Below are 105,671 nucleotides of genomic sequence, written 5' to 3'. Positions count from 1 at the left end.
CGGCTGAAGGGCATTCGAGGCTCTGGGTCTCCATCACAGCCCTTCAAGAGAAGCCAACCGAAGCGGGGGGGACACTACGTGGCATCGGTATAACCCTGAGATCTACCAGCATCGCTTGTCCCAGGGTGGCAGGGTCCAGCACCGGCCGGGTCATCCCGCACCCCAACGATACGTGGTGCTGGTACGGGCAGCCATCGGGGCGACCCGTTGCCTGCCGGTGCTGCCCGTCCTGCCGGCACCTGGGCACCCGCCGGCACTCTGGGATGCAGAGCAGAAAAAATGAGCAACAAGCAAAAATGGAAGGAGCTGAGCTGTGCCCGAGCTTAAGGGTGGGTTCAGGACACGGGTGACACAACCCCAGGGTTGTCCCCCTGGTTGTCCCCTGGCCGGCTCGGGGAGCAGCCAACAGACACGTCTTCCAGGAGGGACTCAAAACTTCTCGCTGGCACCTTTTGCTGCAACCTGGTCCTCATTATTTCTTAATTAACATATCCAAGAAATCAATTAACTGCGACATTTCTAATTAAAATACTACAGGAGATGATCATCTCATTATTATTATCTGCTGAGGTGAACAACTTGATGTGTGTGGTGGGTTCTGCGCTCCCCATTTCTTCCACTTCCCCAATTATAGGAAATAAGAAATGCAAATGGTTGGGTTGTTCTCGCAAACCGAAGGCTCCTTTTTGTACATTAGGAAAGTCGAAGAGATTAATTAGCCATTAAGTGAATGTGCATAATGTTATCATTAGCTGTTGTGTGTAGTCTTTTCTGGCACAATTTGCTGTCCTAATAAACAGTACTAATGTGCTACCGCTTTCCCAGCTCCATGCTTTTCATTCCTAATGCTGCAGGAAGAGTTGAGCGTGGTATTTTGGTGCTCGCCGGCGGTTCCACCACGGACGGCAGCAACCACGCTGAGCCGGTGCTGGAACCGCTGCACGAAGGAGCCCAACCTTGAGCTGCCTGCGAGTGAAATGGTCTTTTAAGATCCGTAAGGGTCAGGTTTGTGTCTGCTGAGCCTTTCTGCTGCTTTTAAATAAAAATGCATCTCGACACCCCCTGCGTTGGGATGGTGGGGGCTTAAAAGCTGAACCTCATCAGCTGGCTTCAGCGTCCCAGCGTGGGGACGCTGCGATCTTGGTGTTCCTCAGGAGTCTGGGACCATGGGACCACCAAAACGTGCTCCTGACAGACGTACCTCGTCCTGCTCGCCACCGAGCCAGGGGACAGAGAGGGGAAGAGCAGCAGAGTCGGGTCTGCGCCATCCTGACTGCCTGGAGGAAGGGGACACACAGACGTGGGGTCAAGTCCTCGGGTCTCCAACCTCTCGGGCACCGCTGCTGCAGGCGCTACCTCGCAACGCAAGACCCGCAGACGCTTTCAGAAGAGGTTAGAAAAGGGAGCTGAACCCCGTGAGGTGGTGGCTCTCCCTTCCCAGCTCCAAGCAGGAGCAGCTTCCCGGTGCTTTGGGCGGGGGGGCACAACATTTGGAGTTGCACTTGAACAAAATTTGAGAGCAAATGTTGTTGCCAACCTGCCAAAGGCTGCGATCGGCTCTTGGAGATAAACACCGGCAAACGCCTGACTCAGAACCCCGGGATGTATTCATTTCTCAGCACAAACTCTGCTGAGATGACTGAGACCCATTTTCATGACACATAAAGCGAAACAAGTTTGACGGGGTTTGTACGGGAAGACGATAAATCCAGACTCATTTAGACCGTTTGATTGTCACTTGTTCGACTGCGCAGCTGCTTTTGAGCCGAGCCATAATCTCGCAGCGCGGCTCCTCTGACATCCCTCAAGCTGGTCCTCACCCGCTCGAGCAGGATCAGACCCTCCTGATTTACAGGCACCGCGTGGCTTGATAAGCCCTAAGTCTGTTCTCCAACCCAACGCAGTTCTTACTGAGCATCGCTGGATTAACGGGATGAGCACCCCCTGCTAATTAACGCAGCCGAAACTCTGCAGGTGATCTGTGCGCAGGGAAAGCATCCGTACTCGCTTCCCATCACGGAGAAAATTGGGAATTGGCTCTTTCCCAAGGCAGAACTTGCTTGATCCATGCTTTTCCTAAAGGAATACAGCAAGCAAAGCCCTGACTCCTTTCCTGCGCTGCAAATTCCTCGCTCCATCTGCGGGCCCGGCAGGTAGCCGGAGCTCACAGCCACCGAAATCTTTGATCGGTGATCACCATGCAAAACCAAATCACCGTCTCCCTCCTTGCTCCACCTCTCCGAAACCTCGCGGCAAAGGGCAGTCTCCATCGCTTCTTGCCCCTCCCCCAAAAAAAAAGCCTGGGATGAACAAGCTTTGCAGCAGAATGGTTCAGGCAGCGACAAAACCCACTGGGGAAGGGGAAATGATCCACCCAGACAGACGCCGGAGCCAGGAGGCTTCTCCCTGTCAACACAAGAGGCTGCTTCTGTCTCAGCCTTGCATTTCCATTCAGGAGGAGGAAGGCAGCAAGTTGTGCCTCTGTGCAACACGATGCGGCTTGGCTCCCAACTTCTGTGGGCTCAGCGGAGCTGTAAACTGAAGTTTTAGGCTCAGAGTAGCTTTTTCCCCTCGCGTGGATGTGTGTGCAAGGGGGTACCTGCGTCCCCAGCATCCGACCACGGTCCTCACCTCCTCCCACACCCTGCAGCAATGGAAAGGGCCCTTTTTCAGGCGCACAGCTCGTCCCAGGGCTCTCCGAAGCCTTGCCGCTGCGGTTCCCGTCGGCTGCCTGCTGTTGGGGAACTGCCAGCATCCCTGCCCCCCTCTTCCACTGCTGCGGGGAGTTACTCGCCCCCAAGGCAAAATACGGGGCCTGATTCTGCGCTGTGCTGCCCGTAGGACAGATGCCCATGAAAATGCCCTCAGGACAGATCCCCCCTGCCTGCAGCCTCTCCAAATCCCACCCGGAGTGGATGGGGTGGCCTCGCTTCCTCCGGAGCATACATTCATCTCATCTAGTGCATTAGAGGAATTCTACTGCGTTAAATTCAGCTGTCCTTTACCCTGGTGTAAATCCAGAATAGCTCATGAGTGTAACTGGACCCACTCTGTGTTTCCACCAGTGTCAGGGACCAGGAGCTGGCCCATCAAGAGCAGCTATGGAGAGCCCGGAGCCGGCCTCTCCTCCCCTGCATGCTGGCATGTAAATCCATAAAATTGATTTGTTTCGTGCAATTATTTCTGATTTACACCAGCGCGGGGACAGAATCAGTCTTCCTGAGCCGGCCTGACCGTTGCGTGACTCCAGTTCCTACTGGTGTGACTCCAGCGGGGAGCGAGAGCAGCCAACGGCGGAGGAGCCCATGGCGGAGCTCAGGCCTCCCGATTTCAAGCATTGCAATAAATCCTTCGAATACATTCTGCGTCAGTGGCGATTTGGTTTCCCCTATTCCCCCCACCCTCCCCAAAACCCCCAACAAACTGGCATTTGAAGGATGACAGCCTGTGCGTTCGGCTGTGTCCATCACCACGGCTCCATCCTCAGAGGCAGATCTTGCTGTCGGCATGGTCTTCTACTGGTGACCATGTTCAAAATCTGCATTAACTCCTCTGGTCCTCAGGAGTCACTCGGGGTCTACATTGGACACAAGATATCAGAAAGCCAAATTATGGCCCCAAAACCATGTGAGGGCAGGATTCGGTGCAGTGCTGGGGGGACTTGCCCCACCTCACTTTAAGCACCCCAAAGTGGAGTAGTTGAAGAGACAGAGAGACAGCCAGCCATCTCCAGAGGGCAGTTCACCCCTCTGAGGTTGCAGACTCACGAAGCCATCAGCTTGGCACGGCTGCCAGGCAAAGCTGTCTTGTCCATCGTTTTCTGCTTTGGGTGTCCTCTGCACTGGCACAAGGCTTTGGACAGTGTTGGTTTTGCTGTCTGAAAGCATTGGCAAAAATACAGAAGAGAAGAAGAAGAAGAAGAAGAAGGAAGAGAAGGAGGAGGAGGAGAAGAAGAAGAAAGAGGAGGAGGAGGAGAAGAAGAAGAAGAAGAAGAAGAAGAGGAAGAAGAAGAAGAAGAGGAAGAAGAAGAAGAAGAAGAAAGAGGAGGAGGAGAAGAAGAAGAAGAAGGAAAAGAAGGAGGAGGAGGAGAAGAAGAAGAAAGAGGAGGAGGAGGAGAAGAAGAAGAAGAAGAAGAAGAGGAAGAAGAAGAAGAAGAGGAAGAAGAAGAAGAAGAAGAAAGAGGAGGAGGAGAAGAAGAAGAAGAAGAGAGGAGAAAGAGAAGGGAAGGGAAGGGAATGGAAGAGGAAGAGGAAGAGAAGAGAAGAGAAGAGAAGAGAAGAGAAGAGAAGAGAAGAGAAGAGAAGAGAAGAGAGAGAAGAGAAAAGAAGAGAAAGAAGGAAGAGGAGAAGAGTTCCAGTTGGAAGGGACCTACAATGATCATCTAGTCCAACTGTCTGACCACTTCAGGGCTGACCAAATGTTAAAGCATATTATGTCCTCAGACAACTAGCTTAGCAAAGTGTAGCTTAGCCAATTAGTTTAGATTAACAACCATACTTTTCGAGGGTCTACATTAGGTGGGACAAACCCCATCCTTCGTGTCTGTGCAAAGGAAAAGAGCAGATCGATCGTATTTTTGCTATAAGATCCCTTCCGATTCAAGGTGTGGGCACGTTGGCTTTCCAGTATCTTGGACCCTGGGCAAAAGCCCTTGCAGATACGCCCAGCGGTAGTCTCCTGTGACACAAAGTCTTGCAAGTGCAATGAATGGCAGGATGCCACCAGGACCACCTGCAGAAGAAGGAGGGAGGGGTGGAGGGCACCCAGGCTATGACCTTCGCTGTGCCAACGGAGCGTTGCACGTCGAACCATGGAAGGCTGCTTTCGCGCATGATCACTGGGGCAGGATCGGCATGAAATCAATACAGGACACTTATCAAACACCCTACCAAGCGCTTCACATTCATGCACCTGTTGATCTCTACGGAATTATTTTTGTGCAGCGTTAGTGTGGAGATTTAATTCGCATTGAAAACAAAATTTGCTCGGTGAAGCCTACTTTCATGTAGTTAGGTATAACCACGTAAACACGCCGTTAAACATCCCTCCATGCAGTGCTATTAAGTTCTGAGATTATTCTTTAGCTAGTTCTCTAAAGTGTTTGAATGTACTTTTTTTGTTGCTGCTCCTGTTGCTAATTTAAAACTTTTAATATTAATCTTTCTGACTGGTGTGAGGCGTCAGTTCTCTGCAAGTGTTAATTTACTCCCAGTTCGCCGGGAGCGGTAATACGTTACTATCGCTGAGCTCTATTATTTGTTTTCTCTTGTTGTTTTCTTTTTCCCAGTCGGGATCTCAAGTTTCCCCCTTTCCCTCCCCAAATCTTCTGGGCTGAGATTGTCCACTTCCACTTACAATCCTTTATTGTAGACTACAGTCTTACTGGTGGTGGCCATTGCGATTTCTGGCTCCAGCCGAGATGTCTCAATCTGAAATCAAAGAGGAGGCAAGATCAGAATCGGTATCGCGTTGTTGTGCTGCAGCAGGAGCTCGATAGATCAATAAATTAATGTGGAGAAGTAGAATATGTAAATAATACAACGTCAATCATGCCTTTTCCGTGTCATTTTAATGTGCTTTACTCTGCCCAAGTCTCAAAACAACCCTGTTTGGATTGACTTATATTACATGAAATGATGCACGCTCGCTACCTTGCAATATTCAATGAATTGTAGAGCGTCTCTGAGAATCAGACGGATCCCACTCATCATTTTCCTGGAGAGGTCCCTTCCTTTTCCCGCAGCCAAGGTCCCCGCGCATGCTGCTAGAAGGAATCGAGTCCCCGAAGCTGCGCTTTGCACCCGTAGGGACCCGGCAAAGCCAAGGGCTGCCTGGTGACACGAGGGGACAGCACACCCTCATTTCTCTCCTGGACCAGGGCTCTGTATCCTCCAACGAGGATGGATCACAGCTAAAATCTTATCTACCCCTTTCTCTGTCTCTATAAAATCTCCAGCCCTTTCCTAATTTTTTCCTTTTGCCGGCTTCGCACAAAGCTTTCCCTTGCTCTGAAATCACTCCGAACCTTTGCATCCCTGGGAGGGATGCATGGTGCTCCCGGTTCCCGCGGCAAGCGAAGATCCCGCTCCCAACCGGGACAGGGCACCTTGCAAGATTAGACTTTTAGAAATCCTATACATTGAATTGACGCTGTTGCTGACACAATGCTAGGAACCCACGTTAAAATCGAAATGCTTTTGAAAATGTTTAACCTAGTTAGACAAATTAGCAAAAATTTGTGCAAAACAATTTAGGTATTTAAAATATTCAATGTTTTTAAAAACTGGAAAAACTGTTCTTAGCTTTCAGCTGCAAAAACCCAACAAAATATAACATCAAAGCAATCTTAACATGAGGTGCAACATAACCCTTCAGCAAAGCTGTTAAACAGCTACTGAAGCATCATGGGAAATAGCACTTCATTTATTCAAATGCACATATGTCAGGTTTTTGCACCATATGTCATTCCAAGCTATTTACAGTAATAATTAAATCTTAATCAACGTTTAACCTCTGTAAAATGTTTGAAGGGATCTAATCACCCTTCAGACTGCACTAATGAAGGAGAAATATATAAACATAAAAAGAAAATGATGCATAGATAGCACACCAGAAAGAACAGTAATTGCAAAATTGTATTTCTTTTAAATATAATCAGCAAATTATGTAAAGTAAGCCAACGAGTATTTTAAGTGAAGACATCTTGGGTGTCAGAGGTGTGATCAGCTAATTTTGTACTGCTATCCATAACAGATGTAGCATATTTTCTTTTAGTGCCATTATTAGCAACTTCACCATTTCTTTCTGTGCTGAAACACAAAGTGAAGCATTGTGCCGGGGAGAGTGCCCGGCAAAGGTGCAGGAGAGGCGATTCTCACGTACACCGGCACTGACGGGATCCATTTTGAGGGAGGATTAACTCTGATCTGCCTGGCTCTGACACAGCTTTTCTTCCTATTGTTTTCTTATTTTTCTTCCAGAGACGGAAAGAAAAGCTCTGAGGTATCGGGGCTGGGTGGTTTCACCCACTGGTATGAAAATATCAAGGTGGGAAGTGCTTTAAAATGACCTGGAATTGGGTGGTCTGACCCTGACTGTCCATGCTGGCGTCGGTAGGGCTTGGGGACGTGGGGCAGCTCGGACAGAGCAAAACCCAGCCTGCTCCTGGGACGTCTCCGCAGAAAGCTAACGGAGAGCCACCAACAGTCCCTTCCTTTCCAGCGGGGGATGGAGAGGTGGGAGCTCCAAGAAAAGCCACGTCTGCCTTGGCGGACCCCAGATTAATGGTCTGAAAGCAAGACCTATGGGGAAACGTGGAGGACTTGGATGTGCTGCGTCTAGAAGAGAAAAGTTCAAGGGAGGCAGAGTGGTATTTGCGTGTGCAAGAGGCTACGGCACAGAAGAAAGGAGTAATGTTTTGTTCACGCTCTCTTGGGACACAACTCAAAAAGCATTGAGTAAGATCCAAGCTGAACAGCAGGAAGAGTATCCTAGTGGGAAGGAGCAAAGTATTGCAACCAAATGCTTGGGGAAGGTGTGGTGTCTCTGTGGTGGGAAGTTTTTAGCACAAATTAGATGAAACCCATCAAGAATGGTTTAAGCAGAATTGAGCTTGTCTTGGTGGAAAGAGACAGATGAGATAACTGCTTGTAGGTCCTTTCGGCTTCCTTCCCATGGGTCTAGGAGGGAAACAGCCTCCTTTCCCTGCGTGGCTGAGCTCTTCATTCATGGCAAGGCTGTACACAAGGCTGTTAGATGGGACAGCTTTAGGAGGGACAGGATTGAGGTGTGATAGTTCAGAGACAGATTATGGTGTCTGAGCAGAAGGACAAGTGAATGAACACCTAACGCAAGACGGGCACGTGGTCAGGGACTCCTCTGCAGATCTTGAAAGAAGATACAATCGGTCACAGGCATTGGTTTGGAGCTGCGTATTACTGAGCTCAATTAAGACCCTTTCTGAAGCCTGGGAAGATGTGAAATAAATTTGCTGGGGGGGTGACTGGTTGAACTGGAGCAATCTCTGCAGATCCCCTTCTGGGTGACTTTAATAAAGCAGATATTAAAAACTGCTCTAAAGCCTCAGCTACAGGAGCTCCAAGAGATGCATCTGCACCAAGGAGGCAAGTACAGGAGGGACATACTCCACAACAGCACTGGCAAAGCCGTTCAGAAATGCATTAGGAGTAACTTACTCCTCTCACTGGGAAATCAAACACAGAAGAATGGGGAGAAGCATTCGAGTGGTAGGCTACAGGTATTAAGACAACGTTAAGACACAACCTTATTGTGTACCAGTTCAGTCTTTTAATCCCTCAGGGTTTTTTGCTGGAAAGTGTAATTTCACCTATTTTGGTGTAGACTGTTACTCTAGCTGTTCAGCATCCTGGACCTGCATGGCCAACCTTCCACTGGACATGGCATTGTGAAATGGATCTGGAGACCACAGTTTCTTGTCAAGTTTCTTGTGACTCAGCTGCAAAGAAGACCCCCAGCAGGATCCTTCTTGGTCATGGGCATGCTGGGAACCCCTTCAACAGGGAAGGCCTGCCATGGAGGGTGCACTGAGCAACAGGTTGAACCCTGTTGGGACTACACTTGATGGGACCTGCCCCACCCCACACAGGGCGACTTTGTCCTTTCAAACTGAGTGCCCACCATGGGACTGGGTTTGAATTGTGTCCATCCTCTTCCTCCCGATGAGGTAGATCTACCTGTCCTGCGAAGGACAGGGCGAAGGATGGATCCCCTTCCTGGTTCTGGGATGACAGCACTGAGGTGCCTACCAGAAAAGGGCCTTCAACAACGAATCCAGGAGAACAGAAGTCCAGGAGGGACGCAAGCTCACAACAGCACTGAGGGAATCGCGGTGTAAAAGCACCACTCCCAGAGAGTGCTACAGGGGGCTGGTTTGGGGAAAAAAACCCAGGCTTTCAGACTGATGGCTGCATGAGCATCAGTGCAGCATTGACCGCTTGGTATCCTGACATACCACCATGGGAGACACTATAACGAGGCAGCGGGAGAAGGGGAATTGCTTCACCCCGCCGTGAGGCTATTGGAAGCTTTGCCATAGATGCAGGGAGATCCTCGCTGGGGACACGGCCAGGGTGCATCTCCAAACTCATCCAGAAATGTGGCCGGTGCTAGCCACAGCCCGCCGCAATACCTGGGAGCCGGCGCAGCCTGAGGATGGCCCTCTTCCCTCTAGCAGATAGCCAAGTGCATGAAGAAAAAAGGGAAAAAACCAAGAAATGGTGTCCCCTGACCTTATTCAAGCAACTGTTTGTAAACCAGCATCACCCAGGTAATGCAGGCAGGATGACAGCGCTGGCTTTTTAGCGGTGCTCCTGACCCGGTGAAATCTATCCCTCCCGGGGAACAAAGCCACCGTAAAGGGAATCGCCTCTCGCGGTGCCCACCGCGCGCCAGCTCTCTTCCCCCCGTCTCTGCCTTGCAGTGGAAGCCTCTCTCCTCTCATCAGCACAGACAAGGCTAATTGGGGTGATAAAGAACTGGCTCCGAGTGCTGGCGTGGGCTGGAGGAACAAATGGTGCGGTGGTCACAGCTGGTGCTGCGGAGACGGAGAGGGAGAGGGTGTGAGGCAGGCTCCCGGCGCCCAAAGTTTCGTCAGCCCATGTTGGATGCGGGGCGGCGAGGTGGGGGGTTGTGTGTGTTTTGCATTCGCTGCTGACACGGGTGTAGCGTACATGCGCGTCCGGTGAAGCAGAAGCAGGCAGAAAGCAGATGCTTTTTGTTTGGGGTTGATACTCATTTCTATCCCAGCTCGGCAAAAGGTGTAGAAAGGAATGTGCTCCTAAGAGTGCAGGGAGAGAGATAGGTCTAGGCTCGCTGCCAGGGATCCTGTAATGATATGGAAGGCAGCTAGGGGAGACAGGAGCAGATGGATTTGGCATACAGCTCATCACTCAGCCAAAAAAAGGGAGGGGGGGGGAAGAAGAAGGAAGAAAGCAGCCAATTTTGGTAGGGGGAGGGTCATGCGGACTGACGGATGCTGCACCGGGAGGTGGGGGAAGGGAGGATCAGGCTGGTCACTGCGTCTTCTGCTGCTGCCTCGGCAGTGCCAGCGAGGTGGCTCGGTGGTGGCACCGGTTCGGAGCCCCGGAGGGCTCTCCTGGCCCTTCCAGCAGCCCTCTGCCATCTCCTCCTGGCCCATCAGACATCAGGGCAACAGCAGAGGGCAATGCCAAGCTAAGCGAGCCCCAGTGAAGCTCAGTGAGGTGTAGCAAGGTTAATAAATGGCACCACGAAGCACTGTGAAGGACCAGCAGCTGCTGCTTCCACGGTGGTGGGCTCTGGGCACAGCTAGACGGAGAGGTGGGGCACATCCAGCACCGCTAACAGATTCTGCTCTGTCCTCGGCGTTTGCAGACACGATGAAAAAAGATCATGTTTTTCCTCAGACAGATGAGCTACTGCTCATCAGCCACGCCGTGGTCACCAGGCACCTCTGCTTGTAGCTTGGTGCAACCATGGTGTGAAAGCGCCTCTGTACAGGTCTACCGAGGCTTCCTTTCACCTTCAACCTGTGGTCACCTAATGCAACTCATTAAATTTGGTTTAACATGCTCACTTGGGGTCAAAACCCAACTTGACTGGGTTTTTGATGGTCTTGTTCCCACGGTAAGACTGCCTAAATGTTCTTTTTTCAGATATTTCAGGTCTTCTTTTCTTCTTTTAATTGAGAGTAGCTGAAAGAATGCTGATGGGGCCAAAATCATAAATCTGAACCCATGCTTAATTTTATAAGGCTTTCCAAAATTGGAAAATGTATACTGAATGATTTAAAGACAGCAAGATTTTTTCCTCCTCTGTTCAGATAAACTCTTTCCAAAGCCTTACCCAGACATCAAAAAATTAAAGTGCTTTCCTTGGTTCCACTTGCTAAGGAATGAGATGAGGAAATTGGTGTTTGCTAAGGAGAGTTTCTTGGAAATGCTGTGGACCTACAGCTAACTGAAAGTGACCTGACAAGTGAGAGAATTCATGAAATGCCCCATCTCACCCAAAAATCTTCTGGTTAAATCACAGAAGATGTTTTTCAAAAGATATCCAGCCTCTGCTTAAGGAGTCCAAGCAACAGTGGAGCTACCAGACCTCTCAGGATGCCGCTTCAAAGAGCATCAGCCAGCCACACGGTTTGCATTTTTCTAAATTCAGACTTCCAGCTTTGCATTTATCTATTTGCTGCACTAAGGAGCTCTGCCCTGCCAAAAATTTTATTCCCATGAACGTATTCAAAGATTATTAAATCACCGTCATTAAAATTTACAGATAAAACTCCTGCTGCTTCTCTGCAAGGCAAATTATTGTTTGAAATACTGGTGTTAAAGCTTTTTTCTGACCACTTCCCAGTTTTTCTACATACTTAAAAATTAACTATGTACCCCAAAACTGGACACACTGGTTGAGAGATGGTCTCATGACTAATGTACATGGTAACAAATAACTTCATAAATAATTGATACTCAGTGTGCTGGCCAAATCACAAACCTGGGGAAAATGATTTTGATATAAACCTGAATTTTGTTAGGTTTTCCTTCAAATTAATAATAAAAATTGAACTTAAGAGTTGACTGGTACAGTTCTCTTTATTTTTTGTTTCTCTCAAGACTTTTAGACCCCCCTCTTTTAAAGAAACGTTCAGTTTTCATAAGAAAAAACATCATATCTAGTCAAAATGTTTTTCTCAAAAACACGGAAACAAGTTATTCGACTCCGTTTCCATCCTTGACGCTGGCTAAGGTGTTAACAAAACATAACCAGAGCCAGGGAAGCCACCACTGCCCCACCTGGGATGCAAGAGCCCCGTGGCTCGGTGGGAGCCCACTCACGGGTTTGACACCATCCACCTTCCCAAAAAAGTGCTGACTTTGGGGTCGGTGCGGGGAGGGAGGGCTGGACCCCCCGAAACGCCAAGGATCAAAGAGCTGCGCAGCTGCTGGTGCAGAGGCACCGAGCGCTTCCCCGGTGAGGGGTTAGAGCCTCCTTTCTCTCCATCCCTGTTTTGATCATCTCCTTTTGTCTGACACGCCAAGGTATGCAACTGCACCCGGCGACTGACATTCCCTAAGAGCCTTCGCGAGGCTACCCGGCCGCCACGCTGCAAGGAGAGGGCATTTGTGCTTTTCCAGCCAGGGTTGCACCGAGAAAGCAGCCTGACCGGTTGGGCAGAGCCTGTGCACGCCGCCAGCAGAGCACCACGAAGGCTGTGCACCCGCACAGCACGTCCACACAACCTGCGACATGCGACAGTGTGGTGCAGGGCAGAGAAGAGACCACCAGAAGATGTTCTGGGAAGGTAGTGGCTTTGGAAGGAGAAGACACTGAGGGCTGGGAGCTGCTGCACAAGCAAATAGATTAAACCTCTCTGGAGCTCTGGACCCACCTATTTAGGACAAAAGATTAAAGTTTGTCACATAGTCCTGCATCAAGACAACCACTACCATTAGTGCCTGGCTTATATTTTTAACGAAGTCATGGCACAGCCTCACCCAAGTGATCAGAACCTACAACTATGGATACAACCAAACCCCTGATGCACCACGCCGGGAGAACAGACACACTTGTGGAGTAAGAAGTTCCTCTCTTACATGCTTGGAAGTAAAGCAAAGCCAGTAGCAGATGAGGACAGGTCAGGAATAAGCAGATAATAACAAGCTCAGGAGTGCATTTGATTTATACTACCCTTTCACTGCCACATAAGCGGATTCAAGTGTAATTCAGCAGATATGTAAAGTAAGGAACTATCAGGCAGTCCGGGTAATTTGCAAAGTTTCTTGTTTGACTGCAAATCTGGAAGTCCTGCCATGTGTCTAGCAGGTGAGTAACCTGTTAAATCCCTGCAATGTAGTAGTTTCGTGGGGGATTTCACATAAACGGCTGTGAATTCAGAGCCCTGTTTCCAAACAGTAAGTTTTTAGGGATATATCATTTCTCTGCAGACAGGCTTACACTGAAGTGCAGGAGAGAAATACATTGCCTCTGACAGGACCTGTGGCCAGCACATTTACACCAGAGATGTATCTCAGTGCTGCTGTCTAACCTCCGGTTGGACACACCTAGAACTGGCATTAAAAAGGACCATTGCTTGAAATTAATTTTATCTCCATTTTCTCTCCCCTCCTTGAAACAATAAAAAGGAGGAAAGTTGGAATATTTGGCTGTTCTGGTTCTTGAGGCTTATCCATTTCAGAAGGTTTTTCTGTTTTTTGCCATGGATGCTTTGACCACCAGCATCTACCTTCAGCTGTCTGTAGGACAGGGCAGAAAACAGAGGTTCTTCTCAGACCAGGCTGCAAAGGGTCTGAATGTGGCACCACGCATGACACTATGACATCCGTTAGATATAAAGTATGTCAGTGATGGTGTTAGTGCCACAAGCTATTCACACTCTATCACATCTGCTGACACCTCTGCACCGTCCCCTGAAAACGTCACGGCTTTTAGCAAAGCACGAAATGCAAAGCGTCAGCAGCACCTTGGGTGCCATCAGGTTTCTGTATCGAGGTGAGTAGGAATATTCCTCATGCTCAACAGATGTTTGGATAGAGATGTGCAATTGCTTTTGAGACAGCTACAAGGCTTAAGATGTTACTGCCCTCACTTTAAATGCGAACAATTGACTCTGCCCTGAAGCAGACCAGAAGAGTTTGCAGGATTTATGGGTCAGTTATGGGACAGCAACTTCCACCACTTCATTGTGGACGTGGCAGTGCTGGGTTAACGGTTGGACTTGATGATCTTAAAGGTCTTTTCCAACTTCAATGATTCTATGATTCTATGATCAAGGGTGGGAGTTTTTAACTTCAGCTTCAGGAGTTGCAAATTATAGAATCAAAGAATCATAGAATGGTTTGGGTTGGAAGGGACCCTTAAAGGTCATCTAGTCCAACCCCCCTGCCATGGGCAGGGACATCTTCAACTAGATCAGGTTGCTCAGAGCCCCATCCAACCTGACCTGGAATGTTCCCAGGGATGGGGCATCTACCACCTCTCTGGGCAACCTGGGCCAGGGTTTCACCACCCTCAGTGTAAAAAATTTCTTCCTTATATCTAGTCTAAAATCTACCCTCTTTTAGTTTAACACCATTCCCCCTTGTCCTGTCGCAACAGGCCCTGCTAAAAAGTTTGTCCCCGTCTTGTAAGCCCCCTTCAAGTACTGAAAGGCTGCAATAAGGTCTCCCCGGAGCCTTCTCTTCTCCAGGCTGAACAACCCCAACTCTCTCAGCCTTTCCTCACAGCAGAGGTGTTCCATCTCCCTGATCATTTTGGTGGCCTCCTCTGGACCCGCTCCAACAGGTCCATGTCTGTCCTGTGCTGAGGACCCCAGAGCTGGAGGCAGCACTGCAGGGGGGGTCTCACCAGAGCAGAGCAGAGGGGCAGAATCACAAATTAGCCTATCACAACTTCCCTAAAGAAAAAAAATATGCATATCAAAAAAAACCCCACCATTTTAATCAGCTGGGAAGAAGGAAAACATGGCATTTTAGGCCACTGCCTAGCCAGGCTGGAGGAGAGCACAACTGCCACGTGGCAACGAGCTCCCCTCGCCCAGCGGCACGTTTGTTTCCGGTGCTCTAGCAATGACTGATGACAACAGTGTCAGCAGGTGGGATAATAATATATGACAGCAGGCACCTAAGGCTGCAAGGTAGCTTCAACTGCTCGGCGTGTCCCTGCCTGTCCCGTAGCAGAGCAGTTCAACAGCGGCGTTTCACTCCTGTGCTCCGGCCCCCATGTTCGTTCACTGCCCCAAACCAGTCCACCAGTAAGATACCAGCTCTAATCTTCCAGTTCCCCATGGGAACCCTTCTGGTGTCTCAAGATGACATCAATGATGAACAGACATGGCGAGATGAACGAAAGCCACTCCTAGGAGCTGGGTTTGGTGAGCACTGGGCTCACACGACTCTCAGACCCACTCAAGTCTTACAGCTTTATAAACAGATTGAAAGGTCAACCCCCCACGTGACACCGTCTCCAAGTCATTCCAAAATTGTGGGTTTGAGTCTTCTGGGAAAGAAGAGGGTTGCCCACAGCACCAGAAACCTCAAGTATTTTAAAAAAAAACCCCAAAACTAATAAAGGCTTTGAAACCATAAGGTTTCAAATAGCAAGATCAAAAAAAAGTTTTTTCTGCCTGTCTTCCAGAGAAAAGAGACTTTTCCAGTTCTCTCTAGCAATCCAGGAAGGCGAAGGGCTTTCCTTCCTTTCACGCAGTCACTGCTATCCAGGAGGTGCCAGCCTGTGTCCCCGGTGAGCGTGGCACCTTGTTCTGCAATGCTTCGCAAGGGACCAAGGGGTAAGGCACAAGTAACACAAACTCACTGCCCATACAAAGAAATGTAGAAGCTCAGGCACGAGACTGAACAAAGAATCAAAGTGAAGTTGTGATGGAGAGAAGCTAAGACCATGGCATGATGCGTCTTCCATGAAGAACCGCACAAAAGGCCTTTGCAGGAGCTAAGATGCCTTTTCTCCTTTACTCTGGACGAGAAGGTCTGCTCATGTGTAGGAGGTAAGTGCTCATGAGGTAAAAATTAAATTAATTTCTACAGGACCTCTGGAGAGGTGGATGTCTTAGGCGGGTACCACAGCAGATACACAGGTGTTCTGATCTCAGGTCACCCAGCCTCATGGGCTAAGGACTCTTCTTCAGGAGAGGACTTTCTCCCAAAACTGTTTGTGCACAGCATTCAGTCCGTAGCATGTAGGGCAAAAGAAACTTCTTCCAGGCCTCAAGGAAGAAGCCTCACATTACATGATGTAGACTTTGTTGGGGAACATTCAAGCCAACTGATGGGTGGAAAAGTCATCAACCCACCTAAAATATGATCTTAAAAACCCCCAAAATTGCAGACTTTAGGGTCACTGCTCCTTGCTGGAATGAAAGGCATTCACAAAAAGAGTTAGCGTCATCTCTCCTCTTTTGGAAGAAAAAAAATCCTGCTTTTGAATATGGACATTATGAATGTAGCAAGTTTCCCTTTTGGTGAAAATGAGCTATTAGGTCTATTCTGGTAAGAATCCCTCCAGCAGTTCTATCGAGGAAGAGAGCATTTGTTGCTATTTGGTGAGAACATCAAACCCTGCAATTCTTCTGCTATTAAGAAGGAAGAGCATGAGTATTGCAAGATTTAGGGATATCCTTGTCGCTTTAAAGAAGCTAAGCAAGATCCTCAGGATCCCAACCTCCATCACATTTCCTTCTCTTGAAGGACCGACAGCCTCACTAGAAACAGGCTGCTAGATCTAAATGATTTAAAAAGCAATTACAGATAATTATATGTACCTGTGCTTGGGAAATGTGATTAATAAGGCATTCTCTGCAGTAAGGAAGCATGCTTACAGCAGGCAAGTCTGGACAACTGGCCGCCTTCCTTTGCTCATAACGTCTCACTTGGAGTAGTCTGAGCTACGGTTGCTTCAGATGAGCTAAAACAACTGTCTCTGAGCATGCAGAAAAGGACATACCCAACACTACGCAGAAAGAGAGGGGTAAGCCAGGCAACAGCCGGGGAAGAGCTGGGGACAAACCCGGTTGCACCAAATAAAGAGACCGATGACGACCAAGACAGGGGACTGAGTTTTCAGGGCGGGCTGGCAGAAAGAGAGGAAAGGTCTTGGCTTTCAGGCCAAGAAGAAACCAGCAAAACCAAAGACCCACAGGGGGACTGCACAGGGCAGGAGGAGACAGGGACGGCCATCTTCACAGGCCCCCCGGCGAGCAGGGCAGGAATCCCTGGGGGAAGTGCTGCGGGAGGAGCTGCTCTGTTTACAGTAGGTGCTGCTGAAAGGTGTCCTGAAGAAAGACAGCAATTAACAGGCCTGGAAAAAAATGGCTTCTTTCCACAAAGTGCCTTTTAAGTATGTTTTTCGAGCCACTTTAAGGGTTAATGTTTAGCTGTTTATCCGGAGTTGTCGGATGTCAGCTCTTTCTTTTGACTCCTAATGGCTTATAGCCATCAGGAGGTGAAGACTCCTCAAAAGAGATGGTGTCAGGAATGTTTTTTTATGCCCACTAGCACCCACACACCTGCAGGAGCCTGTGCTTGCAGGATAGATAGTTTACATACTTGAACCTGTATCCCAGGGACAGAGATATAAACATGAAACCAGATCCCGTCTGACACCGCTGCTGAAGCCCCTGGGCAGTACAAAAGGGTCCCTTCTCCCACACCCACCTCGAATGACCACAAATAACAGTTCGGTTCAAGCCCTCGCTTCCCAGCGAGAACAAGCTCTGCTGGTCCAGGATACGATTTTAGGGCCAGATCCTGTAAAGTTTTCAGCACCTTTGACTCCCGCGAATGCTGGTCGTGAAACAAAGGACCACTCTCACGAGCAGACTTCAAAAACCAGCTCGGTCACAAATCAAAGCCTCTCGGACAGGGAACGTGAGAACAAAGACACAGGCTCCAAATCAATCAGAGCGCTGCTCACTCGTGACCTTACCCAGAGGAGAGATGTCATTGAGCCTAATAATTACACTGCGAGGTGCAAACAGGCTGAGCAGTTGTAAACCTAACCACCCCAACGTTTCCTAGGGGCTTGCAAAGAGTGATGGTGGAGCTGATGGCCCTGAAGACCAGATCCTTCCTATTCCTCTTGGAAAGAAGGACATTTGCTCCCAGAAGTGACTGAGACCTCCCAACCCCAGCCCACTGGGGAAATGCTTTGATTTTGAGAAAGACATGGGGAAAAAAAACATGGATGGACAGGGGAGATGTCCTGATCCAGAAATGTTCTCTGCTTTGTGAAATCGGTTCCTTCTCTCCTGGTCATGTCTCAGGTAAGTGACCCCACAGCAAAAGGAGTTTCAGTTGTGCCAGGACATGAATCAAAAGGGCACTGCAACGAAGTACACCATGAATTTGGGAAACGGGAGGTGGCCCTGCGACAAGGCAGATGCTGCTTCTATGAGATTACGACCCATGGGTTTGCATCTGGAACTGCCGCTGCATCCAGCTGGACGAGGGCAGAAGGAAATTACTGTGCTACAACATCTTCCCTATCCTCTTGCTACAGTCCCAGAAAAAGAACTTAAAAGAGCATCACACAGTAGTGATGAGGAGTTACGATACAATAATGAGAATTTGGGGGTTTTCATGACTTGGGAGGAACAAGAATGTCACAGTCATATAGAATCTGGGACTTCTGGTTTGTTTGGTTTTTAGAAGCTCTCTGCAGAAACATCAAGCACTGAATTGAAGCCCTGCCTGAAGCAGGAGGGAGCTTGTGGCTGTTAGTTCAGCAACTCAGGCTAAAGCACCACTGGAAGCAGAGCAGAGGACTACTAAGCCTGAAGTGTCCCCATGTGTTTAGGAATACCTTCACCTGGGAGATGTGCTTGAGAAGAGGGTTTAGAGCACGTGAGCCTGCCTATGTCCTTGCCTTCAATATGCCTGAGCTCCCCAAAAAGCTCTGCTGCCACTTTGACTTGGAAGTTTAGAGTATGGGGGGTGGTCTGACCTTGCAAGCTCTAAAGCAAATACAGCAAAAGCTCCGGGCTTCTTTCTGTCTGTGTCACACTGGAGACCATGGCAGAGAGAGAGAAACTCAAGGTGGGAGCAGGAACTGGGGCAGATCCCTGCAGCCAAGAGCAAGTCATAGAATCATAGAATAGAATCACAGAATGGTTTGGGTTGGAAGTTAAAGTCCATCGAGTTCCAATCCCCCTGCCATGGGCAGGGACACCTTCCACTAGGTCAGGTTGCTCCTGACAGAAGACCTGTGTAGGAGGCCTACGATGGCTTGGGAACAGTCCATGGGCATCTGCAGAGCACAGGAATAACACTGACAATTACTGCAATAGTGATAACAGCTCATCACCATCCTCTGGAGAGACCCTTCCGGCACCCGGTGCGTCCCTCTGCAAGCCTAAGCACAAGCACGAATCCAGCCAAATCATCCCAGACCACCTAAATACTTCCAGTAATGCAAAGACTCCTCCGTGCTAGCGGGCTCCCGGGCAGCAGCTTTCCCGTGCAATGCAATTAGAAGGAAACTAAAAGTTGTTGAGGGAATCTGCAGCACAGGAAACAAGCTACTGTGATTTTTTTTTTTTTTTTTTTCCTGGTTGCTTTGACAGGAAAGGTGTTCTGCAGATGCCAGGCTGCCGAGGGGGGCGAGGGGGGAGAGCAGTGGAGGTGTAAAGGGAAAGCCAAAGGGTAGGGCTACGGGGGAGGCAGCGTGTGAAGTCTGGCTCCTCGGGAAACACACGGCGGGTCTGCAAACCCTGCCCCGACAGCTGGCGCAGGTGAAGGAAAACCTGAGCTAGGGGCTGAGAAGGGGGGCTAAGCCCTTGATGCTTGATACTCTCAACCAGAGAGGGCTGGTGAGAACCGAGAAGGAAGGGAGATGTCAGAGAAGCAGAGGGTAAAAGCACTCCTGTCTCAACCCAAAGGAGATTGAAACCTTGCCAAAAAATTGGCTGTTTAGGCCAGAGTCAGGTTCAAGTTCACTGCTCATCCCTTAGCAAGCAGCCTCAGGCCAACCTTCCCTGTTCAGCAGATTGCAGTTACTGCACGGTCACCTTCTTGAGACGTACAGGTGAGGACTCCTGCTTGCTGCATGACTAAGGTCCCATCTCTCTGCATGAGCTACTGAGACAGCAGAATTGAGTACTGGGGACTGGTCCCACAGTGCTTTGAGCTGCTCTGGTGACTTCATGAAGGTTCATGGCCAAGGCTGTAATTTGATTTGGAGCAGGGAATGATTTGTCACAAAAAGAGCCGGTGACAAACACTTTGGTCTCCAGACTTCAGGTCCATGCCCAGGCTGACAGCAAGGGCAGGCTCCATCAGAAGTCCAGGAGGACAGATGTACCCTTTGCTTTGTGTGCCAGCAGTCTCAGACACTTAAAGCAAAGGCTAAAGAGATCTTTGCCTTTCCACTGCTCAGTCGAGGCACAGTTCTGTCGTGGTGCAGGAAGACACGACTCTCCTGTAATGCAAGATTAAGGCCATGGTCCTCTGATGTCAAAACTCAGCTCAAATAAGCCCTGTAAGTCATAAATTAAATTAACCTAGAGAGGTCCCAGACTAAAATTATTGCACCACAACTTCCTGAATACTTGCAACGGGACAGGCGAGGCTACAGCTGCATGAACCAACATGAACCAGAATCCAGTCTCAGGCTCAGGGGTCAACCGGTATGGCACAGCTTGCATCCATACGGCCAAACTCTTCCCCAAAGAGGGAGGCTCTATTCCTGGGGAGCAGTCCCTGGGAGCGCTACCCTCCAGCATTAGCTGGCGAGCCAAAACCGACCCAGAGAGGATGCAGGCAATTAATCAGGCTGGACACCATGGGCCAGTCACTCAGCTTGTGCTCGGACCCTGCTGGCTTTACAAGTATAGACTTAGTTGATGATTTCCTTAGGCTATTATTTCTTATAAAAGATGGGTTAGTAACTTACATTTGAGTTCTGTGCAACCGTGTCCAGCCTTTGTGTGTAGTCATGGCAGTATCATTCTGCTGTTCCCCAAACATCACCTCCTCTCCCATCACTTTCCCCTTCCAGGCACAGGAGTATGCTCTGAAAGGGGTCACTCATTTGTCCTCCAACCTCTGACAGGAACAAGTCCATCCTCACTGAAGAATGCCAGATGCAAACCTTAAGCACCATCCTTCATCCATTCATCTGAATGCCGGAACAGGGCTCAACACATTTCCAAATACCATAGCTTTTCTCTCCAGCCCTACTTGAACCACATCAGCATTCAACCCCTCAGTATCATACAAATCCTGGAGGTTTCTGCTCAACTAAAAAGTTTCATGGGCATTAAAGAAGCTCACACAGATCACCTCTCCATTTTAAGTTCACGTGGAAAATAAAGATACTCTTGCCTATGTTGATAGTCACTTTGCCAGAAGAGAAACTGGATCAGTACATAGGAGAGGAACCTCAGATGAACCTCTTAATGCTTCAGAAGTCAACGATGGAGCATCGCCTGTGTGCCAGTATGAAACCAAAGCTTCAGGGCAGAGCTTGAATCTTCTGCAGTCTTTGGGAGACACATACCACTGAGCTTCCAGCCTCCTGCCAGTCCTTAAGGACCTTGTGCCACTTCTTTTCTAAGAGGAGTTCCTTCCAAGACCAACCTCCATCCCAAGGGTAGACTTTGGCCAGCACACTCAGGTTACCAGACTCTCAGGAAACCATTCCTCAGACCCAGAAGCAAAGAAATACCATAGAACTTCTCACTTCTCAAACATTTTTTCCCCATGGCAGCTGGCAAATCCTTTCCTTTGCTTCTCATCCAAGTTGGACAAAATTACTGCAGAGAATCCCTCCTGCTCCCCTCCCCCCGTGCGATGCAATCCCAAGGGAGAAATGGTTTCATGGGGACCCCCTGCTGTCTTGCATCTGATTTCCCTCCTAAGTATGGTATAGGGAAGCGTCTCGAGGGCTATGGCTGTGACCTCCATACAGCTCTTTTGTCAAGTGCCATTTCATTAAAAAATCAGCCTTTTAACTGTGGACACATTTCAACCTCACCAAATCTGCTAATTATTGACAGTTGGTGAAGAGGAGATTTCACTTGTTCCTCCTGTTAAACTGCATCTAATTAGTAATTACTGGTTCACTGTCATCTTTACTGCAATAATCCCACTGCACATTGGCTCATTAACCTTTTGCTTTTCTAAAGCAGCCTGCCAACAAGATGAAGGCTAAAACAGATTGGAAAACAATAGCTCAGCCTTGGATTTTAGGCTGTTTATTCCCCTTGTCCTGGAGATCCAAAAGGAAGATTATTTTTAAGAAAAGGCTTTCAGCTGAAATCAGCCTAATTCTGGAAGATGGCTTGTTTTGCCCTAACCAGCAACCAAGGTCCTTTCAACCTAACCCTTGGTGAGGGCGTGTGTATTACAGCTAGTGGAAGGGTTTTCTCTGCCATCAGCTCTTGCTTCAGCTCCATTTCTCACCTGGGTTTATCCTTCTTTATCAGCACGATCCAGCACACTGGGCATGGGATGAGGCAAGTTTCAGTGGGTTTGCAGCACCCTGGAAGTTCAACAGCATCCTCTTGGATGCTGAAAAATGAATGATCTGGATGAGCAGGGACCAAAGGGTGGAAAATCAGTGGAGCAACCCCATGGTTATTTCTTTTGCTGCTACACTGAATTTCATTTGCACAAGTCCCATTTTCAGTTTGGAACTGTCACAGCTGTTTCTATTGGCAGTGCATAGCTGAGTAGGAGTTGTCAGTGGGGATGCTGTAGGATAGGCAGCTAGAAAAGAGATTCCCCGGGGGGCATGGGAGGCAGTTGGAGGTTGTGGGCTAAATGCATTAACTAGATGTTTCTCCTAAACTTAACAGCAGTGAATTACTTAATGCATATTGATGCATTTAGGTACCGGAGTTAACACTATATTGGGATGAAAAGTGAATTTCTCAGCATCTTAAGTGTGCTTAGTCTCAAGGACCCACGTCTTTATGGCTGACACTAGGGTTTTATTTTTATAATGTAATCTTCAAAACGATAACATCTAGAAACAAGCTGTAATTCTGGAGCATCGTCGCAGACCTCAAAGTGGATTCCATCTGTACAAAATCAAGGAAGGTATGAGGTCTTAGCTAGACTAAATACCGACCAAAGAGAAGACCTGGATTATCCTTCCCAGCACATGAAGGTTGTTCAGCTCCAGAATTTTCATTTAGTTGATATTGGTGTTCCTGAATGCAACCAGAGCTGAATTCTGATTTCTCTTATGTTACTTTAAAACAGGTATAACTCTGAAGCAGCTAGAGCTGATGTGATAAGGTGGCTGCATTTATCTAGCACATTTATTACATCTATTGCAAGGCTTCAATTCTGCTTGAAAACTAATTGTAAGTTTGAGCCCCTTTAGAAGAGTGGATCAAAGGCGGCCACTCAAGCTCCCATGCTAAAAAAAGTGCTTAATAACACAGCAGCTTCTGTGTTTGCTCTCTGACTAAAGAAAAAGGACTGTGAATGTGTGATTAAGGGCAGAATTTGGCTCATTTACAATTCCTGAAAGGGTTGCTGCTCAGACCATAATCATATTTTTGGAACAGAACACGCCTATTACATCTTGTTGTTAATAATTTACTCCCTGGGTAGTGCTCATTACAACAGCATCATCTCAGTCGTGTTATGTTCATAGCTGGTACAGTAGGTGAACGACTGCAGCTATGAGAAAAAGTAAATACACACTTGCATACATATATACACATGCATGTACATATACAATGTTCAAACACCTAAAGTCTATTAACTTAGTTACCTGACAAGTTCATGGACCAGTGATGAGTAACCAAGAAGTTTGAGAAATGCTCTTTGCAAGGCAACTCAGATTTCCTATCCAATGCTGTGAAGAAATGGCTCTGGAGAGATTGTTTCAGATAAATCACTCGCTCTGCTCACTTGAGCATCCCCACAGTCACTGACCACTGAGAAAGTCTCAATGAGATTTTGCAGAATGGGAGGAACACCCATTACACACACAATCCCACATACTTGTAATGAATGCAACCATAACTAGAAGACGGATCAGACCAGGCTGCTATGGAGAACTTGATTCCTTCGTGTCAACAGATGTGGGGTCCAGCTGTGCGCATGGAGCTAACTCCAGTTGAGCGGAGCCGAGACCCCAGTAAGTAATGAGCTATACCACCAGCTGTAATGGTTTCTCTTCATTGACATGAAGCGTGGGCAGAGAGCACGTCGTTCTGCTTGATCCACTAATCAGCACTGATTCATGTTTACACTGCAGATAACATTTCATCTGTTTTTAGAAGGTCATTTTCAAGTGATGCTTTATGGTTTCAGTATTGTCTAATGCCTGCAATTTGAATATCCCTTGGAGGAAGCCAGACCTTAACTTTCCCTGTGGGCTAGAATTCATTCAGCTGTTAGCACCAACACAATTTCTCAAGCTGCAATATCAGATACTATATGTTATAAATTATCTGTCACCCCTAAAGCTATAACACAAAAGGCAAAAAGACCTTGTGAGCTTCATTTTTAGATAAAGAAACTAAGGCAATGAATAATTATTTTTGTAGAGCCCGAAGTGTTTAACTCTGAATGCCTCAGATTCTGGTACCAAAGCTTTAGTTCCCACTACCTTAGTAGGCACTTACTATTTCAGAGAAGCCCATGCTAAGCAATGCCTACAGAAAATACTGGAAACGTACAAAATGCTAAATTTCAAAACAGAATTGTAGGGTGAGTTTCCTGTCTATGTTGAAAGAATGGTTTTGTTTGGCCAAGGCTATTAAACATGTGCATCATCAGTGAGAAGGGAGAAAATACACAATGACCGCCGCTTAAGGCTTGAGATGACACGAAGTCTGGGAAAGCAGTAAATAATTAAGAGCCCAGGTCACTGATACAGAGGCGTCTAGATGTGTGGAAAAGAAGTCAACGTGCAAACATAAAATTGGTCAAACATATGGTCAAATATAAAATTGCCTCTGGGTGCAAATAGCGCACCTATGGCATGGGGCACCATTTTGGGAGAACGGTGGCAGTGTCACTTGTGGGGTTGGTGGTACCTCCTGTGGTCTTGCTCCCCTGATTATCTCGAAAGAAGACCTCTCAGGAAAGGCCATGGCTACCTTCTGGTGGGTGGGGCTCCTTTCCCTGGAAATAGGAGCATAAGGGATGCTCTATGTCCGAGCCTCCTTCCAACAGGAACGTTGGATATACTCTGGGCACGTACCTTGAACGTGTGCGAGACCTGGAAATATTCCTCAGTCTTTCATAACCAAAACCTCTGGGCAGAACTTGGGATCACAGCAAAAAAATGATGGACAAGGAGCTAAGGTTGAGCTCATGCCAAAATGACTAACGTGTTCTGTGGATGTATGAATTCAAGTAGAAGCAGGCAAATCACGTTGCTCCTGCAACTGGTGCTTGTGCAACTTCTTACTGGAATACTGTGTCTGGTTCTTATGGAACTGCTCCAAAAAGGATGTTGACTAATTAGAAAAAGTTTAAGGAAGAGCCATATGAATCATTAAAGCTTCAGAAAACACATCTTATAGCAAGAAACTCCGAGATTGAGATATATTCAGTTTCTTAAAGAGAAGATTAAGGGACAGTTTTATCTCAGCCTGGAAACAGCTAGAAGGACAACAAAAAATCTGTATCACATTTTTCGGTCTAGCAGACAAGTGTACAACAAGATTCCCTGGCTAGAAGTTCTAGATAAACTCATCCAGACCTAAAAAAATGAATTAACCATTAGAGACTGTGATACCAATTTCTGATCAACTGTTCGAGTTGACACCAAAAAACCTTCAGCAAAGTCCTTTGCTCTGTTTGATAGAGGTCTTACCACTTTCTAATAGAGTCCCTCCCTGTAAATGTACAAATTTACAATCTGCAAATCCATGAGCTCCAAACATCGAATGGTCAAAATTAATGACTTACAAAAAAATACACCTTAGCAATTCGTTCAACTAACTTAGGTACAAGTGATTTCATTAGTCATTCTGCCTGTTTCCTTGGCTAGTTTTCCTCTGTTAGCCCCCAGGCTGTGTCTTCTTCCTCTAGCCAGGCTAGATGACGAAAAGGCAGAAACCCTCAAAGAAGCCCTGGGAAAGTACATCCACAACAAATGTCTATCCCAGGCTCTTTGCTTAATGGACAAAGACTTGTTTTCACTATGTTAACACCAAGAAACACCACTGTCATGGGAGAGGGGCAGCTGAACCACGTCCTCCCTGGTACAGCTCAGCTCTGACTAAGCTCACGTCCCCAGACAAGACAGGACGAACCCAGCTGGAGTCTCAGAGCAGAAGTCATCAGTCAGAAACACCAACATCTCTTGACTTGTGATCTGACCAGACCTGACCTGGGTATCACTGAAGAGGGACCAGATACCCTCCGTGCTAGCTGAGACACTCCTCTGACTGGCGATCAAGCGGGCAGAACATTATCCTCGTACATTTAAAAAACCACTTTATTCCAACCTGGTTGTCCCGCTGATCCCTGCTGTTCTGATTACTGTACAGTCTAAATGTCCTCCACACGGCAGAGGCCTGGTGCAGACCACCCCTGGAGAACAACGGATGCGATGGAAGGGAGGAGGATCACACATGACCATCCCTCGCCTGTAAAAGGTGCGTTTGCTGGGTGGAACAAAGGTTCCTCTGTTCAGTTCTTCCTCTGTTTGCTTGGAAGGTACATCCCCCCACATGATCCGAACATTGGTTAAAAGCATAGAAAAGCTGTGTGATACTAATCTGTGCTCGCACGCGCTAACAGGAGGGACTAACATAACCATCACCTGCCCAGTGAATCTGCACTTGTTCAAGCAAAGAAGACAGCAACCAACTTCATCCAAAAATGGAGGAGGCCCCATAGGAATAAGACTATTATCCAGGAAGGCAAAACAAGCAGTGGCATCGGCAAGCCCCTCTGAGATATCCCATTGCAGTGACCAGACATGTACTGACCTCGGACATCTGCGGGAAGAGACTGATGGCCAAGGGGAGGGCCAGGCCAAAGGCAGCGAGGCACACAAGGCTTTGGACTGGGAGAATCATCCGGGGACGGGACCTCAGGAGTGATGTTCTGGAAAAGAAAGGCTTCGTTAGACCATTTCATAGAGCAGGTGCTTGCATGCCATCATCAGAACGGACACTGGTGTTCACCCAGACCCACTGGTCTCCCTCTCCCTAACTGGTCTAGGTTCCTTCTTAGTAGGTCATCAACAAGTTCACCCACATAAGTCCTGCGCACTGTGCATCTGCTGGGGTTACACAGCCCACGCCAACCTAAAAGTGCTCACTTCTCCTAAATTAGAACAGGATCACTTCACACACACTTCCCCCATTTCAAACCGTCTCACACTGGAGCACCCGGCACACGAGGTGATCTGGCCACGTGTAGGTGTCACCTGCATTAAGGCTTTGGAGACTATGTTGAGTGAGCAGAAGGAAATTAGATTCTTGAGAGATATTGCGAACTTTGTTGGCCCTATCACGCGGTGGTACTGAAAAGGTGGTACTGAAAAAGGCACACGACTTTGTTAATGGGGTAATAAAGTAGTAAACTCGACAATACCTTAATTTGTTAAAAATCAAACCCCTGCAGAGTGGGTGATAAGGATGTTTTAACACTTGCTGTCCCCAGGGGATATTTATGAGTTCAAGACTTGTTAACAGCAGACACTTTAAGATACCTGCAAGGTCAGGTTCTGATAATGACCCATTAAGTGACCTTTCTGATGCAATTAACACCCAATGACAGGGACAACATTTAGCTGGTAGAAGGTGGCATGTTAAGTATGTTCCAGGATACAGGACCTCAGACAGTTTACAAATGTTAAGGGGAAAAACGTAATTCTTGAGGGGTTTGCTCTGGAGCTATTTACACCAAAATTACACCTGTCATTCAACTTTTTTTTCTACCAATCTGAACAAACTGGGAATATAAACCAGCAACTTGATAGTGAGTTTTGTTTGAATATTCAGTGTATATTAGCAACGCAGAGAGTCAGCAGATTCGCTGCTGGGTCATCAGCTACACCCTTAGTCCCAACGTGCATCTCTTCTCTGTCCATCCTGCTCTTGAGGATGCCGATGGCTCGCGGTGTCCTGCCATCAAACACGGGCAAAGATCTGCTACTTAACGCCTTTCCACTGCGGTGATAACACAGGAGCTCCTCTTTTGGTCAAGGAAGGTACAATCAGATTACACTAATCGCTAAACAGCCCGTGCCTGCTGCCAATGCAAGACAACAGATTACCTCAACCCCCGTCTACTCCACGTTTACTGTGGGCTACAAACACGCACCTGATGAATTATAACGGAGCAGCTGATGTGTGGGAACTTGTTACCCTGCTGTATGTTGTCTGTGTGTCTGAACATTCAGATTCTTCGCCCTTTGCTAGCAATGCTTGCTGAAAGCTGTCTTCATCTTGAGAAGGTTTGGGGGAAGTGGGGAAGGAAAACAAGATCCAGAGCCTTAACTCCTCCAATATCTCAGCTCCTCACTAATAAGCTATCGAGACGGAGTTGATCCTATCAATTTGTGCTGTGAAAGCCAAGCTTCTGTTCTCCAATTTGTTTTGCATAGAGCACGATCTAACCTAAAAGACTCCTACAGAAGTCCACAAGGATTTTGTCTGAGACAGGAAAGCAGGTTACCTTGCTCCACGCTCTTTAACAAATGCAACGTTCAAGAATCGCCATCAATAAGCTGTGATAACTAGTCCCTGGGATGCAGAGGGGCAACTCCTGGAACTGATTTATTCTCCTGCTTAAGCTGTCGTGATCCACGAGAGCCCTCGCTGAGAAAATCATATGACCAGCATCCTTCAAGCCTCCCTGGAGTACAGTTTAGAACCAAGACATCACTGCTTATACCACCCCTGACATCTTAATCTGGAAGCTGCACCCTCTTTAATTACTGCCCTGTTGGGGACCTTATAATCACCCAAGTAAAAACTCAACCAATTTAAAATGATCCCCAGTACAGCCCCCAGGTGTGATTTCCAGGAGTGCTTCAAATTCAGGCCAGTTCAAATTACACTGGCCAACCTCCTAATTAAGAAGAGTTATGGCTTGATTTAAAAAGGAGAGGGGACTAATTAACACATGTAGTGTAATGTCTTAACTGGGATTCAGATTCTAAAATTTGTGTGGCTCAGAATAAATGACTCATAATTAGTCGAGAGGTCCACTTTTCTTTTGTCCCTAGGATCTTTGCTCTCGACACAGATCTCAGAAGAGTATAAAGTTAAATATTGCATGCTGCATTTTGCTAGCTGTCAAATGCAATCAAAACCCCTCCTTTCCCCCATTAGCTCCCCATTGGAAGTGAATGATTAGATGTTTCCAAAGGGTTTAATTGCAGACTATTATAGCAGATTAAAACTAAATACTATTAATATCCATTTGTTGAAGAGTGAATTAGTTTACAACACTGTCCTGCGTGCTCTGCCAAGGGGTTTGATCAGGGAAGTGGAGGCCTGGACCTTTAGATCCTCCTGACAGCCCAACTTTGCCATTTGCATCTTCTGAAGCAGACTGCTATATTCACAAGAGCAAATATCATCTTACCCTACCAGTAATTCTGCAGAAGTACTTGAAGCTATTTTCATAGGAGAACAGTAGTTTTACAGACTGTCACCATGTACACAGGACAGGACTGGCTCTGGCGAACTAAACTTTGGCGCTCAGATTAGACAACATGGGATTGAAAAGTTTGCACCAAGAGAAGGTCTCACATTGGAAATCTGCAGGAAGACGATAATATGTTTTATTGTTCCCAATTTTAGAAGCCAGATTTTTGGCACCAATGGTCTGCCTCGCTAGTATAAGTGATCCATGTTTATATAACAACCTTTGCATGGCAAGGAACGTGCATTTTTTGCAATACTTCCCTCCTCCTCCCTCTTTTTTCTTCTTCTTTTTTTTTTAAAGATTTGTTTCTTTACCCCCCTTCAAAACCCCCTAATGCCTATTCTTTCTGCAATTTGCCTTCATAAAATTTGCCTAGCAGATTATTAAAAAGGCAGTAACGCGCTGGGGAGCTTCTGGCTTACTAATCCTAGGTAGCACTTACTGTTAACGGATATACCTAAAACAGCTAGACCTTACGGGTAACATTTCAATATGCATGAGTGTGCATGTACGTAGGTATATACACAGACACACGCATACTTGTACAGACAGTACATCTGCTCCGCAGAGACAGTGTGTTGTAGATCTTGTAAATACACCTTCATTCAACTTTCATCACATTGTTCATTAGTGGTTTAAATTTTGCATAATTTGGCAGCTGCCTCTGGCGTTTTTCAAGAGGTACTGTAATTTATTCCATATGGAAGTCAGTTGCTGTACTAAAAAGGAGTTATCAGGTTCAGTGAACCAGAGCTGTATTTGTCTAGAAGGAGGTGTCAGATGCTAAACTAAATATGACAGGAGTTAACCAAAGTCTCCCAGCTGACACATTCTGTGGGGTTTCTGTAGTGTTTGGTATAAACAGGTTCAAAGCTAATACATACGTCGCAAGACGCCGAGGGTGCCGGCGGGGTAAGAAAAGCGCTGGAGGCTGAAGCTCTGGGTATCCCGAGGCACCCCAGGCTCCTCAGAGCCCGGGGTTCAAAACACCCCTCTGATGTGCAAACAAACTTTGGGGTGGTTGTCCTATCCCAGATCCCAGTTCTGCTGAGAACCTCCCAGAGCCGGCGTCGTACCGCGTCTCTGCTTCAGAGAGCCCGTCAGGTCTCTCTGCTATCTGCAGAGGGTGTTTCTGAGCTTCTGTCACTCATTTTGGGAATGCCAAGCTCTTCTAGCGACCAGTAGCTCTGTCTGCTGTCCTGCCCAGCCAAGCCACCGCTGTCCTCACCAAGGAGCATCTCCTGCTCCTGCCTGTAGCCCCAGTGCCCCCTCCAGAGGACACAGCAGATGCAAACAGAGTGAGGTGGGGGGATTTTTGTGCTTGATTGACATAATTAAAGGAGCAGTTTCAATGTTTACTCTGGAAACAGCCACAGCAGTTTAAGGTGTCACTGCTGGCAGCTGTTTAGTTTAAACAAACTTCAGCGAGGGTTTAGCTGGACAGAGAGACTTTGCACTTCAGAGGAGGAAGAGCACTTGGAGGAAATGTTCTGCACACACTGTCAGAAGGAGAATACCTCCAGCAAAAGGCCATGAACATGAGGTCTAGGAGGGCCTCCCACCTCACACATATTTCTGCAGTGAAAAACATGGTTTAAGCTGCAGAAAACGCCCTTCCAGCACCACAAAACCACGGGCTGAGCCCTGGCTATCCATCAAAAGAATCCATTTTTCATGGTTAGACTGACTTAGCTAAGCCAGAGCAGCTCTGTAATGTTGATCCAGCCTGGGAGCATCCTAATTTTATGAGCTTTACAGGAAAACAACCCTGACAACTGCTGCATGAGGATGCTGACATGCTGTAGCAGCTCTGACACAAGATCAGGATGATGTGGAGATGAAGAAAGAGTAGAAATCCTCCTTTTTTATGGACACAGCTATTCTGCTCCCTGCTTCTCTCTCAGCTCTTGCCCATTGCCTACAGTTCCAGCTTTATCTCTCCTCCATAAACACTACACAGTCGGCTCTAGGGCCTCCTCCTGTCTAGCCTGACATTCATGAGCTCTTGGAGCCCATCCTCAGACGTTCTGCTGCACTTCAGACCCTCTGAGATTGCCTGTACTGCGAGGCAGAGAAGAGGCTTTAGGATGAGGAGATAAGAAGAGCTTAGGTTCTTCCATCTCCACTGCCAGCTATTAGCTCAAAGCGTCCACAGCAGACATTGCTGGTGGACTGAGCTTGTCCACCACTTGTCCAGACCACATGAACCAAGTACCACTGGATTTGGGCTCTCCCACCACAGAGCTCAGCCTACAGGAGAACCTGAGGTTGCACTTACACACAGACCTGGACGGTCTACACATAGACCAGCTGCGTGATGGGCTTCAACTCTGCAAGGAGTCAGAAGCTGTACAAAGACTACTGGAGAAGTCTTGGATGACGGCTGGGAGAAACTTGCACATTTCCCAAATTTCATCATAACTACCAGATAAAAGGATTCACAGAAGCATCTGAATGAAGGGAAACGTCTGAAGGACGAGAAGTCCAACTTCATGAAGTGGATGTAATTGTCCCCACAGCTCTGTGACATGGAGGTACTATTGAAGTTTCCATTGTCTGTCCCAAAGTCAGCTACATCCCATAGATGAGTCGTCTTCGTCTCATAGATGATGTGAAACCAATATTTTTCCGTATTAAAGTTGCCAACACAGATATTATTTATAAAACTTAAATGAGAATACATCTGCACAAAATAACTGACACCGTGTTCCCCGCATGGCATATGTAGTCTCAAAATAAACATTGATTCTATATGTTAGCTGCTTCAACAGAGCGTCCAAGCAGCAGGAAATGCATGAAACATGGGGAAAGAATGGCGCGCTGCGGAGCTCAGCAGTGGGAGGTAACATTGAATTACTTGGAGAGCAGAGAAGGCGGCCCTGGGAGTTAAAATACACAGCAGGCAAAGAGACGAGAGAAGCCAAGAGAGCTGAAAAAAATGGCACAAGAGACGAGAGAGGCAGCTGGGGGAGTTAAAACATGCAGATGGAGAGATGGCTGAGAGAGAGGAAAGACCTGGATCCAAGTGGAAAGACGACGACCAGGAACTGGCCACTTAAAATAAACTTTTTGAATACCGAGACCAAAACGAGTGAGCGGGTTTTCTATGAATCCGAAAACCACTGCTGGGAGCACGTAGCTCGCTCCTGGGGTGGTGCAACTCCCACCCAGCTGCAGCACTGTCACCCACTTCCACCCGGACTTAAATGCAAGGCAGGAGAATCGCTCTCCTCCTTCGCCACAACCCCAAATGCAAATGACTTAGTAGAGGATCCAGATTGCGACTTCTGATTCCAGATCTCCAGCCTCCAAATAATAAGCCGTCACTCTCATCTTTCTCATTTGGAGACACTGTAAGGATTTCTATAAATAAATTGATAATGCGTGCCTTGATATGACTCCCATTAAAAATGCCCTAGTCTAACTAAAATTCTACTAAGTTAAAAAAGTTAAACTTTTCACCAAATGCTCCAAGTTTTTTTGCAAAACGAGGTTTCACCTCTGACTGTGTCCTTCAATAACCGCTTTAAAAGATCCGTGAATCGACACCTGGACTGCGAACCCCTCGGCTATGGAAAGGGATGCTCTCCATGTCAGATGGACGCTTCCATGTCCTACAGCGATACCACCTCTAGCTGCGTGGCCAAACCGCACTCCACTCCTTATCCCTGCTGTTTCTCACTCACAGGCTTCCAAGAATCCAAAGATATTTGATGGAAAATGAAAGAGTAGGCACAAAGCCTGTAGAATTTAGGCAGGCAAAATCACTGCCCAGATATTTTTATATCTACAGAGTTTCATTTGGGGATGGTGGGGAGGAAAGTATTCTCTTGCAAACCTGAATTAGGTCTTTCTATTAGTTAAAATTATGACTTTTTGAAGACAACCTCCTGTATGCCTACATTTGCTTGACAGATAAAATGAGTTTCAGTAAGTCTTGCACAGAGCACAGGTGCATTTAGTAAAACTCATTCTATCAGTACAAGAAGTTATGATGCCCCCAAGTGCAAAGCAAATTTTACTCTTAGTTTTATTTGAGCTTGTGGATGCTTAGCAAGACCCGTGATGGTCCTCAGCATTTTCTGCTGATGACAATCATTTATAGACCAGATTTCTAGAAACTTTGAATTTTTGCACATAAAGATTTTTGACTGTTCATGTTGATAACCAGAATAGCAAAGATCCTCTGAATTATACAGATAAAACAGTTTGTCCTCTGGCGTGTTCTTTCCTGGATGAGCTAATCACCAAGGTATGGTTAGACTGGAACCAGTGCCCGTATTAAGCCAGCGGTAACACATGCAGCCACTTTGGTGCAAAGCCTCAGTTGCGACAGAAAGGCAAAAAGAAAGAGCTCTGTGGTAAGAACATCACAAATCGGTGGCATTTCTGAAGTGTCTGGCATGTGGACAGATGAAAATAGAAGTCCTCTCGACTGACAACAGCAAAGCAGCTTTGATGGGATTATAAAGGCTAGAATCACGTATCTGAATTTGAAGCAGGGAAGCTGCCAAGTTGCTGGGGTACAAAGATAAGTGACAATCCCTGTTCTTCTTACACACGATTTTGAGCAAGCCCAGAGTAAGGTACTCCAGAGTAAGGTACTCCAGAGTAAGACACGGTCACTCCCGAGCACCTCTCCTGCAGATAGATCATGGGCTTGGGGACCGTGTGGGTGACACAGGGTCTTGGAGCAGGGAAGGGGCTGCAGAGCTTTTGTCAAGGAGGAGCACAAAGTGAAAATCAAATGCTTTGCACAAAATTAGGGGGACTGGAATCCAACCCTTGTCCTTGTGTGTCTCCAGCAGCTGTCTCCAAACAGTGGCTTGCCGCAAGCGTTACCAAGACTGTGCCCTGCGGCAGGGAACCACCACAGTCCCTTTGAAAAAGAAAGGAAAACAGCGTATTTTGGCCGAAAAGGACTGAAAGAACTTACTTTACAGTTTCCAAAACAGAGTTTGTTGCCCTGTTTCTCCCCACACCCAGGCCATAGGAGGAACCGATCTTGGTGAGAGTCTCTAGGTGCTAGAGGGGTACCAGACTATATCTATATTTTTAAATTTAGATGTTAAAAATCAGACTCCAAATTTACAGAAGCAAGCCCGACCCTTCCGTTAAGAAGAGAAGATTGCCCAGGGGTGTTTCTACAAGGGTAAACAAGGCTAACCAAAGCTATGGGTCAATCCCTAATCGTACTAATTGCTATTTACTTTGTCAGTGGAGTGCTTTAGAGCAGCCATTATCAACAGATTTGTTTAAAGAGTGCTTCCAGCTTGGCTATCTGGACAAAGGTAGCAAGCCCTTTAGCACCCCCATCTTTCAATGCACTAATTAGTTGGCAAGGTGGTCCCCACCCCACAGATATTCACACCGAATGAGCTGCTGATGGGTGTCCTAAGGAGCCACAGGCACCCAACAGCTCCTAACAGGCTCACTGCACCTCTGGGCAGAAGAAAAAGCGGAGGTATTGGAAAGCAAGGTGGGAGAATGGCCAATGGACAGGGCAGTTTGGGGTAGGAGACAGTTGATAGGAAATAATTAGACATGAAATAATAACCCTGCCTTTTCCTGCCCACTCTCCCAGCACTGATGCTCCACGGAGACATCTGCCAGGAGAGGTTCTGGCTTAAATAGTGATGGAAAGCAAATTTCTGCAGAATACGCGAAGCATATATTCTTCTGGGGAAGTCCAAGCCACAGGACGTTATTGAAAGAAACTACAAGTGAGTTCAAACAGGGCATAAGCAAGTCCAACAGTGGCCAAGGTGGTCTGGATGCGGTATGTGGTCAGCAAGTCCCTACACTCCCCATCGCTGGCTGAACACGAGCCAAGACCTTTAGTTTGACTCCATGTGGCAGCTGTGTTTGCTAAGTGGAGGACTGAAAACTTATGGACGCTTTTCCACTGAATTCAGAGAGTTTTGGCTCACACTGACCCTACAGAATAGGGTTACTCAAACTGCTGGGGTCTCAGAAAGATGATTTAAAATAACCACGTCAACCACGCTTTAACAGCCTCCAACAATGGTCAAAAATGCTGGAACATGAAAAATTTAATAAGCAAAAAAGGTCTTTGATGGAACTTTGACAGGTGGTAGATGCCCCATCCCTGGAAACATTCAAGGTCAGGTTGGATGGGGCTCTGAGCAACCTGATCTAGTTGAAGATGTCCCTGCCCATGGCAGGGGGCTTGGACTGGATGACCTTTAAAGGTCCCTTCCAACTCAAACTATTCTATGATTCTATGACCAATGCTAAGAAATATCAATGAATAACACCTCCTGAGCATCTTTTCTCCCTTCCCTTTGAAAAGGTCCCCGCTTCGTATTACCCAACACTTACTTTTCCAGTATGGACATAATAATTGGAGGTAGAACCAGTATAGGCATTGGCAGGACCACTCTAGTCAGGGCCGTTTCAAGCAGTGCCTGAAAAGGAAAAAGAAACAAACAAACCCAACACATGTAAAACAAATCTCAGGATGTACCTGCACTGAGCAATCAACGCGTGGGCACAGAAATGGTTTGGCTGGCCTTTCTTCTGTTGCATATGTGAATGCATCAACAGACACTTTCAACTCTGCTATCAGCTATTTGTATACAACCTATTTTTGCTCCGTTGCCACAAATGGTGGGCTGGAGCCCATGCTTGGTCACAAATCCAGCAGAATAAACAGAGACACCTAATAGCTTCCCTGATTTCACTTTATGTGACGAAAAGCGCTCAAACATCTCGTCATATTCCTACACAAACATGTTAGTGCTGTCTGGGGGAAGAAAGAAAGGAAAAACAGCTGCCTGGAGGATGCTGTAAGGTGAAATATCTCAGTATGGGCTGAGCAGCAGCTTCAACCCTTCCTCCCTCAACTGAGTTTCAACTTCAGTTACGTGCTGGGGGAACGCAGCACCTTATTGCCAGCTCCAAGACTTGTTTCTGTTTTTTAATCACTGGTGATTTATTGCAAAGCATCGTAACACACAGGGCTCTCCTCTCCCAGGAAGACACCCAACTGCGGAGCTACGGTTGTCCCTCCGCTGGTGCTTTCTCCCTGACAAGATTCACCGGGAAGCAGCGAACAGAACTGCTTGGCAGCATGATACCTATCAATTACCCTGAGATGAGACCTAGAGATGATCATGGGCGCTCTAGCAAGGTGCTTAAGCACCACTGTGTCTTCATTTACCTCTTCCAACCACCTTTGCCAGCACCTACCTGGGACCCTCCAAGCACTGCGACCATGCGTGGGGCTTCAACAGACCTAGGCAGAGGATACTATGGATTTTGGATGGAAATGCTGAAACTTATGCATAGGGACTGGCTTGGGACCACTCGCTCCTTCCAAACAGGAGAAGGTCTCAGAGAGGTGCGGATGTGTTACACTGAGGATCTGCCAAATTTTACATGACAAAACCCAGTACTAAGCTATTCCAGAAGAAGCATCGGGATTAGATGGCAGCTGAGCAGAAGTTCTCAGAAGTTCCAAATTTGATGTTTAAACTCCACCTAAATCACACTTACAGTACCTTCACTTTTAATATTTATTTTCTATGTTGTCTGTCTTTCCCTCGACCATTAGGATGGAGAAAGGAAGCTGGGTCCTGAAGCCAGTTAATATAAGTGAGGAAAACTGGCTCAAATAAGTATCTCCGAGCCCTTCAACAGATTGTTTTAAGCTCCCTGTTAAACAACAATATGGAGATGTATTAGAGATCTCCCATTTCTTGCCGAGGACTGTAAATCTGTACATTAATTGCTGTCTATGAAGTGCCTTAAGAGCCTTGGACAGAAGGAGCGAAAGAAATGCCAAGCATTATATTATTAACTCCTCTGCCTGGGCGTGTGCTTCGGTACATGCTTTACATTTCAGATTAAAGCCCACTTGGAAACAACATGCCTCAGACAATCAGATGATGCTCAGAAGACAAAACTATGTAAGAAGGGAAGAAAAGGGAATAATTGCAGGCAGATGGCAGAGAGTAGAAGGTTACAGGGGAAAACAAACCAGGTGTTAGGACGAGGATAAAGACATCTGGCTACCCTCTCAAAGCTTTGGTTGGCAATCATTAATGCAGCTTTGACACGGCAAGGGTTAAAAAGCTACTCAGCTCGAAAATGAAGTCTCCCTCATTTAGAAAAAGGTGTAAGTTATCTTTGCTTCGTATTCAACATGAACTGCTTACAAGTTTCCACAAAGAAATCCTAAGGCTGTGAATGTATCATAGCACAGGATCTTCCTGATGTCAGTCTGCGCCCTTCCAAACCATCACGCTCAGCCACCGAATTTGCCTGCATGACACGAGCCTGTGTCCACCAGCACACCCAGTTTTGTGGCTACACAACTGCATGCGTGGGTACAAAGCAGGCATTAAGTTTTGCCGCTTTGTTCTTCCCGCATGATGGGTAAAGCTCATCTATTTCTAGCTCTTTCAAGTCATCGATTCCTACGGCTGTGGGATTCGTTGAGCCTGAAGGCCAGTTGTCTACAAGCTCACCCGAGTGTTTGCCGGGAACATCACAGGTACATACGTGTTTTGCAGCAATTCTGGAAGACCCGACAATGTTTCCGTTACTGTCCAAAACATCAATTCCTTCTTCCAGCTCTGTGTGCCTCATCAGGACAACATTGCAGATATTGGCACTAGCTGAGGATGAGAAAAGCATGATGATTAGCAACACAGCCCTGGTCAATACCAAATGGCAGGCTTCTGTTCGCCGTGACAGCCCTTCAGCTTTGCTTGCATCAGTCTGCCAAGAAGTTTCTGCAAGTCAAGGAGCCACTCTTATACCAAGACAAAGATGTGATTCCTAAGAAGAGAATAATAATCAAGATAATTTTCTTTTACTTGCAAAAGGATGTGCTGCCACAATCAGAAACGTATTGACGCAAAGAAATACCAGTATTTCCAAATGTTGGTGTTCGGACATGCTCCCAACTCCCACAGTGGTTCTTCACCCGACATTTTAATCTACTAAGTCAAACATGTCCTTGCACTGGGCTACCAGTTGGTCTTGGCCAACCAGTCACTGCTGATTGACAGCTGCCTCTTCTGATGGTACATCCCAGAGCTGGTTTTAACTCCCCTTACTAAGCCAGCAGACAAAGTCTTCTTAAATAATGGATTTTAGCAGGTATGATGGAAATAATACACTGCAAGTGATTTTACAGAGCTATGAAGAACAGCTTAGATCTGAGCTCTTAAAGAGGACAGAATTATTTTTTTTAATCAAATAAGACAAGGTTGGGTTGTTTCCATGGACGTGTATTCTATTAGTAGAGGTCCTGCTGACTATTTGCCCTTATTTCACATGTTTTAGCACAAAAATGGCTCTGTGGACTTATTTTCTATTAGAGACCTGCTTGTTTGCTTTAACAATATTTTTCCGAACTGCAACACAAACCAGCAGCGCTTTGGAGAACTCTGGTTCCCAACTTTCCCATTTCCCAAATATCAGCCCTGCATTCACAGCGGAGGCAGTGGCAGCTCTGGGATCCTTTCTGACACCTCCCCCCCTTGCCCAGCCTATGGCTTTTGTAGCCTTCTCGAGGTAACCCCAAATTCTGCTCCTCAAGTAACGTGTTAGAGTTGGGGCTGAGGAAGATCCTTCCCAGATGCAGCTCCTCTCCAGGGCCCAGGCACTTTTTAATTTTTTCCAAAGAAAAGCTGCTCATTCCTATAAAAGTTTTCGTTTTGATAAACTGGCATTTTCCAGCCACATTTTGTTGCAAACTTTCCAGCCAGAACTAACACAAACCCACTGTTGCTGCAAGTACCACTGCTTCCAAAAATGTGCTTCTGTACTGCTTGATGGGTTAATATTCGCTAATTAATCTCAATTCATGTCATATAACAAATGTCTAATTTTTTGAGGGTGGTGGGTGGGTGAGCCCTATACGAATGCAGCTCTCTGCAATCAAGGATGATTTGTGGTGACAAATGCTCTTTACACTTGAGAATAAGAGGAACATACACACACGCACACTCTGTCTCTCTCTTTAATATTCAAACTACCGGACCACTCTTCCCATCTATCAAAATATCTGTGTTACCAACCCTTCAGCTCCCTAATCCAAGACAAAAAAGAAAACAGACATTTCATTTAAAGCAAGTTTAGCCCCTCTTTTTTTTTTTTTCTTTTTTAACACTCACATGCCCCGTCCTTCTAGCTTTCAGCCAAGACTGAACGTATAAAAACACGCCAGCAGAGATGCTCTGGCCAAGCCAGGATGCACTGGCACAAGGCTTTTGTGAGACTCACGATGGGGTGTCCAGACCAGAAGCTCCCACCACAGCTAGGTGCCTCTCCAAGTCTCTGGATCTTATTAGGATTCATTGACCAGGGCCCAAATTCAAAACCTGATTCCAGCCTGTTTGTCTGAGACAAACAACTGTCTTAGTTGCTCCCATTCTGCTTCAGCAAAACCCTGAGAAAGCAGAAAAAGCTCCTAATTATGGGTAAACTTGGATTGTATGGAAGTCTCAAATACAGGGGGGAATGAGAAATAAATAAATATATATGTAAACAATTTGATTTGCAGAATTTGGAAAAAAAACGTGATAATATAGCCTGGAAACGACTTCTGTAAAAACACTTAGCGACATATTAGAAACTGGGTTCAGATACAAAACCAACCCACTATCCTACTTCTATATGTGTATAAATATCCTTTCTAAACCAGGGTGCTCTCCACGCACTAAACAGGCCCTTGTGCACCACCTAAACGCATTTAACAATTTTAACCCCACCCACAAAAAAAAAAAAACCCAAGGAGAAGAAATCCTTCCTCCTCCTCACATCCTTTCGCTCCAACGTGTATCTTTCTACCAGCTTTAACTTCCTTCGGAGCAGGTTTGGGATGCCACTTCTGGGGTTTTTTGGGGTTTTCTGTGGGTTTTTTTAGCCACATACATCTCCAGCATAAAGCGTACCATCACCAGCGACACCCCTCACCTTCGTGACAGCTATCCGCACCCAGTGCTTGGGGAGAAGTGGGTAAACTGGTTTCTTTGCAATAACCCTGGGCATTTATGTCCTTCACCATCTACATCTCCAAGAAAAGGTCAAGCCCCTTCTTGTTCAAATTTGGGAATCGCCGCTCTCCAGAACACAGCACGGACACACTCCTTCCCTTCTCCTGCACTGAAAACCTTCATGGAGAACAACTTCACCACCCAGATGTTGCTCCGGGGTGGCCAACGTCAAGCACGAACCCCTCTTGCATCAAGCCAGCCACTGGGTATGCAGAGCCCTGGCCATCGCCATGAGCTCTTCCACCCAGGATGGTTTGCTGGATCCATCCCCTGGGGCTGGGGAGGACTTTTTGGACAGCCTGTAATTTTCAGCCACTACAAATGACCTTTGGTGGAGGTGAGGGCGCAGTCCAACCTCCCGGCACCCTGTTCCAGTGCCACCAGCTGCGACGTGGGGATCAGAGCAATCGGAGCCTGCACCAGCTACCTGGGTACATTCACGACTGGCCACAGTCTGTGTTATCGCAAGTGAGGTCTGGAGGCCCCTGCAGATACATCCCCATGCCCTGCACTCATCTCGGGGTCCCATGGTGAAAGTGCATTTCAAGGAAGAACCACTTATGTTAAATAAGCCCTACAGGCAGCATTTCTGCAGATATGGTTTAGTTCATCGGGCAAAGACAACTGTTGCATGACCCAGAGAAGACAGACACAACATGTGGGGCATCTCTGAGGGCCATAAGACCCACAGACCAGTCTTCCCAGTGCCTACCCCAGTTTCCCAAGGCTTTACAAGAGTCTTTCTGACATGTCTGCTAGGAGTTTGGATGCCTTCCACCCAAGCAGTAGCTGCACTTCCCCAAGTCTCCATCTCTAATGACCCCTTGGGATGAGAGACCATAAAGCTTTCATGCATACCTCCAGTTTTCCAGCTGCTACCAACCAGCACAGCTCAGCCAAGGTCGGTGGGAGAGGGAGGCAAGGAAAGGCCAGGGGAAAACTGCTTAATGGTAACGGAGCAAGAGCTTTACAGCAGCATCTGGCTTTTCACGTAGAAAAAGTGAAATTCTGCCCTTTTGCTGGCGGCTGGTGGTTCAAAAGCAATGGGAAGACACATCTTAATTAAACAGTTTGTCCAGGTCTGCAAACCAGTAACTCGCAGCTTTCAAAACCACAAAACAGCAATTAGTGGGAGGATTCCTGATGTCCTGGCACATAACGAAGCATGACAGTACACAAATAAAATAAGAACTAGAGAATTAATTACGCGCTAAACAAATTAATTATGGGTCCTCAATCAATGCCGAGACAAGCGTAACCTCTTTCTCCTTACACCTTGGTATGAAAATAGATCAAACCTGGCAGCAAAGACTTCCCGCGTGCGTTTCTGACTCAAACCCAGCCTCGGAGCTGCCTCCTGGGTCTTGCGCTCACCTCTAGTGCCCTCCTGGTTATAAAAATCAAAAGAAAGCTGAAACCCTCTAAAAATATATTCCAGGAAAGTTCCAGGAAAACAATAATAATGTCCACAGATTTCCTAGGTACAGGCAAAGTGCTCAGAAACAAGATCGAGTGCAACCTACAGACCACAACCCCCGTCACCCCCTGCTCTGCAGACAGGGCAAGCGGCTGTTTTTCTGGCAGAAAAGGGGAAAAAAAACCCCAACAACTCAGGAATTGACGGCTGGAGGGTCAGAACAGACCTCTGGAAAAAAAGGAGCAGAAAGACCAGAGAAACTGAGAGAAACAGCTAGGTAAAGAGGCTCGGCATCCCCAAGCAAAGCTCTGAGGACATGGCCCTTGCACAGCAAAAAGAAAAGCTTAAAGGAAAGTTTTGCATTAACATGGTTGAAAAGGGACCTGCAACAGCGAGCAAAACCCCTTTGTTTACTGATTTCCTCCATGCTTGGACAATTTTTGCACCATCTTTGTAAATAAAAAAGCTTTTATAAAAAATTACCCTAATGCCACCGGTGATTTCTTCACAGCTAAAATAACTCATCATTTGCTGAACGTTGTAACCACGGGCTTCAGCAAAGGCTGAGTCCAGCACGTCCCTTCCCTCAAACACTGAGCAGTTAGCTGATAAACTGCAGAAGGGTTTATTTTGTGCTCCAACAAGCCAGCAGCAGCCTTAATTCTTCACACACTTTGGTCTTTTTTTAATCAGTGGCTCTCAGAAATCTGTATATCCAGAATAGGAGCATTTCATTGCATTTTTATTGTAAAAAAACCCTAACACTACTGCTTATTTGAAGATTTGATTTGACATGATTCAAACCAGATCTTGCAAATTAAACGCTCTCGAATTTGGACGGTCGAGGACGATTCAACACCGATCATTTTTCAAACTGCTTGAGAGTGGAAAGTGCAGCTTGATAAAGCCTTGTGAGCTGCCTCCGCCAGCAGCTTTGCATCGTTTTCCTGCCGAAATCCTGCTTTGCACCATCCCATCGCTGTCTGCACCAACTCAGGGACCCACTGCCGAGGAGACACAGCAGCGACGGCGTAAAGCAGGAAGACAGGAGTTAGGTGTCCATCCCAGTGGCTTTCAGCCACCAGTAGGTTTACAGCCAACACTTTGAATATAGAGAAAAGGCATTATTTCTTACCGACAGCAGGGAATGGCACAAACCTCTGGATCAAGAGACGAGTGGCGGGGGTAAACTTGTTTGCTCTCTGAACCAGAACATTAAGGCCCACCTTTGAATAGAAAAAAAAAAACAAAACAACAGAGAAGCAGAAATATTTAGCTACAAGGAGCAGGGCAGATGCCACAGCTTGCAGACAGCAGCAGAGCTCTTCAGGGGGACAGACTGGGGTCTCTCCCCATGCAGAAGCGTTTGAGAACTAAACCCCACACACACTGCAGGGTTTAGCTGTGTTGGGTTCAACCCTTTATCCAATGAAGGGTTGAACCCAATCGTTGGGTTGAACCCAACCGTTGGGTTTAAATGGAGGGTTGAACCCAACCGTTGGGCTGAACCAAACCATTGGGTTTAAACCCCTTCCAGCCAAAAGACAGGCTAGAAACCACTGCAATGCCATTCAGTCCTTCTGGAAATGCCCTTAGCTGCATTTTTACCCAGTTCATTGGCATTTTCCCCATCCAGCACAAAATCATTAGGACTGGGAGTCACCACCCAGCTAGGAAAAAGCCAAATATCAGTGGTGGTGGTTGGCTCAACACAAGTCATTCCTCCTCCCAGGGTCTGTGCAAACTACTCCACCCTACTCCATTGCAAACATTTGGGTTATAAAGGAGCTATTAATAGAAACAAGAAATAGCAGGCAGTTTATTATAACCATGGATCATTTTTTTGTTGCCTCCTCCATCACTTGAATAATGCAGAGCTCTCTGCAGTTTTGCAGGGATCTAAGTCATTGCATATGTTAATATAAACAGCACGGAGGAGAGTTGCTGCCTCGTCAGCCTCAGCGTGGTTGGATAGTAGCGATAGTCGGAGAATTTCCATAAAAATTTGTTTCAAGCAGAACTGGGGTTATTAATTAAACAAACCTATTCACAAGGAATGACTTCTGTCTTCAAATTAGTCTCCCCTACAATATTTTCTCTTTTTCATCCAAAAAAACCCAAATGCGCAAACAAAACCCAACAGCCCCAAACTGGGAATTTTAGGCCGAAAATGGAAGTCTTTAGCAATGCCTGGCCAAAAAGTTTTCAGCCAAAAATGCAGCAAAATTAAAAAAAAATTCAGCCAAAGCCAAAAACCTGCCAGCAAATAGTGATTTGGGGGCCTTAAAAAAAAGAAAAAGAAAAGAAAAGAAAAGAAAAGCAAAGCATGGGAGAACATATTTTGCAAGCTGATACATTATACATGCATCCGCACTGCATCTCGTCTTTTTGGAGGCTGAGAGGAAGATGTTGAGAAGCACAACTGCTGGGTAAGCCCTGCATAAGTAGAGTGCCGGTTTTCAAAACCCATGGAGTGTTTCCAGAGCCCCACAAGGCTTTCACCAAGACCCCAAGCAACAACCCTTCCTCCTCTCCTCAGCCACCGTGACTCTAGCACTGAGCCCAAGAGAACCACGGTGGTTCTTCTTAGTCTGGGCAAGAATGAGGGTTTTGTCTTAATCTTCTTCCCCCTCAAAAATGACTGAATGATATTTTTTTTTTTTTACATTTTCCTAGTGCTGGGATGCGTATTTGCAAAATCTGAATGCTTCCAGAAACTGTAAAGCAGTCTAGAACAGGTGGCTTTAAGAGCAGAAGTAAGACAGTCTTAAGCCTGGCTTTGCTGGTACTGCCCCATGGATTCAGGTATTTATAGCCTGGATACAGTTCATCTGTGTAGATGACAAATTTTGTTGGGTTTGCAGCCTCTGCTTGTAGGTTTGATGGAAGGATTTGACCGTGAAGTGGAGGAGCAGCAGCTTTTGAAACAGAAAAGATGAGTCTGGGAGAGACACCGCTGTGAGGCTAGTGGTAATAAAAGCATTTTACTTTCAGATTCAATTTGGTGCTGCAGATGAACTCGCTCCTCCACTTACAGCAACCACCCCGCTGTGAATATGAAATTAAATGTTGCTACAGATTTAAATCCAATCTCCCAAATTCCCAACACAAGGACGAGATTTAGGAAACTAATGAGGGTTTGTTTTTTACAGTTTTGAAATTGCTTTAGCCACTCTTTCCCGCAGGTTATGAAGTGGGATGAGGGTAAACAGGTCAAGGAGAGCATCCAACCACGAGCAGGTACTCCTCAATCTCAGACCACCGTAAGCAAAAGGGCCATCAACAAGGAGAGCTTAATGAGTTTAATTCCTAGGGGCTGGCCAAAGAACGCTGACTATCGAGGCAAATTCATCACTAAGAAAACAACTGCAGGAGTATTATTATTATCATCACCCTGCCTACAGCCTGAGTCACAGATCTGGGATCTACAACACTGGCTCTGTACAAACACGTAACAGAGAGTCAGGTGGGATTCATCACACCAAACGTGATAGAATCATAGAATCATTTAGGTTGGAAAAGACCTTTAAGATCATCGAGTCCAACCGTGAACCTAACACTGCCAGGTCCACCACTAAACCATGTCCCTAAGCACCACATCTACACTTCTTTTAAATACCTCCAGGGATGGTGACTCCACCACTTCCCTGGGCAGCCTGTTCCAGTGCTTGACAACCCTTTCGGTGAAGAAAATTCTCCTAACACCCAATCTAAACCTCCCCTGGCACAACTTGAGGCTGCTTCCTCTTGTCCTACGGGCTCCTTTCGCAGCCCAGCGCAGAGAAATGAGCCTTTTTAAGGGTTTTTATTCTCCTCCCAAGACAGACATTTACGGGTGCTCACGCGAAATGTCCCCAACAGTGCCCATTCATCCCTGCTAACTATCAAAGGAGTCCAAGGATGGAGCTCAAATGAAGATACCTACACTGGTGATGTCTCAACTCAGGCAAGACAAGTTCTCCTCCTTGCAGCTGGGAGCTCTGGGCATGGATTTGCAGTACTGGTTTCGGTGCAGGACTGGTTTGGGATATTCCTGCACTGTGACCTAGATTAGGGGACACATCCAGCTTTTTCAAATTGCCTATTTTTTTGAGGTTTCTTTCTCCACAGCACTTCCTTCATCTGGCTGACAGAGCACCTCAACAAGCCGGGGGAAGCTGGGCGCGGGGGATACATTACACCGCGACGGCTGCTAACATCCCGCAACGAGAAACCGGGGCTGAACGCTGCCAATGGGAGAGCAACCTTGCTCAGGGCTCTACTACGCCTCTGCCCTTCCTCCCTCCCTCTTCTTCAAGTGCCAAGAATTCCTGCTATTTATTTTGCTACCGGTTTTGTCTTCAGCATCAACAACGTTATCTCAGCAGAAGGACAGAGTTTGCAGCGTTGCCGTACTTGAAGCCATACCATCAGACACCGTCACAGAGTCACCGTGTAGTAATAAACCAAGATTTCTGTTTCCTTTTCTTTTCCTTCTTGTCTCAAAAAGTTCTGACCTCATGTCCGCCAAGACATGAATTTTAAAAGCACAGGAATTTTTTAAAAAAATCCCTGCTTTTTTTTTTTTCCCCCCTTTATGACTGCTAAGATTTTTGAAGCCTGAGCGATGGCTTTTGAATGCCTAAAGTTGGCAACGACCAAGCCATTTGACAAAGGTCTAACCCTACTCTTCTTAAACCAGTTCTAGAGCAGTAAACACATCAGCATTCAAGAAGTTATTTCACTTAATTGTGAGAGGGAATTTTTATAAAATAAAGGAATATTAGGAGTCCAGTCAGCAAGGTGGACATCGGTTGGTAGATGATGCCACCTAAACGTCGCTGAGCAGCTCTGTAGACTTCAGTAACTACGTTGGTGAGATCTCCACTGGTTTAAGGGATTCAACTTTTCCAGGTTCCAGTAGCCTTGGGGCAACCCTGACCACTGCAGTTGGAGCTGGCTCCTCGAAGTGACTTAGAAAGTCAACTTGGAAGGAGGGACTGGCTCCAAAGCAGCTTATCCTTCAGCCCTCAAATCACCAGATTGCTGAATTAGAACACTAATTGGATCTGATGAGTCCCATACAACCAAACTTAAGAAAAGAGCATTAGGAGAAGGAAGGAAAAAAATCATTCATTAGGGCTGAGAGGTGAAGACGGAGGCAGAGAGATGGAAAACTGGGCTGTTTACCAACTGGAGCTTTACCAAGTCAAGGAGAACAGAATGGAGGAGTATTAGGGAAGGGAAAGCAATAACAATCTGAGTGGAGAAGCAAGTTAGAGAGGAGCAAGAGTAAGGAAAGGAGGAAACTTGAATCACACCCAAGATGACTGCAGAAGGGATGACCGCAGTAGCCCCACAGTTGGATGCTTCAATGGAAGAAAATGGTGTAGTCTTGAGAAAGAAGCAAGATTGCAGGAGAGGTATGAGCAGGAAAAGAGGGGATTAATGCCGATAACGAGACAAACTTGATTTGGCAAATGATGGAAAAAGGAAGACGGCGGGGGTCCATGCCCAAGACAAGAGGTTGTTGTTTCAACATGGAGTTTTCCATGCATCTGGATCCTGTACAGAGGCAACCCCACACCCAGGCGCTGTGGGGCTGGGCTGGGGCGGAAGGAAAGGGCATGGATGAGAACCAATTTACTGGAAACAAAGACACACCAGTGAAACAAAGACACACCAGTGAAACAAAGACAGAAAACGCTGCAGAGAAGCACAAGGAGTTTGGAAGGCGGCAGTCGGCGAGGACCTGGCAGTTGCCATGTACTCCTGAGCCCAGAGGCAGGGTGACGGGCACCGGGTGCCTCCCTAGAGCACACAGTGTCTTTGCCTCCACTACGCCAAAGGCTTGAGGCTGTGCCTTTAGGAAACATCTGTTACAGCTCCAATGATTTATGGGCTCGATGGAGGAATCGCCAGGCTGAGTTTCCAGTCTGAGTGGTCATACCACTCTCTTCTGGTCTCTTCTGGTATCTGGACTTGGTGTCTGTGAATCATTAGAAAAGAGGAGGTGCAGAAATGGGAGGTTTTGAGCACAGATGTCCACATTTTAGAGCCGGGCACCACTTCATTTAAAAACTTTAAGCAGCAGACAGAAGCTTATCACCAGCTCCTCCATTCTACTGTGATTTTCCTCCTGATCCTAGCTCCCCACAACGGTTCACCTCCGAGGAGTCGCCCGGCCGTGCTCCATCCCCTCCCATCCCTCGCCCTACTTTGCACCGACTTCCTCCGGCTTCTAAGTGTTTCTTTACTGCCCTAAGTGGTGGATAGTCCTGAGGGCAGTGGGTGGCCTCCCGCCCCGTCTCACAAGCTGATTACGGGCATCACACCAAATTCGCAGGCTGTCAATGCAGCCGCTCCACACGGCTCACAAACAATTATCAGGAAGAAGGAGCTGGGATTAGAAAAATCCACAGGGGCACCTCCACCTAGAGAGGAGAGTGAAAAATTGCATCCGTGTGTGTGTGTGTGCGAGTTAAGCGTGCAATGGGAGCGGGGAAGGAGGAACAACCCATGGCCGGTGGCACTGATGGCACGGGAAGGAGCAGGGTTGCTGCCCCGGAGCGCTGCGGGCGAGGATGCTCTCCTTGCCCCGAGTCGCACGCAGTTGAGACTGAAAACTTGGTCTAACAAGCTCCTGACCTTCCTGAACATGGGGGGGGAAAAAAAAAACAAAATCAAGATCCTGTTTTTTTTATTGCTCATGAATTTTATAAGTGTAATGAGCCAGCACAACTCTAATTCATCTAATTAAAGTTCTTAGATTCTCCTTCTAGCTTTGGTTAGACACCCTCAAGCATCGCCTAGCTTTATTTTAAAGGACAGACCTGTAAATGTAACTTTTTACTACTCTCACTCCCCGGCGTCAGAAAATTTTTAAACCCGCTATCGGAGGAAACGTATCCCTTGTAAATGGTACCAGCGATACAGTTCGCTGAGCTGTGGGAGTCAGGGCTGCAAGGGCAGGTATTGCCAAAGCCGGCTGTGACACAACCTTTACAATGCTAATATTATATCTTAGGCTAATAATCTTAGGCTTGAACAGTCTTCACCTCTCAGCTTCTTTAGGAGAAGAAAAAGAAGATCTTTCTGGCTGAAATCCTACGGGGTCATGAGAACATCTTGGATTGTAAGGGATGTTTTCAAGACAAAGCACATTTTGATTTTGCCAAATGCTAACTTTTTTGGGGGGGAAATTCAGCTTGTTTAAAAATATCATTTTTGCAATGTCCGTTTGTCCAGAAGCAGCCTCTGCTTTAATCTGATCTCTCAGACCCACACAGGGCTTTGCTGATTAAACTTCTACACAACTTTTTTTTTTCTGATACAGCTAAATATAAAATTTAGGAGTTATAATTTTTGTGTAACCTCTGTGCTCAACCAGTTCCGACTGCAGCTAAGATTCCTGCACAAATTATAATCTATTAACCCCGAGGGAATACAACCAAAAATCTCAAAGACAAATTACAGTGTTTCAAGAATTCAGAAGCTTTGCAGAAACCCTACAGTAACTACAGGAGTCCCCAAAAAGCTGTATTTTCTTGGAAATAACATCACCAAGGCTACTGTACAGAAGAAAGTTGCCCCAGGATGACTTACTAAGACACCTGCATCAGAGAGGAGTGATTTCCCACTGCGAGAGCAGGAATTTGAGTCTCAGAGCATCTAGGTTTGAGTTTCTGCTCTGAAGAGCTTCCTACATCGGTCCCGACACCAAGTCACGTAGCTTCTGTCTCTGTTTCCCAACCGTGCAACAGAGCTGAGAACGAAGCCCAACCTCCCAGGGGCACCCCAAAGATCTGCAGGGGCTCCTGTACAGTGTGCTGGAGGCTACTGCAGCACATACGTTACACCATAGCGAGACCTCTGCCCTTTGCTCCTGTCCAAGTGATCTAATTGCATTTAGCTTCAGCAGATTGTTGCTGGTTTCTTCTTTGAACTCCTGTTGTGGGCTCGTGGAGGCACCAGCCTTCAGTGGGCAGGTAGGCAGAGGCAGCTGGAGGGACTAACCTCCACCTTGGCTCTGCTGGTTGCAACCACAGATTCACCTAAGCCATCTTTTTCTTTGCCCAAAGCCAAGAAGAACTCGCACACTCCATTTCTGCACAGCCACTGTCGGGACAAGAGGGGTGACGAGCAGCTGAAGGGAGGCAACACCTCCAACTGCTGCAGCAGTTCGCTGGATGAAAACGTGTCTGAATCCACAAACCAAGATCAAGAGTATCAGGGGTCCTAAAACTGACTTATATGAATGCTTTTTTCCCTTACGTTTTTCCAAGGAAAATAAGTATCACGGGATACCTCAGCAAACCAGATTAGGTCATTAAAACTGTCTTGCTTCTCTCCAGTTTTAGCCTAGTTTGTTTTTATACATATTCAAGTTTAACTCCATATATTTTCACAGTTTGTGAAAGCACCAGGTGCACACCATACAGTAAGCCAGAGCATCACTAAACCATACTGGCACTGGTTCCCTACCTCCACTGGCTTGTCTGGAGTCAGGATTTAGGGTCAGGAAGCACGGAGGCACTTTTAAAATGAAAAGACCTGGATCTGCCTGGGAAGAGATGCTTTAAACACCCTCCTGTACACCGCGACCAGCAGTGACTCCAAGGTGAGTCATTAGTAGCTGACAGCACCAAAGTTATTAATGGCATTAATCACCTGATTTTTTTAACCCAGGGTTACCCGGTAAGGTAAGCCAAAAGGAAACATTCAAGTCCTGGGCAGGTACATTTTAAGTGTATGGATCATTACAAAATATACAGCCTGGCTGGCAGTCATGGTTACCTGACATTGCATCTCTATCTTTTATACAAAAGACGACAATACACCTACTTTTGTCAGAATTTAGCTCAGGTTGCTAAGTGAGAACAACGTATTTATTTGCCTCTGTACTGACAAGACCATAAATCCCAAACTTGCACTTAATAAAAGCCTTCAAACCCCAGTATATTTGAAAGGGGAAGGAGGGAGCCTGGCTACTTTATTAATTGGGGAAAACCCCACCGTCCCTCCACTTAAGAGGTGCCTGATCTCAAAAACACGTGGTTTTGCTTCCCCTTTCCTCGGGGGAGAATCGAACCCCTACCACGAGGGGGAAGCTCAGTGCCATTGTGCCTAGGCAGTCACGATAGACATTCCCTGGTTAAGTCACATACACCTATATATGTAAAACACACTCTGTATGCCTGCCAGGCTTGCTGCGGTCTAACTAGAGCCCATCCCGTCAACAGGGGAGGACAATGCCAGCAGTACCGATGTACGTGGCACCTCCGGGGTACACGGAGCGGACAACTGATGGACAACGAGCTAATGACCTGGGCACCAAGCCGAGCGACAAAACACTGCTTACTGGGAGACGTCAGATACGTGGCCAAATATACTGGCAGAAGAGAGAAACCCCTTGAAGAGTCTGCACGGGGTCTTCAACGTCACAAGGAGCAAGATTTGGAGCCGGTCTTGGCAGAACACGAAGCCGTGATCGTGGAAATTAAAAACCTGATGTATAAAGCTCTGATCCAGACTACGGAAACCAACGGCAATAACACCACTGCTGTGAAATGCTTCAAGGAGGACGTATGGAGAAACCCAACGGCTCCCCACCATGGGCTCCAGGTGAGACAACCCCTGGGCTAACACCAGCGGTCTCCAGTCTGCTGGTCTCAGCACCAGCGAGAACCCAGAAACCAGAGAGCGTCTGCTCACAGCCCTTGCCTGGATTTGGTTTAATTTGCAGGTATTTAATTGCAGGTGCAAGAATCACTTCTGACTTCAAACCGAAGTTACAGTCTAAGACCATAGTACTGAAGAGCTGAATCAGATGCAAAAGGGATCAGCAATACAGTAAAATCAAGTTTGGATCTGAAACTAAGAAACCTACTTATAAAACACGTATAAAACAGTTATTAACAATAAAATTGGTTTTGATTACATAGCTTTTTTAACCTTTTAAAAGCGTGACAAAACTAGCAGAGAGCAAGAGTGTGCGTGTGTGTGTGCCTGCTGAAAAGGGTTTCTGTATAATTACAAGCCCTCCGATCAGTATAGCTCTTGGCGCTAGAATATTTGTGGGGACAAAAAAAACCCATTTAAAATATGCTTGGTCTTTCTCAAGTCTTTTTACTACTCTCTGCCTTTGTTTGCCTTGCTTAGGAAAACCAGCTGGTATTAATTGCGCTTCGTACACCACCATCATGAACAGCAGCCAGATATCAGAAAATAAGGCCTAATCACAGGAATCCGCTCAATTGTTTAAAAAAACCCCCCAAAACAATTACTGTTCAGTGTTCGGAAAAGCAGTAAAACGAAAGCAATCAAAAGAAAAGGCAGGAAGGAGGCTGGTGTATGGAGAATGTGATAAAAATAAACTACAATCACAGAAGGAGAAACAGAAATCTAGGTTACTTAACGGTAATCAGACTCCTCTAAACATATTGTCTGCCGCAAGCAAAGCTCGGAGATGTTGCCTGCTCGTGCGGAGTGCGTAGCCCAGGTCTTGGCATGTGCCCGGTGGCAGAGACGGTGCAGAAGTGTCACGTAAGAAGTTAGAGATGGAAGAGATCTGTTATCTCAGCCTTTTCACCTTTTTCCTCGCACTCAGTCTTAAAATTATCCCTTCTGATGTCTTTGCTAGCTTTACTTCAAGTGATGGCTTCACCTGAGTACTGCATGGGAGAAGACATAAAATTCTGGACCTGGCACAGCTTTCCTTGCCTGAAGCTATGCTGTGAATTGTGTTGAGCTGGGAGTAGGTGGGAAAAAAAAAGGAATTTTGGAGAAAAAATATTGAAATACTGAAAAATATTGAAAAAAAGAATATTGATTCCTCAAAAAACTCATCCTGAAGCGCTGCAAATCAGGAGTCCCAGATGTAGCACTGGACCTAAGAGAGAAGCATTGACTCTCTCTGACAGCAATTCCTCTCTCTCTAAAATGGGAAAAGAATCAGGTTATTTGCAAAGATTTGCTAAGACTTCTAGTTTAATTGCAAGAAGTGTAAAGCCAAAATCTGCTCTTCTGTATGCGTGAGAAAGCAATTTTTTTGTCCCTCTCGTTAGATAAAGACACGGAGGTTGCAGACGATGGGAAGCACAATCACAAGTCAACTGATCTGTCATTTCGTGAGCCTTCTCCCCGCGTCGCTTGCCAACTGCAAACATGGAAGGGGCTCGCTTTAATTAATACCGGGTCTCAGCAGACCACTGGAGGCAGTGGCACTTGTTTTCAGGTCATCTGGTCCTAATAGGCTCACACTGGGAGGTGATTTGTTGCTAACTGACAGCAGAGATCAGTTAATGAGGGCTGAGGCCTTACAATCCATCGTAATGAACCTCAGGGCTATTTCTATATTATTTGTCATCATCATTTAAAAAAAAAAAAAAAACAAAAAAAAACGCTTGAGGAGATGCTGGTTATTAATCCAGATATTTACAATATAAAAATCACTCCCTGCTCTGCAGGATTTTCCCTGAGCTGCTCTGCATCGGGAATTGAGCACGCAATAAGCGGTGCTAAGGATTATCAGGACACAAGCTATTCTGCGGTAACACACACGTCGGTAGCGTCCCCAACGGCTCGTCTACATGACGACATCGGTGCACAGTGACTTCCTCTCATTTTCGCACACCCTACGTGCCATAGCATGCTCCACTTTGGAAGCAGACCTCCTTCCAACATCAGGAAGGAGAAAGCATCCATGAAGGCTGCCGCCTTTCCTCGCTCCCCCAACTACATCGATGGATCTAAGCAAAGCTCCTGCCTCCCCGTAACAACATTCTGACTCTCAGAGCACCAGAGCTACAAACCCACTGCTATTACAGAGCTCATGGTACTCTTTGCACACGCTAAGGGCATCCCAGTGGAAGCCCAGTCTGGTGGGGGCATCGTGGCACTTACACAAGAAAGCAGCAACACCTTCTCGGCATCTGCACCACTGAAGGAAGATTTCCTCTTGCACAAGCTTGAAATGCTGTAACTACAGAATACCGTGGCATCATCTTTCCTTGTGGTGCTTTTAAAACTGTCCCTGTAATGGCCAGCCGAGGCGTGCAAGATAACCAGGCACTGGGGCTGCTGCTGGAGATGCACCTACAAGTTATGTGGACAGATAAATCCCAGCATCGTTTCGGTTTCTGCATTTATTCAAAGCTTGTTGCTCTCTACAGACCACCGGGTCCTTCACCACCAGGGAGCAAACGGTACAACTAACGGAGGTGCAAACCACCACGGGACGAAGAGCTGATCTACCATCAGCAGACTGATGAGCCACCCACGTGTCACCAGCGGTGACAGCCACCCTGCAGTAACAGCAGGCCGCTGCTGGTTTGCTGTAATTTCTTTTATCTACAAGTCTTGTCAGTTTTTCACACTGCTTCAGAAAAAGAGTGTTTCTCACAGCACCACTGATGGTCACTTCTGCACTCTGAACCTATCCTTCTGCTTCAGCTCCTTTGCAGTCAGCCTAGGAGAAACCAGAGATTTTAAAGACCTACATCAGGTGTCCCAACATGGACATCTCCGCTCACCGCCCAAGTGGTTTCCTTACCAAAGCCTGTCAGCTTCTCAGGGTGACAAAACTCTGCCAACATCACTTCTCCGTGTCTCCTGCCCTCTATCTGCCTCTGTTGCCAAAATGGAGAGGAGCATTAATGCCAACAACGTGGAACCAGTCATCATCCCTCTGCTGCAGCTGCGCTGGAGGTTGGAAGGCAGGTTGTGAGCGGCAGCAGCACATCAAGCTGGAGAGCTTCACTTTACTAATTGACAAGGTGGAAAAAATCCTGACCTAAGGACCGAGGAGGACAGTCCAGCTCTTCCATGTTACACTGGGAAACAGTGGACAGAGAACGGCTGCTAACAGAAGTGCTGAGGTTGGTGGGATGGGGACTCAGATTGTACTTCAGCTGCAAAAGCGTGGAGCTGGTGGGGACACAACTTCATGGGGTTATGAAGCGTGGGAGCTCACGCCAATGCAAGTCTGGTCTCTGTGCACAGTCTGGGTTAATTCTGCAGTGAAGGGCTAATACAGGTGACACAGAGGAGCAGTACGGCAACCAGCGAGCAAGCCGAGCCAGCAATACGGAAAACTATCAAGCAGAAGCATATCCAATAAAATGGAGAGTTTCCACTCAAAACTGCAAGGCACTTCACCAATTCTACCCCCTTTGCTGCCACTGGTGCAAAGCTGTCTGGCAGCTGCAGGAGAACACAGATACGCTTTGTGCAGACTTTCTGCTGTCCACTGATGTGCCAAACTGCTCACTGCCAGCTCCCAGCCAGGAGCTCCTGCCTCCACAGTTCTCCTAACAATCCACAGCCTGCTCTAGACAAACATTTTACCTTCTAAAGAAGTCTAAACAAGCCCATGCAGCTTTTTCTCCAAAGGTGAATTGGGGAACCTGGGTACAAACGATGTGGTGACCAGGCTGAGGGCTGACCTCCTCCCATGGCACAGTCTGCAGAAAAAATGCCTGGAAATGGATGTCTGTGGCTTGAGAAAGAGGAAAAAAGGCTTGGCCAGAGGAAAAAAATACAAACTGCTGTAGGATCTTTAATGTCCCAGCAGAAAAGGTACAACTATACGTTTCAGAGGCTTATTTGAAAACCCAATGTAAGAAATAACTTCCATAAGTTGCTCCTGAAAAATGTACCTGCTTCCTTGGGAATTAGCTGCCCCTGCTAAAGATGTCAACTTGTGCTTCTGGGAAATCTGGGTATTAAAAGCCTGACGACTGCACTACAAGACCACCCATATTAAAAGCTCCTCTCATAGATTACTTCAGATACGAGTTGAACACACTGTTTCCAGGTGAAAGATGTCATTTCGAGCACCGTGGTTCTTTCAATTCAAGGTGCTGACCCACCAGAGGAATATCTCCAAAAGCCTGCCTCTGTTCAGCATGGCAGCTGTCACACTATCACTCTGCAGCCTCAAAGTCACTCTTTCAACTTGGACTAGGCTAATTCACCACGAGTTAATGCACATGTGGATAATCTGAGTTCACCCAGCAGCAAAGCCACGGTGCAGAGACCCAGGCAGCGCACGGTGCAGAACGTGCTGGAAGCCATCAGCGGTAGAAGTCTCCTTCTGCTGAAAAGTTTGGGCATGCATGGACAGAGACACCTCATGGTTAAAATATTTTCTGGTTATGTAGACTGAATTCTGTCAATTAAAAGATAAACATGCTTGGCAATTCAAACAAACACCTCAAAAGCACTGCAGTACTACTGTAAGGGAGCAGTTACTTAGTAGTGAAATATATAAAGCGTTACCCACTGCTATTGAGACAGCACTTATGACAGCTCCCAAGTAGCCCTGGATGAACTTGGATGTCGGAGAAGGCTTTGGAAAGAAAAACAAAACATATTTTCAATAAACAAACTTCTGGTTATTAAGATGTAACCAAGCTTTTTTGTTTGTTTTGGTTTTGTTTTATTTGTTTTAAACCAGAGACAGGTTTAATTTTGTCATATTGTTCTGTGACACATGGTCTGTCATCTAGCAGTGGCAAAAGCAAGGAAAATTGTAGCCCAATGAACAAGGTTAAAGGGAATGGAAAATTAATTGGCATTAAAATCATAATAATAGCAGCTTAAAGGAAGTATGTGAATGAAATTCAGCAAATGGTACAAAATTAGCATTCTTATACACTAGTGATGAACCCCAAACTCTCCACATTAAATATTTGTCTTTGAAATGTTATCTCATTGAGCTGGATGGTTTCCAACCCAGCTTCCCAGCTTGAGCTTCCCACATCCCAACACGGGATGAATGAAGGCTGAAGCGATGGAAGAGAGCAGGAACAGCCCCACCACTTCCCAGTACCACTGCTGGTAGCACATATAAAGTCCTCGGGAGACAGCAGCATGATCATAGAGCCACCTTCTGCTATCCAAAATCCCAGATACCATTTTGCTTTGTGCTCATTTGCATACCAAATTAAACCATTTCTTACCAGTTAGAACTATATACCGGTTCAGCTCAAAGGCATTGAGCGTTACACTTATGTGCCTCGAGTGATTTCAAGATCCTCATGCCATTTACAGCTGAGGTTTAAAATGGAAGTCTACACAGGAGAATGGCCAATCTACAAATTCATCACAGTGAGGACTCCGGAGTTTCTATTAACAGTGAAGAGACAAGACTTATGTTTCCGTGTCAAAACAGACCTAACGTGCTGCGCGCGCTGCATATGTTGGGTCTCCTCACCTTTGTCGCGTTGCGGTTTGCATAGTTGACGCAGGCATTGTGGCTCTGATTCAACCACTAAAGAGGGAACAAAAAGAGACAGGCATAAACATAACTTCACAAAAATTAAAAAAAATCTATAAATGTGGGAGTGCTGCAGGAAAACTCATCTCCCTTTGGACCTGCTCACAACTTGCCACCTCTTTTCAAAGGCTCATGCGTGTCCTACATCTGATTTAATGCCCTTCAAAGTGGGGAACAGAAGTCCCAAGGCACGCAGAGGGCAGCTCTGCTTTCCCTGCACGCTTGACGCGCAACTCTTCTCCTGGCCCAATCCACCTCCACACGACACCTCGGTGCTATTGGTCTTTATTTTCATCAGCACCAAATCCATACTGCTGTTAAGACGTAGCAGTAAGCCCAGTGGCCATTTCATCAGTCACTTATTAAGCTCCATGGTTCTCAAACAGAGGGTCATAGGAGGCTTCAGCTGAGGAACAGGAGATGAGCAGATGTACCATCTTAAGGATACGGATGCCACTAAATTGGTGTTTCTGTCCTCAACTTTTTGGAGCAGGATTTGTCACCAAAGCAGCGTGGCAGCCACTGGGGATGAGTAGCACCACACTCCTGAAGGGGTTTTGCCCACAGCAACTGCTGGCAATGTAAAGAACTTTATAGTTTTCATCCCCAAAACACCATGTTACCAGTTCAGAGCATGCCAGAACTGGAGTCCTCTCCAGCTGTGGCCAGAACTAAGATGGAGGAGGAGGAATGAAGTGAGGGTGAGGGGAGAGAGTGAAACAAGGCACTAAAACACGGGGATCAGCCCAGTCATCGCCGAGTTCATGGCCCAAGAGCACGCTTTTCCTTTTTTTTCCCTAGCCTGGAACTTTGGACCAAGCAAACCTTGCCTTTTTGTTTTCTTTAAATAATAATTTAAAAAAAAAAAAATTACAAAGTCAGCTTGCCAATATGTGCTGGAAATCTGCCTCAGTTTTCGAGATGCGGGGTTTTTTTTTTTTAACCCCCACAGCTCATATCTACATTAGCAGGTCCACAGGACCAGGCTAGTGCTAACCTGAGACATGTACATTTTGGGCATCAGCAACAACCGCTTCACTGTACGAGCCTGCTCCTATAGGACCCAGTGTTTGTTAATGCAGTAATATGCGTTGTCCCTAAATCCTATGCTATTTACCCGGATAAATCTCTTTTTCAGAGAGAGGTAGACACACTACTCAGATATTGTCCTTAAGCTAGAGTTTAAGCTGTCTTTAGGTTGAAGACATCCCCACTACCCGTTTCTTGACTCCATTGTCTTCCCAGGACACCCTCCTGGGCTTTTTGGGTGATGCCTCTCCAGGTTGCTACTCCTCCTACTTGCATTTTCCAGAAAGGGGTGACCCACGTGCCCATCACGGTGGAGGGAAGAGTTTGAGAGCCACTCGTCAAGCGGCAGTGGCTCAGACAGGCTACGACTGCCGGACTTGCCTGCTACGACTTCCTCCTTGAGTGGGCTCATTCTGGTTCTGTGTTTGAAATCTTCTTTCTAGTTTTAAAAGGATTATTCCATCCTTTTAAAGCCAAAAGTTTCTCCCAGCTATGCCGTGATGGTGGGAACAGGAGCTCCTCATGTAAACCATTTACAAGGCACCCAGCCCAAGCCAGCTATCCGGGCTGGTTCGCTCCTCACTCACGCAAGAGTAACTTCTCCAAAAGCCAACTTTTTCCATCGTAGATGTCTAAAAACAGGTGAGGCAAGTTGCCTTCAAAAATATGAATGAGTCTAGATGTCTCCAGCCACTATCCCACTCCCAGCAGGTAAAGCCACACGGCACAACTTATAGCTAGATACACCAAACCACGTACCAATATATTCTCCACGTACTGGCACGTACCAATATATTCTCAATTCTGCAGTCTTTCTAACACACTAGGCAGATCCCATTCTGCTTTGATATTTCTTAACTGCATAATTCTCTATCATCACTTACACTGTAGACAATAAAAAGACATTTGCAACTAAAAATAAGTCTGAAAGTAACTTGTTTTTGCATTTCAGTTAGTGCTGAAATTATACTTAAGTGGGGTGTTTACTATGGATAAAACTCATTCACGTGCACGCTTCCTCCCCTTACTCTTAATTCCCAGAATTTTAATGCGAAATAACACCAACGCCTCCCTACACACACACTTTTTTTCCCCAAACCCCCTGCAGCGCACTGAACGCAGAGGTTCTTGCCTTTGCAACGCACAGCTATTCGCAAAATTCCTCGGCACGGAGCCTCCCGCAGCCCCCAGCCCTGCACACACGTTGCACTTCCAACGGGAATTCACCAAGGAAGATCCCAACTACTTGACAGGGTGTCTTCAAAACAGCAGATAAAGGGCCTACATTTTCATGGAAGTACACACTATGCAATCATTTACACCTGTACAAAATGGGCCCAAAAAGCTGATTTTGAGATCCCGGGCTATTTTGCATCTCCCTTGCAATGGCACAAACTGCTGGGTGCTGGAAAGCGGACCCAACAGTTTGCTCACAGCCCATTCCAGACCTATCAAACCTTTCCCTGATTATATCCAGCCACATCATCTCCCCATGAACTAAAGCACTGCCAGTGCAGAAAAGCCACGTGCATCAGTTTGTCCTCTAGACACAAGTCAACGGCTGCTTTCCCGTCCGTCACGTTTTCCACCCGTTCAGTGCACGGTGGCAGACGAGTGTTACCTGCCAAAAAACAGTGGATGCCAGCGTCTGGTTGGGCAAGAGAAGACCAACAACCTGCAAGAGAAGAGATTTTTCTCATTAGCAAATGCATCGTTGGTTTGCTCTCAGTGCTCTTCTAGGCACGCAAACAGCAAACTTCTTTCTAATGACTTGAATAAATTACCTTCATTTAGGGCTTTATTTCATTATAGTCACTGAACTTCCCTTCAGCCTATTGTCACTCAATTTTCCAGTGGTGAAACTGGGTAACGTAGCTGCCCGTGAAAGCTTTACATCTTTAATTATTGCTTGCAACGCACCTTGAAAAAAGTCTGGCAGCAGATACTGTCCAAAGATTAGTTCATTAAAATATAATCAATTCTTTAATCCAGGTATTTCTGGAGAAATACACAAACATTGCATGAATGCAAGAGTTCAAAGTTGTTACTACTGGCAGCGAAGAGGGGTTTTCTTATTTTCCTTTGGCACGTTCGCTGTTTCAAGTACAAGAAAGAAATCCGATTTGAACATCTGAAGACAGGAGTGCCACCTGGAAGCACATGTGCTCCTGTTTAGGAGCCTGAATTTTGTTTTAAGAGAAGGGAATTGTTGATGTGTCATATCTGGAGCTGCAAAAACTCCTGCTTGGGTTACGAGCTCAGGTTGATGATCGCCGTCTCCCAGAGGCTTACGGCAGCCTGTCCCAGCACATCTGGCCAGGTGCTGCCTGCTGCTGCGTGAATGCGAGATGCCACAGGCTTTGCAAGGTCACCCATCGCAGCACCCAAGGCCACACACGCGTACGTTGCCTAATCAGTCCTGAGAGCATCCTTGGGACGTCTCAATACACCTCACAGGCACACCCTCTGCAATTCTTTAAAGGCTCCATCTCTTACAGAAAACGCAGCACTGCCAGACTCCTTCCTACCTTGTTTTATGGCAATCTTTCCTCTTAAAGCGTAAGAAGTTGAAGAAGAGGAAAGGGATGCAAAGCAAGGGGACTCTCAACAATCAACCCAACAAACACGGACAGGAGGATGAGTTCTTGGGTAAGAAACAGGTAAGATGAGATACTTCCTAACATCATTGCCCTTTTCGCCCATCCTGCACCTTAAATGTCTGATAGTTTCTGAAGAAGATGGGCTTCTTGTTGCAAAATCACACTTGCATCTTTCTTAAGAGTATAAAGACTGAACAACTCCTTTTAATTCCAAATACATTTATTTTCAGGACACTCATGTGAACTGAAACGTCTTCGAGGCATCTGGGCAAGAAGGCTGTGCGTTCACTCCCACACTCAGACCGTCTTCTGCACCATTTTCTTTAAGTTTATCCCTACAGAAGCTGAGAAGAAAGAAAATTTCCCTGTCAGAGCGCGGAGAGCCTGCTGCACGGAGGGCTAAACTAAAGCCATCTCCGCACATCTGCAGCGGCATCAGTTGAAGAGGAGGCAACTCTACGCTTAAGGACGTAAGAGAGAAATAACAACAAACAAAAGGGTAATAGGGTTGGGAGGCCTGATTTCATTTATTTTTCATTCCTTTCTCCTCCTCCTCCTCCAGCTTTTCCTCCTACAGCCTTTCGTGAAGTTACAGCTACTTTGTACGCTGGCCGAGCGCCAATCTGTGCAATTTACACTAATTTACCGCTTTCATTCAATATGTGGATCTTGTCATTAATTATTCCGTTGCCAGTCTTAGCCAAACGAATTCAACAGGCGACGAACCCTCTCAACCCAGGACTGACTTACGCCCCTGAAGCCAGCGGGCTAATGAGGCTCCGGAGGAGAGGGAAGTCTGCAGGCAGCTACTTACATTATCAGCTGAAGCTGAGTGCCGTGAAAAATAAAAGAGGAAAATAAATAAATAAAAAAGAGCACCCAAAATCTGTATGACTGAAAGAGGCACGTTTAAATGCAAACTCTCCATATGTGCAAGAGTCTGTCAAGAAATGTACAGTTTCACTTTTAATTACTGTCAGGGGAAAAAATAACTAAAAAGGAAAACAAAATAAAAAAAGCTTCTAAACACTAGAAAAGTACCAGCTACAAAATTTAATTGCCTATCAGGTGTGAACGGCCCTTCGTGGCCCCAAAGCCAGGGCTAAAGCTGCCGCTCGGACATCTGTCAGCTCTGAGCAGCCTTACGGTGCGTTTGCATTACGAGCTCTCCTCTTGCAAGCCCCAAGTCCTGCCTTGTGTGTCAGCAAGAGTCATCTGCAACACCCGGGTCTTCTCTACACTCTTCAAAACCTCAACAAGACCCCCCCATTTTTAAATGGCTTGGGAAAATAAGGTGCTTAAAGCTGTGGGTGGCAGCTGGGAACAGCAGCGCGGCTTCTGCTCCATCCTCACTGCCCGAGTGTTGGGCTGAATTTCCTAAATGCAGATAAATCTTCTTCCTTGGAGCCTTTCATCCCTGGGATGAAACACAAACCCAGGGTAAAAGGCTACAGCCCAGCAGCCACCTGGCACATCTCACCCCTACAGCAAAGGGAGATAATGCGAGCGGCTGGAATTGCTCCCTCCTGGACTGAAATCTAGGTGGGCAAACCCAAACTCTCCCTACACTTACATATACTCCATCCTGTTCCCACTCTGCCACTGCAACCGATTCTGGGGTCGAACCATAAACCTGAGCACGGAAAGGACGGAGGCTAAAAAGAAAAGCAAACAATTGCAACTCGGGGAAAGAATAAACAGCCGCAGGATTTGGTTGTGTCAAGGGAGTAGCTGCTTCGGCCAGAAAAGAAACGATTATTTTCAGCAAGACCTTAATCTCTTTCACAATGAGCTAAACCATACTGAATTATTTTGCATTAGCTATAGGGGGAAAAAAAAAACCCAACATGTATATAGGCAGCATCGTGTATTGACTGATAGGCAGTAAACCTGTTAATTCATAATCTGATCACGTTTCTGCTGGAATCTATGCGGGGTGTTTAATTGACCCCCGAATACCAGGACAATTAGCGCGGGTGCAATGGCACGCCGGCATGGCTTTGCGGGCGAGGACAGCCACGCTCGCTCAGCCAGAGCCCACCGCAGGCACATTAAGTCTCTCTTGAGGAAATCCCATCCCCCTATGTGAAATGCAAGACTCAAACTGTTTTTATGCTAGAGCAGGCTGCCAATTTTGTCACTAAATTTCACAGATCGATTGGCATAAATGTTACATTTTAATTTTAACATTTGAAACGTTTGGGTTTTTTTTTTTTTTTTTAAAATGACAAGAGGTTCCAGTTTATCCTTTACAGCTAGTGAAATTGGGCTCATCTGACAGCTCTCGGCTCCTCTGACAGCTCTGGATTTGGGCCGATTTCATTGTCAATTTGATCGTTAACTCATTTTTGTTTAACCTTTTCTTTTAAAATGCCCCATACAAAGTTACCACCAGACCCTTATGCACGACAACAAATAGTAACAGCCACGACGATTTCTGCTTTTAGGTGCTAGCAACCCCGCTATCGTCGTTTGGGAAAGGATTGTTACCTTTAAGCAAGTACTATGCCACGGTCCACTGGGTTTAGGAAGATTAAATTTAGCAGATTTTGCTCCTTCAACCATTTTAATATGCATGATCTAATAAGCTGAGCCAAGAGCTGGCGGCTAGGAGGACCAACTACCTTCTGGTATCAACTTTGGGTGATTTGGGGCAAAACTGTGTGCCTCAGTTTCCCCATCCATAAAATGGGGTTAATTAATTGTTCCTGTTCCTGAAGACGAGATGAGTTTTCAGCATTAGGAAGACAGGCAGAATTATCTCCCTTCTGGCTTTCGCTATCGAGAGCACCCAAATGCTTACAAATTTCACAATAACAAGTACAAACTAAAAACGCCCTTAGCAATAACCCCACGGAAAGCACTCGCCGTTTTAATTAATCAAGACGAGAGCGCACGACACCGGCCTCGCCGTGCTGTAGCTCGTCACGTTCAGGAAGCGACTTGTAAAACATGCAAATGAAAAAAAAAGTGTCCAAAGATGAAATCCAAGAGTTGCAGAAGTTGCATTTTGCAGGCAATGAGCTCATCTTGGTCTTCCCTTTCCAGAAGGGAAAGATAAAGCTGAAGATGTTGCAGGGGGCTGGGCAAACGACTAAAATAGATAAATAACCTCAAGCACAACGTCCACAGGGCAGGTTTTACAGGGCAAAGCCCTTGCTAATGTGCGATGGGAAAGGTGGAAACCCTGTGTGAACATGTCGCGAGGAGGTAAGGTGGAATTTGGAGAACCGTCTGCGAGTGCTAAAAAATGCATTTCTTGGTACTCGCAAACAAAGCGGGGAGAGATGTTAAAATACTTACGATGGGTGTTCCAAAGGGAATGTAACCTATTAAAAAAAAAGAAGAGATGCATGCATTTTAATACACAGTTTTGGGATGGAAAAAAATCACATCTAAGACATCTACCAGTTTAGGGTAGAAGCCACACCAGGCATGACGGGCTGCACGCACTTCCACCAGCTCCGTACCATCACGGGGACATCTGTGGACCTACACCTGATGCACCAAGCATCAACTAGAGCAGCCTCCTGATTTTTGCCCAATCTCCTTCCTATCCTCTATTTGCTTTTCTTGGGTTGCGGTCTAAGAGTTTCCCTAAAACTTACAACATCTTGACCCTAAAGTTTACTTCAGTAAACCCAGTCTGTGCCAGTAAGTGGTATTACTTCAGAGGGCATCCTGTTGTTGAGCTGGGCTAGGCAGCCAGCAAAAACTCAAATCAGCAGAAGCGAAGGGATGACAGCTCAGACCAGGAGCTGTTTGGTCCGGACCAGGAGGAGCTGGATGATGCTAACTGAGCTGACCTAGTGGCTTGCTGCCACGGAAAGGGGGAGATCCTGCCCCCCTTCCCAAGCTCAGTCACGCAATCTGTTCCCTCCCTTGTGCCAGCTCTGTTGCTCATCAGACCCTCCCACAACCTACCCTCACTAACCCAGGAGAAAACTCTCCAGCTTTCTGTGCCCCTTCCCCTCTTGTTGAGCCTGGTCCCACCACGGTAGCACACTGAAGACGCTCATGAAGCCACCTAACAAGCTGCAGAGCCCATGCCAATTAAGGAGCAGGACCATGCCACCATAGGTGGGACCTCTCTTTTTCACCATCTGCTTTATCAACCTCTCCGCTAGTGATTTTATACCAGGAGAGCTCATTTATTTCTACGTCAGTAGAAAAAGGAACAGGATATAAGCTGAAGAAAGTATATTTGCATCTTGGAGGAGAGAGGGATTATTTTAATCATAGGTGTAAGTTAAAGCTCTCTATATTAGAGATAAGCCTTTACCCCAAATCTTATTGAGCACCACAAAAATCAAATGCTTCACATTTTTCCCCTGCTAAGTCTGCCAATTTTTGTGCTAATTATAATTCATCTCTATGACTTCCACTAGAAGGTCTTAGAGCATTTTACCAATATTACTGAATTAAGCCTCATGGATCCAATTTACAGTCAGAAAGGGCAAAGACCTGAGAGGAAGAAAAATTAAAAAAAAAAAAACCAGAACACAGCAGCAAAGCAGTGGGTCCTGGCTTTTTTCCCCTCCACTTCACCCTCAACATCATTCTTCTTCAAAGAACTGGAGAACAAAACCCACCAACCCTGTTAATTTTCCCCTGTGCCCAGTATTCAGGTGAAGATGTTCCCCCCAAAAATACGGAAAAGGTCCTATTTATTTAAATAGGTCCTTTGGGAAAGGACCAAGGCTGCACTTGCATCCTCAAGAGAGCTATTCAACCCACAGCAGAGGTAGCTGTAGACCTGTGCATGGCAGAGGGACACCCCAAAATGGGAAGGAAGAGGTGACAATTTAATAATTAAGCAGCCCAGTTAGGCCACAGACAAGCTGATTCTTCCTGGGGTCCCAATGCCATGGCCCACTATTAGGTACCACTGCAAATGGAAAAACAGGGCTCATGCCATTCTCTCCTGGAGAGTAAAACTCTAAGCTGCTCGTTGGGCATCAAGCTTTGCTATTTACTACAAAATTAAAATGCCCATTATAGTGATGGATACCTCAAAAATGCCAGAAAAGACATTAGCTTGAGTCCACGTTAAAATATCTGAAGGAAAGGAGAATATTAAGCACTAGATCTCACATAGGCTTTAGGATCCTAATTCTCCCTGATTGCAAAAGGATTTAGACATTTGAATTCCTTTCTGATCTTGGTCTCAATGTTGACAAGATGCAATTCAAAAACAGGAGCGGGAAAAAAAAAAAAAATTATACAAATTCCCAGTAAAATTAATGATTGTCTGATCAGGACATACTATACCTGACATTCGGAAAGGCATGAAGATGGTCTCGTTTGTATCGGGATGGATGATGGCCTGTAAAACAGTCAGCAAACAGACACGGTGAAGGCACAGCAACAGTTGGCAAGGCGCAGCGAAGCCAGCGCTCAGCCTCTACAGATATAGCACCTTCAGCCCGAGAGCACCGGGGGACTTCATGCGTCTCGGCACCCTCCCTGCTTTTGCAGCTCCGACCAAAGGCAGTTATTGTTCGGCAGCTGCCACAAAACCTCCTCCTACCGCTGCTTTCCCCTCTCCTTAAATAATTTAGCATACGTTAATAATTTAGAAGTAAATAATTTAACCTGAAATATAGAAAGTGGTTCTTTCTTGGTACTGTAATGTCCCCAAAGGTCACCCACTGCTGTACCTTAACCCCGGGGGGGGAAATGCAGATTTAGGAGGGGAAAAGGGAAAACTGTTTTCTGTCCCTGCCTGTTTTCAGCATCTCCACCGAGGTGCAGCTTAATGTCCTGGCTGAAACTCTGCCCTGGGGAAGAAAGGAAAAGCCCTCGCTGGGGCAGGGGGGTGGGAGGGCAGGACTGCCTGCTCGGGAGGGAGCGAGGGTGTAAATCACTTTATGCTGCCCGTGAAGGGGATGGGTTGCGGGAGACCCCCTGTAAGGACTTGTGTGGCTCAGCCACGGTGGACGGATTCAGACCAAGGAACATCTTCCCCGTCTGCAGGTATGAGCCCGCACGGCACATCATAGGAAACCTGAAATGCTGCTTCAGGATCCGGCTGAGTTGGGGTAAAAACGTGCAGGCATGGCCCGCTCCGGTTGTCACCATAAGGGTCACCCAAATAAAATCCCCTCACATGCCACGGGATTTGGATTTGCCAGATAATTCAACCTTTACATGTATCCGCAGCTTCTCAGCCAACGCTGGCGGCTGTGGACAGCCCAACCTCCACGGAAATCCTATATCGGTTTTACTGATAAACAGACAACAAAGTTCACTTGGCCCATTTTTACCAAATTCTACAATGAGCCCAGGAGGTTGCACTGGCATTAACTGGCTGGGGATGAAAAATCAATCCCCAAGCGATCTGGGACTGCACAGGAGGAAGGTACGACACAGTTACAAGCCTTACCAAAGAACTGTCAAACTATTTTCAAAAGACTGGAGACAAGAAATCTCTTGACTAGACAGGAAGGAGAAAATGAAGACATCAAAATATATAAATACAAAAAAAAAAAATCAGACTCTTTGGTGGCAACAGTGTTCTCTGCATTTACATTTCTGTGGCAAGACAAAACAGCAACTGGCAAAGTCAGTAATGGAGGAGAGGACAGCATCGGTTAGCAAAAAGGAAAAAAGCAGCAATAGTTGAAAACAATCATGAAATATAAAAAAAAAAAGCGTATTACCTGCTTTATTTTTTGAGCTCCCCACAGCTAGAAAAATAAAAGAGAACATTGCATTTAAAAAACACGGGCAGTGTAGTTTTATACCAAACCCCAAATATTCATCTTTTAGCTGCTGTAGTAAACGAACGGAGGGACTGCTGTAAAACAGACTCATTTTCTGCATCCTTCCAGGATGTATTTAAAGATCCTTTACACACGCCGAGCTCCTTCAAATCTGTGTGGCCAGTACGACCAGCAAGGCAGAGAAGATATTCTTTCTTATATTGAATGGTAAGAAAGAATAACAACAGCCAGACTTCACGCTCTGCTATAAGCTTTACGAGTCGAGAATTATCTCAGTAACTCTGCTGCACGTAGATCTGAAGGTAAATTTAGCGCAGCCTCTCCTTGGACGAGCTTCCTGCGGAAATTGAGGCTCGCTGGGGAACAAAGGTGGAGCAAGCCCCACAGGGAAATACAAGAAGTATCTCTTCAAATAAAACCTGGATTCAGAATAAACCACCGCTAGTTTTCATTTTTCACAGGGAAACGCATTGAAAAAATGCTCGTGAAGAGGAAAAATCTCATTTAAAACTCTCACGAACGCCTACTGTTATTTACTGACTGTAATTCAGCAGCATCAAAACACCTCAAATCTGGCTCAGACAGCGGAGATCTATGAGCACCGAGGAAGAAACATCGTACGTGAGGTGCAGGTAGAGCTAATGAGTAGGTGCACAACATCAAAAGATGCTCTGGCATATACATAAACCCATAGTTTGCCCCCTGCTTAATAAAGCCAGAGGGCTTTCCTCCACAAATTACACCTAAATGCAAATTATAATCTAAAAAAAAAAAAAAAATCCCCATTTTGAGGTATATAATTCTAGAGAAGGATGAAAAACCAGGTCTCCTGTAAACTATCACAACAGATTAATTGCTTTTACTATTAAGAACTGTTCTGTTCAGCTCAAGTCTGGCTTCAACTTCCAGGCACCGGCTTGTGTTACACCTCTGTCTGACAGTCTCCAGCCCTGTCTATTTTTGTTCTTCACGCAGGTACCTGGAGCTGCTAAAGCCACCTTTTAACCTTCGCTTAAAGAAAAAAAAAAAAAAAAAAAAAAAATTCATCCGAGCCAGGAGACTGGCTGTTTCGTTGGCAAGGCGTGTTTGCCAATCTTTTAACCACCCTCGTGGCTCTTTTACATCTTTCCAATTTGTCAACATCCTCTTGAATCGAGGACGCCAGAAAGCAGACAAATTATTCCAACAACAGTTGTACCAGTGCCAAACCAAGGGTAGGCTAACCTGATGAGTTCTGCTCTTGCTGTTGATGAATCCAAAGACGGCGACAGCTCTTTTTGCTTGGAGAGTTCACGATTACCCACCAAAATACCTACCCGAGCGCCGCGCGCATATTCGGCAATACAGGCATTCACGCTTAAGATTTTATTGTTATTACGGTATAAATTAAGCCCCATTCTGCCATTCTTCTTCACCTGAGGTTTAGTGCCTTCCCCAAATTCAAATCCATTAAAATACTGTTGGAATAAGGTAATTACTCTATTATAAATAGCATAAATTGACCCACTGATACTAGAAACCCCAGTATTTCACTCCAAATTCAGCTCTCACTCCAGAATTGAAGCTCCGTGATGAACTCCACTGCGTGCGATGAGTTACTGGGATATCTAGATGTCACAGGCTGTCCTCAGGGCTCTTTCCCGAGGAAAACTTCCCTTTTTAAGGAAAATCATTATGCCCCATTTTACAGTTGAAAAATGGAGGTTGAGGGACATGAAGAGACAATCTTTGTGGTTGGCAGAGACAAGATGTGTCTACCCTCACCAATCCTAAAATCCAAAGGGTGGGAGGCTGCATGCCCAGACAGCTACCAGAACTTTCCTGCACCTGCCTGCCCACCAGCTCGAGAACTTCCACGGACTGAAAGAGGAAGTTCTCGAACTGCAGGAGACTACCCAAAGCGTCCTAGTAACCCTGTGGCTGCCCAGGTCTCGTGTATCTTAGCTGTGAAACGAAACCACAGGATATTCCTCTCCAACTGCAAGCACCAAGACTAGCAAAAAGGAAGAGGGATGGTTTCTGAGCCAGCACTATGGCTTTTTTGGTCAAATTATCTAATTTCATTAATTGATCCCAATATTTATGCATTTTCCTGCTGCAGTGCAAATATTGTTAGAACATGCGATTTCATTACTTCTCAGAAAGAGACTTTACAAGATGCACCTGATGAGTCACCTAAAGATTCTGCCAGCTCATTTTCACTTTTTTATCCTCTAATTCATTTTCTGTCTGCAGCATTTTTCAATAGCTCCAGTATTCTGACGAGTCTTGCCAGCTGGGGGGCTCGTTTCTGAGAGCAAGTCTCTATTTTTGCTGGGGATTTCATTCACGCTCTCTCCGGCCATCTTCGAGAAGCAGCCAGATTTTTATCTCATTTACACAAGCGTGAATCCAAAGCATCTCCCCTGGAGCACGTGGAACGACTCCAGATTCGTGCTCAATTTATGTTAGATTTAGGTCCACGATCTCTAAATATAGTCAGCCTATACTGGGTGGGTCTCCTGTAATAGATGATCTCCCTTTACATCAGCTTTGCAGTATATTACTGGCTCAAAGCTACATAGGGGTTTTGTCACCGTTCAAATTTGGGTGCAAGAACCAAACCTGCTCATAGATGGATTTACTCCAAAGAAGCCCAAAGGGCGAGGGGGCAGGAGTGTTGGAGCACTGTTAACATATTCCACTATCCGCCCAGCAACCTAAGCAGGGAACGATGGACAAGCTTCTCCAGCCTGTGGCCATTGCAACCTTCCACTAGGACAGATCAGGCTCTGCTTCATGGAGATGTCCTTCATGGTCATGGAGGAATCGGCTCCAGGACTGTTCGCAAGTGCTCCCAGCACCAGCATTTCAGGACACTAGACTCATGGATGAGATTTCCATCCATCCTTCCCAGGATTCTGTTCTGTCTACAATTTTTTGAGGAAGAGATACTCACCACTTTGCTCACCACCTACAGCAGATAGCTTCAAAACCCTGAACTCAGGAACTGAACTCAGTGACACAGAAACATTATGAGCTTACGACGTTTAAGGATGGGTATCAAAGACTGCCACGACCTAAAGAGAACCAAAGCTGCGGTAAGGAGCCAGAGACTGAAATAACTCTCGGGGAATAGATATGATCTTTGGTTGACAGGACATTCATTAGCATCCCTTATCTAGCGGCAGAATTGCAGCTCAGAGATAGCTTTCAAAAAAAGTATTTATTTAAAGAATATACCCACCCCAAATCTATTAACTAACACCTGCCACTATAAAAACAGTACAAAGGGTACCAGTTTTTCTTAAGACATTAACTTCCCTCCTATTAAATACAGTAAGATTTCATGGTCCTGGACTCAAAGATGGGATTTTTTTTTTTCCCCCTCTGCACAAAGTTTCACCTAGATTAGAAAACCATGTTTACAAATTGTTCACCCTTGTTTACAGCCGGCTCCAACTCTGCTAAAAGAAGCGGCCAGCTCCAGCCTACGCGAGTGCAGTTGGCTCTATCCAGACCACCTACTACATCGCTGAAGCTGGCCTCGGGTGTCTAAGGTCAGGAGAGCACTGGCAGATTCACACCACCTACTCCCTTGCGTTGCCAGCAACCACCTCCCTACAGTCAATGCAGACACAAAGGCAGATTTGATGTCGGGAATCTGTAATAGATGCTCTAACGCTTCCCTCCCTCGACTGTAGGCACCAAAAGGATCCGAGTCCCATGCATAATATAGTAGTAGACATTGAAATGATCTTAAATCCATGGGTGCGTGCTCCGGATATGGCACGTCAGGAATAACTCTACAGAGAAAATCTCTTACTGATTAACCGCACGTTAAACATGCATAATGACAAGGCACAGTTATTTTCAAAGATCTCATGAGGGATCACACGGTAGATGAGCCCTATGTGTAAGAGAAAACACAGCAGTTTAAGTTCTGCAAAGACTAAGTGGTCTACCTGTGTTAGACTTTGCACCATCATCACTCACAACAGTTTGCAAAATTTCCCTAGTAAAGACAAGGTCGAAGAGAAAATCCTCAGAAGAATGAGTATTTTTAGTTAATTTATTTCATCTGTCCAGCCAAGTGGAGACAGAGTTCCATCTCTCAAAAAAAAAGGGGACCTCATCCCCTTCCCGCTCCATCAGTGAGGTTCTCACCCTTTCACGAGACCCCACCTGCACCCAGGAAATCTTCATTTTAATAAGGTAACAGCCTGGAGTTTGCACCCCATCAGAAATTGCCAGTAGTTTCACACTCCAGGAGTTGTAAGGTTTATTAAAGCAAAGCTCGGATTATCTATCCCACACTGAATTCCAAATATTGGGTGTTGGGAGCGGAACGTGTGATGCAGCAAAGCTCGTTCTGAAGAAGAGCAAGCTGCTTTCATGTGCGTGGCCATTTGGAGGGACGGCCTCCAAAACCAGATGCACTTTCCAATAATCCCAATTGTTTAAATGATACGAAACCAAAGGAAAAAAAGAAAAAAAAAAAAAAGAAACAAGAAAACCTTGCTCAAAAGGCATAACTTAACTGTTGGAAAATTCACTGAGGAACTCTTCAGACAGGAAACAGGGATCTGGCATCGCATTAGTGTCAAGTGATAGTGATGACTCTGAACAAGTTTTAACTTCATTCTAGATCCCTTAACTGGTAGTCAAATGGCCAGGGTAAAACACCGGAGGTGGGACTCATCCCCTCTAACAGACGTCTACAACATAATAAATACCTACTGCGGCAAATTCTCTGGATTTCCTTTATGTCAGTGGGCAGAAAACAAGCAGTTCGACTCATCGCAGCTAGATGACCTGTACAGGCTGGACAACCTGCTCCCCAGCAGTGCTTGCTTCTCTCCGTTGACTTTAAGATGGGACCTACATGATTAGTTCTGGCTCAAATTGGGTTTGGCTCAAGATGTAAAAACATCCCAAAGCGTCAAGCACCTGCAGCTCGTACCAACTTCAGCATGGCTTACAAAGATACGGTTTCTTTGGATTCCAATGGGAATTTGATGGAAGTTGAAGATTTTATGTTAGAATTTGCCAGACTTAAGCACTACACCTTTTCCAAACATCTCCCACAAATCTAGCTGAGCAGATCTGGTCCCTCCCTGGGGCCACCAGCTTGAACCAGAAGCACTCATCAGCAGCTCCACCACACCAGCAGGGTTAGCTCATATTAATCTTCATTATAAGGTTAAATATACTGGAAAACTCACATGATCCCTTTTGCCAGCAGCACCGTGGGACATTTCAATTTGAAACTGCTCTTTGCAGCCCTTTTGGGAAGAAGGTAGAGTCTGCAGCAAAAGCAGCTAGAGAAGAACATCCATCCATGGCTTCACCACTGAAGCCCCACTTGCTGAAATAGAAGGTCCATCCCAGACAACAGGTGCTCCTCACTGATATTATTTCACTTTTATTTCACTATGATTCTGAGATTTTTTATTGTTTTTGAGTTTAAACGGTTATGGATGAAGATCTCCCAAGTGCCCACTGCATTGCACTCTCCAACACATCATCCTCTCTTACAGCACCACATTTTTCCCTACTGCCTTCCTAGTTATTAAAGGCATTTATGGTGATCAGTCTACTCCAGGCAGCATCCCCAGAACCTCTCAGCAGGTAACATGAAAACAAATAAGTATCCACCTATTTTTAGTATTTCACTAAAACTAAACACCAGTGCCAAATTCAAGGCAGTTTGGTGCAGCCCGACAGAGCTACAACGCGTTCTGCTTTGCTCTCCATCCATACTTTCTCCCCCAGGAGTGCGATCACTCATGCTTTGCATGGCTTTCTCCCACTTCTCTCCAGCTTTAGTCCCAAAATCCCACTTCTTGAAAAGTGATATTTAACGTAGAGACAAATGCACACTACAGGCTCCAGCCAAAGCACTCAGTTAGGGCTGAATGCTTTTAGCAAGATTTATAGATTTACAATGGTGGAATCCCAGACCTTTTGGTTCCACATTTAATGTCACCTGAACGTCTGTAAACCTGGCTGATGTGCCTAACCCTACCTGCTAATATATATGGAATCTGATGTCTGGCTTTACTAATAAACATGGAAAACAAGGTAAGATAAACCACTGTCTACACTTGCTCCTCAGTAGGAAATCTCACCAATGGACCTTTTACAAGCCTGCTCCTAATAATCTTCATTATTAAAAAGGTTTTAGCTCTAAGAAGATAAAGTTCAAATGACCCAATGCGTGGGATAAATCGCAAAGGGTATCTACACATTTTCTGCCCTGCACTTAGCACTGAAATAAGTCAGCAAAAGAGGCACCAGAAGCCACTGCTCTTAGATGCCAATGGAAAACTCCTTCCCCGTCCTAAGCATCGTTGAGTCACAGCGCCACGAGCTGCTGCCCGTCTGCAGAACCATAAAGCCTTTGAACAAAAGCACGTGTTGAAGAGCATCGGCTGAGATACCTGCCTGCTGAGATACCTGAGATACGGCAAGGCAAGCGCCTCGGCGTTGGGAACCGGATTGGAAACCACGAGCAATTCCAGTGCAATACACAGATTTACACAGATACAAAACCAAGTGTAGGTGGAAACAGAATCAAGTCCCGACTGATAAAAAAAGATAGCACTTAAATAACACTTTGCAGCTTCGCAGCACTCAATAAACATTAACTAATTAATCCTCACAGCATTCTACTGGAAAGACTTAAGCAGAGTAAGAAGCACTCACAGAAAACCGTTACTCGCACCAGGGTTGCAGAAGGACTTAGACCCATTACATGGTTTAAAGTACAGCTTTGGAAACCAGGCTTGCTAATCCAACTAGGTTGCTCAAGACCAGATTTGCTTCAGCTTATTTTAGCCATATGGAGCTTGCGAATCTAATTTGATTTGTAATCTAGACATGAATTTAGATAAACTCTCTTAATCCTCAAATGATAAGATGAAGCAAAGCAGGTTTGTAATTGAGTAGGAGCATCAACAGTAGCACTTAGCATGGTTTCTTTAACGTGCGTTAACCTACAACACGTCTGCCCAAGCTCCCTAGGTGACTTCTGTCCTCTGACAGTCTGGAAATGATGCCTAAAAAGTTTGACCCATCTTAGTGTCACAGACAATATTTAGATTGCAGAAGAGAGAAGGTCCAATTTCAGCCCTTGGACCAGCACACAGACTACTTTCTCGCACAGAAAAGGAAGCAGCAGGACAACCGATATATCTACGTTTTATCGTATCCTGCAAGAGACCAGAGGGGAAAAAAAGTACAGTTTACTGCAAATGGACCTCTTCGCTCTTCATCAACATTGTTAAGAAAAGCTATTATTCTCCAAAAGGGATGCTGTTTAGACTCTGATAGATTCATTGTTCTCTGCTATGTCTGGGACAGCATGAGCGGCTCTTCCCGCTGCTAACAAGATTGAAGGAAGAACACGGTAATAAATATATGCCCATTAAGCTGGTGAGCCTCTTTTCACTTCACTGATACTAATGGGGAAGAAATGAAACAGTTTCAAAACAGCAAGTTGCCAAAACTGCATTTGGAAAGGCTGAAGAGTGAGAAGTCACAACTGACACGCCACAGTTCATGCTCCGCCAACGCTCGCAGGAAGGGGCTGGCTGGAGAATAGCAAGTGTCTGTCTCCAAGGGACAACTTCAAAAAGCTGCATTTTTCCTCTCACTACAAATCATTCAGTTTGGGTTTATTTTTAATTTTTTTTTTTTTTCTTTTTCCCTCCAACCACCCCCTTATGTTGAAGGGGGTGAAGCTTTCAGGGTGGAGTTTCTAAGGGTACCAAATCGGGTAACAGAGCCTTCTCGCTGCTATCTTGTTTTCTAACAAATAGATATTCATGCATCTTAACATACATGTATAAGTAAACATACAGTCAAATGAACAGACAGACTTCCAACAGTAAATGTAGGGACCTATGTTGGACTAGATGACCTCCTGATGTCCCCTCCAGCCTGAATTAGCCTACGATCCTACAGTAGACAAAGAGGAAGATCCGTATGGATCAAAAATCTGAACACCTGGTGTCTCGGAGCTACAAGGATTTTAGTCAGCAAAAGATGCACAGCTCAAGATGTTTAGTCTTGGTCTTATGAAACCTGGATTAATTTCCTACCTCCATCACAGACTTATCTCACCTTCAGCAGCTCAAGCTAGTATATGTTTATGGTACCACAGCCCCACCACCCCTCCCCATCCTAGGCGTGCACTCCATCCCCCACATTGTACAGACAACACAGAGCAGACAGAAAATACAGGGAGCTGCTCAAGTCAAAAAATGAAGCATTTTGGGAGTGGGGGAAGGGAGCTTTAGTTTTTATTAAGATCAGCTCTCTGAACCAGCTGTGCCAGTGCAAGCCAGCAAGGAGGTGGGAACACATGGCCGGGAGGAGAGGAGGCAGAGACATGGCAGTGCCGACTTAGATCAGCTCACGCTGCCATGGCATCGCACTTTCCCTTGCAGTATTCTGGGCACAGAACAAATATGTACCAGTTCACATATAAAGTTCAGGGAATGATAAATTTAATAGGTACCATCTTTATTGTGGGTGCATATTTAAGGACAGAGTCATCTCTGTAAGACTAAGGGCTGCATATGTACAAGGGTTGCATTTAGTTAATTATACAAGTTTAAACCTCTTGTTGGCCCCATGCTGGCATTAAAAAATAAATCCTTGCACAGAAAAAGCATCATTCACTCTTGCAAGTCCTTGTTCAGTGCACACGAAGCGCCCTCAGACACTTCTGCTATTCTGTGGCTCTTTACCTCTCTCTGCTGGCAGGACCATAGGGAGAAGCTGGGGTGCCAGCCTGAGATCAGGAGCGAAGGGACAGAGGGGAGGTAGAAGAGGACAATGAACCTTCATCGCCATATTTCTTAGACTGTCTTCTACTTCTTGTTTAGATACTAAGACAGAGTGGTATGAATCTATAAATGGGGCAAATCAGGGCTCTGATCCTAACTTGCTCATCAGCCTAGGCTGCTGCTTGTTTGGAGCGATATTAGGCTGATATTAGGCTGATAAGTAGTGATACTAGGCAGTGATATTAAGCTGATAGCAGCTATTTCTACCCCAGTTTCAAAGGCAAAAATGATTCAGCGCACAACTGACAGGACACATTTTGCTGGGCATGCCAGCAGTGTAGTTCTAGCATGGAATTACTGCAGGGAATTCTAGCAAAGAAAATAAAAATACAAGGCATTTTGGGAGAAAAGCTGAAAGTCAAGAGCAGCCTGAAGTTCCCCAGCACTGATACCTTACTGCAGTCCTTCCAAGGCAGATCTTCGGTGCCTGAACATCTTTGTCAACATCTGATGTTCATCGATGTTTAAGAGGGCTTTTCTGCCATGCACATTTCTGCAGCACTGAGCACAAAAATCACACAGTAAAAAGCAGCTGTGTCGTAAAACGGGAGTGATTTAAATCTCTCTGTATCTGATAGCCGCCGAGTGCTGCTTCTCTTAACTTTTACCACTGCTGACATGCCAGCATCAATCTGTTCCTCCAATCTGTGCTGGTCTGTTGGACAGGTTGGGAAAGGGACTCGCACACACAGAGGACACAGATGCAATCCTACAAATTAGCGAAAGAAGCCTGAGGATAAAGGACAAAAGCCACATCATTATGCCCCGCAGTTGGTACAGCCCTTTGGTTTGAGGCTAAACCTCAGCACCGACCCTTCCGAGCTAGAGAAAACGTCCGCTTTTTAGCAAGCTGGTGCTTCATCCTTGTTTATCAGGCTGATATTTTACCACCCCTGTTTTTATAGGAGAAAGTATTCCCTCAAATGAAACCTTTTTACTCCAGCGGAGATTCCCTCCAGGAGGCAGTCTGGGGAATTGCCTGCCCTGTTTAGAATTGGATATGTTACAGTCTATACCTTCTGCTGCAAATTGGCTCTCAGTGCACTTGTGTGTGTCATTTTCACCTACCCACTCGCAGATCGCACCAGCCACCGGAGCTTCGTGCGAAGGGCCGGATTCTGCCAACCCCAGGAGCCGCCGGTGGAAACCGTTATTAAAAACGGCTTGTAGCAGTGGGCCTTTTAACACATCTCTCTCTTGCCGCGGAGCGGTCTGTAAGGAATGTAAGCTAAAAAGGTTGCTTAAGTATAATGAGAGACAACTTAAATGAGGAGCACAAAGTGCAAAGAACATAGGAGATGAAGAAACTCTCATAGAAGGGCAGTAATACAACAGCATCTACGGAGCTGGAAAAGACAGGACATAAATGACAACTGAACCAGTTTCTCCCATCAACATGAATCCCACACATTTCCTTTTTTTCCCCACTTCTAAGGATCCTACTAGTTTTTAGCTTCCTCCAGGACCGGGAGATGAAAGGAGATACACGCCAGCAGATGACATGCCGGCACTTCACATGCACTTACCCTCTGCAGAAGGACATCGATGGATGCGCTCACCAAGCAGAACCAAGCAATAGGAAGTTTATTAAACTCACCAGTTCTCTTGAAGTTTTCAGAGCAAAAATTTGTAAACCATTATAAGAAACAGCTGTTTCTTCCATCAAACGCTTCTGGATCCGTGGAGTTCAATCACCCAACGCAGCGACACACAACCACCCAAAATCCCCCACCAGGAGACCAAACCTCCCCAAAGCCTTCAGGGAGCTTGTTCTCCAAGCATGTTCTCCAATCCTATTAAAATATCTAACCCAATTGACCAAGAGAACAGAAATACACCCCAAATGGTTGCATTACCAATAATATCTTTTTATTTAGAGAAAAATTATTAAATCATAAGAGCCTATCAGAAAGGGAGCTTAATTACAGTGCGGGGTATTTCCACTACACAGAATGTTTTTGGTTGGTGGGATTTTAATAAGTGGAATGTGAAACACTCAACTTCATATCTAATAAAATACAAGTCTGGCTCTTAAATATTCAAAGGAAAAATTGGGTAAAGAAGCTAAGCTGAAGAAGTGGAGACTGGAGCATGTTTTCTTGCTCCAATACGTAGCGCTGAATAAATACTTACCAAGCAGCTATTTGTCCTCTGTTTTGCCGAGTACATAATTGATACACCTATGATAAAAATCATGTTTTTAAAACATTTTTCTAATGTAGGAAAAACCCCTATAGATTCCCTCAATAAAAAGCTATCAGCAGTCTAGCAGCTATTGACAGTTAAGAGATCAATTCTTCATTTTTGCTAATGACGCCCAAGAAATAGGTTTTTACCATCTTGAATTAATGGTCATTTTCCTGAGCGGTGAAATCACTCCAGTTCAAGAGCAAGTACAGAAGCTACTGGATGAGTGTGAGACCTGAAAGTGGAAGAGATGTAGGTGTTGGCAGTGCTGGTGTCCATGAATCATCGCATAGAGAGTAACTGGAGTGAAGCAGCATTTATTCTGGAAACTGGCTTAGAGATGGTCATGGGGAACTGGAGCAAAGCATGATTATGGCTCTTGAGAGTTTTTTTTTTCTTTAGGTGATTATGGCTCTTCAGAGGTTTTTTTCTTTAGATAGTCCATAATTGTTCCATTTCAGCTCATTTTCAAAAATCTGCTCTGAAAATGCAGAAGAGAAAGACTCGCTCTACAAGAACCCTGTCAAGAAGATAAGTGTGGAGGAGATACTTGACATTACATAGCTTTAGGCTTTTATATTTTCCATTTTTCAAGTGATGAAACCATTTCAGCAAGCAATATAGATTGTGCTGAGCTGTTGTTATGCTTCCAGCTACTGCCTGCCATTCTTCATGAGAACCACGAATTTCTGAATGAGGGGAAAAAATGGAATTTGAACACTGTCAAACGCGCCGTACCACAAAAGTGGATCAGTCAGGAGATTAGTGAAACAACTCTGTCAAAACAAGTTGTCTTCTTGATCTCAAAGCTGATATTTGGGGGGGTTGGGTTCTTAGAAAGCTAATGCGTTAAAACTCTGTCCAAACTGTTATTTTTAAAGGCTTCTAAGGTGATCATGATTTTAATTCTGATTATGAAGCCCAGAAGACCATCCAGGCATTCCTTCTACACATGTGCCATATCCAATCCATGCCTAAAGAGCCTGTTATAAGGGTAGTAGTTGCATTTCTAAGGGGTTCTAGCAACCAAACCTGAATCAGCTCTTAAACAAAGAAGGTAAAGGTGAGTGCTTCTCTCTTGAGCATCACATGAAGTTCTACCCGGCCTTTTTGATGAGTAATAATAGCGAATTAGCCTCTCTCAGATACAGTTGCGTTACCACATCAGATGAGCCAAGTCACTAGTCCAGTATACACTTCTTGCCCACAGTGAACACGAGGTGATTAGCTCTGTTCACAGTCAAAGAGGGGTAAAAAAAAAAAAAAAAAAAAAAAAAAAAAAATCAGTCAAAAATCAAATTACCTCTCATCTGCTGTTCTTCTGCCAGCATGTGGCAACTTCATCAGTGCATCAGAGGTGTATGTGACATTCAGTTATCAGCTACGTAAAACATCAGACGGCTCAGTCTTTTATTCCAACATCAACCCATCCACGCGAGCCACAAAGTGGGCACCTCTCCAGAGCTGCATCGAATCCCTTTCCCAAATTAGCACTAGAACAACTGCAAATTGTTAATGCCTTGTAGCCAGAGTCCATCTTGCAGATCATGGTGCACAGAAGAGCCATAAAAATGGTAAAACTTACCTTGAGGAAAGCAAAAATGTATTCTCCAAGCATCTTTGGTTCACCGGTAGAAAATTTGGGGTGATATCTACGCAAGTGAGATGCTTCCCCTCCCCCAAAGCAATCAACCAGCACATCGTATGTTCTGCAAATGCACCAGTAATTAACGAGACACTTACAGCTGTATATATCTGGCACCCTCGTATTTAATTCAGCACTGGCAAGCTTGCCAGCTACCCAGATCTCCCCACACGCTCCCCCCCATCTTCCCTCTGCCCTCAGAGGTAGAAAACAACCAATGCTCAGAGTGCAAGTTTCGTGGCATACACCGAGATCGGCATCCAGCCCTACGTCCTGCATGCAGAGACAGCAACCACAGCCCTGTTTCCATCTGATTGACTGTTAGATCTTCCTCTCCGTCTCAGAGAAGGAAAGGAGGGTATTTGGCTAATCAATATGAGAAGTACCCAACGCCTGAGGTCACCACAACCTCAGCATTCAATGAAACCCCCTTTTCATACAGATCATTTGGGCCTTTTAGTTCTTTGGTAGAAATGGTCATCATTGGCAAAGCTAAAAGCTCAGCCTTATTTTGTGACCGCGGCACAGCAGGAAACACAAAGGCAGAATGACACCATGTGAGCTGCATGACAAGAAGATGCCCCAGGGGATGGAAACAACTAGTGCCAATGAAAGACTACAAAGATCACCTTTGATGCAAAGAGAAAAGGACATACGAATATCCACGTGTGCAATGATTAATTGCAGTTTTCAGTGCCACAGCTTAAAACTGCAAAGTAATGCCCTCCTACAGGAGAAGTTTGTTTCTAAATTGGTGGCCCTGCTTGAGAGGATAGAGATATTCACCCATTTGGCAATAATGATGCTTTCACAAGAAATAACCAACAACCACATTTTGAAGATTTTCACCCGCTTCACTGCAACCACATGCAGGCAAGTAGTTTATTCAAGTCCACTCAAGAGCGCACTTGGGAGAAGAGCATTCAGACAAAAGGGACTCAGGGTTTTCAGGTGTCCCTCAGGGAACGTCACCATCATGGCCAGCCCATCATGCCACACTGGGAAACTCCTAATTAACCCAGTCAGAAGTTCCCATTCACCTTCACCCAGATGGATTGCAAGAGTGCCAAACAGCGTTTGATGCTTTTATTGCCCCGTTTACCCCTGCTAGCTCAACTTCCCGCTTCATTACAACCAGCCAACTCCAGGAGTGAAGAAGGACCTGCTGGTTTCGTGGATCCTTTCTCCAGGTTAACAAGGCAGCTTCGGCTGCTTCATAATTGTGGTTGCTCCTGTCCCGCTGCAGCCCGAGCACACTGATTGTCATCTGCTTTCAGGACCCTTCCATCTTTTCCTTTTTTAGAGTGGTTGCAGTATCCCGGGTGAACATTCAAGTCTCACAACCTTGGTGGGATCTGTTCAGGGCTTGCTCACCTCTCCCTGTGGTTTGGTTTAATTAATGCAGCAAAGCATAGTTAAATACAATAACAAGCACATGCTGCAATTCCACCCCAGGCTCCTCCTGGGAGAGCTACTTTATCCTACAGTCAGCAAAACTACATAAACCCCTCTCACATAATTGACACTGTGATCAAAGCGAACCATGTCAAGATTTTACTACAAAAAATATTATTTTTTACACTGATGTGCTAACATTTCTCTACGAAAGGCATTTTTGGCATCATTTTCTCTCTCCTCCTCCACCCCGTATCTTTATTTTAGACTCAAAACCCTCCAACTTGCATAACAAGGTTCACCTCCTGCATACGTTGTCATGACTGAGGGAAACAAGAAGCGCGATACTTTTGTTTGCTTTCTCTCAGTGCAATTCTGAATGAACTCTGGGTATATCCGAGGTTTGTCACTATGCAAACCCAAAATGTAGGTCAAAAGTCTGCGTGGTTTGCCACAGCGAATGGCTTGTATTTCATCTGCCTGAAGGCAGATGGGAACTGAGTCATCTGCTGCTGCATCATTCTTTGCTTTTCTCCTTTCCTCAACCCCAGTTTCTTTTTTCTTACCATCAGATTATGGTTGAAAGAATGCAGTGACATCAAAAGACCAGGAGAGCAATGCCTCGTACCACACATCATGCAGGGAGGGGATATTTCCCGTTTATTTTTTGTCAAAGCCATGCCTCTTTCCCAGCACAGCACCTGCCGCCCAAGCAGCCACTTTGAAAAGTGAATGCAAATCTCAATTTTCTTCATTTACCTGCTATAGTTTTCTTTCATGAGAAGAAATTATCACACGTGAACAGGAAAAAGAGCATTATTTGACCTATGGAGCATGGGAGAAGAGCTCTCTACCATTTCCATCACTGTTTACTTGGGAGGTGCACTGGTCCTTTGGCATGGTCGCTTCTTACATCTCCTGAAGCAGGTCTGCCAATCAATTCATGCTTTCTTTATATTACATTAAATTACATAGGACTGAAGTCTTTTGTGCTGGATGCACAAACATGTACCGCAAAAACAGCCCCTGTGTCCGTGTTATGGTCAAGTGTCCACATACAGAAAAGAGTTTGAGATAATACCACAGGAAGATCGATGATCTTTGTTTCATGCTACTGATTTGGAGGTAAAAGGCTCAAAGAGCAGTCTAGCCCCTCTGCAATACTCATCTCTGCTTCCACAAGTTTCATGTGTTCATATAGATGAATATCAGACAAAAGTCCAGAAAACAGGACTGACAGGGTCTTGGAGAGACCACCCAGCCCATCCCTCTGTCCCAAAGCAGAATAAAGTTCTACCAAAAATGACCCTTTTCTCAGCAACTGCCTAAACTCTGCTAAGACCTTCGCAGCAGTAGGGTTTCCACAACCTCCTTCAGCTTCCATCCCAACAGTAGGAACATCACCCAGCAAAAAGTAACACTATTGATGGTTTAATCTACAACATGAGGACATGAGGGGGTTATATGTAGCCCAAACAACATTTATTTCAGTGAAGGAATGGCAATTACTATAACCAACAGGAACACAGTAGGAGAGGGAGCTGATGCATCACAGTTGCTGGTACAAGAACCTACAGGACTGACAGCAGGGTTTCCTTCAGCTAAAAAAAGAAAATTACTTTTTTTTAATTTCACAAGCACTTTGCAAGGGAAAAGAAAGCAATAGCATTGGCCAAAGGTAATTGGTAACTCTGCAAGTCAGAAACCCCAAACTTTCTACTTATTCTAAATAAAAAACTTGTATGCTTGTACTGCAAGCCCCTGGCTATCACTTCTGTTCAGCAACATTTATCACGTGGGAACTTCAGAACAACCCAAATTCACTATAACACACTGGCAGCTGAGTTGCAAGGGACCAGAAGCAACACTGCAGAAGTCAGCAATCAACTGAACAGAGCCAAACAGAGAAACACCAAAAAAGCCCTGCAGTAGTGCATTTGAATGTAGACACAGCCTAAGATGACACCTTATTACCCCCTCCTTTAGACTACAGGAAGAAGTAGAAATTTAACAAAAGGCTTTTTCTCTTACCTCTTTGTTGGTGACCCCTGGGGGCAAAGTCCCATGTTTGTAATCCTCCAACAACTGCACAGCTTCCTTCAGACGGCTCTGCAAATAAAACAGTAGCATGGTCTGCAACATCGGTCCTGCACTGAATTGTTTTATTGAAGGCAATGAATTTAAGTTATAGAATTATATCTTCTTTCATGCAAACCTTATGATGGTCCTTTTACCCATATGATATTTAAAAAAAAAAAGGATGCATGGACACTTGTTTTGCTGGTAGGCACAGCCCTGCTGTTTTGTACCTAACTACAGAAGTGGTATAGAGGAAGAAACAAAAGAGAAAATACAAAAAACTCCCCCTCACAATGCATCTATGGAAGACATCGTAAAAACTTGAGAGTCTTCAGTGTGATACCAGAGATTTGATAAATCTCGGAGATGAATGAGTTCTCACTTAAAGGTAGAAAAGAGTTTAAGACAAAACGGATACATTTAGGTGCAATGTAGAATACCCTAAAGACATCTCAGACATTGGTATCACTCCATGCCAACTCTCAGACGAGTATCTCCCAGTGATGTCAACAGGGAAACAGCTTGGACTGAAGACCTGACTTTGCCCCCACACCCTCTCCCAATGCAGGTACTGGGGAGGTATAGCTGAAGGGAAGAGCAAGGTAGAAGCCTGCACATATTAAGCATCACCACTAAGAACTCAGTGCCCGCTAAAAAGTTACAAAGCAGCAAGTTTTAGCCTGATTTCAGCACAGCCATATAAAGAAGAGCAGCTCCACGGCATCTAGCTTTTAGCGGCATGCAAAGCGACATAATAGCACCGCTTCGTAACTGTGCGTTGAAGTCCAAGTCGAGTTAATTTATCTGAAATACCATGACATTTTCATATACTTCAGACGGATCTCAGAGTGCTGCTATGATGAACCGCTGACCTGTGCTGCTTTTTTACGGCGCCTGTTACACACTCATTCAGACGGGGTTTTTGCAACCGATTATGTTCTCTCTAAAAATACCAGTCAGTCATCAGTGCAATTAGAGTTAGAATCTCACTGTCACTAGTAATTCAAATATATGCATGTGTAAAGAAAGATCTTCCTCACATTGTGACAAAATAGAAGAATAAATACATTTTATGTGTTCAAGGGATCACAAGAGCATTAAGCCATGCTACCGGCCTGTCAGAATCATCAATTTTACTCCAGAACAGTTATTCATATATATAGACATACAAAAGAAGTGTTCTGCAGTTCAAGCAAAGTTTATATATACATATAATACTTTCAAGAACTGTATACATAATAATTTCAAGAAATATACATAGTGTGCATATATATGCATTATATTATATAGAGTATATATATACACTTTATATAATATATATTTCTTGAAATAAAAAAAACACAGGGCAGAAGTAGACACGTAGAAAGATTCTTTGATTAGTCCAAGCTAAAGAGGAACAAGTCAGGATATAAAGAGCGGCTTCAGTGGGGTTAAATCTGCTTATTCAAGCCTGCAGAAAGCACCAGATCACCGAGTAACGGCTCCCAAATATTTAAAGCCAAACAAATCACTCAGCTAAACGTTTTCAAAAGCCTCCTGCAGGTTATCTGTCATCCAGATGAGTAACATCAACTTCATTTGACATTTCTGCACTAGCTCTGTTGTTTTGGCAGCTTTTCTAATATTAGTGCCGGAGGACATTTCATAAATACAGAATATTTTGTCTAAAATAACACGTAGTGTGATGGTGGCTCATCTAAAGCCCTGTAGTTTTAGTGTAATTGTGTCAAGGCTCCTCATCGTCAGTGCAAGCTCTGCTCTCACAACCCTCCTGTAAATAAGGCGAGCGTCCCTGAGCTCATTACGAGCTCGCGTCCATGGGATCGGCTGCAGGGAAACTACTTTTCTCTCTTTCATGCAAACATCAAAGAGTACGTTTCCTTGGAAGCGCCAGCAGTTACGCCAACCTGAAAGCGGCAATTAATGAATGACTATTGTCCTTAAAACATTCAATACTCGGGACATATGGAATAGTGGCAATTCCTTCACTTTGCAGAGAAAGCTGGTTGGGATCGGATCCATGACCGTTTTTACACTGGCTGAGCTCACATCATCAGCAGCACGTTATTTCCAGCCCTGGTATTTTATATATGCTTGCCCTGATTAGCAGCTACTCAGCAGAAGTGGAGTCTGTACAAAGACGGCAAATGAGGCTTAGCATCAGATAGGAACGACCTCTGCAAAAAACTGTATATTCTTGGCAAAATGTGGGCTCAGAGATGAGGCTTGTTCATGTTGGGTGCTAATGCCGAGGTCAGTGCTACCAGCCTGAAGTTCACGGCCCTGTGTCGCTACACACGCGTAACAAGTGATAAATTTTTTGTTTTCTGCCCTATTTCTGGGTCTGTTGTCCTGAAATTGGCTCCCTCTGAGTCAGCCTGTCCCACACTCCATGCCTGACATGCCCCTGCAGAAAGAGCTGCAATCGTCCTTCTTGCGCTTTGCTAAGCCACTTGCTCAGGACTTCCCAGAGCTGCTCTGGATTTCTCTTACCAGATGGGACTTAGATCCACTCGCAGATTTTGGCATCATCCTCGACTGCTGGCGCGTTCATTCCCAGTCCCGAAGGGGACTAGCTACGTTGAGAGCATGAAGGATCTCAGAGAAAGATGGTCAAGGCCAAAACTGGACTTTCTTTTGCTCTTCTGTTCCTGTTTTATTGGGCAGTTAGGAAGATCAGAAAACTATATTCATCAGTTTTTACAGATTTTACAGAGTATCAAAGATGAAGGATGATTGAGTGTGTTCAAAAATCTCCCCCCTTTTTCAAAGGCTAGGCAATCACCCATTTAACCTAAAAAGCTGGCTGTGGAAACACTATGCCTTAACCCCAAAATCAGAAAATTACCTAATACAGAAAAGCCTTCATTACTGGTTCAGAAAAAACATCCACCCAACTCAAACTTTCTCCAACACTGGCCACAAGTACATGCACAGGGAAAAGCAAGAAGGCGGCAAGCAGAAATAATGTCTCCCCTAAGCACCTTCCCAGCCTCCCACTGCTTTCAGGCAAAGCAGGTGAGGTTTCTGTGGATTTGGTGATCTTCAGTGGATTTCTCTTCCAGCTGCTTGCTTGAACTAAACTGCCATCATCCAAGAAGACATAACTGACAAGACCAGGTTGGATGGGGCTTTGAGCAACCTGGTCTAGTGGACCCCATGGCAGGGGGGGTTGGAACTAGATGATCTTTAAGGTCCCTTCCAAACCAAATCATTCTATGATTCTATGTATGTAGCAACAAAAATTTGTGTCTTTACTCTTAGCTCCCTTCCCTTATGTATACATATGCTAAAACTGTCTTAAAATTTAAACTTATCTTAATAAAAAATAATATGCAAGTGATAGAGTGAATATGCAAGTCCTTTCCTGGAAGAAGCTTGCATTCTTCAGGAGCATAAGTAAATACGTCCTGAATACTTCAGTGGATAAGGCCAGTTGCTGGTCATACTTTTCCACATCTATCCAATATCCCAGACAGAGAAATGAGTCCTTATTATTCCAGCCAAGTCCTCTTGACATTGGACAAAAAGGAAGAGTTATGAATTAGGATGATATTTTCTGGCGATGCAGCACTGGGTGATGCACTGTTCCTCCAGAAGGGCTGAAGATCTCATACAGAAGAAAAGCTGACCTTGAGAAACAGGCACATGGGATGAAATCCAACGGCACGGACGTAGGCCATGCTCTTCTGGGCAGGCTCAAATTCCTGCAAGACCCTCCTACAATTCCTGTAGCTGGAACGACCAACTACAAGAAAGACCAGCTAAGAGTGTTGGTTGATCCCTGGAAAACTATGAAGCACTGCAGGCATAAGAAACAAATAGGATTTTTAGGCTGCTTCAGGATTTCCAACCTGTGAAGAAAAGTAGTCATGCAAGACCACAACAGGACTTGAGCTTCTTGAAGTTGTTCTTGATAGCTCCTTGCCCTATGGGCCTCATGGTTGTTTAAAAATATCGTATTAGGAAAAAGCTATTACCTAGCATGAGTATCAATAAAATATAATTATATAATATTTTAGATAGCCCAATAATCCAGAGGTGAAAAGCCAGACAGCTGAATGACTAATGACTGCAGATCCAGGGAAGACAACCCTTCTGGCCTCCAAAGCTACAAAATAACCCAGGAGTGCCAGCACAACATTCTGGAGAGCCATTTGTGCTCATTATTGGTATGTGTTTTTGTCACTGAAATTACCTATACTGTGTGTCTTGCAAATTATCTCCACAGAACAGCATGTAACTCTGAATGAAAAACTGGAAGTAATAGATGAATGGGTCTGTGTTCTATTTTTTTCTCCTTCTCTTGAGGAAATCTTAGTAGTTACTATAACAACCCTGGCCAGATCCCATCTTGTTTAGTATGGTAACAAACAGAAAACAAAAAAGCCCAATTTTGCTTTTAAAATTGCAGTCTTCATGAATTTCCTCTTTCAGCTCCATGGGGAGAGAGAGGAACTTTCTCAAAGAAAAGAATCCTAGACCAACACTGCGGATGGTTCCCGAGGTTGACAAAAGAGTGGTACAGAAAGTGAACAAAAGTGTTAAATGCAAGGACCACATTAAGAAGACGCCTTTCACATGGCTTGGAGGTGTTCAGGTAGTTTTAGTGAACAACCCACAGCCTCAAAATTTTGTCAGTCAAACTACACAGTTGCCTTTTATCCCTTGGAGAAAAGTCAAGTACGCTCTTTTAACAAGAGCCTTCAAAAAATAGGAAATAAGGAAATAACTTCACAGCGTGCAACAGCTGAAAATGCCAACCAGCTCCACTCCCCGGCTTTTAGCAGGATACAGCATTATTATTATAGTTGATAATGTCTAAGATTACACTTCATTTCCATTTTAACAGGGGAAAAAGAGGTCTGTCTACAAGGTTGTGCTACTGTTTCAATATTTATTGTTGCTTGATTTCTCTACTGCTATCTGTAGGAAGAAGTGTCACTTCAGTTTTTACAGCATCACTTAAAAAAAAAATTCAACCACAGTTTTTACTAGTATGTATCATTCCTTACATACCCCTTTTCTCATAAAAACTAGAGCACTTCTAGTGGTGGATGATGGGGTCTCAGCTCTCACAATAGGGTGCTAGACAGACCATCTGCACCCAGAGGATGTTCTTACAAACCTAAGCCCAGAAGCAGTGCCAGGGATCTACCACTCGCAGCGATTCACAAGCTCTAACTCCACATTGGTGCTCCACCACAGCAGCCTGCGCCACGTCCACCTGGGAAACACTACCCAACAACAAGTCGTCTTTGGAAAAAGCTCAACCATTGCCTCATGCTGAACACAGCTGGAAAACACCCAGGTTTTGAACTACAGCTCAGTTCACCAAGCCCATGAGAGGTATGCAATGGGCTACCACTGATGCACGAGCCTGGGTTTTATGGTTATGGCTGTGCTATTAAACAAGTCAGAGCCCGGGCATGAGCCTGCATCAGCATGATCTCTGGCATAGTTTTGATTCAGACCATCCAGCCCTCCGCCGAGTGATTCTCGGTCACAGTTCAGGAGTTACCGTGGGCCAGGACAGCTGCCAGTAGGCACCTTCTGGAGAGGAAGAGCGCTCGGCTGCATGGCACAAGCCACATCAGCTGGCTGCACAGCCAAAAACCACTACCTGACTCAGTTTGAATGAACCGGCTTAGATTTAACCCATAGGTTTTAGTGCAAAGAACTAATGTAACCCGTTCTGCCCTGCCTCAGGCCAACAGGCGTTGACTCAGAGGTCGTTGCCTGGAGTACACTTGCAGGACTACATCAGCAGACGTTTCAGCCTTTGTAGAAAGAGTTGCTGAAGGATCACGTTATTAGGGGCTTTGTTTGGCATGCCAAAGAAAGGAGGAGAAAGAACAAAACCAGAGATGCCAGCAGGACAGTAGCCCACATCACACTGAGCTAACGGCCACCTCCAGGAATCCTTTGTTGGCACCCCGAGTCCCTCACGGCCATCACTCCAGGACCCTGGCAGGATAGAGGACAACCGCGTTGGGTCCCATAGATGACTGCATGCATGTACAAGCATCAGACACCTCCATCCAGCACGTGAGCTCTTGTACTGATTTTTCACCTTGTCCTCCTTGCTCGAGGGCACGCTGTTTCTGTCTGAAAGATCTGTGCCTTGTCTTCTCTTGGATCTCAACTGATGCCTACACATGGCTTAGAGCTGCCTCCAGAAACCCATATGTGCACATACAGACCGTAATAACAGTCATTATGCCAGTAGCACTACAACATTACTGTTACAGAATCAACACAAAAAGAGTCAAGTTTTGCATTTGAGGCTTTTAAGAAAAATATCCACTGATGGGACAGGGCACGCTGGAACAGTTTGCATCTCACTCTGCTCGTACGGGGCTGGTATCGGGGTTTCGAGGCCGCAGTAGCCCAGTGATGATCCGCTGTGCGCCTGCGAGTTTCACTGGTTTCAGGTTCAGACCAACGATGACTTACTGGCACATGATCCAAAGCAAGAGTCTTCTGGCCACCGGCACCACAAATTTGACGTGGGATACGGAAATCCAGCTGTGTTCTGCCATCAGCGACTCGACAGTTTCCGATTTTGTCTCACTGCTCTATGGATGATACATACGGCAGACTTGACTCCAGCTGGCCCTATTGTATTGGATCTACAGTGACAGACAACAGGAGCCAGAAACTTTTTGTTCAAGTAGAGCCAGCAGATGTGACACTGAATAAACACAGACAGTCAATCTGCTGAGTAAGAAGGTATCGTTCATATAAATAACATACATCTAATCCTGCTTCCATTTTAAACCCAAATATGGGAATGCAAGATGCTCAGCGCTCTGCAGATCTATGCTTTGAACAATGAGATAAAGCAAAAGCAGATAACACACAGCCCCTGTGAGCTCAGTTTAATTCTTATTTCACTTTTGATTTGAATTATTATCAGATCCACAGCTTTCTCCACGAAGAGCTTCCCACAGAGCGTTAACAGTCTGTCCAGGCTAATGTCAGATGGGATAAGTTAGCCTTATCAAAATATCTGCAGGTCCCTACTGCTTCTCCCAATGGACCTTAATTACAGAGCAATTAAAAGTATTATTCCAATCATTTTAACCTCACACATGTCAAAAATAGGCATTACACCCACTGAGGGGTTTCTCATGGTCTCAGTGACAGGACTTGTTGGGCTTGACCTGTGAAATGACACATTTCCTGCTTATTGGAAAAGTTTGCAAATTTGCAGCTGCCAAAAAAAATTATTTAATTAGAAAGCCAGTAATTATATGAATTAGCACACAAGAAAACCTCCACTTTAGAGGTTACATGCAATATTGACACAAGGTCGGTGCCTTGTTTCAATATCATATGCACTCAGAAAGCAAGTAAAATTGGTAGGTAAGTTTGATACAGACAATTATTCTATCAGAACCCACTGAAGATAAAACTAGAGTAACTGGCTTCCAACTGCACCTGCCACGTGCCTCGCACAAGCACACACTTTCTTTTTGAGAGTTCACAGACTGCAAGGTATGGCTACAACATAATCCAGTACTCAGTATGCATCCCTTGAGGATTAAAGCTTAAGAACCTCTAAAAGACAAGGAAGTTTTTAATTGTGTTAAGAATTTGCTTTACTGAAAAAACAAATGAGTAAGAGAGGACTGTCACTGAGAATAATTATACTCGATATCACTGTGCTTGGTTTCCCCCACTCAGAGGGATCACTTCATCCTTCCTCAAAACACAGCCACCAGTAGGATGCAATGATGTAACACACAGGAATTAAAAAAAGGATGTAGAAGAAGAAAAATATTATTACATTTCCCAGCATCTTCCATGGGATTAACCTCCATTCTCATTACAGACTCATTTATCTACTTTTTTTTTTTTTCATTTGCTAGAGAGCTCCTCCAAGACAAACAACAATTTATTTGTTCCCCGAGAACCCCGGGCCTGAAAGATGCAGCCATCTGTCAGGGGGAAGGAGCTCTCCGTAAACGGCTGCTTTCTCATCAAACCCTTTCTAGATCTTAATTTATCACCTAAATTATCAAATGAAACCAAACAGCCTTTAGTTACACGTATATACAACGTATTTTAAAGCACAAGATCAGATAGACAGAGCGCGGCAAGTAGGTCAATCAACAAAGCAGCTTTTGTGCTCTGAGAAGTGCTTCCCATGACCCCAGGTGTTCATACCTGTTTTGCCAAGAGACTTCTCTAGGAAAAGAGAGCTCATGTAGACTTCATGAAACGCACAGCAGGTCTACTGAAGCATCGCTACCATATAATTCAAACTCCTAAAGAAAATGGACAGAGGGCATTGCCTTCCTTGGACAGCCACCAAGCCATTCCTGAAGACCATGAAGTTCAGACCTAAGCTTATTAGACCCCATTGAAGGACACCAAATCTCCCTCGTTTGTTGAGGTTCAGTTTGGGGTCCAGAATTGCTTGAGGCACTTAGATCTTAACAGCTGTCTCCAGTTTAAAAATGGGCCACTCTGATTCTGTTCTTTTCTCCCTAGGTCTCACCTTCTTAGAAAAACCTCGCCAAAAGGTGTCGGAAAAACTAAGTTAACACCAGCTGACCACTCTGTACCCCCAACCTTACCAACCTCTTCAAGAAACTTCTAAGAATTTGAACAGGGGACAACAGGAAGGTAGAAAAGCATGCTGAGCCACAGGAGGGATCATCTCAAAGTTCAGAGCAGGTACCCAACTCTCAGACAGCTTACCCAAGAGTCTAGACACCTTCTATATTCAATGGAACATGACAAGCAAGATAATTGCCCTCAAAGGCAGAAGAGATTCAGCCCTTAAAAAAAGTAAGAAATTCACAAAGGAGGGGAAAAGTGAGCCTTTCAGGAACCTAAAATACCTGTTCTGGAACCAGAACTGCTTGTTGCTGGAGGTAACAAAATGGGTAGACAGAATTACAGGTTTTGGGTGCACAGTGAAACCAGACTGAGTTATAATGCTCAATTTAAATTGTTTCATTATACTACCATAACCGTAGTGTGAAAGTGCTTACCCCATCCCAAATGTGAACACAGTCATTCTCCTTAAACCTGTTTTGTAACCGCAAAAAGTAGAATCACTAACTCAATCAAGTTCACTCGTATCCCCCCACTTGGGAGATACACAAGAAGTAGGTTTGAGAATTCTGTCTTTTTTCTGTATTAACACCATTGTAATAACCAATAGTTCGGTCTTGCATTATGCACAGTGGGTTACCCAGCTTAAAAAAAATAAACTATATAATACACACGCTATAGGCTTAAATGGAGATTTGAGAAAGGTGAGGATTATTATTAGAACATGGAAACATTCCCAAAGGAAGAGAAATTTTAACTAAACAGAACTGGAAGGATGATCTCCACCCAACAGAACTTTCCTCCAAAATGGGGAAAACAAAACAAGCTGAGGCATAACAAAATCCACCAAAAAGATGAGCAGAATCACCTGTGTCTTCTGTCCTACCAGAAGAAGTTCTCTTCCAAGTGACCTCAACTCAGGACCTCCTGGTGCAGCTGCCTGGAGCCCAGGACCGGTGTTCACCCTCAAATATCCCAAGGACATCCTGACCCCTGCATCACGCCCCAGAGCAGTAGGCTGGAAAGCACACACTTATGGAAACCTACCAAATACCAACTCTGCAAAGCTTACTAGTACAAATTAGCCTGATGAGAAAGGGGTGTTTCAATGTTTGTCTGGATCCATATATTTCTGAGCCTCAGTTTCCTCTTTAGGTGTTTAATTAGTATTTAAAAGACGTGTGGATGAGGCGCTTAGGGACATGGTTTAGTGGGCCTGATGGTGTTGGGTTAACGGTTGGACTTGATGATCTTAGAGGTCTTTTCCAACCTTAATGATTCTATGATTCTATGATTCTCAGTGCATGACAAAAATGGCCAAAGACAGTCTCCCTTCTCCAACATCCCATTCCCTTTCGCATGCAAAGCACCCTCTCCTTCCCTCCAAAAATTATCATTACATAGTGAAGGCCCTTTGCATCCATTTATGAATTTCAGAATCAAAATTACAAAAATATATAAAGAGAGCTCACAAACTACATACAACAGCCTCTGCATCACCGCAAACGCACACTGAAGGATTTCCCCCACTGTCAAACACTCCTTCAATACGCACTGCGTTGCACTTAACTCTAAATCTCTGCTAAGGTAAGAGCAGAACCAAGACTTTAATGCTTAGTATCATTTTTATTCCAGCATACGTGCTTATATCCTCTTTAAATAGCATCTACAAAGTGCACTGCATCCTCAGGTAATGTTGTGATTTTCATTCCCTTTTATCATGACACAATGATGGCTAATAGTCTCTTTGGAATTGTGACATTCTTTTGCTAGCAGGTTACCTCTCCAGGCTGAGCTCCATATCAAGGTTGGTGGCTTTTGAAAATTGATCTCAGACTTGATCTGAACCTGTGCTTTTACAAGGCAAAGCATAATCTTCAATGTGATGGTGTAAGAACAGCTGCTTTATTGTTTGCGGCTCTCTTGGGCATACATCCAAAAGGTACTCAAAATTAATGACACGGTACATCTTAGCCTTATGTTTTTGAAAAAAGCTAGTTGATTTAGAAGGAAAAGATTATTTAAAGTTGCATCAGGTCTTTTTTCCCCCTGCCACCGCAGTGTGTAAGGAACTGGACTCAGTTCACCACTAGCTACAGTAAGCAGTTCAGCTCCCTGTGTTTTCAGAATTGTTTGCACATATATTGTCATCTTACGCTACTCCACCTCCAAAAAAAAAAAAACAACAACATTAAAAAGAGAAAAGAAAAAAGAAAAAGGAAAAAGGCAGCTGCCCTTGACTGAAAGCAAAATCCTAAGTTTTCTGGCCAACAGGCAGAATTTAAGATCACCAGTAGAAATATTTCTCCTAAAAGATTCCCCACAACTATTAGCTCAGTATTTTATGAAAGCAGGGAAATGCAGTAATGCTGGACAACACTAAATGAAACTAAATGGGGCAGAAACCCAAAAGTCTGTTACAAACAGGGTAATAACTACGGAAAAACTACAACACCTTGCTCAGAAAAGGTCTTCTGGAGTGCAGCCACCGAAAAACTGCAGTGCGAGCCCACCCCGCTCATACTGCAGCTCATTTCCTCCACAAAGCATTGATACTTGCTCTCTCATCTACTCGCTTGCATTTTTTTTCTTGCAGGAATTTTTCTTCTGAGAAGAAGGCATCACTGGCAAGTTTGACTGAAACCAGTTCAGGGTCTCACCAGTTACTAGAGGGAGAGGGGAGACTGACAGGTGTGGATTCACTGATGTCTAATAAAGAGTAAGTTTCTGCTACAGATTTAACAGAGCTCAGAGGGCAATCAATCAACCGTGAGACACAAATCCACTGGAAACCTGGCTTCATTACTTCTGCCGTTCACAGAAGAAATTGTTTTTAAATCGAAACCTGTCTAATAAACAGTACTTTCAAAAAACAAGGCGCATATACATTACCTCAGTAACAAAGAGAGTGCGCGGATCAATGATGTCCAAGAAGTGCCTGAATCTGCCATAAAATGAAGTCTGAAAGACAGGAAAAAAAAAAAAAACAAAATGTGTTCAGTTAGAAATTACCTTTCATCTGCTGCAGAGAAAGGTTTTATTTCCTCCGCAGAACTAAGTAGCAACTAAAAAGAAATAATACAGAAGCTATTCGCTGGTAATTTGTGATAGAAAGTCTGAAAGGAAAAGATGAGGACTTGGACCCTGCTAATAGCAGCGTTGCTCTTAACAGGATACCAATATAGATGCTTTAATAAAGGGATATTATTAAGCTGCTAAAACACCCTTTACTTTTTCCCCAAAGAAGACATATTGCCTGCTTAACCCTCCCTATGGGACTCCTGGGAGATCTCTCAGGCCACAAAAACCCAACAGCGCTGCTCCACACCTCCCACACCGAGTGATGCTGTCGAAGGAATTCCCACCCTGCAATGTCTTTTAACACCGTCCCTACGCTGCTTGTCCTCATTCCCACTAGCACCCATCTCGTGGCACCAGCAACACCACAGTATCCCTGATTTTAGGGAGAGACTAGTGTGAAGAAACTTCTGCACCCATACACTGCTGGAGAAAAAGGTATGTAAAATTCTATTTTCAAATGCTCTAAAAAGAGTTTTCTCCTTGGTGGAAGAAGAAGAAAGGTAAAAGATGAAACTAAGTACAAACGCAGTTTTATGTCTTACATTTATTGCAGAATTGTCCAGGCACTAAACTAGGGCTGGGTTTCATTGTGCCAGTCCCTACACAAACACAGAGCAGAAGATGGACTGTGAACCTTAACATATGTAAAAGAAACCATAACTTTATGGTTTGGGTTTGTTCTTAGCTGCACGTTTGGAAAAATCCAATCTAGATGTGCATGCATAGGGATAATGCTGTGCTAAAGCTGGTGAAGACACCTTCGTCAGGAGCAGCAAAACTGTCTGAAGGACCAGAAAGGGATCCAGAGAACTGGGAACAGAGTTTGAAAGAAAGGGGAAGGTGTCTGCGAAATAGGCTGGAAAAATCATGGGCGGCTCCAAAGGAAAGGAGAGCCGTTTTGACTCAGTATTTAAAAAAGAAAAAGAAAAAAAAAAAAAAAAAAATTGAATTTAGGCAAGCCCAAAGCACCGGACCACGAAATATTGATATATTAAGAGCACTCAGGATACATGTCCTGGTGACTCAAACAGCAGTCTGGATTCTTTCATCTGGATGCAGATGTAGGCTGAGTGCCAGAGCTGCCTTAGTGCAGCCTACACTCTCGTCTGGACATCGGCAAGGCCAAACGGACACGGGGCAGCCCGGTCCAGCGGCTGCTCTCTCCCCCACGGCTTCTCCCCAGCAGAATTTGCACCAGGAATTTGCAGCCCATCGCGGATGCGGAAAGGATACAGGTCACGGACCTCCAGGTGCTCTTGAATATTGGGACCCCTTTGCCCTGGGTACTCTCCAGCCACGTGCAGGCAAATCTCTTTTTGCGTTTGTAATGCAGAAGCATGCTATAAATAAAGGACTGGAATATGGATAAAGCAGCAAGAATGGCATTTAATCACAGCCTGGCATAATTTTATGAAACATGCTGGTTCTTCTCTGCTGAATCCATCGAACATAGAGAAATACCAGTAATACTGCCTACTTATTCAGGCAGAAATCCCTCTCTAATGGCAGTTTCCAGCAATACTGCTGTCCACCACCTCACGTTGCAACACCCCGTTCTCAGCTGCTTACAAAACTCTCTGCTGTTATTTTTCCATGTTCTGCACTAAAAAAAGAAAAACCCACAACTAAACGAAACAGCTTCACATAACTTCAGAAAAAAAGCCCAGTGGTTTTTAATTAGCATTGATTTAATTAACACTAATTCTGGTACTTTCTAGCTTTTGCGAGCTTGACATTTTGCTGCCTTGCTTTTATTTTCAACATAAAGATCTCTGCAGATGCCACTGCCCTCCACATCACTAGTGCCCGATGCTTGCCAGTGGTGCAGGGAGTGACATGACTAACGCATGACTCACTTGGTCCCTTGTCACATTATCCTGAGCGCTCCCACGTACCGTCGTCCCTCTCCCACTGCCCATCCTTCTGAACAGCAATAAGAGAATTCAGAGCAGTTGTAAGTACATGGTTTAAACAAGCACAAAAGGAGGGGATTTTTAAGTTTAAGTGGTCTCGACTTCACTGCCTTCACCGTTGTGATATGCATTTCACGGTGAGAAAAACAATGTTAAATGGAATTAAATAGAACATCAGTATTTTATGCCCACTTTACAAAGGTGTAAATGACAGTACAAGGACAAGGAAGGGGGAATGAGACTATAAGTTCAAATGTGCATGATGTAAATGTTATTTTAGAAGTAGAGATTTAAATTTGCAGAGCTGCAGAGGCTCTTGGGAAGCTGATCTCATAGCCCAGGGTCGTCGTTCATTGGGCTCAGTGCTGGTCTCCTGCTCTGATCCTTGCCTGGTGCAACCTCAGTGACGCCCAGCTAAGGACACGTTTCAACAGCTCAAACCCACCCTGCCGCAATCCCGTTCCCACACTCCCTCCTCCTCCTCCTCTCCTGCCCTGTGCCAGCGCTGACACTCACCCAATGCTGCAACCGGCTGATTGGGGAGGTAAGAGTGCCAAAAGTCTACTCCTGAAATGAGGGATTCGTTTTCAGGCGGTGGTGTTGCCTGAATCCGTTCCTTCCGCGGTCAGACAAGCCCCAGGGCAAGGGCCGGATCATTTGAGCAGGCTCAGGAGAACAGCCCTCACTCAGGCTCCCATGGAGTTGCACAGTAAGGTCCAGAGCAAAAAACGTAAAAATAAAAAAGCTGCTTATACCATGCAGAGCTGCTGACCATTCTCCCAAATACTTATGGCCAACATTCACATCTTTAAGTACACACACACACACAAAACCAACCAGAAATGCTGCAACCCAGTAAAGGAAGAAGTGGTTTTCCAGCCTCATGAAACTTAAAAGATCTGTATGAAAAAGTCTTGGGGCTTTCTGAAGTCTTTCTTCGAGAAGCAAAATTGCTTAACCTTCTAGCCTTCTTCCTGGAAAAAAAAGAGTCTGAATATACAGACTAGGCTAGGAACCAGGAAAATTAACACGGACAAGTAGCAGACACTGTGCTATGGACTTGCTAGGAGATGATGGCCAAAGCGTCCTTTCCTCAGATACCATAAGGCACTTCATGGTGCAAGGTCACCTAGGGCCAACTGCTTGTCTGCCGGCAGACAGGACTATTTCAGTACTTGCTTCTTTCATCCCCACGTTTAAAAAAATAAAGAAATTATCCTCTTGCTACTGCTACTTCAAAGAAAGGACAACGGGAAGGCAGATGTACTTCTTCCCTAGGCTGAAACACAAGGCAGAAGCCAGTTCTCAGGAACGTCTCTGACCATCAGGGATGCACAAAGAGACCAGGCAGGGAGACTCGAGCTCGAGTCCATCCTCCCTCCCCCAAGGCAGGCAACAAGACCCAACTCATCGGCTGTGGTTTCTTTTTGCATTACCATGAGCTCTCTAAAATGCATTTACATAAACGTGCTTTTCCTTGTTGCTCTTACTATGAGCCTCTTGGAAGTCAAAACCACTCTTAAGTCTCCCACGAAGGGGATTCTGGTGCTCAACCACCACCCAACCTTTCTAGCAGAAGGGCTAGTGTCACCCTGAGGCTCAATCTCCATCATGGTGATTGACACAAAACTCCGCCTGCTCTCCTTCCCAGATCCCAAGAAACAGGATGAGCTGCAGTCCCATGACAGTGAGTTATCCTTTAACACATCCTCATCAGCTCTACACGCTCACAGGCCGGCTCAACGACATCCCTCATCACCACCACAGCAGAAGACAAACCATAAACAAACTTCTCGCTCTGCTGCCTCTAGTCCAAGTTTCTTCAAACAAGGCAATTGCATTAAACCTCATTCACTGCCACATCCAGGCCAAGATTTTAAAGAGAGCAGCTTTGTTAATCAAGAAAGTGGGGGGGGAACCGACAACATTCTAATTGGTAAAAAAGCACTTTCCCCATCCCGCTTCTCCCCCTCATGCACACACAAGCTGGGCTCGCTTGCAATCAAAAAACCTAGGGGGAAAAGAAGCAAATAAAGCTCAGCCTTGGACAGGGGAAAGCAATATCAAGGTGAGACAACTGGCAGAGTGGGTTCTACATCTAAAACATCTCAAAGTCAATTCACGGTGCCATACCTTGTTTCATGAAAAAAACAGCCCCAGAAAGTAGAGGAGTATGAGTTTGAACAAGTTTTGTTTTGTTTTTTTAAACTCTGATGAATAACCACCTCATTTTTCCACAACAATAGCTCTCTTTCTGTGGTCTGAGAACCACATAAAATGGAACCAAATTCAAACCGAGAGCAAAGTTGTCGTCTTGAGGCTGCACCTTAAACATCATCTCTGCGTATTTCACTGCTCAGCCCTCCTAAGCAGCAGTGTATTTACCATGACTGCACAGCCCCTGAGCAAAAAATACATGTTGTTTTCACTGCCGTCCAGCCATGGGACTTTGTGTTTTTCCTTTTCAGATGACTATGGAAAGCTGCTTCACTGCTAGACCTTCCCGGTTGCCTTTCCACCATCCAGGTCAGTTCCTGCTTCCCGGGTTTAGTCTCCTGACTAGGAGCCCTCAGAATTTTTTTAATTCAAGATTTTCACAGAGCTGCATGCAAAACAAAAGGCAAAAACCCACCAAATCCTAATCATTCTGAAATTTAGGGGCAAATTAAATCAGATCCAACCATTGCACCTCAACTGCAACTCAGGACGCCTTCATGAACATAACCACAAAACTGAACTCACAGAACAGATCAGGATTTTGCTCTCTCTCTGATTCAAATACTTTCCTGCAAATACCAAGTTTCTACAGGATAAGTAGGAAATCAATAGCCAAAATACAACTGACTGTTTTGCAGACTGACCACAGACAAGAAGCCTTCAAGAAGGGCTTCTTTGGCTCTAACTAACTAAAAAAAAAATTATTCCCACACTGGGGCTACAAGCAGTCAACCCAGAGACCCCCTGAACACCCCTACTTTCATTTACATACTGACATTTTACACCTCTCGCTTGCACTCGGGCTTCACTGAGCACTGCAGTGCTTCGTGTGATGGAGTGTCGTGTTTAACTATGAATAAAAGTGATGAGAACTAAGTAAATAATAACACAACAAAGTTCTTTCAGCTTAAAATACATTCAACTCCCAAATTATTTTCCAACACCAAATGAATCCATTACACATTACTGGTTGTCTCTGAGCACTCCAAAGCACCAGGTAAAGCCAAGTGACCGGGCAGGCACTGACTTGAGCTTCTTCATTTTCTTACAGGACCTTTTGGCTCTGCTAAGAGGAACAGAGAAGCCCCTATGAAGAAGCTAATTGAAAACCACTGGAAGAAATAAATTCATGTTACAGAGACATTTGCCTTACTCCTTTCTCTTTATTATTTAAAAAAAAAAAAAAATTAAAATTTGGTGTTAATCTAGATCAGACCAGACACTGCCATGTCATCTTGGGTTTCTACAGCAAACAGATGCCCCACTGAAAGCCTCAGGAAAACAAGAGACTGACCTCAGGTGAAGCACAATATTGCAGTTTCTAGTTTTTATACTTTTCTTCTGTAACTGCTTGAAGTTCTGCCATTGCTAACAAGTATTTACTTTCCTGAGTTATGGCCACTTTCTTTTTAAGCTCTGATAGTTAAAGGGCTTTAGGATAAAGAAAGCAGCCACTGCTCTTGTACGTAGCTGTGGTGCTACAACAAACTCCTGGGGTGGACAAGGAGGGACAGGCCAGGCATTGTGGCAAGTCCTTGCCCACAGTTCATATTGTAAATCCTTATAGTTAGGGAACCACTTTCTGCAGGTCTTCACGATGGAGTATCCTGTTATTCCTGCACCTCAGACGGCCAAGGCACTGCTCAGCCCTTCTCCCGCCAACTGCTGCCTTGTCCCAGGCTCTGGCAAACACATGCTCATTCATTAATTCATTATTACAAATTCTAAGAAGAGGGAATTTGATTTTATTTGCCTTTTAGATGTCATTTCAGTGCTAAAACAGTGTTATTCATTGCTCCAGCGTGTCTTCTTTTGCTGTACATCATACATGAACTGCTTTCTTTTCCCGTATCTCCTTCTGACCCTTTCTCCTCCATCCTTTCTCCATCACTCCATGCCCACTATCATCTAATAGGGGGAAACCAAGGTATTTCCACCTCCCTCCAAGGTCTGAACCGGACACACCAACTCTGCATCCATCCAGCAAACCAAGAGTTGTTCGGACAAGCGAAGGGGATGAGAGGATCAAGCCCCGGGGTACAGGAACAGCCAGAGCACCAGCAGCAGCCCTACGGCACACTGCAGTCAACCAAACCCAGATTTAAGTAAGAATTCAGGATGGTTCCTTTTTAACAGGATCATTTCCAGCTCTGGCCACCATACTCATGCAAGGGATGGAGCTTGCAAGACGCCCAGAAATTTGACCTTCAGCTCCCAACTATCCATCCCTGGTCTTTTTCACCATTTTATTCCTGTAACATCTGTTGTAGTAAACAGTTATCTGGAAGAAAACTGAACAACACAAATTTCCTGTGATTAATCGCGGCTATTTTGGGACCACTTCTCACCAGCCTGCAAGCAAGATAAGTTCTGCAAAGCAGCTGGGAATATTAATTCCCTTACATGGCACAGCAGTTCATAGCGAGCACAGGAGTACATTACAGCTCCAGCTCATTTAAGTGGCTGCGCTGGGGGCTATGCAAGATCCAGCTGACTCTGAGATAAGAACTAGAAGAAAACTACTCCTTGCAGGCTCAAGAAATTTGGAGAAGGGCAGTGAGAGACCAGTAAGTGACCACTAGCAAGCACTTGTTTATCACCTTAAAGAGGGCGAGTATTCCTCGAAAGCATATGCTGGGCAGCCCTGGAAAGAACAGAAGATATGCACAACTTTATCAATTTAATTACAGTGTGATTTTAAAAAGAATTTAATTATGCCAGAGAAAAAGGCATGCAGACTTGGGGGGTTTTTTGAGCTAAAAAAATCAGGCTTATGTCAGCTTTAAATTAATTAGGAAGAGATTTAAGCTAAACCAAACAAAATTAAGAAAATTCAAGCCATTGAGCAACAGGACTCTGGCAAGGTTCGGCTGGATAGCAGAACTGTGTAATTGCACGCACGTTTGCGGTCCACCCCAATTACAAGTTTAGGCTAAAGCTACGGACTCTCAGCCCTTCGATATTTTCAATTTGACTTTACAATATTAAAGGGCCAAGAGTGTCTCTAGGAGTAGCTCCTGCATCTCAGTAACTTTGGTTACCTGCAGTGACAGATCTGCTCATGAACACAGATGGGACATGGTATGGAAACCTTTCACGGGCATTAGTTGGAGTAGCAGGGGTTTACATCTTGTAGCATAAGACGTGAACAAACCAACGCCTTGTTTAAAATCCAATCCTGGCTGATAGAGACGTAAAAAAGCCAATGGATGGCTTTTTTGGCAGGTTCTGTGAAGTTAACAGATAAACATCAAACCCAAAGGTGTCTGTATTTCCTCTTCTCTGCAATTCGTCTTTAAGCATGTGTTTGCAGGACCCAATAGATGGCATAGGATAAACAGGGTCAGCCTGTCTTCAGGGCTGAGAAAGCCACGTTTGGCGACAGCAAACACCATTTAGCATACGCCAACCTCAACTCATGCAGCTTGTACATGCTGGGCTTGACCTGCACATACACAAGAATCACAACAGTCGCAAACCAACCTTAAACATCCTTCCGCAGCCTTTTAAGAAAATCCCTTCTCCATAATGGTGACCCTTTAGGAGAAAGGAGTTTCATTCACTTCTTTAAGTGGAAAATAACATTACACTGAGCAGCATGAGTAGAAACTTCTGTGTTAACTTTACACTGTTATGATATAGCTCTGGTTCCTCCCGCTGCCTGTACCAGGGCTTTCAGCAATCACAGTACGCAAGCAGCAAGCCATTAAACTCTTGAGAGGCATAGCTAATCAACAGCTAATCAACAGCATGTTTATCTGTGTGTTGTTGCAAGGGTTATCTTGGACATAGGAGGCATGTGGTTTTGCTAAGGGGATAATAAACCCTGGTTGTGCTTTAAACTTACCAGATTAAAGTATACGAAGAACAGGAAATAATGATTTTTAGTACTAATGTCCTTATAAGACATTTCTGAGATTAGCATGTTTCGAGTTCCAACATTTAAAACATCTGCAAGGTCAAGCTCTGACAACAGCACATCTCTAACGACGCTGTTAATATCACAGTCATAGAAATGGCACGTTTGGCCAACAGAATAAAAACATCCTAAGCACATCATGTACTCCATGACCGTACAAACACGCTGAGCTGCTCGAGGGATAAAAGATCTAAAATCTGCAACTTCTTTTTTTTTATTATTTCCTACTTCTCAATGAGGACAAGGCATGCTCATGAGTTCTGCTTGTTGAGATGACCACGCTCGGCTTCAGCTGTGAAGGAAGTCGGCTCACTTCTTGTTCGGTTTCCCTCACCCTTGCAGTCCTCCTACACTAGCTGAGACAACCTCATGTTACTTTTTAGAGGGCCGACCCCAATAAAAACACCAGAGTTTAACTGATGCTATCTTCCTCCAGCACTTAACACCCCTGGTTAGTGAACAGCCCCACCCACACCGTATTTAGACCCTTGCTGGAAAAGTTTCCTTAGCTCTTCTGATAGGAAGAAAATGCATTTATTTTGCCCAGGATAAATGCCTGGGATACAGGCAAAGACCCCAGAGCACTGGGAACACACACGTAGTGCTCTGGCTCTAGAAGAGGGAGCACCTTTAGCAAATCCTTAAAGAAAAAAAAAAAAAAAAGGAGTATGCCTAACAAATTAGAACTACTCGTCAGAAAATTAAGTCCTTATCACACATTCTCAAGCCTAACGTCCTCATTTCTTCTTTTACCTAAAAATAGCCTGCTTTCATTGGGAGGCAGAGGCTCTTTCCAGCAAAGAAACAAAAAAAAAAAAAAAAAAAGGTGACGCGACAGAATGCCACTTGCCCGAAGATCAAGAAAAACAAGTGAACTGCAAAACAAGGGACGGGAAAAGGGGAATTTAATAACCTCCAGAGGTGGTGCTGGGGATGGACATCTCCCCGCCTGCTGTCCTAAATTCTGCCCAGCCACTTTCCGGGGGCTCTGGGTCATGGTGGGGGAAGGAAACCACCGTGTCTCCTCTGAACCAAATCCCCAGGCAGCCGAGTTTGCTTTCCAAGCTTTTTGTTCCTAACACACAACTTTTCCTTGTTTTCCTCCGCAGGGACAAAGATGCTTAGCACAGCTCCCTGCATCTCTCCCAGCCCCAGTTTTAGTCAAATCTCCCCTTAAATAGCCCCAGACCTGCTCCCAGACAGCGTTTCAGAGGAAAAGTAAATGCTGTCATCACATGGGGCTACGTCTAGAATTTAAACAACCACCCGAAGCGTCACTAATCCTTTCCAAAACAAGTAAGGCATCCTTTGTCAGCTGGACCACTAAAGCCAAGATCTTATAAACAGATAAAACCCTGCAACAGGCTACCGAAAGAATGGGAAAGGCAGAGGGAAACGCACTGAACAGCTGATAGAAGGGGATCATGGTGTTTAAGGTGCGCCGATCCCTCAGGCTCACATAGGCGTTCTTCCCCAGCGCTGGAGACTGTCTGACCTCGGTGAAGGACCTCGGCTCTTTTACAGGAAAGGAATAAAACCACTAGAGAAGAGAAGGGGAATGATTTCCAATGCTCGGTGTGGCCCTCCAGCAAAGCACCCCTGAACCATCCAGCCCCAGGGTGCTTTCGCCAACGGGCAACCCTCACCCCAGATCAAGGCCGCGGTGTAAACGCACCCGGCTCATCTCCCAGGAGCGGCAGCAAGGAGAGAGGACTTCTCCACTGAAACGCGCACGCAATCATTAACATCCTGCCATACCCCTCGAAACATTTTCTAAATGTTGCTACAAGTGACAGTCGCTCCTTAATGAACAGAACGCACCGATTCTGTGCCTGACTCGCTGCCAAGTGTGCCTCGAATCATCTGTGGTGTCTAGAAGGGAGTAGCGTCTCCTCCTCCTCCTCCTCTCCTTATTAAAAAGCTCCGTCTCCCCAGCTTGAGCATCCCTCGCCTCGCACAGCCGAGCAGGCTCCCGGCACGGGGAAGTTACCCCTTCCTTGCTACGGGGATCTGTCGCTCTGAGGAGGTCCCCCGATGACACCCTGTACAAGGATAAGGCGGTGGGGAAGAGGCGCGTAGATCCACCACCCAAGAGCTGGCCCCCCACAGGAAATAAGCAACTGAACTTCTCAGCATCCCAAACGGGTGGCTTTGGTCAAGCCAACCTCTGCGAGCTGCTATTAGCAAGTCAGATGGTTAACAAATAGTGGTCCCATACAGATGTCGTGTGGATGGTGGGAAGAGAGTCTCCTTGGAGATTGCTCCAATAGTGGGGGGACACACACACCTATTAATGAGCAGACTCCTGCTACTCATTCTTGATTTGGTAATTGCAATGGCTCATTCCTTTCCAAAGATGTCTTACCCAGCTCAAGAGCAATGGAGGGAGGTTTTATGAACTTGGTCAGCCGTATCAGAAGTCTGACATGGCTCCACGAGAAAGGAGAGTGGTCTTTGCCAGCCGTGCCGTAGTGGTGACCCCGCGGAGTGCTTGTGAACAGTGGGAGGCAGCAGCGGGGACGAGCTGCTCTGACCCCCGCACCAGCTCTCCTCATCTGGGGACAGCTGCTGTGGGCTGCAGGCCTTCCTCGCCATTCCCCAGACATCAGGTACCGAGGACGGGGTGGCTCTGCCACGTGAG

General features: G+C 45.5%; 1 protein-coding gene across 1 annotated transcript; it reads right to left on the bottom strand.

Annotated features, from left to right (window-relative positions):
* Positions 1–5,315: 5,315 nt before the first annotated feature.
* Positions 5,316–98,507, bottom strand: SFXN5 (sideroflexin 5). The gene is made up of 15 exons (XM_009572723.1): positions 98,460–98,507; positions 96,082–96,321; positions 94,793–94,861; positions 83,285–83,362; positions 67,130–67,156; positions 65,739–65,793; positions 63,771–63,796; positions 59,489–59,542; positions 56,776–56,832; positions 55,843–55,908; positions 42,715–42,805; positions 37,659–37,774; positions 35,475–35,560; positions 26,459–26,576; positions 5,316–5,429 (listed from the first exon to the last, which is right to left on the bottom strand). Exons 1-15 carry the CDS (start codon positions 98,505–98,507, stop codon positions 5,352–5,354), a joined length of 1,209 nt encoding a protein of 402 aa, XP_009571018.1. The 3' UTR covers positions 5,316–5,351.
* Between the last annotated feature and the right edge of the window lie 7,164 nt (positions 98,508–105,671).

Source organism: Fulmarus glacialis, unplaced genomic scaffold (genome assembly GCF_000690835.1).
Source record: "Fulmarus glacialis isolate BGI_N327 unplaced genomic scaffold, ASM69083v1 scaffold430, whole genome shotgun sequence".
Lineage (NCBI taxonomy): Eukaryota > Metazoa > Chordata > Aves > Procellariiformes > Procellariidae > Fulmarus > Fulmarus glacialis.
Note: the sequence above shows the minus strand (reverse complement) of the source record. Positions and strands in the feature narration are given on the sequence as shown.

What these genes read in the sequence shown, in the direction of transcription:
- SFXN5 (XM_009572723.1), bottom strand. Translation starts at nt 98,507, where the DNA reads ATGATGGAGATTGAGCCTCAGGGTGACACTAGCCCTTCTGCTAGAAAG. An exon ending in TTGCCGATGTCCAGACGAGA is followed by an intron (nt 94,862 to 96,081) that starts GTGTAGGCTGCA and finishes CCTGTCTTTCAG; the next exon opens with ACTTCATTTTATGGCAGATT. An exon ending in GCACTCTCTTTGTTACTGAG is followed by an intron (nt 83,363 to 94,792) that starts GTAATGTATATG and finishes TTTTATTTGCAG; the next exon opens with AGCCGTCTGAAGGAAGCTGT.